The 121896-nt window shown below is 37.0% G+C and overlaps 2 protein-coding genes across 10 annotated transcripts in view; one reads left to right on the top strand and one right to left on the bottom strand.

Moving 5' to 3' along the window:
* Window positions 1-14750: 14750 nt before the first annotated feature.
* Window positions 14751-56485, top strand: lrrtm4l1 (leucine rich repeat transmembrane neuronal 4 like 1). Of its 2 annotated transcripts, none has more exons than XR_015868046.1 (3): window positions 14751-15177; window positions 27292-28981; window positions 53031-56485. XR_015868046.1 is itself a non-coding variant. In XM_088435783.1 (3 exons), the coding sequence occupies exons 1-3, from the start codon at window positions 15174-15176 to the stop codon at window positions 53094-53096; spliced, it is 1695 nt and encodes a 564-aa protein (XP_088291909.1). In that variant the 5' UTR covers window positions 14751-15173; the 3' UTR covers window positions 53097-56485. The 2 variants fall into 2 exon arrangements, 1 of the variants encoding a protein (XP_088291909.1); XM_088435783.1 differs by having other exon boundaries at window positions 27292-28916.
* Window positions 56486-114629: 58144 nt separating this feature from the next.
* The window catches only part of vav2 (vav guanine nucleotide exchange factor 2), a 154073-nt gene continuing 146806 nt past the window's right edge, over window positions 114630-121896 (bottom strand). For 6 of the 8 annotated variants that reach the window (XM_088435350.1, XM_088435353.1, XM_088435351.1 and 3 more), the window contains 5 exons: window positions 121656-121743; window positions 121441-121564; window positions 119770-119856; window positions 118293-118447; window positions 114630-115585 (listed from right to left, as the gene is read on the bottom strand). In XM_088435350.1, the coding sequence (XP_088291476.1) occupies window positions 115538-115585; window positions 118293-118447; window positions 119770-119856; window positions 121441-121564; window positions 121656-121743 (502 nt within the window). In that variant the 3' untranslated portion in view covers window positions 114630-115537. The remainder of the gene's footprint in view (window positions 115586-118292; window positions 118448-119769; window positions 119857-121440; window positions 121565-121655; window positions 121744-121896) is intronic. The other 2 variants (XM_088435356.1, XM_088435357.1) reach the window with 1 other exon arrangement.

Here is a 121896-nt window from a genome sequence, read left to right as displayed (position 1 = left end):
AGCACTGTAGTGACGTGTTACATGGAGGCAGTTAGGCAACAGAACAGAAAATAAGTACAATTACCTAAAACGCCTGCAGATGGAGACAGAACAACACAAATACAGCCAATCCCCTAGGGTCATGACGATTGTTTTTGTCTCAAAGCGGAGAAAAAACCATAAAGACGAGATGAAAAAACTCAGTATTCCACATCGCAACATGAAATAAACATAAGACAGGGACACTGTAACCCGGGGGTCCACTGTACTTGCATTTTATTGTATGGTGCCAGTGTCTGTTAGCTAGCAGTGCTTGAGTGCTCAATATTGGGTGGGGAGAGCATTCACATTACCTTATGTCAGTAAGTCCCCATCAGCCACAAGCCTCGTGAGGATGAGCAGGCAAGATGAAGGATGGATGCACCCTTCGTGGCTTGCCGGCATTCAACACTTCATGTAGGGGGCAAGGCAGGCACATGGTAAAAGGGATGATTCGTGCAAACAATGTGTTTTCTTCCTAGTTAGAAATAGCAGTACCATTAAACTCATATTTTACAAGGACTTAAATTGTCTCATGTACAGTACAATTTATGTACTTAATACACTGGGGAAACTATAAAATATCATGCCATAGGTCCCTTAAAAGTCAGAAACAAAGGAGCAGAAGTTTTTTGTTCTTTTCAAGTTCTTTTCAAGTTAATTTGTGAAATAGAAGCAATACACTCTTTCAAACATGGATTTGTGCAAAACAATTATGTGAAGCAAACCATCTGGTTATAATCCCAAAGGACATTTCAAATTGTTTCTATTGTTACCATCACTTAAATATATGAAGCCACCTGTGAATTTCTTATTTTGTTAATCTTACGAATTTAATAATATGTTAATGTGGGATTACCTTGTGCTATAACCAACTTCAAATTGACCTTTTCTTACCCCCCCAGAGTGGCTTGTTATCAAATCTAATTCTACCTAGTGTTTCACTGTGGTTGAAGAGCTTCATTGTCTTGAATGATGAAATTCAATTTAATTAGGGTTTAATGTGACTGCAAAAGAAATACGTATATTAGCGCATGCCACTACAATTACACCCTAACCCTAACCCACTTGATCATAACATTGTTGTTTTAAGATACAGTATGTGGAAGATAGCATACAACCCATTTTTCAAGGTTTTTAATAGAGTTGTGCTTTTTGCTATGGTAAACAAATCCCATTTTTGCTAATCTTTTTTTTGTGTGTGTGTGTGTGTATATGTGTGTTTAAGAGCCCCAATATCTGCTCTAGTAATTAGCCTTTGCATGTGGCATACAATGTGTTGCTCTATGTTGGCAGTTTTCAGTCAAATAAACATATTCTTAATGCTTCCCAGTGTTTATTAGAGAAATAAAATACATTTTGTCAATACTTAAAATTAGCCATTGTTGTACTTGAATAATAATAGCACAAATAAACCACTCAATTTCTGCTCAATATTTGTTGTCCTTTAGACATTTTTCTTCCTGATTTCTTACACTTTTTTTCCATTATTTAAACCAACCTTGATTGTACCACCATACCATTAAAAATAAAAATGACAATAATGAAAGATCAACACAAGGCTGTAATCAGAAAACCTCTCGATGTTTTTCTCTCAGTGCACAGTGAAAGCGTGCTCAAAGCACAGCGCTGACGCACACAGCTACACTTCAGACCAACCATTATCACCGTTGCACCTACATGCAGCACAGTCCTCGCAATGGCATGGACAAAAAAATAAATAAAATAAAGGGAAATAGAAAGGTTGGACTTAAGTACTTAGGTGTTCACAACAACAGAATTGGTCCTTTTCTGGATTAGTTCACAAGACCAAGTCTCCTGTAGTGCAGGAGGTAGAGCTGTAGCAGATTTGTATATATACACTTCTACATGTAGTACAGACAGACACAGCTGTAGCCACCAAATAGGCCAGGGGGTTTTCGTAAATGCCTGCAATGTCACGTGAGGAGCAGAGTTTGGCCATAGAAGCAGACGCGACATAAAAGTAGAAAAGTAAAAAAAGGCTTTGGTAGTAAAAATCCATCTGAACTGTATCTTGCAAAACGACACTTGGAAACTAGACCCGGAAACTCAACCTGGAAGGAAACTAGGACAAAAGCTTGATATGACAGCTTGGAAGCTTCTGAATTATATTATATTATATGTTATATATATATTTTGGAATCTACTATCTGTAATTATATGTTCAACATATTATTTAGTATATATAGTTAGCATTCACATAACATCACTGAACCGTGCCAATCGACCGGGCGACTATGTCATGGGGTTAACAAACGGTTACAGGCCAGTGAGCAGACGCGAATGTTTCGATAATGTTGTTTTAAAAAATTCATTCATTCATTTTTTTCATTAACTACTTCTCACTGTTCACAGGTGCACCAGTAAAGTGAACAAGGATATAAAAAGAGCCTTATTTGGAATACAGCACTTGTGGTTTGATATCACGAATGTGAAGGAACTGAGTGATCAGAGAAGAAACTGATGTATGGCAAGGGTGAATTGAAAACATTTCCAAATGTAAGGTAAACAAATGCATTCAAGGCAAACAATGCATTCCATGTAGGTAAACAAAGTACACTAAAGTGTGCTCTGACCAGGGCTGCCTGGCCAATATGGCCCCCCAAAAATGGAAACTTGATGAGTAGAATACTAATCAAAGAAGCAAACCCAACAAATATTTATGAAAAATTGAATCATAAAAAAAGTTATGTAAGATGTTCACACAATAATGTATACTGACTTAAAATCTGCTTTAAGGTTAACTTATTCATTGTTTGTGTAAAACATAGCTATTCATAGCTTGTGCATAACTTGCATGCCATAACTAGGTAATTAGTGTAAACTATTGTGTAAGACATTGATTTCATCAACTTTTATATAAAGATAAATTAATCAAATCAATGTATTTTGTAGCCCTTGTTTTGAGTAAATGACAAAAATAAACACTTTGAACACTTTTGAAATATCCCCCAATATCCTCCCTAAGGTCTTTATTTTCCTCTCCCAGTAGCCCCAAATTTGAAATCGTAGTTAAAGCGTATTCAATCAATTGATTAGTCAACAGTTTTGTTGTAGCCAACTGTAGCTCGCACATCTTGGGGAACTCGCCAACTTTGTCCCCAAAACAACCTGACTTTCTTCACTACTCAATCCATTTCACAAATGATCTATATAAATGCAGATCACAAACAATACAAGCTAAATTTAAACCAATATGTTGTTAACATTAAGGTAAAAAAAAATACAATGTTTAGATTCAGACACAAGCAAAACAAAGAAGAAATAAAACCGTTTCAATTATTCAAACAATGTTTCAACGTGTAGCTCTCCAAGGATTGTTGATCTAAGCCTTCCACATGAATCTTCTTTACATAAGTAATGCTAATGAAAGATGAGCATGACATTTGCCATAACAAGATCATTCAAACACAACAGGGAGCAAGACTGCGATACTGAGCGCTTGCCGGATAACAATGGCGATGACTCACGAGATAACAATATCCCGTGACGTCAGTGAACGCTACCAATAGTTGCGGCGACTCTTTGATAGTTTAAAAAGATTCCTTCCCAGGAAACAGGCATGTTTCATATTCCTTGATTCATTTTTTTTTCTTTTCATTCTACATTCAGCTGACAAGGACAACCAAAACAATGCCCAAAAGAAGAAAGCGGGAGCTAATCTTTCCTCTGCCTTCACCATACATACAGTGTTTTGCCTTTTTGTCTTGTGTTCATACTGCTTAGCACTGAAACATGCGTATTATGTACTACACAATTCAAAAAACATCATATATGCAGGCGAGTAAGTTTATTAGTAGTATTAATCTGTGGGTGTATTGATTTAGAATTGGTTAACATATATTTGTTTTACCCACGTTAACTTCAGGGAATAATATCCATGTAAAATTAAAGTAAGGTGCTTTATATTTCAAGAGAAAGAGAAAACCTTTACAAATGTCATTGTTGCTTTTCTCTGAAACCAGACCTTGTGCAACACTCTATTTATGTGTGCAACCTAGCAACCAAATTTGTAGCTTATGCCTTCACATCATGAGTAGAACACCTACTGAGAAGCAGACAAAACGGAACAAGATGCAAGACCGCCCTAACTCATTTTTTTATCATAGAATGTGGAACACTCATGAAAAATTGAACATTTTCTATTGTTTTCTGACCTCTTCCCTTTGTTTTCGAGTAAAAAGATCTAAGCTACATATTTTCCTAACTGGACAGCATTATGCTTGCTTTTACACTTTGCAGCTCTGACTTGTCTTTTTTCTATTTTGTTTGGATGCCAAAAATAGTAACTGTGAAAAAAATGGGCATTGAACACCTCAGTCAAAGCAATGCGTTTGAAAAGAAAGTCACAGCAATGTCGAAAAGTGGTAAGCCCATACTTAAAGGGACAATGTGTAAGATTTAGACTTTTTTTTTTTTTTTTTTTTTAACTACGGACAGCCGGATGTGCTGCGTTTACCTTTATCCGTAGCTATAACAGACATAGTAGGAGTGTCATCACCATGTAAAATAATTTAATGACAACTAGACCTACGATTATATTTAAAACATACTGTTGGTCGTTAAGAACACATTTATTACAAAGTTCTTTAAATTTGTAATCATTTAATGTATTCCTTTCTAATGAAAAACGGTCAAAATCTTACGCATTGTCCCTTCATGACACAGCAAGACTTAGGTTAACATTATCATAGTGTTGATTTTTGATTATTTGTGTATTTTTAACAAAGTTTGCTTTGTATTTTTTTTGTTGCTTTTTTTTGCTTCCCCCATGCAGTTGTCAACTGTCAAATGCAAGCATTTTTTTTTTCCAAAATATTGTTCATACAACTGAAATCAGTTGGCGCAACATACCTCGTTGTCCCACATTGGGACATCCCAGAAAACTCAGTTCGTTATCTGATATCATTTACCATTCGTCGACTAGGAAGCAGAAAGTCTTTCTAGTGATGTGATGTGAAATTGAACAGTTACAATTTCTTTTAATTTTCTTTATCATCTGAATTGCCATGAAAATTGTGTGATTGACATATACAGGGCCCGAACAATTGGCTTGCTGGATTAAAAAATACATTAAAATGAGATGACTACATAATGTGATGTAAATTAGGGAAAATAAATGCTGTTTGACAAATCTGTCGGGACTGCTGACACAATGCTGAAAATCCGGACTGTCTCAGCGTCTGATTTGAGGAATATATGGCATTTGGCGACCCTTTTAATTGCAAAGACTTTACATTTCCAACTCAAAATTTCTTCCCACGTCCCATGCCCAGTTCATGACCCGAAAATGAACTAATGAACTGATGGTTACACTTAACTCGAGCTGTTTGGTATACAAGAGCAAATCCAAAGTCATCTATCCAAAGTCTGTTAGAAAGATGAGAAAAACCCTCCTCTCTTATACCCCCTCCCCTCGAGACTCTCTTTGTCTTAACGCGTTCAAACACATACAGACCATACTCGCTCTCTGTCTCACACACACACAAGATTCTATTAAGATTAACCTGAACAAAATTGTACAAATTGAAAAACTGAGACAAATAAAGTACACTAAGATAGAAGTTCATCTTTTATCAATTTGTAGAAAGGAAGTATTTGATTCTCTATCTTTACCACACATCTGACACCAAACACCATCATTTATGCAAACAATGCTTAAACGCCTTAAGCTTCATTGCTTTCGTTATTTAGTTGGCTGTTCAGTTTTGCCTTAAATTGCCAAGCCTGGACAAATTTTGTGCCAGTAAAAAATTAAAGCATTAGTACATTCCATAAAACAGTGGAGCGATATATATATATATATATATATATATATATATATATATATATATATATATATATATATATATATATATATATATATATATATATATATATATATATAGCGATGGGCTGTTCAGAAGCACTGACTTATATTTGCAATAAAAAAATGATATTTTTTCCATAAAATTAGGTAATTTCTTCTCGTCTATTCTTTTCATTTTGAAAAGGGGGATTTTTTGCTATCTATACAGATTTCAATGTGTTTCCACATCTTCCGAATCTGTAGCACTGGCCAAAACTGGCCAAAACAATCGTAGCAATAGGCCTGAATCTTAAATCATCAGATATGAAATTGCTCCTCAGAAAGCCAGAGCGTCATTTCGTCGTCATTTCTCATTCTTTGATTGGTTGGTTACTGCAAAACGAGCTTCTGCTAGCAAAAAAAAATACGATACCAACCGACACATATTAATACATTTCATTAACAGCATCTTTGATGAGTTTGGTGCATTTTATGAAAAATGTTTAGTTTTTATTGTGGTATTCTGGTGGTATACTGCTTTTTTGAACCAGCAGACGTACCACTATTAGGCGCAAAGAACGGGCCAATTAAAAAATAAATAAATAAATAAAAAAAGAAAATTCACCTTTACTCTGGCATCAGGGGGGCTCCGTAGTATTCTAACCTATGTGCTTAGTTACCTTAAGTAATTACTGACTTAATATTTAATCTCCTAAAGTAATTGATTACTTTAGTACTTTACTATTTAAAGTAATAAACTGTAATGTTAGATTACTTTGGAACTAAAAAAAATAAAATAAATCATTACTTTGTACTTAATCACCTGAGTAATTGCTTAATCATTTGAGTAAATGAGTACTTTAAGAATGAAAATAATTAATTATTTAGGTATTCAATTACTTTAAATTAATGACTACTTGAGAACTTTACTATCCATCTTAACTACCTAGAATTACCGTAAATATTTATATTCTTAAAAAAACATGCAAATATGTCTTGAAGGAGTTGAGGTCTTGGTAGAAAATGCTCATTGCAATTCAGGAAGGTAAAAATGAACAATTCATTTTCAATTAATGAAGGTTTCATGACGGCAACAAGTTTGAGCCTGCTTCTGGAAACAAGGAAGTAATCTTCAAAAATTCCTCTGGGGAAAAATAACACATCATCAACGTGGAAACCCTTTGTTCCACTGTACAGAAAATATATAATTTATAACAGCCTCCATTAAGGGTATATGTAACATATCTTATTCAATGTTTGTTTACCTCACTCTGTCAGTCTATTCTTTGGGGAGAATCAACTTCTATTTTAAGCCCTTTCTTGAATAGGAAGTTTTTCTGGACGGACATGTTTTACATTAAGTGTTTGGTCTTGAGCCAGAACTAGAGGCAAGTGATATATATATATATATATATATATATATATATATATATATATATATATATATATATATATATATATATATACATATATATATATATACATATATATATATATTTTTTTTTTTTTTTTTTTTTTTTTTCCAATGTAATGCTCGTGTGAACTTAGCATCACGCCAATATATTTTATGCCGTGACAACTCTGACATCTGGCATGTGTCTTGCATCCCACGATAAAAATTGCCAACCAGTAATGGAATGTAACTGCAGGAGTGATGTGATGAAAAAAGATGGCTCCCAAGTTGGTATATTTGCCATTTGCTATTCACAGCACAATTCCATGTTGTCCTAGATATGACAGAAAGTTTTGAACTTGTAGATGGGCGAAAAACAAAACCACACACCTCATCATCGCCATCAGCATCTCAACCACACACCGCTTCAATAATGCAATCATTTTCTTGAGAGGAATTATATGTTTTTGGAAACTTTACTTATGTATGTTCACCCCTCTGTGAGAGTAATTTTTTCATTTCTTTGGTATGCTACGCAGCATTGATTCTTTTACATATTAATCACTCTTGCATCTGCTCTTCAAACAGTTTCTTCTGAAAAGTTTTAGGGCGCTAAGTGAAACATTTTTCATTATCAGAATTGTTTGCAGCTGTTAGTAAAATGATTTCCCATTCAAATTTCTCAACTGCTTTTCGCTAATTAGCAATGTTAAACACCCCGTATCATGGGGTAATTGATCTACAAAGTCATATCCAGTTAGCTTCCTGCTCCATTCACTTTAGCGAGAGAAAAGGCCAACACACAAAAAAGGAGTGCTACAACTGCTGGAAAAAGGAGTACATATTAAATGAGGGTTTGTTTTCAGATAATGGCTCAAATGAGCAGTGCCACTTTGCTATGAGGCCATGCATACTATAAACAATAACTTTAACTAAGGACCTTCAAAATGTAACACATTTTTATTTAGAGCATTGCAGTGTAAACAACTAAATGTGAGCCTGAAAAAATATTTGAGTAATGGAATTTGTTTAACATCTAAACAAACAGTATGATTAACAATTGTTTTGAAATGTGCACAGTCATACAAATTCTGGCTGGTGAGTAATCATTGTGATAAGTTCACTGTCAACACAAATAGAAACAAGTCGGCCTCAGACAGAAAGCACATACACATAAATCAAAGTTTAAAAGTTGCAAGTTCCTGAAGGTAAGAAACATTTCTGCCTTTATTGGAGAGAATTGTGAAACACTGTGTGGGCAACACGGATTCCACAGGATATAAATGCTTTTTGTTATGATAAAAATCTTCACAAAATCCGAGCTACATTGGCACAGTCGAGCATGTTTCTGCCTTTGGGAAGCACGGTTTATATATTCAACATCATCTACCGCAATTTGTCTCAGGTTTGATAAATCGAATTCCACCTGCAAAATTAATCTGTTTGCATAATTTCCCCCCCAGAAAGCGCGTAATGAATTCCGTGGCAATTTTGCACATTTGGCAAATGCAATCTTGGGTACGCCCAGTCGTCAGCTTTCACATCTGTTTTCTTGAGCGATCAAATTTGCAACAGTTTTTTGCATGTGCTCAGGACTGAGCCCCCCGCACACACACACACACACACAAAGTAATTTAATAAATAAATGATTTGGACCGCAGTTGGTTCGTTAGGTGAGATCCATCCAAAGCTGATGCTAGTAAATGACGTATGTCTCAGGCAAACTGAACTGAACTGACATTCAGAGGAGCATTGACCCAGAAATATTGTTGCGGACTGTCTGTCATCTTTTTGCCCTCAGCTGTAAAAAAAAAAAAAAAAAAAAAAAAAAAAAAAAAAACTTATTAGGTACATACGGCTCTGGATCTTTTCAGTTCATGTTATACTGGATTCTTTTTGATTCCAAGGACAACCTCTTAATGTCTTGTTCAAAATAGAAATGCCATATCTTTTTCACAGCAAATGTAGCATTATTATTATGCTTTCAAATATTTTATATGAGGTTTTCTTGTTCAGCTTTATACTTTATTTTAAAATCACTGGCTGATAGCATTCATTTGTTCACAAGGATACATCTTGGTTTTCAAGTTTGACTGAAGGAGGGCCTAAAATGGCTGCTACTAAATTAAGTAGTAAAGTACTTAAGCAATCCATTACTGTAGGTAATAAAATAGTCGGTAATAAAATAGTCGTGTAAGCTAATCATACCGGTAATTAAATACTGAAATAATCCACCATTTTAGGTAATTAAGTACACAAAAAGTCAAAAACTTTAATTAAGTAAGGAAGTAATTAATGAGTACCAAAGTTACTTTAGGTAATTGCAGGAAAGAATTACCTAAAGCAGTGGATTACTTTAGCACTTAATTATACCCCAAAGAGGCCAGACATTCAATCCCAGCTATTTTTTTTTCCAATTTCTTCTTAAAGGAGGGTCAAAAAATGGTGCACTACAAATCAACTAATCAATTACTTAAGTACTAAAGGCGGTCACTGACTTTAGACAAGTAAACATACAACTTTAGTACCAAATGTAATCGTTACTATAGCACATAAGTACATAGGGTACTCAATTACTTTAGTACCTAATTACCTTAGATAAGTGATTACTATAGCATTACCTAAAGTACTCAATTACTTTCGTACTTTAGTGTTAAATTCATTTAGCACCAGCCATTTGACCCTCCTTTAGCCAAACACTAGTCAAAAAATGAACAGTAAAAATATAAATACATGTCTAGCAGCTTAAAAAAATATAAAAAATATTTCTTTTGTATTTCATAATTATTTACCTAAAGTAATAGAATAGTCTAGTACTTAATTATCTCATTCCGTACCAGCTATTTTTAGACCTTCCTTTAGCCAAAATCTTGAAAAAAATAAAATAAAACATGTCTTGGGGTTGAATGAGGACATACTAAACTGTCCCTAGGTGTGATCGGGTGCGTGAATGGTTGTTCATCTCTGTGTGGCCTGCAATTGGCTGCAAACCAATTAAGGTTGTCCCCAGCCAACTGCCTGAAGTCATATGGGATAGGCACCAGCAAGACTGCCGCCTTACTTTTTCTCAAAAATCAACAGTGCACCATCAAGTATTATGTTATTCTCATTCCCTATCCATTTTTTCCTCTTAATGTGCAGTAATGCGCCTTCTAACACAGTGCACCTGCTATGTGGGAAAAATAGACCTGTTGAGACCACACCTTATAATTTAGTGGGCCTTATGTTACAAAAAATGTGGCTATGTATATACATAGACTACCACATCATTTCCCCGAGTGTGAGCTGAAAACATGCTGCCAGCACCGAAGGTAGACACTAGTAATGTAGTGACAAAATAGACAGAAGATGGTATATTTAGAGATGCACTCAAGATGATTTTGTAGTGCTACTTATCTCAGGTAGGATTCCAATAGCCTTTGCTAGAGCGTTTGTATCCTAGTACACTGTGATGGCAATGTGAGAATTGAGTGAGATGTAATTGCGCAAATCCATCGTGACAAGTTTCCAAGTGATGCACTGGTGGCCTGTGAAAACATATGACTGGACAATTTAGTGCCTTCTGGAGATAGAGGGTCTGTTTTTATAGGCTAACAGTAAACATACTGTAACAACGGTGGTTGCCACAGAAGTTGTTCAAAAGCCAGGTAAGAAAAAAAAACATTAAAAAACCAAATGAGGCTTTTGTCATTGAAACATATGGTTCTATGCAGTTTGGGTTTTTTTCTCTCCTGGCTGGCCTCACACCCTAACTGGTTGTCAATTTCGCGCAATATCACTGCTGCCAAGTGTGAAAGCACGAAGGCTGGAGTTATTATTTTTGATTGAGTGTAGATGTAATCTGGCAATGAGCATTGGGGCATTTTTGTGTTAGAAAAATACATGGTCACATTGCCACATAGATCAAATCACTTTATTGGCTTTTTTTTTTTTTTACTTTTTTGTTGCATTGCGTTTTCAGCTCAAACAGTGGAATCTGTTGCCAGGGACATAGTGCACATTTCTTACTGCAGCACTTTTTTTTTTTATTCTGAAGTCAGTGTCTATTGACAGGTTTTACCCCCAGCCACATCATTGTATTTCAAAGAGTTTTCAAGGACTTGATATCTGAAACCGGAGGGTCACAGTTTTAATCCAACTGAGGAAAATTAATAATAGACTCTCAAAGATGAGAGATACTCGTGTGCTTCATGATTACCGCTGAAGTGCCTTTGAGCAAGGCATTCACCTCCAATCCCAGTTCAAGACATATTTGTTCACATTTCTTTTTGCGTGTGTTATCCACAGTGGTGCCTTGAGATACAAGTGACCCGACTTACATGTTTTTCAAGATACAAGTTGCCATTCTGCCAAATGTTCTGCTTTGACTATAGAGCATAGGCATCATAGGTACTCAATCTGAATAAATATGTATTTGGTATTCAGAATGGCACTGATGGTAATTTTGGTGAAATTGGATACTTATCAGTAGTCTCATTGCATCGGAAAATAATCAATATTCTGTTTTAAAGCTAATATAAAAAAAGACAAGTTTGATTTAAAATCAATTTAGAAACAATTACAACAGATTTTACATTTTAACATATCATGTATTTACTGCTTTGACCGAGATCTAATCAACAAATGAAAGATGACGTAAACTTCTGCTCTCCGGACAGCTTGGCCAAATTCTCTGTGATTTTGGTCAAATCCTGGCAGTCTAACATGGACAGTATAACAGGCCAACATCAACAGACAGCGGGGAGTGAGCTCACTCCTTCTGCTAAAGATGTGTCAGTCTCTGCTGTTCTGGTGCACTTTCAAAAAGGTTTCTTCTCCTATGCCCTGGAAGGCCAAACGGAAACATTAATAGGGTATGTTGTATAATATTGAATTGTTTTGTTGGATTACATTGGTTACTTCAATTTGTTTATTTATTTAAAGGGCAAAATATTTTGATTATATCTTGACATAATTTCCTGTAAAACCCTGCTGCCTGTACTAATAAGTAATGTTCAGTCGTTTTTAATAATCTGGCTTTAAAGAGACATACAGTATAATAGATTTTTGCTTGTCATAATTTTTTGAGCGTTTATTGCAAAATGGATTTGATCTTAGGTTTTTACTCACTGGTTTTATTCACTTTAAACCAGTTTACAAGTATTTATCTTCAACAAAAACCTTAATAACATGATTTCATGCAGGTCAATTTTAAATCTAACAGTGTAAAAATAATCACATGTAGGTGCAGCTCTCTACAACAATTCCTAACACATCCATATTTCACCAGCCAGATCATTCTTCCTCCTCTCCAACCATATTCCACTCCATCAGTTCAATCACCACCAGGTGCAACCAAAAACCTACCTACCTTTTCCTGCCAGGCCTCGCCAGAACATTTTCCTCTCATGCAAAGCATTCTCTGATTCCTTCCTCTTCTGCCTAAGAAGATTCTTACGCTGCCTGCCTCAGATTACCCAAACACCGTCTGTTTTTTTTTTTTTTTTTGTCTGCTTGGGTTCCGACCTTGCCTGTCCCTCACTACTCTTGCTCTGCCTGCCTGACTACAACTCTACCTGCCCCGATCGGACTTTCTGCCCCGGCTGTACTTTGTCACCTCTCTCTTTTCTTCTGATTTACTATTCTGTAAAGGTATTTACAATGTATTTAGTGTTTGCATTTTTTTAACCGACCTTTTATGATTTACTGAGAAACCTGCCTGTTTGCTGTTGTGATCTTTTTGAAATGCCCTATGTTGCCCCAAGATGCCACTGTATCACTCTCAAAATAGGAAAGTAGTATAGCATAGTACAAATGGTGCAAGTAAGTGTTTTGAAGTCTCCACAGTGAGATGACCTAGGCATTTGAGAATGTGGTTTTGGTTTTTAAGGAGTATTGACTGACTGTACACGTGTACAAATTAGTCAACTGGACTGGCAATGGAAAAAGCTCAATTCTTTCAGGGGCTCTCCAGTAACATCTGGTTTGTTTACCTGAGACACTGGTCAGTTGCATAGAGGTCCGAGCTAGACTATTTCAAGATTTGAAAACAAATAAATGTATTTTAAGTAATAACTCTAAAATGTACAGACAAGGGGGAAGTCATGCAAGAATTATGTTGTGTACTCCCTCTTATGAACTCCAGTTTAGAGGCAAGCAGCAGTATTTTTGACCAACAGTTGGAGGAGGACTGGCGAAGTCCAAAATAAAGGGTGATACAATAATCTATTTTAGATGTAACACAGACATGGATAATTGTTTCTGGGTGCTGTTGAGAAATGAGAGAGACTCTGATAGTTGAGACGATTGTTTGCTTTTTTTTTTAATGATTTTGAGGGGTTATTTCATACAGGCTACTCAAGGGCTTAAGCTATCCCACTGAGGGTGGAAATTAGCAAGTGTCTGAGGGTAGTGGCTCTTTGGATTCCTTCAGGGTGCGTTCAAGGTCACCAACATTTTCTAGTATATTGTCAGAACCTGCCAGATGTTTGCCTGTAATGCTCTTGTCACTAGGTCTCCAGCAGACTTGTGACAAGAGCAGAAAAAAAAAATCTGTTGGTGAACATTTGACAACCTTTTGGCTGCATCTGGAGACATTTTAGCCAACGTTTGAGACCTTGGATGAACCCTGACAAGAACAAAAGAGTTTCTGCATTTGCTTATTCTAGCTAACTTTTGTCCGGTTTGTAAATGTTAAAATTTGGCTGCATCGTAGACATGACTCATTCCTTTGGTGTCAAATTTACAAAAAAGATTTTGCGTTTTAGCGTTTGTGTCACAAGATGTGACCAGCATCCCAACATCACAATCAAGGTGAGCCTTCAGTTTTACTGTGGGAAGCTTACAAGTTCACTTCAGCTCCTTCAGCTTTCATTCCCAAAACATGCATGTTAGGTTCCTTGAAGACTTTAAATTATGTGAATGTGATAGGCTCCAGCTCACTCATGAGTGGACTTTTTCCGGAATCTTTTTACGCATAAAAAATGCTGTAAAGACTGAAACATTTTTGTAGGCTCTTTTTATTTGCCTTGACTTCGTGAGTAATTCCGACTTCAAAAAGTGTTTTTGCAGTGTTCCTAGTAGGCGGTCTGACATTTCGCGATAAAATTCAGAGTTCTGTCGGCATTGCAGAAGCAAATCCAAATGAGGATAGGACTACGTAGAATTGAATTAGTAAAGAAATCAGCACTGTAAACGTGTTTGAAGAAGACAGCATCTGTCCTTAATAAATCAGCTGCAATAATTACTGTGTGCAACGTGACACTGGCTCAAGCTTGCACCCTCTCAACCCGTAATAATTGCAATCCTCCAGCATGCCTGCTGCAACGCAATCCCGATTGAGTTGGGGGAGCGAATTGATGACTGAACAAACAACACATCTCATATTTGACCAGAAGCTCCTGCAGCTGTTCAACAATGCATCGAGTGCTTTCACATTCAATGCCCCCCCCCCCCCCTCCGCGCACGCGCACCCCACGCATTCGGGCGCGCACACGCATCTGGGTAGGTTGAGCACTAGCCCCTGCAAATCCAGCACACTGCTGACGTGCGCTTGCATGGAGCACCTGCTTGGGAAGGCTGCGCCCACATCTGCGCCACAACCGTGCTCCGTTTGACTTTTCACACTTTGGAAACGTGCAGATTTTTTTTGTACGCGTTTCAAATCATGCTACAAATCCATAAAGCCATTCGCAACTTGGGCTTTGATGACACATGTTCTTTTTTTGCGTGGCGACTTTCGCAGCTTCGGTGCGCATTGGAACAAACTTTGAACGCTTGAATCACCGGAAGGTTTTCATTTTTTAGTTTTTTTTGTTTTTTTTTCGTATGAGTGATGGAAGGTGAGTCACCGTTTGCTTGAGGGGTTCCACCGGTTTTGAGGATTCTGGATTGGACAAGCGACACTAAGGGAAATCGTGATCAGTGAGCAGGATTGCGCTGCCAGGAGCGGAGCGGACGCGCGGATGAGACAACATGGGTGAGTAAAGAAAACATGTAGTATCTACAAAATGTAGTTAGATGCATTTAGCGCTTCCCTCGATAACAATGTGGACTGTTAATTGACCGTGTGTGCCCCTCTTTTAAGTTCAACTGTACTTTCAGATTTTACTCTTTAAAAAATCTGCATCTAAAAATTAGTAACAGGGGGGCTTTCACTAAGGAAACGAATTAATGGAGGTCATATTTTGATATGTTGTAGCATAATTGCGAGGCGTGCTGGGTGGGTGACAAACGCGACCTATCACTCAATGCTTAATTAGTAGAATCAAAAGACGATCTTTAAATGATAAGATTTGTCAAATGGAAACGCGGGGATCAGCTCGTAACCCCCCCTCCCCCCAACCCAACCCCCTCCACAAGCTGTGGCAAATTTGAGTCATTCCTCTAACTTCTGCTGCCCCCCTTCTCAAACAGCTCCTCCAATCTCATCCCACACGCCTCCTCCATTTTAGTGCTCAGAAGCTCAGGAGCCACAAACCCACACTTCCCTTGCCTTCTGCAGCTTCAATCAATCTTCATTTTAATGCGTTGGGAGGGGTGCTTAAAATACAGTGCTGAGTTTAGGATTAAAAATATCATGGTTTTTGCATTCATGGTGAATACTGAATATGCACTCAGGGACTCTCATTTTACTGTCTGCTCACAAACACAGTGGCAGCCTGGCTTGAGAATTTTTGAAAATAGCTCCATTTGTTTATCAAACGTGTCCTTCTCACTCACCCTTTCCATGTTTTAGTTTTCCAAACATACATTCAAAATAGATCAAGTGAAAAATATGATCTGTGTGTTGATTTTACAAATATAATGCTCAGTTTGTTGATGTGTTTCATTAATTACATTTACTGTAATTTGTGCATGTTGTTTGTAGTGATGAAAACACAAATGCATCATGTTAAGCCCTGTTTCCTACACTTGAAGTTTCTGAAAATTGAGATCATATTTCTTTTCACAAGTGTGAAAAAAACCAGAAATGATCAGAATGGAAAATCACAATAAAACAATTGAAAAAATAATTGACAATCTCAATCAAATTCAAGCAGTATTATTATTTTTTTGAGGCAGATTATTTGCTGGATCTTATTATATTGTAAACCATATCATGAGTTGATGTAACCCAGGCAGAGGACCTTCCACACTGCCCACACATACAAGCATAAACACTGGCTGAGATTCATTAAGCAGCTTAGCGCGACTAATTTGCACCTTCTATTATGCTTTTTCATGATTTCATTCCAACTAGTTATTCAACAAAACCATGCATTTGTCAGAGTATCAACTCTAAGTGAAGGTATCCTATTATACAACCCAGCATGTTGTAGATCGCAATTAAAGATTGGAATTGTAGGAAAAACATAATAAACAAAAATGTGTTGGTGGCCATCAGTAGGTTAAGCAGACAGCTACTAGCCTGTTAGGCTATTCCTGCATCTTTGCCACGATACCCCAAAAAAGCCAGCAACAATTAGCTGCATTTTCTCATTGTGAAGCTATTGAAAAGGCATTTGACTATTAAGTGGTCACTTTTATCATGAATGTTTTAGAAAAGTTTCCAAATTGGCTAAAAAAATGTGCAGAAATTCAGTGTTGGCTTCTCAGTTGCCTGGTTAAAGTTATTTCCTTCTTTTACAGAATTTGATCAAAATTGTAATTTTTTTTTAATTTTATTCACCAACATGTTAGTCACTTTATAACTTAAAAAAAAAAAATTATATATATATATATATATATATATATATATATATATATATATATATATATATATATATATATATATATATTTATTCTTTTTTTTGTAACTAACCATTATTGTCCTTGTACAAGCAGACGTTTTTCAAACAGAATTAGATCTCATTAGATTGTTCGGATGTACCCAACATTCTGTCTATAATGTGTCTCTTGACAGCCATCTACATCTGCAGTAGAGAAGTAATCATGCTATTTTATGCACAGCTCCACCTCAAATAGTAGCAGAAATGTTCAAAAAGTACACTCAAGCCAGCGTTTCTATTTTGTAAAATTATCATGAAAGTGATCATTAAAAAAATCAATTCAATCCAAGATACACCTTTTTCCTTTGCTAGAGATTGAAATTGGTCCTTTGAGGGGTGATTATTTCTGGAAAGCATTTTGAAAAAAAAAAAAAAAAAAAAAGTCCTAACAACATTTTAACGGAAACATTTAAAAATACTATTTATGTTTAATGTTTTAGTTATTTTTCAGATGATCCTGAAAGCCTCAAACAAATAAACCTTTTAATTTAGAGGATTCAATAAATAAATGCTTCGTTATCCTCCTAACATAGCACATCGACTGAATCAATTGAATGAAAATTGATTAGTGTCAGTACTAGCTTATAAATAATCACCAGTTTTGGGTTATTCCCACTAAGTAATAGCAAAGCACTGTGCGGGCCTCAATAAATGAAACCTTGCTGTGTTCACAAATTTGCAAATGAAATTTCCGCAGGAAAACAGAGCAGATTTTGAATCACTCAATTTGGCAGGGATGGCTTCCCTTCCTTGCACAACAGGTTACAACCATTTTGATAGATCTGTAGATGACAAGTTGCCGGACTTGAGACCAAACAAAATGACAAACTGTCGGAATTGATGCCGTAACCGTCCTTCTTGGCATAGGTAATTAAACCACCCAAGGGGAGAACGAAGCACATCAACCACGCACACACAAGAGAGATTAGAGGTGAACAGCATGTCTCAATGGGGTAAAATTCAGATCTGTGACCTCTTGAAATGATTGTGGCAGCCAGGAGGAAACAAGCACCGGTTGTGGAATACCAATGGTTCTCTAGCGAAAAATACAGGCAGAGATCGAAAAGAGTTAGAAGAGACAGGTCCTGTTTGGACTATGGTGGGTCCTTGACAAATTATATCGACTACCTTCCGCTATCTTGTGGTCAACAAGAATCAACTGAAGTTCAAGACATGTAAAACCAATGAAATGGTAATTGACGAAAACCAAACCTTGCCTCCCAGAGAATCGATGTGTATTAAGGTTCCTACTTTAGACCCGAGTTAGACATTAGTCCAAAATGGTCATGCCGAGCTGTAATCCATTGCTATGGACATTGACACTTATTGAGGCAATTGGTTGCCTGCCGTCAAACTTATTTGTTGGTGAGTCTATTTACTTTGCGTCATGAGCAAACAATCATAATGAGCATCCTTAAAAAGATAACCCAATATGAAAGCTTTACACAATGGGAGTGGAGTAACAATGTTATATGTCGAAACGGGGTTTGATTAGTGATTCTTGGCACCGAGTGAACCATTGTGCATGAAGCCTTGCATTAATCATGGTTGCATAAGCCACAAAAAGGAAAATCGGATCCCTGCCAGAATTTCTATTGAAAATGTTGGAAAGTGGTTCTTGTGACTTTGTAAAATGTTAGGCTGTAGAGATGCATAGATGAAGCAACAACTAATTGATTTCATATAGCCATCTATCCATTTTCTAGAGCCATGTATCCTCACAAGAGTCAAGGGTTGATGGTGCCTATCTCAGCATATTCGCCTCACAGTTCAAGGTACCCGAGTTCAAAATCCACTTGGCTCCACCCTACCTGTGTGGAGTTTGCATGTTCTCTCCAAGCCCGCGTGGGATCTCAGGGCACTGCGGCTTCCTCCAACACTCCAAAAACATGCAAGATAGGTTTTTGGACGTACTAAATTGTCCTTAGTGGTGATTGGGTCCGTGAACGGTTGTCTATCTCTGTGTGCCCTGCGATTGGCTGGCAACCTGTTCAGGGTGTCCCCTGCCTACTGCCTGAAACCAGCTGGGATAGGCACCAGCAATCCTGCAACCCTTGTGAGGATAAGCGGCTCTAGAAAATGGAGGGATAAATTTATGACGTTACGGCCAAAACCAGCAACCAAACCATCAAAAAGTTGTTTTCGCGAAATGACAAATGCACAAGAGCTAAACAGGTAAAAAGTATTGTGCCCAGTTTTAAATTATCCCCAAACTTTTTCAATTGACTATATTTAACAAGTAAAACATAGAAAGTGGAGAATTTAAAAATACCTCAAGAATTGGGCTTACTTGATTAGTTTTCCTACATAACCGTAATGCTATAACGCTGTCCATGGTGCTGAATTTTCCTCACTACCTTGAACCTCTCCGACGGAGGGGGAATGTTGGCGTGTGTTGACGAAGGTAGCTGTTCCTTTGATCTTTTCAGGGGTGGTCCAAGGCCTTTGACCCTCTCTGATAAGGGGCTTAAACACAGTATTGTGATAAATATTGTTTGTGGAACACACAATTAAGCAGCTTTTCAGCACTGATTAGTCTTTACCTGAGAAACTGTGATTTTCAGTTGACTGCAAGTGAACAAGGCAAAATGGCCATTCAATGAGCTGTATAAAAACTGATATTTTTTTCTGCTTAAATCCTCTTCTACAAATGCAATTGTAATTTGCATAATGTCTCAAGACTAGTGAGGGAACATAAAACATTACTATAAAGAATTTTGGGGGGGTGACATGAAAAGGTGTAATAGTAAAACAGCACTGATGTGTCAATTAATAAATTAAATGGGCAAACCGGGCCATTAGCAACCCAGATTAATAAGCAAAAAAAAAACAAAAACAAAAAAAAACCTTCCTCTTGAAAAAATTAAAAATCTCAAGATTTAATGTCTTGGGTGTTTTCTGAAGGGGGAAATCTTTGTTAGTATAGCTACAGCTCTGCTGGAGATTGCCTTAATTTTCCGAGATATTAACAATTCCTCCTCATTCATCCGTTCCTCTTGTACTACCGTGCAATTTTGGAGGGAACTGCTGTTTCTAGTGGGACTTGTGAAATCTGCATGAATCAGCATATCCAACTAAGTCTCATTTTAAATTGGTCGAGTCCAAGGGAAGGCCGCAGGCGGGACACAGAAGAAATGTAACCAAAAGTCAGAGATTCCATGTGTGACAGGGAGAGAAACAATCACACAGCACTAATGAGTCTGTGTGCGTGACAAGCGACAGTGAGTGTGCCGGCGAGATACAGTTGTCTCCGCTCTATACTAGATTTGGATCTAGTGTAGCAGAATCCTGTACTGTCTCATTTTTATTTTGATTGTCTACATTTGAATACATATTGCCAAGCGATTGCATTGTAGCCAAGAACTGTATCTCATGACTCTTTAATTATAAACAAAATGTGAAACGTGCTCAGTAATGTCAGAAACAATTGAAATTTCCAAGTCCAGAACAGTAAACTGCGACAATTTCAAAGTGCAATACGCACATGTTGTGACAAGAGCTACCGTAAAGTCTGCCTGCTTTTTCAGCCATCAGCTAATAAACTCCATCGCATTTATTTGCTGAGCTGAGGCACTCACCTCATCTTGAAATTGCTCTATGCCTTTTGATTTCATCTTCAGTGTGTGCATCGTACTTGGAGGGATACCTAGGAGCATACATTTGCCTTTGTCATGCAACAGCAAGAACACAAAGACTTTAGCAACTGCAAAATAGCCCCACAGAGCAAAAAATACCAAAAACAGACTTATCAGGAATACAGCAAGTAAATTGGGCTTCAAAGAACAGAAATTCTATAAAGCCATCAGCTCTGTATTCTGATAAGCCAGCTATGACATAGCAACACTTTTCTCCGTCGAAATAGTAGAACAATCATAGAAGTCGAGTAAATGTTTTTGCAAATATGTTTAAACATTGGCTTAATGCTAAAAACTGTTTTCCCCCAATGTGACTTGGTAAGGAAAAAAAATGTACAAACATGCTTGAACATTAGGATACCTTTTGAAATAAAACTGTCCAATTTCTGATCCGCCTTTTTTTTCTGCAATGTACTTTTTGCAGGAATATTTTGTCTACTGCGATGATTGGCCAATATTTCAAAATGTTGCAACCTAGTAATTTCAAAAGCGAATGTGTTATCCTCAGATCCAAATACAGGGGACAAAACAAAGGATTGATTCGACCCAATCACAGAGCCATATTGTTCTCTTGCCCAAAATCATAGACCAATGTTTGATATCAAGTTATAATTTGGCTGCTTCAGGTGATTCTTTCAACCTTATGAAGTTTCATAATTGGGGTGAATCCAACCATTTCATAATGTGAGAATTGGAGCTCAACCATCCTTATCCGCATATACAGTGTGCCTCGATGCCATCACCCCTCCCTTTCCTGTTGCTTAAAGTCATTGCGGCTTTCTGGTTAGGGTAAAAAAAATTGCACTCTGGAACAAATACTGCTCGATTCCGACCAAAATGTCATAAACAAAATTTGGGTGAATTGCTTATTTTTAAAATCCATTGGTCAGTCCACACATGTGGTCGTTTTCGCACTGCCGCGACACATTTGTCTCATTTCTGCACATCTGTCTTTTTTTACCACTAGAAAAGCAGTTTCTTAATTTTTATGGGAGTTTAGATTATTTAAAAAGTAAATAATCAACGCACAGCAGCTAGTCAATAATAATTGAGATGACTCAGTAGCCATATAGTACAGTAAATGACTATGATAAATGGGGCAATCTATAGACATGTAAAACCTTCACTGCAGCACCACATTTAATGTGTGTGAAAAATTGACGTATGTTAATACCCCTCAATCTTGTGGAGGAGCGAAAGTTCTACTCTCCATACTATTCTGCATATTCATACTCATCGGTACAGTTAATGGGTCCACTTTGTGAAATGTCTTAAGGTGGGAATAGGGCTTGAAAAGTTAATAATTTAAGGCTTTCTCTTTTTTCTGAAGAAAGAGTCAACGAGCAGCTGAATCACAGGCTATCGACTTTTATACTTTAGGAGGTCAATGCACTCATGAGACCTTGGTTATAACATCTCCCAATAAGCCTGTCAGCATAAGTGAGCTCACAAAATTGACTGTTCATCACATCAGTTTATAATGTAGATTGTCCAATTGCCATTACTCATCACTCTTTAGTAGCCAGCTTTTCCTTCATATGCAGCACTGTGGTGTTCTTGTATAAAACTGTGTATTTAAGGCAGATTTCTCATTTCCATTTGGTTTCCTTTTCACTTGCTGTAAAATAGGCTTTTAGCATATATCAGCCACTTAAAAAGCTACCTGTTTTTGCTATAAATTGATTAGCATACCCAACTTCCAAATGTTAAATGATTTCCTCTCAAATAGTCTTCATTGGCTACGACATACTTAATTTCAATATTGTAATGTCAATGTGTCCAGTGAATCACAGATGCATAAGATGGTCCCCTTGACTTATAATATGTCACATACTTTGAGCCCTGGGAGTGCTTTTCATTTTATGTGCCCTAAATCTAAGTGCGCATGGTCAGTTATGTCGTAAATCACAACACTAAAGTGCCCATCGCAGATTCTGCTTGCCTAAGCTCAGTCACACATCATGCACTTTTAAACCAGCAGCTTCTCTGACTGGGAAAGAGATCGGCTGAAGCTGAATTTTCTAAAAACGCCCAGTTTTCATTCAAACAGAAGTTAAAATTTGACTAATTAGTTTGCTTTAGTGTAAAAAAAATGCTTTGACCTTTTCGATATTGCAGTGTTAGGTTAGATTTTGGACCCTATATTCATGCCCAGCGCAATTCTGGCAAGAGGCGCGGCCTCACTTTATTTAAGCCTCTGTCCCACTGAGGGGCAAACATTGGCAAGTGTCTGCAAAGGTAGCGGCTCTTTTGATCTCGTCAGGGTGCGTTCAAGGTCACCAACATTCACCAAAAAAATGCAAACTTGATTTGTAGCCACTTAAAGCAACTTCTCTCATTTCCTTTAATTGCCATGTGTGAAAGGCTTGTTGATGTCCTTGAAATAGTGGAACGAGAAACTGATTTTTTTGAGTCCATGTAGGAGGTCGAAGCTTGTAAATTACCTCGATCAGGAAATAGCAAGCAGACCTCCAAGACCTCCATTGTCTTGTAGGCACTTCCTCCCTAATGCCCCCATAACTGTGTAAAAATGTGTTCAGCCAATTAATGCAATTCACCAAATTTGCATTCATTACTTGCCCCAATACAGAAACTCAAAATGGTACCTATGTGTTTATGGGTTTGCTAGGAAAAAAAAAAAAGCTTATAAAACCTGGAGAAACCTATTTATCGAGACAACTTGCAGACAGGCGTACTTGTCCCTTGGGCAGAGACATCACACGCATCTTTGATAGCGGCTCCGACTGCCATTCATCTCCCATTCAAAATGCATCAAGGTTCTTTAATTCATCACTATTGACTCTAGAAAATTGTCATACTGACTCAGATTTATCAAACAATGACCAAGAAAATGACATGCAGTGAATGGAAGCCAAATGGCAGCACCCCCATGCCCTCAGAATCATATACTGTAACCCAGGACGGCAAAGGGCCATCGGCCAAATTCCCATACACGTTTAACGAAGTTTACTCTGCAGCTTTACCGCACTCTCCTATAACAATTGTTTGATACTGTTCAAAAACTTTTAGGCTATGGCTTTATTGTTTTATTGAGCTTTTTCATTGCAGTCATTTTAACATTGATATATAGTAACAACTAAAACAGCAGCGGTGGCATTTATTAGGGGCCCATTTCTGTTTGGTTTTGCTGCAACTTGATTTCATTAAAATATACCCTCTATGCATTGCTTACTGCGTACCAGCTCAGCCATATAAAAACACAAAACGAAAATGCCTAGTTGCATAATGGAAGGAGTTCATTGTTCTATTGTGCCTGTTTCTAATCCCAAAATGTCTCTGTAAAGAAACCCAAAGTATAATATAATGTTCATAAGCTGTTGCTTAGTTGAACATTTAATATTAAATAGCGGGTATAGTTGGTTTTCTGGCTCTCTTTTCATTTGTTTGAAGTGCTTCAGAACCTGACCTGCACACAGTTGGCCAACCCACTCAGGCACTCTGGCTAATAGCCTTTGCATCGGTGCTTAGAGCGTTGTGCATTCAAATGAAATATCAAGTCTTTGCAATGCCAAGCAACACGACAGCTGACTCTTCGGGGACTGGCACAACCTCCTATGAGGCTGGAAAGTAGTCTCATTTTTAAGGGATTAAAAAAAAACTTGCCATCAGTACTTAACCTTAGGTGACACATCAAAAGATGTGTTTTGAGGGCTTCTGGAAACTTGCCTTTACGCAATATTAGTTGTAAATATACAGGGGTATCTCAACTGCCAGTGTACAACTTACAAACTGTTCCTCGTTAGATTTTTGGCTTTATGTTGTGAATTTCGGAGATTACTGAGACAAAAATGAACTGTGATCTTTGTTGCTTTCAGGAAACAATTACCCATTGCTAAATTGTAATCATGTTTCGTAGATGCTGGTGTAAATGGCCCAGAATCAATTACAGAATGTCTATCCTCATTTTATAGTGCTGGGGAAAAAATGTTTCTGTTTGGTGACAATATTTAAATTGAAATATATATATATATATATATATATATATATATATATATATATATATATATATATATATATATATATATATATATATATATATATATATTTATTATTTATTTTTTTTTTACACAAAACTCAAAGTTTTATTAATGATTACCTTTGTATTTCAGATTTAGTTGTTCCTCATAAGTGGTTAAAAAGGAAAATGTACCCATCTGGTTTTGCATTTTAAAATATGACATTACAACATCAAAAAAAAAAAAAAAAACACTAGTCTTGGTTTTAGTATTTTTTGTAACATATCTAGTTGTCAAATTAAATGAACAGACTTGTAATTAACTGACAGGAATTTCACTGTAAATGGATGGAATCTTTGTATCTCCAAAATAATTTATTTAAATTTAAATAATTTACCCCAAAATTGGCAAGATTGTTCAACCACTAACATTGCATCGTGAAAGTTCGCTAGCTATTTTTAACACAGTGGACTGGTCAAATATTTGTCAAAAATTACACCCACAAACATCAATTTACTCATTCATAGGATATATTTTTTAAATAATATATAATATGAAATTCACTATAATGGGAATTATGAGGTTTTGACCCAGTGCAAGGGAAATGCAGTTGTATCGAATAGTTACGTTGGGAGATGACGTTACAATATCATCTCTATTACCATCAACAATGCCATATAGTGTGACATAATTATTTTGTTCCACCCCTGTAGATGAGACAGATTCCTGCTTTTTTGGTCATATCCATTCACTGACAATTATGCTCAAACAAACCAGTGGAATTTACGGATTTCCCTTTGCGATATGAGAGTTGTTTTTAATGCAAGAATTTGAACAGTTGTCGAGATGTTCAAGTTATTTTGTATAGAAAACCATAGATGCCTCTGGGAACAATTGGTCAAGCTTTGTGAAGAAGAAAAAAGTGAGATAATCAGATGTTCATGTAGCAGATTAGATTAAATCTCTTGGGTTGCCATCTAAAATTATTTCAGCTTTTTTTTTTTTTTTTTTTTTACTTCATAGCCTCTTTTTACTGTTTTTATGAGCATCCCCAAAGAAATTAAGCCTTTTGAAGAACTATTTTACATAATTTGGCCTTTAAAACATTGATACTGCATATTGATACTGCATAATTGCCTACAAGAATCACGCAAAGTATGACCTGTTAAGGTTTACTAATATTTGTAATGAAAACGAGAACAAGACTACAGCACTGAATCATGGGTTGATCAAGAGTTCTCCATCCTGTTAAATCTCACAGGTGATTTGATACATACTTGTTTCTTAAACTTTTGTCTCTGTAGGGATCTATACTGATTTCATATGCACTAATTCCAGTATGCTGTCAAGCAGCTACGCCAATGAGAAAATGGCTAAATGCCATAGCTCTCATGCAAATCATATAGCCTAAGGTTTCAGGACATCAAAAACGGTTTGCCCCCTCTTTGGACTCATGAAGACCCTTCTAACTGCTCCAATGAGAATATCATTGTAAGAAAACTAATGAATGGGTCCGGTGCATTGAACATTTAGCCACTTCACAGAGCAGCTAATGGATAAGATGGAAGCTGCCGTGCATTTATGGCTTGGAGGAGTCATGAGATTTATTAATAGGACACATTTTCACGTGGCACGCTGTCCCTACTCTCATTTACTCACCATCATTTCACATCACTTACATCCTCTATCGCTGTTCTTAATTGTAATCTGCATTTTGGTGTCATTTTTTAAATTATTTTATGAGAATTTGTGCTCCAAAATAGAATTAGAAAATAACAAGCAAACTGCACCAGACCTTAGACCATGCCACAATTTAATCCATCCTGAGAATATGTAGTAATTCTACCATAAATAACGGCTATAATATGTGGTCCTCTGATTTGTAATGAGGAAGATAACATCTCTGTCATTGACATTGTAAAACCCCCGCATCATATTCTGTAATGGTCTTTAACAGGAGTACCGTATAATCCTGTGTTAGTGGGCTTGTAAACGCTAAATTTGTTTTGTGCTGTGTCCAGTGTTTCTTCCAACATTATCAGTAAATAGTATGCTAATAGAATTGCATATGTCAGAAAAAAAAATCTTTGGATCATAAAGTCAACGGACAGGTCTGCTTTTGGAAATTCCCATATATCCTGCACACTGGAATGTAAGATGCACTAGGTGATAAGGCGCATTACTCCACATGAAGGAAACAAAGTACAGCAAATTAGGCCAGCTGATGAACTTCAACTGTAGATTCAGCTCAATTAAGATTGTGTTTTTGGTAGTATGTAATATTTTGTAGACAGATGTAATATACCTTTTTCGGTACAGTATGGTATTTTTTTTTTAAATAACACAGTGCACACTTTATATGGACGTTTCCAAGACCTGTTCATTGAGACTGCACCTCATAATCCGGTGCACGTTAAAGTCAGAAAAATGGAGTAATTGATTTTAAGTGTGCAGTTACAGTAACTTGAAAAAATATTGCGAGGCAGTAGAAAGCAAGCACATATCAAATGTGTGGAAATGCCACATAGTGTTGGTGTTTTTGTTGTTGAAGTCAACTTGTTTTCGTCACTGATCGGGAAAAGGGACACCTTGTCAGGGTAACTTTCGGGGTACTGATTGTACAGAATGTTCTGTGAATTTTGTAAGAACACAAAGAAAGGTTTATGCGAAATTGGTATCATCTTGAATGATATATTTTCTTCCTTTCTAGGTCCTATGCTGAATGATGGACGAGTAACACACCTCCTCTTTCCGCTCCTCCTCCTTTTGCGAGTTCCTTTATTATTCAGCTTCGGTGAGCGCACATGCCCAAATAGCTGCCGATGTGAAGGGAAAACCGTTAATTGTGATTCATCTGGCTTCTTGGACGTCCCAGAAAACATTTCAGTTGGGTGCCAGGGTCTCTCCATGCGCTATAATGAACTGCACACCCTGTTACCATATCAGTTTGCTCATCTGGGTCAGCTTCTCTGGATATACTTGGATCACAATCAGATTTCAGCCGTCGACAGTCGAGCATTCCAGGGTGTCCGGAGACTTAAAGAGCTCATTATGAGCTCCAACAAGATCACATCTCTGCACAATTCAACATTCCACGGAATTCCCAATCTTCGTAGTTTAGACCTGTCATACAACAAGTTGGAGATCCTGCAGCCGGGACAATTCCACGGTTTGCGAAAGTTACAGAACCTACACCTCCGGTCAAATGGCCTCTCTAACATCCCCATACGGGCATTCCTTGAGTGTCGAAGTTTGGAGTTTCTGGATTTGGGCTACAATCGAATCAAGGCTCTCACGCGCACCACCTTTTTAGGGTTGCAGAAACTGATGGAGCTGCATCTTGAGCACAACCAGTTCACCCGGATAAACTTTTTTCTCTTTCCTCGACTTGCCAATCTGAGATCACTATATCTGCAGTGGAACCGCATCAAGGTCGTCAATCAGGGACTTCCGTGGACATGGTACACACTGCAGAAACTTGACCTGTCTGGAAATGAAATACAGACCCTGGATCCAGCTGTGTTCCACTGTTTGCCCAACCTTCAAGTTCTCAACCTGGAATCCAACAAACTGTCCAACGTATCGCAGGAAGCGGTGTCGGCATGGCTCTCACTCACGTCTATCAGCCTTGCTGGAAACATATGGGATTGTGCGACTGGCATATGCCCCCTGGTGGCTTGGTTAAGAAATTTCCGTGGCACCAAAGACACCACTATGATCTGCAGCAGCCCAAAATATCTTCAAGGAGAAAAAATTATGGAAGCCACAAGGAACCATGGCATCTGTGAGGAAACTGATTACGTTCTGACCGAGACGCCTTCGCCAATGTCCGAGCTTTTTTCTGAAGCAACCAATGAGCCGACGTTTGCCCCCACAAGCGGTTCTCCGCTCTTGCCGCCAACCTTCGGTCCACACCCACCTTTCCGTCCTCAACCTCTCCCTCATCCTACGTTCCCAGGACACATGAGCAAAGACCCGAGAGACTCGATCGCGCGTAGTCGGCCCACTCACGTACTACCCCCGGAGATGGAACATATGACGCTGCATAAAGTGGTGGTGGGCAGTGTGGCACTCTTCTTCAGCATGTCTCTAATTTTGACCATTATCTACGTACTGTGGCGGCGCTACCCGGGTGCGACCAGATTGCTCCACCAGCGATCCATGGTGGGGCGAAAGTGTCGTAAAAAGAGTCCCGAGCCGGAGCAGGACCTAAGCACCCAGCTGCAAGAGTATTACATGAGCTACAACCCTGCTGCCGCTCCAGAGGCATTGGAAGTGCTTGGCAACGGCACGGGCTCCTGCACTTGCACAATGTCTAGCTCCAGGGAGTGTGAGGTATGATCCAACGCATCAGCCTAAAACTAGAAATCACATTCTAAATACAAAGGCTCATCAGAAAGGTAAATATTTTAGCAAGAATGCTCTCTAAAATACTAATTAATTAACCTTGACTCACGTTTTTATTTGCAACGTTACTTTAATGCCTCCAATTATTCAGGATGTAACCTTGAGCTCAACATTCTAAATGTTGTTTTTAAATAAAGTCATTCATGTTTTTTTTTTAATCATAAAAATCAATGTAAAATTGCTTTAAATTTATTGACTCAAATTTAAGGTTATAATTTTAACTATAACATTGTATTCATGCTCATATTAAGGAAACCATGAATAATTGGACACTAACACAAGTAAAAATTATAAAATGCATCCGTGTTGCATGACTCACCATTTTAGCAAGTCTGGCTGCTTTCACAATTTTCTACTTTGAGTTTGTGGCAAATGCTTTGTGACATGACAGCATATGAAAAAAATACAACATGACACCTCGGTCAACATACTACTCTACATTTGGGGGAAAGTGGAGTGTTCATGTGTGGGCGTTCTCTGAGAAGCGGGTGATTCTAAATTTGCTTTTTGTTGAAGCTTTTGTCGAAACAGTGATAAATCTTATAGTCATAAGGATTGTTGCAGGATTAACCGTTTTTTGTTCCGAGCTATCCAGATGGAGTTTTCTCAAGATGATGTGTGAGTGAATTTACAATTACTTTAAGAGGACAAATAGTCCGACAATCGCCTTAAGTGTTTTAATCTTTAATAATTCAAAGGCTATTTTGCACACTGCCTTTTTCTTTTGAAAGTGGTATTTTGCAATCCAACGCAGCTGGACTATGCTTCTGATTTTAGGGGGAAAGTGATGTTAGCATTTCAAATGAATCAAAATAGTTTTTTTAAAGACAATAAAATATAAATACACAAAAAAGCTTATTTTGATGCATTCTAAAATACAGCCAATGCTGATGTAAGTGGATTTCCTTCATACAGTCTCTTCATTAAGAGCTAACCTCTGCTGTTTATTTATTTATTCTTTATTTATTTATTTTTGTAGTTTTTACTTATCAATTACTGTTTGGACATAGATGCTCCATAGAAATACAATTTTTCTTTTCAGCATCTGAGAACCCCTCATTGGTATCATGGGTTTTATTTGTATAGAATTTCTAAATGTCCAAAAGAGCACAAATGATTGCACTCTTGACAAAATGATGGTGCTTTTATGATTTGGTAAGTTTGAACATTACAAAACGGGATGGAAATACAGCACATATTTCTAAAGTATTGTTTTGTCATATGATGCCATTGTGACTTAAATGTTCACATTTGTACCCTTCAGAAGTTTAAACACACGCATACAACAATACAGTTAAGGACAAAGATATAGATTTCAATTTGTTGTGCTAGTAATACCCTAGTGTTGGGTATTTTCATGAATTGCTTCTAATAAAATACTCCATCCAAAAAAAAGTACAACTTTTTTTTTTTAAACGATTCTGACTCAAAGTCCCCAGAAACGTTCCACAGCTTTCATAAGACAAACAAAATGCAGTTTCCAAAGAATCAGATAAAGAAACTTTTGAGGTGATGTAATAGCACGAGACAATGCAAATGACACTCTGAAATAATTCAACACAAGCTTGCTAACATCGTGGCTTTGAATTGTCAGAGACGGAAAAGAACACATTTGTCTCTCTGGTCGTTTCATTAAGCATTCCTTGTGTTTGAGATCCTGTGAGTGTAGCCTCTTCCCCTTTGAGGCGGGAACGATGCCACACAGCCAGCCGCAGTGCTCACTTGGCATGTTTTCTGGCTAATTTCCCCTCTAGACCCGTTCCACTTGACAGCCATCACTCCACAAGCCATTTAGAAGAACACTTTCATTTTCCGCTCCCCGTCCGCTGTACAGTGTCAGTTTTAAAGAAGGATTAGGAGGTGAGGTAGAAGCAGGCATGCAACTGCTGCAAGCTATACTTACTTTGAAGTTGGTAATTTCATCACTTAATTTTCCTATCATTTTCCATACCGGATAGAAACCTCTTTAGTGCCAAGTTCAAGTAAAATGCTGTTGTTCCTGCGAGCCAATAGATTAAGCGATATCCATCAAGCCATCCATTTTCTGCAGCTTATCTGGTTCAGGATCCAATCTGTGTCTACAAATTGTGCTCATTGTACTTTTCTTGTTCACAAAGCTAACACAAAGCTGCAAATGGCAACTGCAAACAGATGCACACACATGGCGAGAGCAGCTGTTTGGGCGACAAAGCATGTATACCCCTCGTTGAGAAGGATTCCCACTTACTCTTTGCAACAGCCTCTTTATATAACCCAGGGGCAATTTCATGCCCTCTTGTTTCGATTGCTAGGTCATTCTCAAAATAAGTCCCTGCAGAGGACGAGCTGAATGATGATGCATGCGGCGGTACGTTGTAATCGTTGCTGTTCACCCAAGGCTGCCTTATTACACATGCAGAAGTACTGTCACACTCAAAACAAACCCCGATGAGTGTATTATTGGCAGCATCTGGACTTGTGTTTGTATCACGCGTAGCTTTCACAACAGAAACATCAGGTTCCTTTGACAGTGTTTATGAGGATATGTGGGGAAGCAGCTCAGTGGCACAAAAGAGCCACCCCCGCTACTGGCCTAAATTGAATTTTATAATCCTCTACCTACCCCCATGTTCCTCTTGCCTCCGGGCTGGGGTAGAGTTGTGCTCTGCATGTTTAGATCAAAGCATCGAACCGCCCATCTTCATACCAAAATTTTGACATGTTATGAAATTATGATGCCAACACGTTTTCTCCCTGCTTCTGCCGGAGTACGCTCGTTAAATAATTTTTGCCTTGAGTATGACACTGTGTAGGCCGGGGTTGTGAAAAGAAAAAAACAAAAAATGATGGTGTTGATCCCTATGAAAAAAATTCCGTTTTTTGAAAACCTAGTTAGGGGTGTATTCCGTAGAGGCTTGTGGTTATCACGCCCGCCTCACAGTTTAGAGATCCCAGTTCAAATCCTGTTCGCTCCGGCATGCCTGTGTTGCGTTTGCAGGTTCTCCCCGAGCCAGCATGGGTTCCCAATGGGCACTCCGGCTTCCTACCACATTCCAAAAACATGCACGGTGTATTGGAGACTAAAAATTGTCCTTAGGTGTTATAGGGTGCATTAACAGTTGTTCGTCTCTGTGTGCTCTGCAATTGGCTGGCAACCAGTTCAGGGTGTCCGCCGCTTATTGCCCATGGAGTGGTGGAATGTGCACCAGCAAACCTGCGACCTTATTGAGGAGAAGCGGCTATCGAAAATGGATGGACATCTCCAATCGTAGGCAACAGACTTTTCAAACAAAATTTCCATAATATTATACTCCTCAGAGTTGGTTCAGCATGACCTCAATAGATTAGTTTATGCAGTGGTTGCATTACAAAATCAGTATCGGTCCAAATCAAACAAACTCAAATGTACTTCTTCGTCCCATCAAATGACACGTAAAATAAAGTAGCGCACAGGACTAGTTACAGTTTTAATGTCTAAGATACCCTTTTGATTACTCATGTACTCAAGTACACTCAAATACACTTTAAAAAATAATTCCGTTTTCTTTTCAAATTTATGTTTCATTTGCCTTCACTTGTCCATATGCTGTTCCTCTTTACTAATGCATTTGTAGAATATGAATTAAGGGGCAAACACCACTTTTTTCCCCCCAACTCCGATAGTGGCCATTTTGTTTGTGTCTGACATCTAAAAATGACATTGCAGTTGCTCAGAGCTTAGAAAATAACCAATCATGGCTCAGCTTAAGAATGTAGGACACAGTAGGCATCTGGTTTTAGACTACCATTAAATTGAATAACAAATGAAAGATGGTATGGATTCACCCCAATCATTTCATTAACAAGCCAGCAAAATGTCAAGTTCAATTGATGTTAGCACATCATTACTCATTCTCCAACATTCCTTCCCTACATAAAGGTGAAGAAAAAAACATCAGTACAAAATGTTCTATGCTAGTCTAAAAACATTCGATCGCAATAGGGTTTGTGAAAAATGAATTAAGCAGCAAAATGATTGGCCATGATTTTTTTTTTTTTTAATCCAAATGAAGGGTTGCTCAATAAAAATAGTAGCATTAGCGTTAATGTGAGTGCAAATGGTTGTCATTGTGACTGGCTGGCCATGGAGTCCAGGGTATACCCCATGTCTCACTCAAAGTCAGTTGAGAAAGACTTCTCTCATTCGTAAGTCTAATGACGACAAACAGTACAGCCAATGCATGGCTAAATCTACATGCAAATTTAAAAGGATTTCTGCCTGTGTTTTCTCACTCTTCATTTGTCATTTCATGTCTTCCCGTGTTGGACCCTGAATACATTATTTGCTTTATAGTTGTGTTGCATGCTGAGAAAGAAGGCCAACTGACTTTAAATGAGGACAAAATAAAGTGTTTGCATAAAATCAACAGTCAGAGGGAAAAATCAGCACCATGTAGTTATGGGTGCTTGCAAAATTTCTGTACAAGGTTGGAAAAAAAAATATCCAGGACAAAATCACCTGTGTCAATAGATGGTTCTTATTGCATACAAGGCATTTTAAACACTGGTCAGTCTGACCTGAAAAGTAATTAAATTGCATTGAAGTAATTTTGCTGCTATTCCTGCAGACAAAACACCATCATGGCCCTATAACCAAAAAAAAAGCTTGCTAAACAAAAGACCTTAATTGCCTCAGTCATAATAATTAAATTCAGGTCATAGTTTTGTGGTCCATAAACGGTAACATAGCGAAAAAAAGACTCACCTTCTGTTATTCACCATGTAACATTTTTTTCCACTTTTGTTCACTATTTGAACTTTATTCTGCTTTGAGCACATAACTGGTATTGAGAAGGTCGGGCAGTATTGTGGCTTATTTCCCCATCTTAATTTATTCTAACTAGGGTCATGTGGACTTAATTATTTCAACACATAGCCATAATTTATCAGTGATGCTATTTGTTATTAATAAAACTTTTAATGGCGTGTTGGTATTTTCCTCCAGCTAAATGCCTTTTTCCGCCTGTTAGTCATCCCAGGTTTAGCATGACACTTTCATTTAGAGGCTGACTTGCACTGCTGTTTCCTTAGGCAAGTATCAACTGCCATTCTTGTGGTAAGAGGCCTCCTGCAGCTATTGGGCTTTTTGTCAACATTATGTTTTATTAAATCAATAAGTCATAGTTCAACTTAAGCTCTTTGAGCCCATGTAATTGTTTTCTTCACTGGTGTGCAAACACATGATGCTCAACCAAACCTTCCCTGTCGGCCATCACATGAGAAAAACTAGTTTGAATAATGACGTTAGGAATTAATGAAGCAATACATAAAACTGTCAAAACAAAGGCTCATTACTCATGAATGTATTCTGGCAAGAGAACTGCAGATAGAAACCCTAGTTGACTGAAGATGTGTAGTGGATATGCACAAACTGGTTTAATTGTTGGTCAAAAGGTGTCAAACTTAAGGTTCGGGTGTCACATCTGGCCTTTTGCATCATATTATGCGGCCTGTGAAAGAAAACCATCTGCACCAACCTCTATGATTCTTGCTATCCTGTACCGAATTCCAACCTGTCATATATGTAAAACATAGGTCTGTCATACAATTTTTTTTTTGTCTTTTTTGAGGCAGGGTATGCTAAGGTAATCATGATATTTTTATTTTGTAAAATAGGTACCTTGCCTTAACAAAGGTTGCTCGGCAAAAAGCTCACGTTATTAAATAAGCCTCGTAAGATGCACATTTCACTCAAAAAAAAAAAAAATAAATAAATAAAATCCATGCTCCTGAAACAAGTATTTGGTGTTGGCCACCTCTTTAATTTCCTGGTGAGGAAATATACTGAGGCATATACCCTCTTATTTTCTTACTTTATTTTGCTAAAATATAAAAGTCTTGATTTTTTTTTAAGTCCCTCTAACCTATTACAATTTTAATTCAATCTAATCAATGAAATAAACCTAACAAACACATGTTTTTATGATTTGTTAGGTTTATTACATTGATTAATTTTTAACGATTGAATTCAATTAAAATCCTAATAGGTTTGACTTATTCAAAAATAAATCCTACGTAAAATGTTAAGACAACCATAATGTAAACTGATTTTAAAGACGTTTTAATGTAAAGTTAACATGAAAAAATCAAAACTGTTCATAGCTTGCTTGGATGTCACAATGAAGCAGTTAGTAACTATTGTAAACACGTCTTGTGAATCACCCAATCAGCACTGCCACTTGTGCCAAACTTCGATTTCACGATTTAGTGATTTTTCAAATTGCCAACATTTTTTTTTTAATTAATTAATTTGATTTCTTACGCTATCTCCTAGTGCAGAAACAAGCAATGAAATTGTGACTGCTCCAGCCCACTAAAAAATAAGATATTTGTCCATGCCTCTGAGTGGACGAGATATGCAAACTCAACGATAAAAGTTATATTTAACCGTTTTTCGAAAACCATTCCACTCATAGTGTGTGTGTTTATGTGCTTCTGAGTTCCGCCTCCCACAACAGCGAGCAAGATGATGGAGAGAAGCAGTTGACAATCATGACAGACGTATGTAAGCACACATGCAAAAAAAAAAAAAAACGTATTATCTATCAATTATTTGTGTATATGTAAAACCATGGGGAGGAAACATGTACAGTATATTGTTTCACAGTCATGACCCTCTGAGAGAAACTAGCAATGATGTGGGCCGCATCAAAAATGGATTTGACATCCCTGCTTTAGAGAAATAAAAATCCACAGTGGGTCATTTGTTTTGGGTCTTTATCCTGTCAGAGGACCCATAACTTCTGGCTGACACCACACTTCTCAGTGTTTCTCTGACATTGGACACATTTCATTCCAGAGTGCTCAATAGTTTGTAGAATTTCATTGTGCACAGATGACATCCAGCGCCAGATGCCCTGATGCAGCCCTAATGCATTTGATGAGGGTTGGTTAGCATCACTGAGTTGACTTGCCAGAATGCTCCAGTAATGTCGCATCTGTCCAAAGCGCATTGTCCCAGAAGCTTTGTAGTCTTATAATAAGAACCTCACCTTATTCTGACCACGTTATTTAAGTTTCAATAGTTCCTGAAGAAAGAGTACCAGCAGTTTTTCCTCTGTAGTTTGTTCAAGAAATATACAGATGTTATGTTTGTCATGGGGCTGCTTAGCTACATCAGGGCTTGGTTACATCATGACGCAAAGTGTATTAAATCAGGGCAATCAGAAGCAAACTTGGCTAACCAGTGTCGGAGCGCTTCCTTGTAAAATAATAGGGACGCACACACACACACACACGCACACACGCACACATATTTTTATTTTTTTTAATAAATGTACCATTTAGTTTTAAGAATGATTTATGAGACTGTACAAAATTACTACTCACTCAGTGGGACTAACATTTTGACCTTTCTTCAAACTAAGCTGAATATGCTGGATCAGAGTGGGACAGCATTCTGATAAATTTGATTGATTAATGTAAGTAGACTTTTTTTTTGTTTGTTTTGTTTTGTGAAGTGGTCAGCATAATTGCAGATTTGAGAGGAAGGTAACAAGAATAATTTAGCGATGGTATTTGCTCTCCCAGCTCATGCTGTTTTTAAAATCATCATAATCATTTTATCATATGGCACATATATGTCATTCCTAAAGCTCTGATGATTTTTTTTAAATATGGAGAAACAGTATGTAAGTGTACTTTTTAGTCACACTGCTTTTTCAATAAAACCTCATCACACAAGTAGTCGCACTAGTCAGAAATCGCGTTTAGCCAACATATTCATTCACATAATCTAAGTGGGAAAATGCTGAATAATTTGAATTGAATATTTTCCCAGCTGAAATGTGTTTCATGTCAATTAAGGATTTAAAAAAGTGAAAATTTAACATTGAGTTGTCACATTTTGGATCAGGCTGTAACACTAGGTGGCTGTGACTGGTGTAATAATGTCAATCCACAGTATACAAGCTCCTGCTATTTGAACAATACTAATGAACCCTATCGAAAATAATGTTTATAATGATGCCAATATTAACATTTGATGTTCATCGTATGTCAGCTTGGATAGGATGCGAGACCTCGTCACCCAGCTCAGGGCAAGATGAATTGATTATGGGCTTTGCATCTTCACCAAGGCTAGAATAAATTATGTTTGGGACTAATCAAGACGTATCTTCTTATCCATACCTGCTGCAAATTTCATTTTAGATTGAGATCATTGCTTCGTTGGTGGGGGGCCACCGTTGAAAGTAACAAATTAGTTGTCACTCAAAACACAGTTTCTTATCTGGAGACAGTACATAGCAGTGTTCAGAATAAAGAATAATACTCGAGGTGAAATTTTAGGATCATCCTAAAACAGGAAAATCTTTGCAAATGCAAAGATGTATACATTTATAAGTATATTGAGAATCTAAACATGAAATCCCAAGTGTCTACTTACATATCTACTTATTTATTTGCAGTCCGGGTGTTAAAGTAAAAGAGAAAATGGCTAGCTTTGAATCGGTTTATTTGACCGTTAAATTTCATTTTATTGTTTCAATAATTTGATGATCCAACAAATGCTTAGCTATCAAATAAATTCTAGAATCACCCTGCAATTATTGATAATGGTTTAAGGGTGTATGTTGTCCCTTGCCCCTAATACGGGCTAGTGTACCATAAGCATAAGTATAAAAACATGCCTTGATGGATTTAATTGGAGAATCCACATTGTCCACCATGTCAAAATCCTTTATCTACTCTAAAGTTTCAAGTAATATTTTTATTTGAAGTAATAGCGAGAGTTATCTTAATCTGGTGTTCCTATCAAACCAATTGAAATGAACAAGAAATGGGGAAAATCATAGCTAAAAGTGTGCCAAATATAAATGAATACAAACCCTTTATTCTGACATCCACATGTCTACAGGCACTCATCGCTCTGTCATGACACTGAAACACTCATTATTTTGACACTACCGTCATCTCTTAAAAATAGTCCGCTTTTCTGTTCTCCTTCTCTATTTCACTTTCACTTTTCATGAGTGAGTCATGATCCAACCACAAACACATCCCATAATATAGAGTAACACTGTTGAGACTTTTGCAAATTTACTTGAATTCTGGCCATATAGTGGATTCGTGGTTAGCATTTGAATCAATTCAAATAACTGAGTACACATCATTTCTGAAAAGTGTGCCTAGTTGAATTTGATGTGTGAATCACTGTTTTTACCAGAAGTAAAATCTTGGAAGCGCTTTTGTAGCGGTATCTCTAGGTATACAGTATTTTATTCAGCAATTCCAGAAGATAGATCTTGCAACATCTGTTTTATTTCTGGTTCTTTCAATTTGAATGAATTGTCACAGCAGCTTTTCCAGGGCTGTACGATTGGCTTGCAGTTGGATATTAAATCGTTAAAACAAAACAGCTAGATGAGCTTGTCAGCAAACATAAATTGTCATATTGAAGTCCCATTGCAGAAAGAGGAGAGATGTAGTTTGGGTTTGGGGGCGGGGATGAGTGGCGGGGTAATCGGCACCGGATGAATTTGATTTTGCATTGTGGTTCCATGACAATGTGGTTTTGTATGGGCTACAGCTACTATAAGTGGCTATTAATCCTCAGCAATCAATTTGGCAAGTGGGCTGAACTTTTAAGTTGGACACTAAATTTGATATATTTAGGTCAATTGTACTTTGTGAGGGAAGCTTGCTGGCAAACTTTTCTGTTCCAGCCTGACTGTTCCTTATGGGTAGCCAGGCCCATAAAGGCCTCCACTTGTTCGACAAGATATGGAAGATTTTGAATGCCCGTACTCAAGACTAAAATGAGACTTCAGCCGATACCATATGTTTAACCATGTGGAACATTGGCTCGTTGATAAAAAGGCACAGTCTATGTAGTGGTTCTCTCGCCTGATTTGCATTTCAGTTCCCACTCAGTGAATGTGTGAATGTAAGTGTGAAAGTTAGTCTGTCACGATGTGTGCTCTGTAGCTGACTGTCTGCCTTTTGCCCACAGCCAGCCAGGTCCCCACCCCCCTGAACAGGCTAAGCTTTTTAGAAAACAGAAAGATGCGTGGCTAATGCTGATAACAACAATCATTCACTGTTTTGCATGTATTTGTATCGATCCAAAATGTACACAGTACTTCACACAGTCACATTCAACCGTTCTTCTAAAGATACTATGAAAATATCTGTTAATATCTCTCACAAAATCCATTTGAATTGCCTATGAGAGCTTACTTCTTTGCTTCTGCTCAACCTCTTTCATATCTGCAGATCAGAGAGGATTCATTTACTTGGCGTATTCGCATTTTCATAATGTCTGGCCTTTTGGAAGAGCTGCCAGTATTTAACATCAGAAAGCTTCAAAATAGAGGTGTTGTCATTTCACCTTAAATCGTTTTATTTGTGAGCACACAAATCCATGAGCAGGTGTGGAGCTGTGTTCACCTACGTGTTCATGTCTGTTGTCAGGTTTATAATAAGCATTCACACAGGAGGCCTGTTGAGTTAAATATTGTTCTGCCAATCATTTGTGTCAGCTATTCCATAATTATAAACCAACATTAAGAGGAAAAGAAATTCTAAAACACACCCCACATTGGACATAACACTATTCTGTATGGAAAGTGCAAAATATATTTTCCAGGATATCATCTATTGAGCACACTAGGACCTTGTAGGTTAGCTCAATAGATATAACGGACATGAATTAATAGGCTGGGTCTCAGGAGAATATGATTGATCGAGTGAGGATCCGACTATAATGCAATCGGCCATTGGTTGAGTTACCAAATATGTTTATTTGTTGAGTGAAGGATTGGAAGAACTAAATACTGTATTTAAATTGGAATTTGCCATTCTAAGCATATTGCATATCAATGTCAGAGCAAGAGGGAATTTGGCCACTGAGGTCAAAGTGCAATCACTCTATTGAGATGGGAAAAGCTTCCATGTAGTTATAGTCATATCATGTGTATACGGATTGTGAGAGATAAATCAAATTTGCGTTCTCGTATATGAAGGGAGATTATTTGACACAGTGGAAGATATCCTGTTAATATCCTGTGTGCTCAATGAAGGGGACTATTTTGTATTCTTGTCATCACAGTCATGATGTGAGAGCAGATAATCTGTGAACCTTTATAGTGGAATGTTCACGACAAAACAAACAAAATATCCCTTTTAAAGCAAAGTAGTAATGAGGAATTTTATGACAATTTATTCAATATCTTGATAACTTTTTGAATTTCAAATACATCCAAGGATTGTTTTTATACTATTTAAAGAAAGTACACTTTTTGAGAATACTTTTAAAATCATGAAAACACAGATTTAAATTTATAATATAGTATTAAGAGCAATGGCAATGGATAACACAAAAATAAATAAAGCTGTACAAATACCCAGAATGCAATTAGCAACTGGCAAAACGAAAGCAAATCTCTGATTGGTTGAATTATTTAGTTATTTTTTGTGCACCTACATGGGAAAAGGCAATTTAGCTGTTTTTTAATTTTATTTATTTATTAATTTGTTTGCTACTTTGTAAAGCAATTAGCCTACCTATGTTTCAGTCATGACTATTCAAGCCAATATTGCTAAAACAACATTCATATTAGATGTAGAGCAGACTTATCACCTTTTTTGGACTGTAAGATGCAGTCTTACTGAACAGGTATTGTTTGGAAATTTCCATATATAGGTGTAACTTAGTTATAAGGTTCATTAAGGAAAACTACAGTACATCCATCAATTACGGTCAATTTTTGAAAAATAAATGAAGGATTTTAACTGTGCCTTATAGACTGAAATTATTATAACAGTTTAGTATTCATTGCTTATTAAAGTTAAGGCAGAGAATACAATTTCTATTATTTTTGTTTTATATCAGGCACTTTGATGCAGTTGGTTATTTTTTTCCGTTTTAGACTAACCTGTGACTTGTATAAACAGTGAGAAAAAAGTAGTTAACAGTTGTTAAAAGTTTATTTTTATGTTAATAAGGCTACCATTTTAGGCATTATCAGTTTGTGTGTGTGTGTGTGTGTGTGTGTGTGTGTGTGTGGCGGGGGGGGGGGGGGGGGGGGGCTTTGCTTAAATCATGGGACAGAGCATGCACTTTCTTCATTAAGTGAGGGAAGAAAAAAAAAAGAAAAAAGAGCTCTGAGCTCAACCAAGCATTCGGGAGTGAATTGATTGACTTTAGAGGTTCCACTGTATTTCATCTTTGTTTTAACTTGTGTGAATAATTTAATATTGCATTGAGTTGTTTTATATGCTACCACACAATATATAGTGACAGAGACTTAGAGAGGGTTGGCATAGCTGTAGTTCTTAATGCGCTCATCCATCACCTGGATAAATCACAAGTCCATAAATCACAGCGCCAAAGTGCAGATAAAACATGCACATATTCCACCACATTCTGTAAATAAGTACACACACTACGACACCTCCCCACAGACGTGCTCGCTTTGCTCTTATCCAAAGCCCATCGGATATGATGTCCTCTGGGGGAGATGTGTACACTCAAAACATTGCTCACCGCTCAGTTATTTATGATATTCTGTTGAATACTATACTGTACATGATAACTACAGTAGTCAAATGTCAGACAATATACATCTACAAGTCCAATCCCAACAAAGTTGGGATGGTGAGTAAAATGGAAAAAGAAAACAATGAAAAAAAGTGCAATGAATTGCAGATTATCTTCAACTAAATAGACAACAAAGGCAAGATATTTCATGTTTAATATGATCAACATTTTTTTTTCCACACATGTGTGATGACACCATCAATGCTGATAGAGACATGGAGGTTTTGGAGCAACACATTGCTGTCATCCAAGCAATGTTTTTTTTTTTTTTTGCAGGGATGTTGTTGTTTATTTCAACAAGATTTTGCCTAGCGCATGTCTTGCAACAGCATGGTTTCACAGTAAAAGAGTGCGGGTAGTAGACTGCCTGCAGTCCACACCTTTCTCCCATTGAAAATGTGCGGCACACTATTAAGCGCAAAAGTGACAGTGGAGATCAGGACAAATGTTCGAATCCACCTTTCTCCAGCCTTCCTGTGTGGAGTTTACACGTTCTCCCCGAGCCTGTGCGGGTTCTGCCCAGGCACCCTGACTTCCTCCCACACGGCCAAAACATGCATGGCAGGTGTTACGCACATACTAAACTGTCCTTAGGTGTGATTGGGTGTGTGAATGGTTGGTCTTCTCCGTTTGCTCTGCAATTGGCTGGCAACGCTTTTATTTTGAGTTTTTGTTGTGTTTTTCCCCCCTGGAAGCTTAGTCACAGCAACACTCAACCAACTTGATAATCTTTGGTTCCCAGAGCAAGCAGGCTGCGGTGTGAGTAACACAGTGCTCACGATGCTTTTCTGAAATCAATCATGTTCACAGTGTGTTTTGGAAACTTTCAAACTGTCAATTCGGGCCACTAGAAAAACAACAATGTAGCGATAAATGACATTACTTTTTTCAATAGACGCTGTTTTTTTTTTTCTGTACTGACTTTCTTTTTTTCAGCTGTTTATTTATTTATATATTTATTTATTTAGTACAATGTCATGCAGGCTACCAAAACAGGTAACACATTGAAGGTAACACACTCAGCGCTTCAGGCAAAAACCAATCACAGCTCCTCTTTTGCCAATGTCACATGACCTAACTCAGAAACTGTTATCTAAACTGTGAGCTCAGGCAACCAGGACGATGATATCATTTTCAAACAGCCAGTGACAAAATGGCTATCCTCTGAGATGGATTAACAATATGGGTATTCCTGCCTAATCCATTTTCCACAAATGCAATATCAATCAGAATGCTAGGTTAGACAAGTGGAGGCTCAGAAAATTTTATTAAAACAAGTTAATGATTGACTTCCTCTTTAAGGACCAGATATTAAAATACATTAAACAAAAAAACACACACACACTTAAGACATGCTGTTTCACATGTTCACCCATAACAAACAAGGCAGCATGAAAGAAATTGCGGGAGTGCCCCCAGTGCCCTTACTATTGTTAACCAAACAATATGAACATGACCGATATTTTGCTCCGTTCAGCTGTCCCGTTAATAACCACGCTTCCGTTCTGCCTCATTTTCCACTAAAAACTACAAACACAATTTGAAGCCACATAATTATTTAGACTGCTATTATCATTTCTTTCATTTAGAACAAACATTCTTGTCAAAAGGGTGATTTCACTTCCCCCAAACCATGTTATGCCAATGTGATTTTGTTTACCAATTTATAATAGTATGGTAATGCATCTCAGCCTTTATTAATCAGGTGATTGAGTGCTTGTTTGTCTGACAGAGAGCACTCAAGAGAGTGTGCAAGTTACTGTGTTCCATCCATCAAATGCTTCTCTGGGTTTCTTTGTAAAATTGTTGGGTTCCTTCAGCAAAAATAACGTTGGGGTTGGATCTTAAAGTTGATGTCTCTTTTCTGTATTCACTAAGATTTAAGCTGTTCCCTGTTCTTATGTTTTGCATCAGTGAGACATGTAATATGCAAATTCACATTCTGATAAAGCTCATGGAAGATCCCAGATGAAATTCAAATTTTATTTTCCTACTTCTTCAGAATGAGAAATTAACTGCTCTTGATAAAGATAAACAATCAGGTGCTACATGGGGAAATTAGAACCCCCACTAACATACTGACAGCATTTATTATGTATTATTTTGGCCATTTTCTGTCATTTTCTTCCAGATCATTTTCACTGTATTTTAGCCAAGGGATGGCACACATCTTGTAGTGTGATAACAAGTGGAAGCGCCATTTTAAAATTTGACATGTTGTCACCATCTTGGTGAAATTTCAGCTCCCTAGTGTCTTTTTACAATGCTTTCCCTATGATGTAAAGCTCAAAGGAGTGGATAAAATACTGCCCAAGGTTTAAACACTCACCAATGACGGAAGTACAGGCCACTCGTATTATAATGCCTCTTACCAAACTGTTGATTTTTCCATGGAGTGAACAGAAAGAAACTCAGAAGCAGCATAAAGCCACATTTTTTTAACAAGCAAAAATACAATTATTTCTGTGACTAGTGACATGAGATTAATGTGATTTATTGACAGTAAAAAATAAATTAGAATGATATCTATTTGTGTCATGAGGTTATATCTACGCTGCATTTTCATTTGGTTTTACACAAATGATAAGACTCTCTCGCAAAAGCATATACAGTAAAGGAATATTTTTTCAAACCCGCATTTTAACATTAACCTTAACCCGAATATGGCTATATGTAAACAGTCAATGTGGCTTGTTTGTCTTTGGTTGCCACTTTTTGTTTAGCAAGGTCTTACTGAAATAGTTGACTTAGCTTGTCTTTCAACTGTCCACTAACATACAAGCATAAACAACTTACTGCATGTCCAATGCTATTTGTAAATGCATGATTCATCCTTCATCTTACATGCATGATTTATTTTGTCTATGCATGCACATCACTGGTGTATGCCATAAATGTGTGTTATTGCTTTGCAGTAGAAATGCAATTATCAAAGATGAAAAATGTCAACACTGGTTGAAATGGTAGAAAACAGGAATACATATTTCAAAAAGCCCAGCAAGACAAGACCGGCATTTTGAATATTTTTTTCCCCCCAGATACATAGAATCGGAGTGGGTCAGTGGAAGAGTGGTTAGCACGTATGCCTCACAGTTCCGGGCCCTGAGTTCAAGTCCAGCTCGCTCCGTCCTTCTTATGTGGAGTTTGTTTGTTCTCCCCAAGCCTGCGTGGGTTCTCTCCGGTCACTTTGGCTACATCCCACACAAAATCATGCAGGGAAGGTGTGTTGGACTGTCTAAATTTTCCTTAGTTGTGAACGTTTGTTTGTGTCGTCGTGTGCCCTGCAATTGGCTGGCAACCAGTTCACGGTCTCCCCCAACTATTGCCCGAAGACAGCTGGGATAGGCACCAGCAAGCCAGCGACCCTAGTGAGTAGAAGCGGCTATAGAAAATGGATGGATGGATAAATAGAATCAATATGTACCGGGCTCATACTTGTTTCCTAATATAAACCTACTCATATGTCAAAATCATGTTTCCAGTTTTGCTACCTTTTTTGACAATCACAAGGAAAAATACAATAAAAAAGATCATTTTCCAAACTCTAATATGGCCTTTTAAACACAACCCTTATTTTAATAAAACGGTTCAAATGCTCAAGAATGCAACAATAAAAATTCCTTTGCAATTAATATGCAACAACAAAATCTATCCCTGAACAACATGAATGAAAGGCACTGATTCCAAACAAAATGAACCCTTGTCCCAGAAAATGTCAATAAAAGCGCTTCTTTCACATGCCACGATTGCCTTGTTTGAATTAATGACTTTTTTGACAAGTAAAAATAAGACTGACAACAACTTGAGGCTCTATTTTGCTCGTCTTGTCAACAATGTCGCGCAGAATCTGAAAAGCCTTTTTGAAAGGAAACTTAGAGAGCTAATGGTACTGTAACGTTTCACTTGACACTGTTTAGAGTGATGATTGTCATAAGTAAACAATGTGAACTAATTTGGCTCATGTTTTCAGCTCCTTAGCAGGTGGGTGGGATCACGTCGCGCACAGAACACCATTTGCTGTTGCATGTCTTCAGATGCTGAAATAATTCCGTTGCGCTCGTCTGTTTTTTGCAGACCCGTTGGTTAATATTTGGTACTCAGGGATCACTAGGATAAACTGTGATGCCGTGGTAGTAATAATCTTTTTTTTTTTCATCTGGAAAAGGAATTCATAACGTGCATTTTCGTATAATAATGATATTATACTCGTTTCAGTTGCCTCGGCTCATGAATTTCAGTCTCATCAGATATTTGGCTCAAAGATAAAGGAACGTTTGAAAAGGAATTAGCTGTAAACACATAGCTCTTTTGAAGATTAAAGATCTGTGCTTTCGCACACTCTCTCTTTGCCTTTGTGCTATTTGCGCCATCATAAAAGATATTGTCAGAATTATGAGATAGGACAGCAGTAGTACATGAGTACATTGCTCTGGTTTGGCCTCACTCGGGAAAACTTTAACCAACTGGCCCACTGGGATTCCAAAATAAAATCTGATTAAAACACCTATACATATAAAAGTTGCTGAGATTGCATATTTAACTACTGTATGATGTCTATTGGTTGGCTGTATAACACTCATATTTATCAGTTAGTTGTTATAGACGGTTATCCAGGATGTTTAGTAATGGTAACATATGTGAATGTTTTTTTTAGTTGGTACGTTTTTGGTTTTAAATTACATTTTTACTGAAAACGGTGAATAGTGGTGAAAAAGTTGGCAATTCTCTCAAATGTCCGCATGCTCACATTGAATTTGCGGGAGATTAAGATAGGAGTCGTTTATGTGTAGATGTTTCAAAGATGAAAATGTAATTTTCCACCCTGCCAATTCATCACACATAAGGTGATGGTTTCTAAAATATGAATTATACAGTTCTCTTCTGTGTCCAAGTGTTATGGCTCCAAATCAACAATGATGGTCTTTGTACTGAACTTCAAAAGTTAAAAAAAAGTTGTTGTTTTTTTTTTGTATTTTTTTATTTTTGTGTATACAAGGAACACTTTATAATCTTGGCGAGGGTAACAGCTCTTTTGATTTCAACGGGCTATGTACGGGGCCGCCTGTGTTTGCCAGATGGCTGCCTGTACTGCTCTTGTAATGTTTTATTTCCTTGCCGCTACCCTCAGACACTCGCTAACGTTCAAGCTAACATCAGTGGAATAGGAGCTTTTAGTTAAGGTACATTTTATTCGATCTCTGATCTGTTGCATTTCAGAAAGTTTCTCTTCTTTTGTTTCATTTTATATTCTATGTTTTGTTTAGTTAGAGAAGACCGAACATGTTTGGTATGTGTCTTACAAAATTATTCTTAAAATGCTTTAGTTAAAGTACTAGAAAATATTTAAGGCTAATATAACAATAAAATGCTCATTAAGAGTCAATCAAATTTCTTTTCATCTTTAGCATACATAGAAGCACTATGAGTGCACGACATTTAACATTTATCACTGACAATTATTTAAATCATTCCTTCATCATAGGTCATAAAAGATCACTCTGCCCGTGTTCCTCCCAACTAAACACAATTTTTTTAGACTGTTTTAGACTTGCAGGCAAGCCCCTCGAGTTTCCATTTCTGACTGAGCTGGATATAATGTGGTTTCTCCTTTGGCAAGCTGCTTGAGAATTGGAAATGTGGCTACGTACTAAGCCAAGTCATCACTGAGTATGTAACGCGCTGATCCTAGTGGTTTAAAAATGGTCTCATTTGAAACAACCAGGATTTCTGCCAGCATCTTTTGTCCTTGTTGAGCAAGTGGAAAACAGTACTACGGGGGGAAATATAAACATGCTGGAAGAGAAGCGTTTGGCGGTCAGTGGAATGTCCTGGAGTCTCAAAATATTTGATATATGTATCATGTCAGCAATTGCCTTGTCTCTGGATATCATATTAGCTTTTAAATGCCTTGCTATGCTTGGAGGCAAAATATCCCTGACATGACCTGATAACATGATTACTGAGATCATCAACGGTATCAATGGCCAACCAACTGTCACCTTGCATTGCTGTCACTAAAGGATTCATGCCAATCTGGCTCGCAGAGTTTCTCCTGGGATCTTACCAGCATTTAAGATAAGCCTTAAATGCTGAAGTTGAGTGAAATACAATACCTACTTATGCAAAGATAGCAAAAGTCAAGATAATCTCTAGTGACAGATATGAAAACGTCCATAATTCCGGGCTGCCTTCCATGTCCTCATCAATAACGTGAGTACTTTCTCCAAAATAGCAGGCTGACCAAATTTAAAGGGGGATAGAATGTTGGTCATAGTTATATACCATATTTTATGCAATATAAGGTGCTCCAAAAAGCCTTCAATTTTCTCCTAAGATGACAGTGCATCTTATAATCGGGTGCGCTTTATACTGTGCATTAACGGTGAGTTTTCATTTTTGTGGGACGAAAAAATAAAATAATTTATTTACCAAGTCAATTCTTCAATTTGTACATCTGCATTTTAGTTATATATTTTTTTTACAATTAAAACATTGAAGTTTAATATTTCATTTAATAATTATATTCTTCTAAACTCTTGATTTGTCTTGGAATTGCTCTTAATAACCATTTAATGTAATCAAGTTTTTTTCTCTCCATTTTTCAGACATTACTTTTCACAAATCACTTGTTATTCATTTCTGATTGACAAGTATTCCTTATACCGTGGAAAATACATTATTTACTGTATTTTTCGGACTATAAGCAAATGTATGTATCTGTTCAAGGTGTCTATTTATGGAAAAAGTATGAAATAGATCTGAAAAGTTGTGAATCAATGGCTCTGCTCCAAAAGGGGTCTAAAACATAGTATTACAAATAAAAAAATATGTATAAATTGAAAAAGAACTTGAAAATTTGTGACAATGTCAGATAATAATGTTAGATGTTAGATAATAAATCCAAATATGATTTAAGCAAAGCAAATGGTCGGTGGAGGAAAAGAAAACAAGACACATTTGAAGCCATGTGCTTCACTACTAATTGCTTCATTACTGGTTGCAATGCAAGACATGTCCATTATTGATTGTACCAAGCAGTGACGGTTACTAAAAATGGTTACTTCTTCCAAGGCAATTTTCCTACTTACTTGGATCCATCATCTTTATTACACAGTAATTTACTTCATTTCCGTTGCCAGGGTAATTAAGTGCAGTAGGGACAATAAATATTGAGTGACATTTGTCAATGTATTCATTATAGCTATGTTAGTGAGGTTTTCTCCAAGTGTTGATAACACAAGTAATACAATGCATGCAAAGAAACTGACATAGAAATATTGTACGAACATACCAATATAAACACATTATACGATTCGAAAACACATTTGAAAAAAAAAAGAGATTGTCTGTGAATATCACAGGTCTATGTTTTACAAGAAACGCATTAACTTTTATGTAGTCCTACCTCTAATTGTCTGACTTTTTACACTGAAAGCTTAACTTATCCAATTGGTGTAATTGAATATTTTTAAATTGATCGAAGCTTGACGGTTGACTGACGGTTTACATCAGTATTTTTAAGTTAAGCTCATTTTCTTTTTTTTATTTATTTATTTATTTTTTAATCTAAAATCATGTTAATACATGAGTAGGTTGTTTGTATACCATAAATGTATCCCAAAAACAAACCATACACATCTTAACATGTATAAATAATCTTATGAGCGTGACTGATATGCACTTTTAAAATATACATGCAAATATAAACAAAATAATATATACTTGTACAGATAATCAGTTTTATGTTTATAACTGTTTTTATATTCATATTTAACTCTATTTTTCTATTGTTAGTAATTCACACCCTTTCAGTTTTATTTAATAATTATTCCATAAATCAACACCTTTAACAGGGACAAACATTTACTTTGCTTGTTCTTATCATAATTTGTTTTTTTTTCACATCTCCCATAAATTATAACAACAAATATCACTGATTTCCATTTCTGAATACTGCTACAAAGTTGTTTACTGTATGCTTTTTACCTTATTTTTGCTGCTTTAGCTTCGACTACATATTAGAATTTGAAAATATTTTAATTACTGGTAAGTAAATAACGGATTGGTTGGTTCTGCATAATTTCACATTTGTTTTTTTTTTATCTTATCAACAGACTGGTTTGTATGCATCAAAAAACACAATATTTCACATAATATAATGTGATTAATATGTCTACACATGCAAAGTATTTTTTGTTGATACTTTTAGCCACAAGTTACTTACATGATGTTTTTTTTTTTTTGGAGGCAGAATTGCCCTTTCTGATGCACTCCATCTATTTTTTATCTAGACTTGGGACTAGCAGCAGCTGGAGATTGGGCCAATGGCCGGGAATTGAACCCGTGGCATCTGCACGAAAGGCAGCAGCATGTACACATTATATATAATGTAATAGAGTGAAATGGCACAGGAAATAAGTATTGAACATATGAAAACAGCAGCCTGGGAAAAAATTGACCTTGTTTTAGAAAGTAAATTAATATTGTCTTCTTTTTAGTCCAAACTGGAGGCTTATAAAAAGGTCTTTAATATCTAGTCTTGCGCAACAAGCAATGTATAATGGTGAAAAACAGCAATGTGCTCGGCAACACATACCAATAGCATTAGTTAAAGAAATGACGCAAATTGCCCTTTTGTGGTCACTGAACAAGACGGAAAAAAAAAAAAAAAAGCTACGTTTTGGCCAATTTTATTTGGATTACTCGTGGAGAATATGCTCAAAATGGATGTCATAGTGGAAAGAATGTTTGAAGGAGAAATTGCACAGCAGACACTAGAAGGACGAATGGAGGAAAAAAAAAAGACATTTTTGATAAGAGTCTCCTGTCGAGCTTTGAAGAATACGGTTACTGTGGATGACTGGGCTAAAATCTTTACCTGAGCAATCGAAGCGGTCATCGCCAGCAAAGGCTTTTCAACTTTTATTACGTTTCAATGCACTTCACTTTATTTGTGAAAGCTGAGAGCACTATTCCGACTCAATATTGCTGTCCGAAGATTCCTAAATGACAAATTCCAGTTAAAAAAAAAAAAAAAATCCCATTTGTTCCCAAAAGAACAAATGGATGACAAAAGAATGACTATATTAAGACATATTCTTCATTATTCGCCTTTGCTGCCACCTTTCCTGACTACAACATTACAGATTTAAATAGTTAAACCAGTGCTTCTTAAATAGTGACAGTGTAATTTTAATTTCATAATTTTAAAGATTATTTACATGATTTTTTTTTCCTCTTGACTGATTCAAACCCTTCCACCTTCACAATATGCTGTTCATTCAAGCCTTCAAAGAAACTCCTGTCTTTCCCTAATTAAAAAAGAAAAATTCTGTTTTAAGACATTTTTACATTTTTATCCCCAAGCACAGCATATGAAGGTGAACCTTGGGTTGATGAGTTGTGACACTGCATTATAATATGCACGCGCCCATTGTTTCTGTTCTAGTTAGTTGTGATATTTTGCCAATTTGCTCAAGTTGTCTTAGTCCACTCAACACTGTCTACAAGGTAAAGTTGAAGACATGTCAGTCTGATGAATCCAAATCAAAGTTCAGCTCAGGGCATCACAGCAGAGCCCTTAATGCTGCTTAGAGCTGCTCCTCACTGACAATGATCTCTGCTGGTGGGGGAAAGCGCTGAAATGGGATCGTTCAGAGCGGATACTAAAAGGAGTTTTACCCTTTGTTTTTTCAACGAATGGTGGAATTACCTTCTGGCAAGTCCTAAGCGGGCTTTCTTTTTTTTAAGGGTTAGGCTCAAATTCAGAAGCTCTTAGACAATTTTAGTGGTAAATGTTACTATGCAAGCCAAGTAAGCCCCAGTATGGGGGAAAAAAAAGATCTCAGATAAAGTAAAATGGAAAAATTTCCCCAACAATAAAATCTTAGGTAATAGTGACAGACACAAAGCTATGCTACTTAGCATTCCTCCATGTGGGAGCGTTTATATTCTCTGAAAATCAAAACCCTAGGTGTCAATCTCCAGCCCTCGAGGGCAGCATGTTTTCGATGCTTCTGTCTTAAACACACCAGATTCAAATCATTACCTCATCAGAAGCTCTGCAGGAGCTTGAAAATGAGCCTAATTATTTGAATCTGGTGTCTTTAAGAGAGCCGCATCGAAAACATGCAGGATTGCGGCCCTCAAGGGCTGGAGTTTCAGACCGATGAATTCTAAAACATTGTTCAGGAATCTGGCCACTTTGTGCGTATATATATATATATATATATATATATATATATATATATATATATATATATATATATATATATATATATATATATATATATATATATATATATATGTGGCTGGATGGATAGATAGATAGATAGATAGATAGATAGATAGATAGATAGATAGATAGATAGATAGATAGATAGATAGATAGATAGATAGATAGATAGATAGATAGATAGATAGATAGATAGATAGATAGATAGATAGATAGATAGATGTGTGAATGTTTTCACGTCTCTGTGTGCTGTGCAATTGGCTGGCAACCAGATCAGGGAGTCCCCGACCAACTGCTGCCTAAAGTTAGCAGGGATAGGCACCAGGAAGCCTTCTGTTACATCATGGCATGGTGAGTAGAGGTGTGGAAAGAGGGAGACCCAAAAATGCAGGAAATTGCAAAGAATGTGGTTCAAACAAAGGAGGGTTAATGAAAACAGAATTCGATAGAAAAAAAATTCAAAATAGAAACAAACTCACGGGAGGCAGCAGAGAACGGAGACGGGAAGATAGGAAGTACCTCAGGGAAGATGTTGAACTCAGAGTGACAGGAAAACAGCGAGGAAAAGACAATGACCCGACAATTAAACGGATCCAAACTGGAAGTTAAATACACTCACACTAAGGAGAACACGAAACAACTGGTATTTCAAACAAAATGATCGATCTCAAAAGAAAAAAGAACAGAGATATATTTACATCACTGGTGTCCAAACCAGGTCCTTGAGGGCCAGTATCCTGTGTGTTTTACATGTTTCTTACCCTGACACACCCTATTCAAATGATGATCAGATCAGATCATCAGCAAGCTCATCAGAAGCCTAATAACGATCCTGATCATTTGGATCAGGTGTCTTGGGAAAAGAAACCGAGAAAAGATGCAGGACGCTGGCCTTCGAGGACTGAGTTTGGACTCCCCTGCTATAAATCATGAAACATACAATTTCTTTTTGAATATTAAAGTTCAATTAATTATATCTATTTTAAAACAGGAAGTATTTTTTCAATCACCTAACAAAATCACATTTATATCTCATATATGCAGTCGTTATAGTACATGACTTTATAATTTTTATGTCTTTGTATTCCGTGGATTACTAACCTTGCCTGTCTTGCCTTGCTTTCACTGCACTATAATCAAATCATCAGTCACTGCAATTACCCTAACACTTTGGCATCTCCTTCTGAAAACGGACTTGGAAGTGCTGTTAGACATTTCTAATGTAATGTTTTCATCTGTTTCCTTGCAGAACGAGTATACGTGTCGACGCCCACTACCTGGTACGTGGCTGGGCGAGCTGCCTACTATTCATTAGAAGGAACTGCTTTGGATCATGCTCGGAACTACGTACAAATCCAACATACAAATTTAATTACAGAGGGTATTACGCAGTGGACAACCTAAGGATCCTATTGGAACGATTCACTGAAAATCTTGCTGAAATATACTGGAAAATTGCGTTGCAAGATTTACAGATGATGATACATTCGACTTCTAAAATCCATTTTTGGTACTGATGTCCAAAAACTCCCAATAGGTACTTGTGACGTACAGGAAAACTCCCAATAAGTACTTGGAGTCAACCAAACTGATTTCAATCAAATTTGCTTATTGTCTCTATGAGGACAACATGGTTGGATCAAGACTGTACATATGCAAGATTGCTGTTTAAAAAAAAAAAAAGTAAAAAAAATCACTGATGAATAATGCACTCAGTGAGCTTTGACACTTTCGCAGACTAAGTGGTGGTATGTGTACTCAAAGTGAATTTTGATTCCATTATGTCATCATACAAGACTTTTCTTTCTTCATGAAAAAGACTCATTGGAGGCTTGGATGGTGGATTTGTGCCTCAAAGGATCTGTTCTTGCACCAGGGTCAGATTGCAGGTGCGGAGAAGAGGGAAAATGAGCCAGAGCAGAGCCTATCCCAAGCCAATGACTTTCATTGTTGTGCGTTTGTAATTTATTTTACTTTGATTTTTTGTAAATTTTATTTTTTAATGTGGTTTCTAATGGCGATCAGACACTTAATTGACAGGAAATGCAATCAGAAGAAAAAAAAATTGTGGAAAAAAAATCAACCTCTTGTCATGAATGGATTGTACTTTTCTAAGCGTTTAATGTTATTAATGATGTTCTTCAAGGCCGTTTTTTTTCCTGCCGTTTTAACCTTACACTTTAAATGCCAAGCTTTTGCTGCGGCACTCCTGATCATGGCTCCGCCCTTCGCCGAAATAACTTTAAAATGTCACTGAAGCGATTTGTTTTCACAAGAGTTTTATCCCTTTGGCATCATGCAACATCTCATGAACATATCATCATTACATGTGACGTGTGAAGTAGAACTAATTGTTTCCTCCTCTCACCTGCTCAGAATATTTCACTTTTATTTTATTTTTTTCCAGGCAGCATTGATGATAATGTGTTGACCTAACGTGAGACTTGAACTTATCGATATTGATTTCTGTGGAGGCAATGATTTGAAATGGGAAGTAGAAAAACATGTGTGGACACAACATGCTTTATGGGGGGGGAAAAGTGCAGTGGTGTGTAGGGATGCACCAAAAAAAGAAGGTTTGACCGAATCAAAAAAAAAAAAAAAGGAGGAACAAAACACCAAAAAAAACAAAAACAAAAAAAAAAACTATCACAGCAGCCAATCATCTTTAGGAGAGACTGTGACATCACATGCAGCGTCCTGCACAGGTCTGTAAATGAATAACGGCATTTATTTTGTCTAAATTTAACATTTCCAATGGTGTTTGAACGCACCACATGTAGCTACTGCTAACACCACAGACTTGTAGTCTATCATCCAATGACATTATAATTGACTTGCCGTTTCTTTTAATTAGCGATTGAATGTCTTTTTTTTTTTTTTTTTTTAATGGCAGTGTGATGATGTTGGTACAAACGAGATGTGATGGCATTAAAAATTAAGTCCTGAGGACTGAAGCTAGTCACTCTGCTAACACAGCTTCAAAGATTGACTTCCCAATAAAAATGTTCCATGGCTATTGCATTGTTGTATTACTTGGCATGTTTATTTTGAAGTTTGGCTTTTCAACACACCATTGGCATGTGACTTCCTAGATCCTGGTGGATAATTTGATTTTTTTTTAGTCCCAGGAAAGAATTAGTTGCTGGCCAGTGGCCACTTTTCGCAACCTGCTGAAATGCTTGCAGTAGTTGCCTATCAAGCCACACCCCTCTCTTTCTCCTGTGTGCTTCAGATTCAGATAGACACTTTCCAGCAGTGTTTTTTCACATCATCACAACATTCTTTTTCTGTTTTAACTGTATTTTGAACAAAAACCATAAATACATTTTTTGCCATTTTCAGTGGTCGAAAATTCGGTGCATCCCTAATTGTAAGTCATCACGAATGTTCTGGTATGATAGAGGCTGTTCTCACAAGGATTTAGTAGGCTTTTGCATGAAAATGTATATTTAAAAAACACATCGCTAATATGCTTTCCGGGATGCCTTGTTGTTTATTTGCATCATCCCCATAACTCTAACAACTATGAATTGAAGTCACTATTTTTTTGTTTTGCAATTTTGGCTGCAAAACATAGCAGAGCACTGGATGCCAACAGCATGTTTGTGAATTTGGATGGGTGGCTCATGACCTCATGCACTGTCCATTTTGGTAGTATTTGCAAAGTATCTCGGAATAAAATAGTATCATCCCATTTTTACAGTATATGCATCTACACAGTTACAGTAGTACTATAAAAGAAAAACTTGCATGACACATTTGTGTTTCCTTGGATCAAGGAAAACATACCCTGCTGAGTCCCGGCTAGCTCATTTGTGTCCAATGTAGTGGACATTTGTTTTTTGTCTTTTGACTTATTCAACCTACCTTAATCAGTCCTTGTGTGATCAGTACGGGGACATTCATTGATGTCCAATGTGTTTATGTGGGATGTAATTAACTTTGCTATCTTGCTGAGACAAATGGACACAACAGTGGACACAAATTAGTTGGCTGGATATCATTCAAACAGTCTATACCTATATAGTTTTTACAAATGTGCACTGCTCGTCAAAAATATATAGCAATAGCGAATAGGCCCAAACTTGAGATTTGAAAGTCCGTCTCACCTCGCATTGCAGTTCACTGACCAGTTTTATGGTTTAGTTTTTCTTCATTTGTCGTTTCTGCTGAACTTGATACTGAATTCTTATGAGAACAGATTGTCTTTTAGCACATCAAAAGCATCTTCTCTGTCTGACTGTGCATAAAAGTGTTCTGTTGTGGATCATTTTTGTTATGTTTTTTTGTGCAATGTGGGTTTTTGTGAATCTTGCAGTGATGGCGTTCACTCTAGACCGTCCTGTAGAGATAACTGAGCACTTTTCACATAGAATGAGTTGACTCAATTTCTTTTAAAAAGCCATCCCACTCTCCCTTCTGGACACTGACATCTTTGCGCGCTGTTCTTTGTGTTCTTGTGTTTCATCTTGCGGTACTGTGTATTGAGTTGTGACATGCTTCTCAAAGCCCTCCAGTGTATCTCCCTCTATACTGAAAAAAGTCATTTTTCTATTGTAAATTTCTGCTTTCCTCACTGTCAATGATTAGTAAGCAGATGTATGTTTTTGTTCACTTTCAACTGTGTGTTTTTTAAAATGATATTATTGACTTGATTGGTCAGCAATATGAATTGATCGAATAAAATATGACTTAGCCATACTCTGTTTCTGCTCTCTAATTATCGTACATGTGTCCGCACTCCATGAAGGCCGGCCTATCCTCCAATGGATCACCAGTTCCGGAGCTGTCACATCACCATTAGCCTCATTAATTTAGAGAGGTAGAACATTGATCTCTGCTCCACTGTTCTTGTTCACAGCAGCACCCGCTGTGAGCTGCAACAGTCCTAATTATACTTCTTGTGCAATGCTGTGTAGAACTCAAGAGGGACTCGTGATTATTGATCTCTCCCCATGTTCACATGTTCGCAAGCTGTAAACCCAGAAGACAAGATGGGTGATATTCAGAATGCCCCCTGTCATATGATATTATTAACTAATCTCGCCTACGTGACCAGATCACCTCTTTCTACAGCATTTTCCTTTTGCTTTCTCTCTCACTTTTGGTCACCATTTTATTAGCATTCCTCGTGGTCCCTTAACAGACTAGTAGCTTCTTATGGAATTCTCAACTGCCACTCCCACATATCTAAGAGTTGCTTAAGATAATAGCAATTTAGAAAGCATCCTAGATCTTAAAACTGCTACTGAAATATTCAGAGCGAGGACAAGTCAGACAATGATGTGGTTCATAAAATCACCAAACCATGCAAGTTGCATTCCTGTATTCCATTTGACAAAACCTTTTCAAGATCGGAATATTAAACACTCCAAAAAACAGTGCTTGAAAAACACATCACCCTGTATAATACAAAAAAAAAAATCCCAAAGAAGCCTTTTTGTTTTGCACACCCCAATTTAATCGTATCCTCACTTAAATGAATTATAAAAGTGAATTAATTAACATGTAGATTCAAATTAAAGGAGTAATGGGTAAATGCTTTTTGTGATCAAATGGCTTTTAAATTCATGTTCTTGCACTGTATGCTAATTTATTTATTTTCATAAGATATTGAATGTTTCTTTCTTTACTTATCTTTTAAACCTCTGCATTTCTTTCAGCTTTTAAATGCAGTACCTTTAACCATGTAGGTTTCAATAAAATATTCAGTTTTTGTTTCACTACTTCAAAAGGTTGTAGCTTTAAAATAGTAAGCAATAAAAAGATATTATAAAAGTTGTTTTGTGCAATTTTGCTCCTTTGGTGCTTAATGCGTTTATTACAGTATGTGGAAATGTGCAAACAAATTGTACAAATCCATCTGTATAACACCCTCCTTTATTTAGAATTTTAAAAAAAATCTCCCCATAAAATATGACTACTTTTTTCACATTTTACAGTAAATCCTCCTAAGACCCATTCATTTGTGTCCACTTTCCATCTCGCGATCGCTCAGCTGTTTTCAATGTTTACATCCATTTCAATGACGGTTAGCCTTAACAGCTTTGTTTGAGTTTACCATTTGCACACAGGGATTTCCGCCACTTCATTATAAAGGGGATGGATGTTTTTTCGTTTGTGTAACAAGAAAAAAATGTCTTCAATGCAAATGCTGACTGTGAAGTCTTTGGATTATCTGCGGTGACGTGCATTGTTTTATCTGCAAATTTGATTCTCTAGTTATTTAGGGGACAATCACCATGCTGCATGAGGGGAAGAGTAGCTGCAGCAATGCATGTTTTCAAATTATGGGTAAAGACAGATCAAGTGTCTTCATATGGAATTTCAGCCTTTACTTTCTTCAGCGAAAACATAAAAGGCATACTTTAAATTCATTCATGTTCTCAAAAACCAACAGTGTGCCTTATCAGGTGCACCTGATGTCCCTACACACCCAAGTCATCTTGTCAATTTGTGATGACAAAGCCTGCTGGGCCATCACTGGCTGCAGATGATCACATTAGATCGCTGGGCCAATCAGTAGTGCGAGGAATTTTGTGCACTCAGTAGACAATATGTGATTGACGTGGTAGGACGCTGTGTGATTATTTTCTCATGTTAATCCATATCAAATAAAAACAACATTTTATTATTCATTCAAGTAGAGCTTGGTGAATACACACGTGGGAAGGGTGGGATTCAGTACCTCCAACAAGGTCAAGAACCATGGCTCTAATGCAACTGTTTCATCATACTCCTGACAATGTTGCTCTAAAATTATTTCTATCGTAAATTCAGGACTCTAACAAATTACTCAATTACACTGACATTGACATGCAATGATACGCCTGTTGACATTGTTTACCTGGTGACTATGTCCATAACTGTGTTTGTCATAATTAGCCGTTAGCTAGCCACTTTCGAGTGCTCCATATAGGCTGGCCTGTTAGATTAAATAACTCTGCAGACTTCAATGCCCACAGCCTGACACAACTGCCGTTCCTACTGATCACATTATAATAAACCATGCCGAATGAAATTAATTAAATTAATTTATCTCTTAAACAGACAGTTATGGGAAGAAATTTGATTCAAGTCTAGAATGAAAAGTAATCCTTTGCTAGGTAAAACAAATATTGCACACCAAAAATGTATAATAGGTGCTTGTTCAAGTTCAAGTGAAAAAAAGTCTTTGTTGTCTGTGTTTATAGTTGTTTCTCCCCTAGCAAAAAAAAAAAAAAAAAAGTCTTTCGAATACTCAATATTTGATTCTAATTTTCTCCATGATATCTGAATACCAAAATACGCAATAGCAATAGCTCTATACCAAATCGAAATGTTTAGCTATGCACGAGTTTCAAGAGTTTCAAGAGTTTTCAGTTTTCATGGCTGGTAAGTAAAAGCATTGGGACCGGCAACCACATCTCCAACAACACGGGCCCATCCTAGCAGTCCATCCCAGATCTCATGTTCTACTCCCTCTCTATGGTTTCCTCTGTTCTTCTGGCATGAGAGTGAAACATCCTTTTTAACATTTTCTTTTTGACATTTTATATATGCCTTGTGCTTAGTACTGCCTCTACACCCATTCATGCTTTGTGTGTCACTGTCAGATTGGTTGCTGTTCACAATGATCTCCATAACTCAGTTGCCATCAGTGGCATGTGAAGTGGCAGAGCAGACAGAGCTGTACGCCTCACAGCAGATATGATGCATTATTCATGGAGCTTCCGTTCCCCGGTGGATAGCAGTTGCCTCTCGGAAGCCCTTCACCAGAGACGCCCCTGGAAGAGCGTGTTAAACTATAAGCTAAATGGTGATATTAAATTTAGCGCAATAAAATGTGGGGAAACAATTTGGAGGTAGGCACTCTTCATCTAGAAAATGATAAAAAAGAAGCCATAGAGAAAAGAGTGGGCTAAAAATCATCATCGAAAACATGACATTTACCTACAAAAGTAATGTATTGCTTCATAGTATTAAAAAAGAAAATAGTGTTTCTGTTTGTTTGTTTGTTTGTTTGTTTGTTTTTAATGTCTGGCATAACATGGATTCCAGGGTTCCAAGGAAGAAGATTTCGGGAGAAGTAGATCATTCTAAAGTAAAGTAACATTCAACGTAATATGTTCCCTATCCTGCTGCTGGGCTTTGCTTCAAATTTGCATTAACTTGCCTAACGTGAGCGCTGACTCACAAACAGGTTTTTTTTTTTTTTCTCCACTGAAAGAAGCTTAATTTGATTTGACACTTTAATGTGACATTTTTTTCAGTTTAGGGGTGGCATTCTGTTTGTCTCAGAGAACAATATTACCACGCAAATCGTGTAATCTCCAGTTTTCAGGTTTACCAGGTATTTATCTTAACCGTCATACCTTTATATATATATATATATATATATATATATATATATATATATATATATATATATATATATATATATATATATATATATATATATATATATATATATATATTAGCATAGGTACAATTATCCAATATCTCTGAAAGATGAATGATCCTTTGTCATTATTATTGTCTGGGAGTTTTTTCCTTACCAATCCCCTCAGTAATTGGTTGGGGATTACAATCACTAATGTTAAACTATATCAATATTTACAATCATAAATCCTTACGCGGGTTTTCAACACCAACTTCAGTTGAGCCATGGACTCAGCATCTCGTTGTGTTGAGAGTTTGTTTCGTGTGTTGCATGAAACGCAAAGAGTAGCAACTCCTAAAGTCGGCACCAGAATGTTGTTGACCTTGCCTCTTGCTCTTATTTATATTTTCAAGCGGTCTGGATACAATGTAAAGAGGTGTCTCACAAGGTGCTTCACTAAGCTATAGAATACAGCCATACAGAGAAATATTGTATATAGAATCACAAGTTCATAGGCCATTGAAAAAGGACAAACATCAATCGAACAAAATGTATTTATCTTGGGCAGCATGTGCACCTCAGCGTTGAGAGTTCTGCACTAAATTCCAGCTCACTTCCTGTGTGGAGTTTGCATGTTCTACCGTGCCCACCTGGGTTCTCTCCGGGCACTCAGCTTGTCCACCCATGTAATATATTTAATGATAGCTAGACCTACGACTATACAGTATATAAAATATACTGTTGGTCATTAAAACACATTTATTTGCAAGTTTTTTTTAAATTTATAATCATTTAATTTTTGCCTTTTTTAATGAAGAATGAAATGAATGAAAAACGTTTTGGGTGTGTAAATGGTTGTTTGTCATTGTGTGTCCTGCAATTGGCAGGCCAACCAATTCAGGGTGTTCGATGCCTACGGTACCCATAGACACCTGGGATAGGCTCCAGTGAGCCAGCAAGCCTTGTGAGGATAAACAACTATAGATAACGAATGGATGGATGTTTCCATCTTCATATACGCATATATTGTATGCTGGGTTAGTCATTTTAGCTACACCTTACACAATAAGAAAAATCAAAAGTAAGTTACAGCATATACAGTAAATATGTATTCATTTTTCTTATTGGATATGATGGGAAACATTGGTGTGAGTGTGCATGTGTGTGTGCATATACGCTGCTTAAGTCTAGTCTGCAAAAGCAGCAGATGAGCACTTTTTTTTTTTTTAAATAGTGATGTAACTTCTTTGCAACCCACACAAGGAGCATCATCTGCTTTCCCCATCTGCTCCCAACAGGATTGCAATTGAGAGTCTCAACACCAACTCTTACTTTCGTGCTTTCTCTTTGAAAACCATGTACTGTATATGACAATTCTTTTTTTTTGATTCAGTACATGACGAATTCTTTTCTATGAATTGGGGTAGCAGCATATTCACATCCCCCATGGGTGGGATGCCCCGGAAAGTTTAATATTTAACTGGTAAAAAAATTCTCACCATCCTACTGGACAGCAGGGGAAAAAAAGCTAAGAATGGGAGTAAACCCCAAAGAGTACACACAAAGAGCTGAGGAGCTCATCTTAAATCCGGTCAGTCGTTGTTATGACTATCTCTCTCCAAAGATTGCTGACCACCCTAAATCCATACCTGCTCCCTAAATAGCAGTGAGGGGACTGTGCCACCTCGCTGGCAAGTTTCATTCATCCAAATTAAATTTCTGATCCAGCACCTGCTTGTAGTTCAGCCATGATATGCCCAATTCTTGAAATGCATAGTGCGAGTCATCTTCATATCATTACTGTCAGTGCACACAAACACTAAGAGTGCACTCCAAATCAACCGCTCATACACTTTAGACATCAGTGGAGCTGATATGCAATAATGGTTGACCTCTGTAGACATTCAAGGGGTTCTCTGAACAACTCTGAAATGAAAACATATTTTGCTCAAGGGCACAGATGCCCTCTCAAGACAAGACCAGTGGCTGTGATAAAAGCCACATAGAAGCACACAAAATTGTCTGGTAGACACACGCAAGGATGGTGTGCTAGTCGGATCATTTCTAACGATGTTTTATTAAAACGGCAACTAGAATAAAATGGGCAATAGCTGTAGTCCAATTATTGCTAAATTGTTGTGCATTTTTGTTAATAGTTGTGTTCTTTAGCTTGTAAAATTGACTCCTATAATTGAAGTCCCGTAATTTTCAGACAATAAGGTGCAATTAAAATCCCTTTTTTTTAAAAAATAGACAGTAAATTGTATGGATTGCACCTTTTGTAGATTTAGTCTTTTCAGTTGTTCATATTTAATTAAACTTACTTCATAATTGCTTTCGCTTTATGGTTTTGAAAGATAAAGGACTTTATATCTGTCTACAAATTATTACAGTTGATCAAAAATATTACCTTGATGGATCTACATCTAGAATTGAAGTTGAATTAAGCATGAGTATCCCTTAATGTGCAAATATTCAACTATATATATATATATATATATATATATATATATATATATATATATATATATATACACACATACATTTATATACACACACACATACATTCACATGCACAGAAGTTATATGTTGCAGAATGCAATGGTTTTATGGCGATTCTCTCACGTTGCCAAGAAACACACAAACAAATGTGCTGTCAGAATCTTACTTGCAGCAAATACTTCTCTTCAACATTCGGCATGTCCCCACAGCGTGTACAAGTCTACAAAAAGACTCTAGGTAGACCCAGCACATGGTAGAACAACAGGCCTGATAATTCAAGACTGCATGATTGATGCCACCCCATATTCTTGGGGAAAATGATCACTGGTTGTGTCACGTTGGCAGTGGAGTTGAGGATGAGGACCGAAATGCATAAAAGTAAGTGTGCTCTAAAATAATAGTTTGATTTGGCAAAGATGAAAAAAAAAAACAATCATGTCAAAAATAGGTGAGTGACAAGAACGACAAATAGGCAAGAAAAATGGCATTTTCCCAACACAAACAGATGGAAACTAAATACACTTCAAACTGACAAGATAACATTCAACACCTGGACAAGACACAGGTTGTGCAGGAAGCTGATTGGCTGACACAAGGGAGCAGGTTAATGAGGACATGTTGGGCTTCTGCGCTTATTTATTTGTTTAACATATGATGCATGGGATTTAGAATTACAATTCCTTAATTTGACTGACTTTCTGATTAACCTTTTTAGGCATTTGTAGGCGTACAGTCAACTTAAAAAATTAATCAGGTGATTTTACCTATATTTCATCTAACCACTTGATGGAATTAATTTCGATATAGTTAACACCATTTTTACGCTGTGCAACTTACAGGAACTTCTGCCACGTCTTCAACAAGCAGAACATCTAGACACAAGAAATTGTCTTAAATTACCTGTAGTTTACAGTCGACACACAGCGCAATTAGCTCACAGGCAGAACTGGCATAACATAGCTGCTGTTTTGATTAGTCTGTGAGGTAAACATGGATATGAGGACATGAGGGGTCTTCTACCTGTTGTTTCTGCCATAGTTAATGTAAATGAGACCCTTTCAAGGCTATTTGTGGCTCTCATTTCATTTAATGTCAGCTTTCCTTGCTGCACACGCATTGATGCTTTGATCGTGACCCAAGAAATTGTTCTCAGAAGACAATCTTAAAGACCATCTCAATAGGTTTCAATGCACATCAGTGGTACCACAAATGTATTCAAATTACCAAACCACTGTTTTGTTTTGTTTTTGCATTTATTTGCTTTTCAACAATTATAGAAAGGACAGATCAGTTGGGTTATTAATTGAGTGTGATTTAAAGATACCTATGTAATCTTTTCTTCTTGTCATTTCTATTTTATTTTAGTTTAAATACGGGCTTATATTGGGACAGCTTTTCTTCCTTTCCACGCTCACACAGTAACTGGTAGTTCTCTTAATGCATGAAAGCAAATACTGTAAATAAATGAATGGCAGTATTGATTCTATAGTTCCATTAAATGCTTGATGGGTCTCCGCTTGTAAAGCACTTTTGTCCCTTTATGGTGCGCAAAGATTTTCTCTTTCACCTGGTGCTACAGCATCAGGAGAAGCTGGGAGTTTATTATCTTGCTGAATGACACTCTAAAAGATCACACGTATTCACAACGGAACGTACAACCTTCGGGTCTGTCACCAAAGCCATGCCGCTTGCAAAATCTGCATATTGCAGTAAAGCTGGTGCACATGCACTAATGAGTGGAAAGATTTTATCCTTCCTCAAAACAACGTTGACTACTGTTGCCTGAAGCAGTTTAGACGGTTATTAACATGTTTTTTTTTGGTTGTTGTTTTTACAGATTGATGTTATCCCAATGATTTGCATCTTAATGTGCTTGTAAGTCACGTTCACATCTGTCTGCTTTCCTCTGATTCATTATCGTCCTTTTAGCCATCCATCATCCATTAATCGAGTCATGTTGTCATACCGTGTGTACATCTCCAAGTAGGCCATCTACTAATGCCCATTTTACATCATCCGCAAGAAGAGAACTTATAGTACTTTGCAAATGCTGATCTGCTGTATTATGTAGTATTAAGAAAGAACCCATATACAGTGGTACCACTACTTACAAATGCCTCCTGTTACAAAAAATATAGCTTACAGAATGCGCAAAAATACTGTCTTTAGTAATGAGCAAAAATCCAAGGTACGAAAGGCGACATTGTTGGCAGATGTGACGAGACACCAGAGTTCGTGCCAACATGACTGAAATGTAACACCTTATTTAAAATCCGTGATGTCTACCGTAGTTGTTGCGGTTTGTGATGCATTTTTATAGTTTATTAAAATGCTGGCTTTTTACTGCCCTTTTCTTTTTAACAAGCAACATATAAACAAGGCTTCAAGGCTCGATACTTACAAATAGTAATAATAAACTAAAATAAATAAAGTAAATAATAATTTAAAGAAATTCACCCACGACATGGAAAAAATGTGGCAAACAGGGCAATCGGGCTAACCTACTTGCTGAGTGCAAAACAATGAAAAAAATGAAGCCTACTTAGAACCAAGCACATTATTTTCTTTGAAGCACATTTTAACCGATTCGCAGTCAAAATGTCCTTTTCAGTCGTTTCAAACCGAATGTATACTTGTCTCATCCACACTTCCCACCAACTACAGTATTTACACCGTAGAACTAACAATTGTTGACATTAATAGCGGCTAACATTGCACATAAAAACACAAATGTAACATACCACTTTGGGCTGTCGCCTCTGATGTTAGCATTGTTAGCACGTCGTTTGCTCTTCAGCATTGATATCACACAAGGAAGCACTTCATATGACCTCAAACGAAACGTAAGTAAACCTACATGCTCAAAATGATCCAAAAAATAAATATTATTGTTCCTGTGGACTTGTAAATAATTCTTGAATTACTCGGAATGTAAAATAAAAAACTTACAAATCAAACAACCTAAAAATGTCTCTCTCTCTCTCTCTCTCTCTCTCTCTCTCTCTCTCTCTCTCTCGCTCTCTCTCTCTCTCCCTCTCTCTCTCTCTCTCTCACCACACCAGCACCATCTCAAGGCAGACGTGTGAAATAAATTCATATTGTCAACTGCTAGAATTAATATGGTTAATAGAAAGGATTTAGGAGCATTTTTATTATTCTTTTCATAATACTGTATATTTTAATTATTATGTACTAATGTAATTCTTGTATATATTTCTTACCATTTTGATGCATTTTATAATTTAATAATATTAAGGTTTAGGAGTATTTTGGGGGGGGGGTCTTGGAACAGATTAGGCTACTTACATGTAAAAAGTGACTCTACTGATGAAAGATTCAAGTTGCAAAATTACAAACTGCAAAATAAAACTGATTTTGTAAGTAGAAGTGCCACTGCATACCAGGTATTCTCTGTAGATAGATATGGCTGCAAAACAGTTTGCATTGCTGTATTAGGCTTTCAAAATGCAACCCACGTCTGCAATGGAAATTCTGTTTTGATAGAGGAAAGAGGAACAGAGGCCATCCTGAATGTTGCCAACATAAAATCAGCGTTGGCTGAAATATTTGCATTTCAAATATCAATTGAAGCTTAATCAAAGGCTTGCAAAAATACATTAAAATACCAAATACATTGATTTGGCTTGATTGAGCATAGGTGTTGGACCCCAGCCCTCGAAGGCCGGTATCCTGCATGTTTTCAATTTTTCTCTCCCCAACACACCTGATTCAAATGGTTAGCTTATTAGCAAGGCCGGCAGGAGCTTGAAAATGATCCTAATCATTTGAATCGGGTGTGCTTGAGCGAAAAAGTTGGAAAACATGCAGGATACCGGCCCTTGAGGACTGGAGTTTGACACCTGTGTTATAGCATTAGTTTTAGTTTTGTTGTATTTAATTATAAATTCCTACTTATACTAAATTGTCCATAGGTGTGATTAGTTGTTTGTCTCGGTGTGTCCTGCAATCGGCTAGGAACCAGTCAAGGTGTCCCCCGCCTACCGCCGAAAGACAGCTTGTATAGCTACCAGCAAGCCTACATCCCTTGTGGGGATAAAGGGCTATAGACAATGGATGGATGGATGGATACTTACAGAATACAAAATCAGAATACAAAAAGCAGATATACGCATAAAACATTATGTGGTACAAATCTTTCAGTCTCACTTTTCTTTGTACATTTTGTTCTACTTTTAATGTGCCTGCCGACTCTTTGTCAACTTTGTGTGAAGAGAACAGCGATAACTGTCCCCTTTGCCTATACTGGGATAAATTACACATCTGGCACTTTGGATTTCATTCCAATTTTCTCTGACCTCACGGGTGCCCCAATGTGACCATAACATCCCTTAAAATAAGTATAATTAAAAAGTTTTAAAAACTACAGATGCTGACTCAATTGACACGTCAAAAATAGCCATATATGTCATATTTTTTTTCCATTATGCCACTGTGACGCAAATGTTTGCAAGAAGGCAGCAAAATGCATTCTTTTTATGTTCATTCAAGGTCACAATTGTTCCTTAGACATTCTGAAACTTTCTTAATAGTTTTTTCAAAATTCTAAACATGTTCAAAATATTTCAGAACAATTGGGGCCAGTTCAGAATGCCATAAGAACATCCATCCGTTCATTTTTTATAGCTGCTTAGCCTCACTAGGGTCCCTGGTTTGTTGTGCCTATCCCAGACATGGAAGGGGGATACCCTGGACTGTTTTCCAGCCAATCACAGAGCACACAGAGACAAACAACCATTCACGCGCACAATCACACCTAAGGGCAATTTGGAGCGTCCATCATACCTCCCACGCATATTTTGGAATGTGGGAGACCGGTGTGCCTGGAGAAGACCCACGCGAGCTTGGACAGAACATTCAGACCATACAGGAAGACAGGGGCGATCCGGAATTAAAACGGGGACCTCTGAACTGTGATGCAGGCGTGCTAACCAGTCTGCCACCACATCGTCCAGTCGTAGGTGTATACATGATCATGAGGTACAGTTCAGTGACATGAACTCAGAACCATCAAGGTCTGTTGAATGGCTGTTGAGTGTGAACGATGGGAATCGAGTCTTTATATTAAGCCTTCAACTTCTATTTTAAAAGAAAACGATATTTAATGCCCCACCACCACTAAATGCATATTTGCACTCATCCCATTGATTGCTTTAAGAGTAAAACTGATGTTTTAATAAATTAAAAATAAAATAATATAAAAAAGCAAGTCTTTTGAATGGTTCTCTTTAATAAACGGCTCCTGAACCAACTGTTCCTCTTAAAAAGCTAAAGGTCCCATCACTAGTGCAGTCAATGTTTGAGAAAATTAAATGATTTTAAGTGTGCCATACAGGTTACACAAACGTAGAGTAATACATATGATGTAGAGTACAGGATAGTTTTTTTTTATATTGTGTAGAATGCATTCCTAGATTCAGTTCCAGCTCAAATTTAATTCATTTTTCACAGTATTCGTCAGTTTTGATTTCCTTGTGTCTTTACAACAAGCTGAGGTGTGTGCAGACTGTTCTTGTAAAAATTTCAAACTGTAAGTCATGTTTGTTTCAAACTCTTTTGTCACTACAATCAAGCAGATGTGAAAAAACAACAACTTGAATCAAGTACTCAAGCAGCAACGGACACCACCAGGCGCCAATCCCCCAGATGGCACATTACTGCACGTATGCCGTAAGCTGGAGATGATGTGTATCCTAAGAAGTAACCTTCGAGCGGTTTTGGGTCCCTGAAATAGCGCACTCATTCACTTCACCCTTCCTCTCAAGGGAGAAAGAGGGGAAGTACATACAGTATTTTGTAAATTAGGTGCGATGTATTTAAAAACCTCTGATCCATGTGAATCATTACTCCCGAGAGGTTGAAAAAAAATGAGCCAACGAGCAGCAAATGGTGCAATAACCTCACCAACACGTGTACAGTATGGAGATGTCAGCTTGCTGGCTTCGATTCAGCCTGGATTGCTTTAAATGAAACCAGAGAGAATAAGCGTTTGATTCAGTGCAGGGGAGAGATAACAAAGACAAATCTCAACCGGCAGCCTCAGTAGAAAATCGAAATCCTTTCGATCAGCTGTGCAATCAAGTGATAGTGATTAACTCACTGTCTGTGGGACGTTATCATCGTATGACTAGCCTCATCCATCGTTTATGCTCATTCGTTCATTCAAAAGATGGTTATTGTCTAAACATGTGCACACGTGTGGCTCTGCTCCATACAGATTTCATGGCTCTCTGGAAGACAATGCAAGGCATGGTAAGCGACTACAGACAAATTTTAGATTGGTACAAGACAAGCCTTCTAATTGCTGATTGAGTTTTTCCTCAAATGTTGTGTTAATTTTTTTGTTTGTTTAATATATAAAGCTATATGCCCTGTCCAGATACAAGTGCTTCTGAATTATATTTTGCAAAGTACTCTAGGAAAGAGAAAACAGCCAAAACACACACACACACACACACACACACACACACACACACAAACATTTGCCATGGTGACCATAAATAATATTATTTTCTATAAAAATTGTATAAACATCCCTAAAAATGTATCCTTTTTAATATTTCAACAGTGTTAAATACTTTTGTTAACAGTATTTATAAAGGTTCAAGGTTTGGCTAAGCTAGTGGTGTCAAACATACGGTCCAATACGGCCCGCAAATGGGTTAAATCTGGCCCATTTGTATAAAGATGACAAAAGTGTAAAAATGAGCTGAATTGTTTAATAAATGAAAAACTTGATATGTTATATGATCAATCATAATGTAAATGTTTTATGATTAATAGTGATGTTGTGCTTTTAATATTTTGCACAGTGATACAAAATACTAATACATTTGAAGTTGTTGTCAGTTATATAAAATATATGATTTTAGTGGTTTGTCCCTCTTTGGAATAGATTTTCCTCAGTAAGACCCGCAAGCTAAAATGGGTTTGACACCCCTTGTCTACTAAGTTCATCAAAGTGCCTGGAAAAAAAAAATGCACATTCTTATTTTATCACAATTACACTTCACATGGCCCCAGGGGGCTATATACATTTCTATATGTTTTTGTCTTTGGTCTCGTTCCTGTTCCACTTGTGAACAGTGCAATCAGTTCTTTGCATTCGCATATGTGCCCCTGTGTTTAATCATTAACTTGTTTGTATTTAGTTCCCATTTTGTTCATTGTATTTGACACATTGCCTGTCATGACTACAGTTATTGTGAGCATACTCCCTGTGTTGCAAGTATATTGTTTTGGGACTATTCATGTTTAGTATTGATCTTGCTCTTTCAGTGCTTTTTTTGCCTTAATGTGTTGTTTGCTTCTTCCCCGAACAGTGAACACATTTTCCCTTCACACCACAACAATGAAACCCTCAATCATGATCCTAAACTTATATTCCGCAGAGAGTCTTAAAAACATCAGCGACATCTGGTAATTAAGAGGTGAAAAGAAGGGTACAAATAATTTTCTAAAGATTATAAAACACACCAAAGCCTAAATTTCCTCTTAAAAGCAAATGGGAAAATAATATACGGCCTGATTCAGTCAAAGCTTAATTGTTTGGTTGTCATTCAGAAAAGGATGCAAAACATTTGCAAACAACTAAATAAAGCTCTAGCCTCAGACTATAGAAGCATGGCAATGGCAGTTTTATGCTTTTGGGTTTTTTTTAAGATGTAAGTGGGCTTTTTGCCAAGATGAAAGGGCTTGGGGGAATTATGAACAATTGTCAGCAAATCTTGGTGCACTTTTGCTAGAAACACAAAAACAGACAAATTTCACCAGGGCAATGTCGGAAACTATGAACCCAAATCTATTGAAGAATGGCTTCTTTTTTATGTGCCCCATCCAGAACCTAGACCTGAAAACAAGTGAAAATGTGTGTGCTAGAACACTTCTGCAAGACTTGTACTTTTTTTGGACCATAAAGTGATAGTAAATAGGAGTTTGTATTAGACAACCATGCGTGAGGCCTATCTTTAAAGGTGTACAAGCGATTTTTGCGATAAAAGGATTTTGAGCGTGTGCCTTAAAGTCCAAAAAATATGCTTGTCGTCCTAACAAAGTTGGTCAAAGGCATTTTTTGTTCTTTTTTACGGCAGGCATGCTAACAAACTGTCCTAACCTACTCCATAATAGTTGGACTCAATCATTCAAACTTCGCTCAGGAAAACCAAGCCAGAAAGGGAATTGCATTATGTGATGAGGGGGCAGATGAAGAAACAATTCTCCATTTGCTCAAGCTGAATTGTCAAGAAAAAAAAATGGCATCACAATTTGCTAGTATTGGCAAAGTGTAAAAGCTTCTGTTGTGAAGCACAGAAGGAATGGAAATTCTCCTGGCTAATGCTTCGTCCATTGATTGGTCGGGTGAAATGGAGCCAAAGTACAATGGGAACCATACGTCTTTAGCTGAAGACACTTTAATATCTGTAGTCCACTAAGACAAAAGAAGAATATTATATGGCTGTTTTCTGAGGTCCACCTGAGGTCCATCTTTCATCTCACCTGTAACTAGGATCTTTAACCTCATTTCAGCTAGAAGTAGCAGAGGACAAGCTCCAGTCCCTGGAGGCTTCTCTAATGATGTGACTTAAGATAATGATGCATTTCTCAAAAAAGGTGCAATGCCTATGAAAGAATAGATTTATGGCCACAATCTTATTTTTATGTTGAAATCAGCTTGTCTCATGCCACCCATAATGGAGTGTTTGCATGATATTTTTATTGCTTTTTAGGTTTATTGTTTTTTTATTACCTCATACAAGTGCCTCTTTTTTTTTTACATCTGCACTTACAGGTATGGTTGTTATTTTTAGTTGCAGATTACATTTACAACAATTTCATATGTGAAAGGAGCAAATATTGTATCTGTAAATGTTGCAGATTCCGTGCAAACGGTGTAGATATGAAAGTCTCTCTCTGCATTAATGTTCTGAGAGGATATAATAACTGTGCTATGTTACAGTTAGACCTTGTCTATACGTAGCCGGGGTACTTGCAAACGGGCAGTAAATGTCTCCGTTTTGCCCCATTTGTATATGTTTTTTTTCTCTCTCATCAAAGCCGAACACTTCAAAACCTCCGGCCAAAGTGAAGATTTGCCTAAGCCTTCGGTTTTGAGGTTGCGTGTAACCAGCTTAAACGGAAATCTGCGTCATCGCGGTACGCTTTTTTTTTTTTTTCCCGCCAAAGACACAGATGCTGGTGATTCGAGGCGTAAGTTCTTTCTGATTGGACAGAATTTGCGACATTACTGCCACCTAGTGGCTTGGCATGCTTATAAACGAATTTAAAACGGCACTATGTGGTTTCATATAGATGCAACTTTTTGAAATATACAACGATGAGGCAAAAGTATACAAAAGACAAGACTATGCCAATTTAAATAAGCCGGTTACATGTAGAAAAGGCCTTAGAGGAGTCAACAGGTTAATTGTGATTAATTCATTACAGTCATCGTCAAAACTTTGTTTTTTTTAATCGCATTTATCTCATTTTTAGTCTCTAACTCAATGCTTTCTGTATGCTGATTAAATTCGAATTCAAGCATTAGGCTTCTTGTGGTTGGAAAACAAAGGTTAAACACCCCATGAAGTGGCTGTCATGAGTAGCCTGATAAGCTATTGTCGCGGGTGGAAGAGCAAGTTCGGGAGCTGAAGGAAAACAGAATATGAGAGTTGTGGATCCATTCAATGGTAACTTTAACCTAAACAGAAAAAAAGGGCCTCGACAGCAACTTTGATTAAGGTGCTATAGAAAGATATGCACTCTTGGTAAGAAAGAGCTTGCCTAACGCAGAAGCTGTTCATGTTTAACCTACAACATAAATGCAAAGCACCCAGCTACGACTGCGGCCACTGGCAAAAAAAGTACACAGCGAGCTGGATTTGAATTTAGGTTCCTTAACTGTGAGCTGGATGTGCTAACCACTGCTCCACGAGTAGCCTTCAGTTAGACTGTGTTCACCCCTATTTGCCACAACATATTGTCATGTACAACCTTGGATAATTTGCCTTGTAGAGTAACGTTCCTGAAAATATGCTAATTTTAGGCGTCTGGTATGATACTTTATGATCCATGTGGGCTGACCAAATGGTCTTGGACTTTTCCCATCTTCGACACCACCTATTCCAGCTCCTGTGTAGTAGCTTTTGTCGAGTAATAGAAAACAAAAACAGCAGATATTTCAAAAGTTTTAACCTTGCCATTGACTTTTTAAACAAGTGACTCAAGTTCAAAGGAGACAACTATGGTAAATCTGCGCTTTGTTTTTTTTTTTTTTTTCCTGGATTTTGAGAGGAGCACTGCATAAAAACACAAAGCTGTATAGGCTAAACTGCCAATTTGGTAGTCCCGTTGTTGTTTGCAGCTAAAAAGACGTTTAAGATATAATTGAATTCAATCTTCACTACATTTGTCACTTTCATAACATTTCCCAGTAGGCAGTCTTGATGTTATAAGAGTGCATAAATATAGTTGATTTTGAAAAAAAAAAAGCACCTGTGTGGGTTGACTTATTAGACTCAAACTAAAGAAGAGTGCTGTGTTTCTTTGCCATTGCTGACCTTTTTTAATTATTGTTCTGTGGTAAACAATACTTGTCAGAGAAACTCAAGGATACACATTCATAATCAACTTATGAACAGTCGTTACGCTTCAAGGTTGCTATGGTGATGGTCTTATCAAGAGTTGTACTCTCGGCTATAACTGAGCAGGAAGTGGCTAAGCGCATATTGTCATTTTTAGAGTACACTATATGTAATCAGCAAGTAATGTTCTGGCTATCAGAGCATTTAATTAAATACTGTACATTAATGGCATAATTTACTGGTCTATAATTTGCAAATGGCTTACATTCGTAGAATGCGTTCAAATGAATTTTGCCTGTCTCGCAACTAATGGTTCTTTCTCTTCGGGAAGGTAAATGTTGGATTCACAATAGTATTCCTCCTGTCAACGTCAAGTCAAAAACAACACACGATGATGAAGACCTACTTTTTTTGTTTTTTAATCATTGCCTTGTATTAGCATGAATCCAGAGTTTTTTCCCCATTGGTAACCAGTAGATAATAAATATGTGCGAATCTTGAAACAGAACAAGTAGAGAAAAAAATAATGTGGGAGACAAGGGACCCTTCACATTGCAGGTCAGACATGCTGGAGGCAGGGTCATGGTCCAGACATGTACTGTCCTGATGCTTCGCTGCTTGGTGATGCCGTGACTGGAGGTACAAATGAAACAATACATTGTTTTAGGCTTTAGTAGCGTCACAGCGGGTTTCAATTGGATCATTCCCCAATGGTGTTGTGGAGCAATTGTTCCATGTTGGTAGTGGTGCACTGTTCTGATCACCTGCCACATTTTTATGTGTCAAGCTCAGACTTGTCTTCATTACATTTGCAGGGTTTGTGTCAAGGTAACTGTCTGCCCTTGAGCGTCCATTTCCAATATGGGGTAGGCCACTGCCCCATGATGCTCTTTGAGTCACGTTATGTAATGAGCTTGCTTTGCTCCTCGTGGACTTCATGTCATTAAGGAAATGTATTACCTGGATCCTCCTCCCCACCTCTCACTTTCATTTGTTCAGCTTTGTGCATCTAGAACAGGCCATTAGAAATCCATTACAGGACATTTTCCTATGAGAATGCCACTCCGATGACCTCGTTTAATTTCTAAAGAAATGGGCTGATATTGGCATCCACTGGAGGCATTCAGATTCAGAAAGTTCTATTGCCGGCTGTCACAGACAATATTTGATGTGGCGCAGTTTTCAATTTCTGCAGCGACGCAGACAGGAACTAAGTGCACACCGGTGTCATATTTGTGATTGAAAATTCACCACATTTGTCCACGGAGCTCATATTCTATCTGCCTGCACCTCATTCAAGTTCGACACAATCACATTGCACTCACTGTGCCCAAAATTTTGACCTGGTTCCAGCAGATTTAGCCTACTTTCAGCCACCAAATTGTTAGGTACGGGACAGACTTCGAAAGAAACAACCTCAGTAAAGTGAAATGCCCAAATTACCAAGTAACAACATTGGGATGAAAATAAGGATATGCCAGGTTTTTTTTTCTAGAAGGCAGTTGCACTTTTTACAAATAGAGAGACAAAACGTGACAAAAACAATCAGGTATATTAAGGATTTTTTTGAGGAAAAAAAACACACCACACATGTAATGCTTTTTTCTCACAAAAAAACATGTAAGCAAGCTTTTTGATGGTTTTTCTTTAGTAAAAATTGATTATGTAAAATAAAGCTTTTTTTCACCATTTGACCATTTTGTAGTAAGGCCGTGTAGAGTAAGGCTTATTTTGTGAAAAGAAAAACAAATATGTACACTAAAAGCGGTTAGAAGTGATTTTTTTCTCAATGGCTTAATTTCTTAGTCTTTTATGTGCATGTGCAAGCGCTGAAGTGTTTAAATTTAAATTTCACAGTTGGTATGGTATGCAGGTGAAGATACCATTTTTACCATACCACTTTTTTTTTGCTTGTTTTACAAAAAAAAAACAATGTACAGAGTAATGCCCTTTTTTAAGAATTGAAAAAAAAAGATTTTAAGGCTTTTTATATGACAAAAATAACAGATTTTTTTAAAGAACCGTGTAAGAAAAGAACATTGTATTTTTTTTAAGAAAAAGAACATGTATAGTAAGGGTTTTTTGTGAAAACGAGTTTGTTTAGTAAAAGCCTTACTATACAATGGGCATCTTATTCCAACGACTTATTTTATTTTGTCTTTTTTGTGCATTCATATGCTTTGAAGTGTTTAAATTTGAATTCCCAAGTTAGTATAATATGCAGGCGGATACCATTGTGTACTACTCTCATGTTTTTGAACCTGGTACAATGTCTTGAAGAGGAAACACCCCTGAAGTTCCTTCTTATCTATTTGTGGACTGCATTGCAAAAACAGAAATTCAAGAAGAAAAAAAAACAAAACAATCACTATTAGTAACACAACTGCATTCAGATGGAGCAATGGCTGTCATAATTTGGAAGACAAACTATTTAGCTTTTACTCTTGTTATCACCTACCAATTTGCTGTTTTATTCGCACAACTGCTGGATGTGCCTATTTTAAAGCCTCATAATTAGGATGCTGTAACCACTGCTTAGCTAAATCTCCCCTCCATTGTCTTGCGAATTACTCATTGTTAATTGTAAAACCCTGCTAAGGGACAACATTCATACAATTTGGCTGCTTTGGCTGGTTTGCTTCATCCACATATGTTTCTTGAGGTCTACAAGTTACAAATATGGAATCCAACAACATGCTTGAAATAGTGTGGCTAAAAAGTTAAGTAATAATTCTAATGAAAAAAATAATTTTAATAATACACTCAGAGGGCACTTGACAGTACATACAAGGAACTATTATTAAAAAATAAACATTAAGTAGCTGGTGAGGATGATGCCAATTATATTATTATATTATTATTATTATAGATATTTTACATATATAATAAAAATATTTTTTGTGCATAAATTCTCAGTTACATGATGCCACTTTTTTTTTAATAATGCACAGGCTGCTAATCAAATTTTGATTGTGTAAGGCTGCTGGTGAGAGATGGATGGATGGATGGATGGATGGATGGATGGATGGATGGATGGATGATAGATAGATAGATAGATAGATAGATAGATAGATAGATAGATAGATAGATAGATAGATAGATAGATAGATAGATAGATAGATAGATAGATAGATAGATAGATAGATAGATAGATAGATAGATTTATAGATTTTGTCATGCAAGTTCGGACTAAGACAATTACTTGTTTTAACAGGATAAAACTAATGTTTTTAAATTGTAGGTCTGCATAAATAAATGCCACTTCTCTCAAAGTAAGAGAAATAGCTTGATAGAATTTTGGAAAAGACGTAATATATCTTGATTCAGTTAATTGATTTTCATTGTTTGAATGTGCATTAGTTGCCTGGCAATCAAAACGTCTGACTCCAATTTATCTTGGGTGACAAAACAGTCCATAGCATACCTAAAAAAATGAGACTGCGAAACAATTTCTGTGTTGTTTTTGAGAGTTTCTGCCACGTTTACATAATTACATAAAGTACTCCTCTAAAATAAAAGCTGAACAATCAAGCCGAGACTTGAGGTAAGTCAGAACTGAACATTTTCTCAGAAGAGAAAACTCAGTCTCCCTGGAGTTCAAATTCAGCAATCTTTGAAAATAAACAGTGTATGTAAGGACATCCATGAAAGTATGCTATCAATACACGAGTACAGTACACAGTTAACCACTTTAGTAGGCTGTATACAAATCAGTACAAAGCTTAGTTATGTTGTTTCCCTTAATTTTGCTCAAAACAAAAGTAAATCAACATTGCGATCATTCCATTTGTCACTCAGATCAAGATTTAAATACCCTGAAATGAAAAGCGAAATGTATATTATGTTAATAAATTTAATCACTTGCTCCTTTACTTTTACTTGGCTGTATTTCTGTTGAACTGCTAGTGAACTTCCTCAGAATTAATATTCTTTAGTAGGAGCTGATGTAATCTGCTGTCTGCAACATTTTCCAAGCACTGGTTGAGCATTGATATCAAAGAAGACGCAGGCTGAATATTTATTAATAAAAGAATGTCAAATGGGTCATACCAAACCATTTACAAGGGATGCTTACTGAAAAATGTTAACCCCCTCCTTTACTTTCTAATTGCCTATTTTTGTAAAGCAAAATTAAAAAATATATATTTTCACACAAACATCATTTTAACAGTTGAAAAAATATGCTCAGAATATAGAAAACAGTACAGTTATTGATAGAGTTAAGACACTCAGTGAGTGAAGATAACATCCCTTCCCTGTGGGGGAAGTTTGGCACCAAATAGTTCCATTTAAAAGCAAAATTAAAGTTTTATAACACACATCTGCCACTAAACTACTTTCATTGTCTTCATTGTGCGTGAAAAAAAATGTTGCTGCAGGGCTTTTGGTATTTGACCAAACTGGAAAGGTTTCCTTGTCTGCAAACAGAATGCCTTTTCATTCATGTTGCTTACTTTTTTAATAGACTAGCCAGAGAAATCAAGCAGCAGGTAAATTAAACACTACTTAATGCACATAACAGAGACAGAAATCTAAACAGCGGGATAAGTTATTTAAATAAGTGAAGCGTGGTCAACAGAGGACACATTTTGACTTTATGGAGCAGCTGAGGCTAGGAGTCAACAATGGAAATAAACAGATGTTTCAAAAAATGCCTTTGACAAAGGCTCTTATATTTTCAGGGTTCTTGTAAAATAACATGGCAATGCACCAAAATGGATGGTATACTGTCAGTTCTTTAAATGTGGACAATAAAACGTGAAAAAAATACTCATCGGTCATCAATTAGGTAAATGCAAATCGAAAGACTGCCCTTGAACTTGACTTTTTTTTTCAGTTTTTTTTTGTAATAAATAAAATGGCTATTTTTTTTCACAGTGCTGACTTAAAAGAAAGAAAAACTGCAGGAATAGGATATACCAACAATGGGAAAAAAATAGGGTCATAGATGAATATCCACAATAGATTGGAGTCGAAATAACAAAACCGCAATGTAGCCAGGGAACACTATAAATGATATTATTCTTCAGTGAACCAGGCCAGGACACTCAAGATGTGTTAACACTATATTGTATCTGGTAAAATACAATGCATATTCAAATTGTACTAAAATACATCATTTTGAAATAAAACCTGTTTACTGTGGTTTCAACCAACTAGCAATTGGTAAAAACTCACAATACATAGAGACCACATCAACGTTTTTTATGGATAGTTTTACAACTCCCACATGCTTCCAACACATTTAAACAAGGAAAAACATGTAAACATATTCAAATAGTGAGTAAAGTATTACTTTCCATCGGTTTTCCAAAAAAGAGGCAACATGTTGACTACACATTCAGTTTGTTTTGCCACTGAGTGATATCAACTCCTATGTAAATCCAAGGACCCTTGTATGTTCCATTGAATAAATGGTCTAGAATATTAAAAACATGAGTTGGTGTAATGTGACACTGTTGTTCTCAGTCAAATTTCACCTAAAGGTAGTTCAAGACTGAAGAAACGGAATATCCTGGATGAGATGGTTGTGACTAGTGTGAGCACCCCTGGGGCCGAGTGGACTGCCTCGAAGCAAAAATTGTGTTAAAGCAATTTCATACCATTAATACAATAATGCGCTTGAATAATTAAAGGGCTGCTGTCTGGGCAAAATATGTTTTATAGTGTGGGGGGCAATGGAAAAGGAGTTTAGAGAAGATCAGAGATGGAAGAAACCTCTCGCCGTCATTCTACATCGATGGAGTCATGCCATTATATAGTGGTGTTTTGGAAACAACTCTTCGAAACTTACAGGCGTTGTGCTTGTGGCTTTGAGTGAGAGTTGTGCGGAGACATAAATGTGGGGGAGGGGGTTGGGGTGTCAGTGGATGCATGAGGAAATGGCAGCAGACTGGTCCTTTCAGAAAACTTGCATTGTGGAGAATGGGCAGGCCTAGGGGGTAGTGCTCGGGCTGCGGGGAAACTGGAGGGCAACATGCGCTTAATAAATATAGTTTGTGCCCAAAAACAGACACGTCCTACTACTATGCTTAGGAGATCACTGTGCATGGGAAAGAAAGGTGGGCAAGGTTTTATTAAACACATTTCATAGACTGACATTTTGTAAACATATTTCACTGGCAAAATCATTTTAGCGTTCTTACAAATACATTTAAACATACATACATACTCTCAAACATACTTGCGAATATATTCCAATGTATTTGCAAATATGTTCGAATGTATCTGACGGATAATTTTTAACTACTTAGCAGTTTTCCCTGGGGATTAAATGCTGAATGGACATAAGAATGTAAACATTACTAATCTACAACGGTGGCTTACTTACATTTTTCTTTAACTTGTTGGTATACGTAAGCCAAATGCTTAGTGAATAGCATGAGACTTAATAAATAGCATGAGGTTTAATGAATAGCATGAGACTAACTGCTGCACAAGAATAAAAAAGTCTTGTTGAATAATAAATATTTCTGACCCTTGCTAACCCTATGTGCTTGCTGGCAACAATGTTTCCTCATGTAAAAATCATACAGGTGGATGTTACTGTGACCAAAGCTTTTCAGCAGCACTTGGATATTTTTTGGACACTCCAAAAGAAAACAGCTTTATTTTAGCATTTTATATGTTCTCCCATTTTCAAGGAATGACCTTGGAAAATTAGAAACATAGACTCTCGAAACACTGAAAATGTGTCTACTTACATGTTCATATTGTTAATGTGGCATATGTTGCACTTCTGTAATCTAACAACTCAACAAGTAAGTCTACTTCATTTTATATGAACATCTATCATAGGAGGAATTCCTAATCGAGGTGTCCTAAGGGGATTGCTTCATGGTCATATTTCAGATGTCTTTTATTATTCAGTGTTACCTTTTTATGCAAACATGGGCCAATTGAAAGAAGCTCTTATTTCATTTGCCTTATGTCCAATGTGCTGGTTCATTTGAGATATGCAAAAGTAGCCAAGATTCATTCAGCCTTGTATAGCCATTAAATTGACAAGAGGCCCCATTGAACCTGCAGTGGAGCATAAAAACAAACACATTCACTTTGAAACGAAATGGTATTGCAAAAAGGACAAAGAATCGTTGTCTTCTCTGGTGGTTTACATTTTAGTTGCCACGACGTTGTCACATTTGCTACTTTTGTTCAAGATGGTGGATGCTGCAATGTTATCATTTGTAAGTAAACTGAGACTCACTTCTTACAGCGATTTGGTCTTCTTACATGCTAAATATGTCCGGTGCCAATTGAGTCAGATCGTCTGGAATCTGACAGAAACCAAATATATCAGTTTTTTTCAGTGACAGAGGAAAGTACAAACGTTATGACAGCTTAATACTGCTGGCACAGTGAGTGACTTTCTATCTTCTGAGAAACCAGAGTAGGGCCCAATCTCAATCAATCATTCCTTTTAAACCTAAATCCGTCTCACGCCTTTCTCTTAGATTTCTTTAGCAAGTACAAAAAAGAAAAAATCCAGCCAAAAATGTATAGAAAATCCAATGAAACTCTCAACTCGCAAACGTTCTAACTAAAGAGCCTCGTATTGGTCACCACTGCTACAGCCATTGTGTGTTGTTGTTTTTGTAGAATCAAGGGAGGTCAAGGTCCAACTCAGTGCTTAAGATCTGTGCATCCTTTTTCTGTAGTCTTACTCCTTATGCTCATAGAGAATTAAGGCAAGTCGTGATTCTTGTGAATGCAAATTTTTTCAGCTGTGTCGTTATTGAAAGTTTCATTAAGGGAACAGTTGAAAATTTTCAGGGTTTTTTTATTATTGCAGCACCATATTGGACAAAATCGGTAGTGTTTTGGGTAATAGAAAACTGTGAGGACCAGCACATAGCGTCATGGAAGGCTGCACCACTGTTCCCTGCATTTGGACTGAAATACATTTCTGTTTCTAGTGGCTAGGAGGGATAAAAATGAGAGCAATGAGAGCAGGAATCTAATTTTGTCAAAGAAGAGCATACTTTTTAGGTTTTGGCTGTGTCAGTATGGAATTGCAAAATGTAAACCTATTAGCTTTCAATGGTAAAACACAATTTTCTGATCACAAAGATTTGCATTTGAAATTTTGATTTGAGAATCAGAACCAATGGCAGTGTCAGTTGGAAGCAGGGCTGTACAATTAATCAAATTGTAATTGCAATCACGACATTGGCTGCCACGTTTATTCAAGCTGATCTTTGGCAATATTAACATTTAAAAAGCCAGCTACCGTACACATCAAATCAAGCGCTTTCAGTCATCCTTCCACCAGGGGGCACACACAAGGTTAGAACTTAAGCAAGCTTATGAAATAGTAAGCGAGCAAATCCTGCAGCAGCAGCAAGAAGGGCAGGAGCATTAGCAGCAGCTTCACCTGAAAGCCTACCAAATGAGCGTAGCAACACAAGAGTTCAGGTTAGGTCTAAATGTAGTAAGAGAGTGGGACGCTTCGCAGGCGCGTTCCCGAGATTTCAACTATCAGTTCAATCTTAAAAGCCTTTATAAGGCAATGTTTCCCACATGGTTGCATGACAAAAGCCTCTGCTCTACTCATCCCCTAATATACCACGCTAGCTGTCAATTGAGACCCATTTTGTAAAAATCCAAAATTCAATCAAAAATTTAGTTTGAAATGACCAAAAATTACATTTTGACTGATGAATCCATCCTCTTTTTGAGGGATTCTGGTACTTTTGCACAATTTTTTTTGCACAAAAATCCTTAAGGCTGATGTAGGTGTTGTTATAGGCCTGTTGTTGTACGGGTAGTATGTGATTGATTCTAAGTAGGCTTCATTTTTTTTCATTGTTTTGCGCTCAGCAAGTAAGTTAGCTATGTTGCCCTGTGTGCCAAGTTTTTGCCATGTCTTGGCTTAATTTGTTTAATTTATTATTTACTTCATTTATTTAAGTTCATTATTATTATTTTAAATGTCTAGCCTTCTTTATATACTGCTTGTAAAAAAAAAAAAAAGTGCTATAAATAGACATTTTTGACCAAACATGTTGAACAATTGTGATCAATAATCATGAATTCAATAGTGACCAAAATAATCATGTTTATTATTTTAAACATAATCATGCAGCCCTAGATGGAAGTCTCTCCTCTTTGAGTTAACACCGTAAGCGAAAGCCGAACCAATGTGGACTTTTGGCTGCTCGGGAGCCTCCCTTTTTCGATTTCTTGGTCTAGTAAAAAAAAACATTACGTATATATCTACTTTTTGTGGTTCTTGCCACCCTACTTAATGTTGCTCAATATTTCAGTTAAAAGTGATACAGACCCCCACTTGCCATTACAAAATTAACATTCTATTTGTTGTAGTTGATGCTTTGTTGGAAGTTCTAAAATAATTGTATCAAGATTGAACATTTCATTAATGCCGTTTTAAACTTTTAATTGACATATGGTAGATATGGTATATATGGTAGGTTGTTTGATAATTTGCTGTGAATTTAGGTTAAATGACCTGAGTCTTGACTCATTCACAGCATTGACTCGATCTTAATAATTGATCAATAACTGTTCCCCTGCTGTACGGTTAACTGAACATTCATATTGTATTTTGAAGAATATATGTTTGATTTTACACTGTGCAACTACAACCATAGGCACACCTGCATAATCTGTTGAGACTTAATGCTTCTCACACATAGCTAAATAAATAAAATGTACTTGAACTATTTCTATGTGATGCAGTGCAGTTCCACATTGATTAAAAAACACTGCAAAAACATATACAGTAAAGTATTTTAACTTGAACAAAAGTAGATCGGGTGGTTAATATTGTCTAGCAAGAGGGTCAGCTGAATATATTCAATTTTTTTGCAGGTTGCGTTTTTCAAAATGGGTTTCATTTGGTAACTATGAAAGTGTAGAATATGAAAAAGCTCAAAAAAACAACACTATATTACTCATGGCAAGAGAGTATAGCCTCTGCATAAATAAAATTGATTGAATTCAGGACATCTGAAAAAGGTTTCTAAAACAGTTTGTTTTATTTTCCAAAAGGTAAACAATTTGACATTATTACACAGCTTGCAGTCAACAGCTGGTCTGCATCCAAATCATTTATTAAAGTATAAAATTACATTCCTCACACAAATAATTTAATCTAATAATTGTGTCATTGGCAATATGACAGCCATTTATCAGCCATTTGCTGGTTTATATTGTCTTTTATTTCGTACAACTATTTTTTGGGAAAGCACAAGCTAATACAAGCCTACTCACAATCAAAATAGTCAGAGTAGAAAGGATGAAGTTCAAACATATAAAATGTAGCTCTTGGGAATAGAAGAGGTATCAAATAAATGACATCGCAGATGAGAAACCAAATGTATTTTTGGCAAGGCATAAATGCTACAGTCTGTGTGGACATTAAAGATTTTTTGTTCATTACAGTAGACACATTTACTTCAACTAAAAAGGTGAACAAGCATTCTGTTAATTAATTGTGTGGCTGTAAAGAGCAAAATGGAAATGAAACAATTAAAATTTCATGATGCTTCAGGCTGTTTTGTGTGAAGTACCGAGCTCTATAAAGAATCAGAGATAAATGAGCTGGCATCTGACTGCTACAGTCATACAATTTTATAAAAACAATATCTACAACTACTGTGGATGTAATTTTACAAAACAATGTCATAGCTTCTCTTTTGTGTGCGTATTTGTACCATTTTATCTATGAGACACTCCAGCCGTACGCCTCTATTATTTTTCTTAATTAACTCCTTCACTGCCATTAAAGGCTACAGAGACAAAGATCCATTTTTACTGGGCCTGCAGTGAATGAGTTAATTACTCTACTTGTCTCTATAATTCACTGGCGTTCCTTAAAAAAAAAAAAGTGTAGAAATTTAACCAATGCCAGAGAAAAACCCCCACTAAAAATGTCTTTTAATAACAGTTGTTTGCTCAAACATGTTAGATTCACAATTAACACTTTCATTAAAGACGTTTAGGCCTTCTCTACATGTAGCCGGACTTGTAAACTGGTGGGACATGTCTCCGGTTTCGTGTCGACAAGGCCTCCATTAGCTGGAAAACTTGTATCGTCAGCAAATATCGATTGATCGATAGGAAGGATAGATAGATAGATAGATAGATAGATAGATAGATAGATAGATAGATAGATAGATAGATAGATAGATAGATAGATAGATAGAGGGCCTAAGATTGATCCCTGAGGTACTCCAAAGTGACTTCTAAATTTGCTTGATAAAACAAAATTCAAATAAACAAACTGGTCTCTGTTTACATAAATATTTGACCACTTGAGGGCAGCTTCATCAATTCTGGATTACCTAAGCTTTGAAATCATAATTTTACACTCAACTGTAAAATAAGCGTCTATAGAAGAAAATGGATTAATCAAATGCTTTGCTTTGGTCAGGAAAAGCCCAAGAATGATTTACGAAAAGTTTCTTGTGTTGGTGAGTGTATGGAATGTTATTCATCGCTAAGTTTGTTTTAGAGAAGGTTAATAATGAAAGCCACACTCATTCCATTGTGTTTTAAGTGGAATTTAAGAGCACATTTGTTCTTTAAAACAGTTTGTAAAGGACAATCAATGCTATGATCATCAATATTCGAGCAAGCCCTTGTATGGGACCCTTGTTTGGGGGGTATATAATGGTCGTTGAGAAAAGAAAAGCATCGGCTGCCTTTTGTGTACTTCCTCTTGTCAATGAGGATGTATTGACTTTGTCTGGACTCAGTAAATCTTGCATTTCCTCTCTGTATTTTTTTTCATAGGAATAAACAACGAACAAATGCTTTTTCCAACAAAATGTACTTTTTTTGTTCTTTTTTTAAGAGCAATCATGGTACTGTTGTGGCTATCCTAGCTCATTTTATTACATCCACACCAGTTCAAAACAGTGTAAGGATTATTTTACTGGACACTAAATAGCTAAATATTAAATTGCACTTTTGGAATAGGTCAGAACAAACAGGTCAGCGTTTACAACATTTCAAGCGTTCTCAACCTTTTTGCAATGATGCACTCTCTGCAAAATATTTTTTCAGCCAAGTACCCATTAGGATGCACAAAGCATTTTGGGATGAAAAAAGGGCTTAAAACAGAGTGCCGTGCCATCCATGTCTGAATTATTAAACTTTGGAACTACATTTGTAGTGGTATGTATCTCTAGGTGTATATTATTCAACAACTCCAGAAGATAAATCGTGTAACAGCTGTTTCATTTCTGGGTCGTCTGCTGTAAAGTTGCACAAATAATGACAATATGCCTCTGTATGAAACTTAAAAAAAATATATATATATATAAAAACATTCTAAGCAGCGGAATCTAATACAACTTTGCGACATGTTGTTGACATAATTGCTTCATGTTCCAAATAATTTGCTCTTTATCTGAAAATGTAGTGCTTCTGTCAAAGCTTGGAAAAATCTTAAATTACCAGCAGAAACCCTGTTAAAATCTCACACTGCCCCTGAAAAGCAGCTACGAACCCCCACGGATACCACTGCTCCAAGGCATCGATTTAATAATTCATCATCATCATCATCATGTAATAATGAAAAATGGGGAAAAAATGTAATTTGTTTTTTATTCTCCACAATTACTGCAACTACATATTCAGTCGGGCTGCTTATTTCCCACTCAAACGATGACCCACTTATATGAAACATTTGTGTGATGAGCAGCACATTGAATGTGTTATGTTTCAATGCTTTTTCACTGGCTCAAAAGCTATGAAGAACTTCAACATTTGATAAGAGGGGAATTCTTGTCGAGGAGCTTTATTTGCTCAGGCAGGCATGGCTGGGACCTTGATGATGGAAAAACAAAATTATGCATCCGTTAGCCATTGTTGCCCCTTGCTGCATGTTTCTGACTGAATAATCAGTTTGGAGAATAAGTAAAGCCTGGATGTCTACCTTTATAACGACACATTATTTGATTGGGATGCTTGTAAGTTACATAGTCAGTATTTAAGTAATTATGATTGTAAATCATCTACTTCTTTGACGTGAGAACCATCCGATGGGTTAATTATGACCGTGATGAGAAGTAATTCAAGAAAAGAAGCTACACAATCTCCGTGATTGCTCTGGCAGGTGAAGCAAATAAATTTGACTTTTTAAGAACGCATAAACAGGAAAAATGTCAAGGATGTGAACAACTCTCAAGACTCCATCAGCACCTTGTTGACAATTTGCAAAATGCTAAAGATATCGAAGCAGTGATTCATAAATACTTTGATGGGAGTTGGCCCAAACTAATTTGACATGGTCTCGTAAGACTTCAAAATGACATTGATGTCTACAGAAAAGGTGGCCAAGGCTTCTACTGTTGATAATTTGATATAAAGAAAAAAAGGTTTTTAACTGTTGGTCTTCATTATGTTATATCACAACACAACCCTTAAAAAAGGGTGCGTACATTTTTTTATCCACTCCACTAATCATTAACATCTAGAAGACACTTTAGACTTATACATTGCTAAAATTGAATTGTGAATGCTGTCTTACTGAAGTCTGCACTCGAAGTCTGCACTCCACAGCCTGCAAATGCATTTTCATGCAAAAAGTTGTTTTTTTTTTTTTGTTTTTTTTTTGCAAAGATGCAAACAGGTAAAACATACACGGAGTGGCACTAAGTGGCAGGGATGGAGTACATGAGCATCTGTGCCGACTTCCAATGGGACATACAACAGAAAGTGGTTGAGAAGATGAGCGCATAGATCTTGTGGGGCATGAAGTTCCAGATTGACAAACAGCTGCTGGCTAACCAAGCACACAATAGCGAATGTTGACAGTGAACAGACAACAGATGTCACAAATCCCAGATGTCAGCAAAAAACAAAAAAAGACGTAGCATGACTAAGGCAAAAACTTGAGCTTGATCTGTGACCTCATAAAAGGCCAAGCTCTAAGATATCTATGAAAAATAGTAATGTTACTTGAGTAGGTGTAGCCGTTTAAAGGGTGTCCAAAACCCATATTTCACCTCAGAGATGATACACTATATTTAAATACACAAAAGACATCCAGAACTTTTGTAATTATATTAATTACCCAAAAATAAAGAACACATTAAATACATTAAATACATCAAATTAAAGTGCTTTTGTGCAACAATAAACAAAAATGTAGTGCAGTAGTATTAAAAACGTTTAAGTAAAAGTGATAATAGCTAGAAAACTAAAGGAAAGTTGAAGGCATTTGCGATTGTCATTAATAACAATATCTCGACATAATTTTTGTCATGATATCATCATCGTCACTTCACGATAGTAATACTATAATTTCATGTAAAAAACCAATACTTTTCACCCAATTTAGCCAATCACGGCATTCTTAACAACATCGACCATTATTGTTTGCACCACTGAGCCAATGGAACGTATGACATTAAGATGACTGACAAGCATATTTGTCACAGCTGTTAGTATATACAAAAACACAATATTGTGATTTTTTTTTCAAAAATATCTTGAGCTTTAAAATTGAGCTACACATAAGTGAGATTTTTATATATCACCAACCTCCCTACACTATTATGATTATTGCATTGAGATTCATGTGGAGATAATAATGTATTGTGACGTTTCAATATAGTGACAGCTGCGCATGCCTTTTTATAATGAATTCATTGAAAGCAGCCACAGTTTCTTAATAAACTAGGCTGACAATTTTTCTCGTTTATCTAGTTAAGTTTATTTGTATAGCTCTGAATCACAGCGGTCTCAAAGGGCATCACAGGTGAAAAAGAAGTCACCGAGAACATCATAAATACACAACAGCATCCACTGAACAAATCTCCCAAAAGGGGAAGCACAAACTCGAAAACCCAATCTTGGGATAAGAAGAAACCTTCAGAAGGGACCGCAGGTGGGAGAGAACACCTTGCGAGCTCAACAGCGGATAAACATAAAATCACTTGTTTAAGAAGCTACGGGCCATGTGTCTGATCGACAGTGATGAGTGGCTACTTATTACCAATTTTATGTCAGAGGCTGCTGGCCGAGGGAAAATTGAGAGATTGACATGCCTGGTCCAGTGTACACCTTTGGAGGCATGGTATCCTGCATTTTTTTGGGCTTTCTCACCCCAACACACCTGATTTAAATGACTAGCTTATTAGGACACTCTTGAGGAGCTTGAAAACGATCCTAATTATTTGAATCAGGTGTGTTTGAGAGAGACATTTTGAAAACATGCAGGATACCGGCCCTCAAGGACTGGAGTTTGACACATGCAATCTACACTATTGACCAGAGTAACCAACTCGCACAAAATGTCCGTCGGGGTTACCTGAGGTCAACCATTGTTCAGGTAACCTGTTCAGGGAGTTTTGTAAGACATTTTCACATTTTTAGTTTTTATAAATGTGAACTATTTGAAGGTAATTAATCACCATAGAATTAACCTGGCACTTTATGATCTGTCAAAATAACAAATTCGACACCACTGAACTCTGAAATTATTAAAAATATACTTTCAGAAGTAAAATCAACTCCCAAAAATGTAGCCTAGAAATTTTGAAACAAAGTTTTGTTGGGTACCTTTCCATGAAAGGGCTCCCGCATTGGTTGTCTTCTCACATAACATCACTTTAAGTGCCCATGACTTGTATAATATTGAGAAGAATGAAACGTAGAAAGTGCAAACTTATGAGCAGTGCATACTCCCTTGGATATTCTCAATTAGGCTAATTAACACTTTGCCGTGAATAGACTACGCAACTAGAATGCAGCAAAAATGCCTGTCAATGGATGAGGTCAAAAGACCATTAGCAATTTATCAGTGATAGTAGACTTTTGAAAACAGAAGAACTTTCGGTCACAATTTTATCTATGAGATGCAAGCATTGGTTATAACCACTCTATCCATCTACTGAGGTTGAAGAGGAGTGCTGTGGCCATGGGTGCTTTTACAATAGAGACATTTTATCAAATTATGTGCACAAGCTGACGTTTATTGAAATTGAAGGCAGTGGGGTCAAAACTCTATGTACTGACTCGCTCTATGGACTGACAATAATTGGTGTGAGCTGTATTGACAAAACGAATTGGTCAGAGAGGACTGGCCTTCATCTGAAATCTATAACATTATGTGGACCTGCCGATTGAGGTTAATTATATATGGCGTTTTGAGATTGGTGGTGGTTGAGGTGGGGGGTAGTAACAGCGACTTCATGTTGCCACTGACTTAGGAAGTTTTCAGTCAAAAAATTGATATAAAGAGCTCCTACAACCTGTGTTGATGTGTGAAATGTTAGTTCTATCATAGTTTGCATTGGAACATTTTTTACGAATAATTTTTTCATGTATTATGACTTTTGGCTCATGAATTATGACTTATGGCTCAATGGGTGTTAGAAGATTGATGCTGATGTTGGTTGTATCACTTTTGTGCCATAAAATGATTGTGTCCTTTTGGTAGATTGGGATGAATGTTTTCTGTTGGTTGTGAAGAAGAGGAATTGATGCTTCTCAAGCAGCTGCAAGAAAGAGACAGGCCCGTGACAAGGCCAATGGGGGTTTTGTGACCCGACCCGTCATGCTTGATGTTCCTGAGAAAGAACATACCAGCATGGACTCTAAACTGTATTCCTCGTGATCATAAACCAATTGTTTACAAAGGTGTCCACCAACCCTTCGGGGCAGCAATGGCAAGCCCAAATGAATAAAAGAGGGAGGGACAGAATTTGTTATCAGACTGGAAGGGGCTTTCAGAAGGTGAAGGTTCCTTGTCCGCTTTCCTCGCAAGAAAGCAAAATCTAGCAAAAATACCAGATTCTAATGATTAGTTTATCGGCAAGCTCATGCAGAGAAAATGATCCTAACCATTTGATTCAGGTGTGTTTGAGATAGAAGGATTGAAAACATTGACGGCCTTCATTCTTCAAAAGAAGACTCAGATTGTGTTAGTCTCTCTCCTTGATAGCGCTGACAACTTTGTCAGTGTGAAGCAGGGATTCTGCCGAAATAGTTTTGGTGACTATGTAAATTTGAATGTCATCAGAGCAGCAGTGGAAGTTCAGACCGTGTTAGCAGATGTTTTTTCCATGCGGGGGGATGTAAATGTGAAAAGGAGAGAAGCAAACATCAAACCTAAAAGGACACCTTGGGAAAGATTCTGACACATGCACATATTTTACCTGAATCATCAGATCTAAAACAATATGAGCACTTAGCTGAATGTTAAGTGGTAGGGAAATTCTTTCATCACCATTTCTTCAGCACTTTTTAATGGTGTCTCTCCTGAACAAAGGTAACGGGTTCAGACACTCACTGCTTACCCGGAAACAAAAACTCACTGCAATCAAACTTTTTGCAACAGCTTAAACTTCAAGTCGCAACTTGATATGGAGCAGCCATTTTGTAGGATTTTCTAAAACAAAACGGCTCTTCACCTAAACAACACCTAAAGAATTGCTCACAAAAAGACAATCTATTCTATTGTCTGTATTGCTCTTTTAATGAATAAAGTATTTAATCTTTATTTTTCTGTCCTCTTTCTTGACTGGCCTGAGATCCTTTGATGCGTGCTGCAAGATGCTGCACATTCTATTACACTGGGGTTGGCCACTGGCTCGATAAAACAGTAGGAGACAGAGCAAATAAAAGTCCAAGTGGACAATAGGAGAAATCCCCACAGCCTCCTGGCCAGGCAGAGTGATAGATGACTCCTCTTAAATATGAATATACACAGTTAATATATATATATATATATATATATATATATATATATATATATATATATATACACTGTATATACATACATATACATATACATACATACACACACACGCACACGCATACACACACACAGTGGAACACGTGTTACAACGTCTACAACGTTTCCATTATTTTATGTATATATTCTGTTATGTTGCAACGTGGAATACTGAATTTTTTCATCCCCTCTTTATGACATTTTGCCAGTTTTGCGCCTAAAACTGTCATGACCCTAGGGGCTAGGGCTAGGGTTTCATCAACCCATGCAGGCTCGGGGCAAACATGCAAACCCCACATACGGTAGGAAGGCTAGAGTGAGATGGATTTGAATATATATATATATATATATATATATATATATATATATATATATATATATATATATTACATATATTTTAGTATGGGTGCCCCAATATAACACAAAAGCGAAACAATTTGAAGGATTAAGTATGTATTATCCTACAGTAGATTCTATGAAATCAGAAGTTATTGGTGAGGTAAATAGTAATGTATTGATTGAGCAAGAGCAGAAACAACCATGATCGAAAAAAAGGAATCACCTTGACACATCCTTATGTCCATCCTCAACATCTCCTGCTTTGTCACTCTTCTTTTTTGAGGAGAGGAAACGCCTCAATGATTGGCTTTATTTTTTCTTTTAAGACCCTTGTCTCCCCTGAGTGATAGAAGTCCACAGAGTGACACTATCGTATCAGAGCTGCCACAGCGGTGCGTGCTACATAATTCAGCACTGTCTCATTAAAGTTCCTGGCCATGATCCATGGCTCCGAGTATGAGGCTTTGACTGACGGCGCTGTTGCTAGCCTCGTAAAAAAAAAAAAAAAAAAAAAAAAAAAGAAAAAAAAAGGTGCAACCCCCGACAGACAGATTCAGATGCTTCAGCTCCCTCTCTTCAATCCTGTTGTGCCACTGAGTGTAATTCATATTCAACGATGAACTACAACAACTTTGTTTATGATGTACAGTGCACTGTTGTCTGCTTGAAGTTTGCTAATCATGATTTCAACTGTTTAGGCGTTTAACTCCTCAACGATTTGCTGAGAAACGTTTTTTTGCATCTATGTCTGCTGTTCATCATGGTATAGTTCCAGTTTTATCGTTAATGTTGCATTTGAGAGTTGGTGAATATAATTAAAATTCTTCATCTTGTGTAAGTGCTTTCTTTCACCAAAACACTTATTTCATGACACAAAGTTCAGCAATGGTACACGCCATTGTCACAATTAGCTTCTCACCGTCAACCACAAACTATGTCACAGTTTTGTCTCAACTCACATTAATTTAATCCGACGCATGCCTTTGACGTTTTTCACACCAGCCAAATTGACTGCCACATGGCAGAGCTTCAGATTCAGGTAAGTACATAATTTATTGCATGGTTGAGAAGTCTGCAATTGTTGACTATGGTGGGGAGAGAGCAGGATATTAAACGTTCCGCAACAGTGAGAATTGCATTTAGCGAGTCGACAGACATGCGCTGACCTGCCAAATGAGGAAGGTGGGTGATAATCACAGCTCAGTAACAAGCATATATCGAGGTCTGTGTTATTCTGACATGCGCATAAACTAGTCAAAATTTTTAAATAGCAATTAGCATTCGCTGAACATGAATATTCACAGAGTTTAGCATGAGTTAAAGCTTTCCATTTGTACCCCAAAAATGTCAACAAACGCCATTAAAACCACTGACCTGCATTTTATACATTTGTAAAATATTAAATACATCTCATTTAATAGCGTGAGTTGGCTGTGCAACATACAAATGTTGGTAAAGCTGTCAAAATGCATCAATTATGCAAAAAGTAAACGATTATCAAATTATTTGAGAAATTTGATCATTAATTAATCCTTTTGAGCTATGGTCGACCTTTAAATTGTACAAAGCTCTGATTTCAGCCTTTCAGCAGTAAATACTTTTCTGTATTTCCACTGAATTTCTGATTTCTGTAATCTTTCATGAAAGCAGACTGATTTTCTTTTGTGTTTTGTTTAATCAAAATAAGACATTTGCATCCATCTGCTTTTTCTTTGGAATACGCTGACTACAATGGTAACTCAATCAGTTTCAAGAGGTTTGATGAGTACAACATCAATTCCTCTTGCTTAATTGTTTGTTTAGGTCAGGCATGTCCAAACCCAATCCTCAAGGGCCGTCTATCCGGCATGTTTATATATATATATATATATTGTGGCGGACACTAGGACCATGTCTCTCACCCAGTAGGCATGTCTCTATGATCCTTTGATGCTTTGAACCTGTTGGCTTTGTCTTTGCTGTTTTGGACTTTGTTGTATCAGTTTTGTGATGGCATGCGAAGAGTAAAGATCTCCACTAGCACAGCAACGTGTGGTTTCTTCGCCTCGCCACATTGGTGACCCCAGACGTTAGAATGGGTGACCCCGGATGGGTCATCTTGCCATATTATTATCCCAGACGTTAGAAAGTTTCGTCAGGCTGTTGGAGATGTAGCCTCGCCACATGGGTGACCCCGGACGTCAGAATGTTTCAGCGAGGAATCACCGCAGACGTCCCACTTCGTGGCATCCCTCCACCAGCCTACTATACGTCAGGTAATGCAGCAAGCTGGTACCACGTCAGCCAGCCAGCACCCCGACAAGGGTCCTCTCACCCGTCGCCCAGTCCCTTGGCGCACCAGGGATCGAGCCAGCCAGCAACAGGCTGGTACGGGCGCCGGTGAGAACGGCTGTGCAGTCCAATTTCGGAGTCCCTGGCCGTCGACCGGGATCTTCCAGCCGGGCGGCCTCATCTACGACCGATGTCCGTCCGGCCTCAGCAGTAGGCCTCCAGCCACCATCATTCAGCCGCCCCTCCGATTCACCATGCCCGCAGGTATGGTCCGAGTATACATTGGAGCGGGTCAGCTGGGGTTGGTGCCGCAGCAGGTTCATGCCCAGGCACAGACTGGGACACAGCCGCGACCGGCCGTCCCTCGGAAGCCACTGTGCCTGCCAGCATGCGGGTCAGCACTGCCACTCCGGCTCCTGCGGAACTTCAGAACATCCCTTTGCCAACGCTACCTCATGGTTTTCACGCTGAGCGTCTCACCCTTACTCCTGTCGCACCTGGGGCCCTGGTGTCACATACACCGCCCAGGACCGGACTGAGTCTCAGGGTGCCAGACTGGTGAATACCCTGTGGGGTTTTCCGTTATGCCTTTCTGGGTGTTCGGGGGGGAGCTGTGTGGCGGACACTAGGACCATGTCTCTCACCCAGTAGGCCTGTCTCTATGATCCTTTGATGCTTTGAACCTGTTGGCTTTGTCTTTGCTGTTTTGGACTTTGTTGTATCAGTTTTGTGATGGCATGCGAAGAGTAAAGATCTCCACTAGCACAGCAACGTGTGGTTTCTTCGCCTCGCCACAATATATATTATATATATATATATATATATATATATATATATTTTTTTTTTTTTGTGCTATTAGTTTCCAACTTCTGTGCCATGCTATTCCATCATAACATTCCCAGGGCCTTCAATCTCAGGTTTTTAAGCCTTATAAAAATGAATTAGGATTTTTTAAGATTTTTTTTCTCTTTAAGAATTGTTTCCAATCAAAATTTAGTGCGCAAGTTCAAGGGCATGACTCGAGGTTGTGGGACTTCAGCAGTTACGTGTCCTCTGATTGGTTCAGAGCATCTTTGATGAGAATTATTACATGAAGTGGATGCTCAGATACATTAATGGAAAGTCATTTTCAAGGACTTTAAAGAAAAAGGAAAAGAAATCTTGGACAGTGTGAGGATAACTTGGACAATACTTGTAACGTCGCTTGTTCGAGGATTTAGTTGCCCCTTTCATTGAGTTTGTCTAAATTGCTAAGCATCTCCGGTGAGTACGATGTGTTTTATTTAATGATTCGTATGCTTATGATGTTATGATTGTCAACAGTTATACAGCTGTGATGTGATATGGAGTTGAACATTGTAACTGGGTCATTAATGGTGCAGTGGAAAATTTCCCTCATTTTAGTGCATGTCATAGTGACATGAACGTGAGTGCTAATCATTGTCTGACTCTTTGTGTATATCTATTGCAACAGGTGATTCATGCGGATTTGATCAATGATCCGTTAGGAATGACCTTTCATGGTTCTAAACCTAGGATGACAACCAGCGTGGAGAGTAATGTATTACAAAAGTAATGTAATTACTGTAATGCATTACTTTTTACTGTAACGCGGTAATGTAATATAATACACACAAAATAATAGTAATAACCACCAAAAACACAGCGAGATCAGAGGAGAAACGTTTGGGGCAAAATGTTTACTTGCTGAAATGCTGAGATGAAACGGCGGGTTGAATTTGGACAATATGTAAACAAGATGGACATATGACCATTACAATTAGTTCATCAGAGATAGAGACAAGAAAAATATCATTGTTAGGTGTACTTTGTGCACCACACATAAAAAGCTGTCCACTTGCAAACTAGGACCAGTGATTTGACAAACCATTCAGAGCGGGGCCATAGTAACGTGAAGTTAGTGAAAAAAAAACACGCGGAGGATCGCACTCTGGCTGAGGGATGACACTTCGACATCAAGAGTTTAAAAGATTCCTGTGGAAATATGCTGCGGCTTTCCACTGTAGATTCACCAGCATTTGGAAACCTTGTCAGCAAGACCTGTCGCAACTAGCAATAATGACAAGATAAGCTAACGCTAAATTTCACTGTACAATTGCTATTAATAAAAGTCTATAAATATTTGTGGTCAATGTGTATCAAGATGAAGAATATAAAACTCATGTTAGCCAGTACGTTAAACACCTCATCAATGCTGTGGGCTAGCGGCTAACATTAGCCCCACCAAAACCATCTACTTTTGAAACATATATCCCTAACCAAGCCAACTGATCTTGAATATTAACATTCAAATTGTGAAATGCAAACTGTTTTTTGCTTACAGCACAAACAATGCATCACAATGCTGTGAAGCTAATTAATAAAGGGATTAAAATACAAAAGATTTTGAAGGTTTAAGCTTAAGCCAACCTTTCACTGGATGTCTAATGAGCGTAATGAGCTACATTTAGAATGGCAAATCCATATTTCCAGTTGGGGTTGTGAGAGTAACATAAAAGTAATACAGTAATATTGTAATGTAACTGATTACTTTGAAATGACAGCAATAAGTAAAAAATAATGCATTACAGTTTTGAAGTAACTTGCCCAACACTGACGACAAGAATAATGCTCATAATGTGTGGGCTAATTCGCACGGCCTAATATTCATTCACATCAAGCATTTCGCTGCCCTCTTCACTGAAAATGTCATCAATGTAAAGGCTTTCTATCATTGAGATGCTGTCAGAACCACAGTATTTGATCGCATCATTACAATGAGGGCAATGGCCTCACTCAGACCTGAATATGTCCCATTTGCACACCTACTGTGACAAGACTGGACTAGTCATATGGCAAAGTCATGATAAACCATTGTGCTGCTGACATGAGAAAGGCATTATTTCAAGTCACAACGTCTTTCTAAATATTCTGTTTCTTCCCTGTGTTAATATATACTTTGATGATTGATGAATACATGTCATACATAGAATGTACTTAAAATGGCATGGGGCACACATAAAATCAAGTATGAACCAGATGTATGACAAATATGCCATTTTAAAATACAGAACTGACATACCCCACTCTATTTGCATGTTTTGTTTTTTTTGTTTTTATTCAACCAATTACAGAAACATTTCTAAGGACTACTCGTAACCAAGTCTATATAAAACTGCATATTCTCACATATATTCATGTGCAAAAACTGTCGTCTTTTGTTTTTAAATCATAAACTCTGCTATACTATATATATTCATGTGCAAAAACTGTCGTCTTTTGTTTTTAAATAATAAACTCTGCTATACTAATTCACATTTTCTTGATTCAAAAATGGGGGGGGGGGGGGGGGGGGGGGGGGCAGGACATAGCATGACAAAACCAGAGCAATTTACTACCCTAACCTTGGCTTTGTGCAGATTATGCCTTAAAGTATTTTAATGCTCAAATTGATTGACAAGATGTTTCTTTTTAATGTACAAACATTTTAAAAGAAAGACAGGAGAAAAAGGTTCATCAATATGTATCACAGTTAATGTTAAGCTTTTGTATTTCTTCCTTTTGAACATGTAAAGTGCTTCATTCATATATTTTTGTAAGAGTCTTTTTAAACCTCTCTTTGAACATAGCGAATGATTCACATATTTTTCAAAAGCTTTCCATAATTACCATGAATTAACACTTTTACAGAGACACACATTTGCTCTTCATTAATTATCTTAGATATTTTAAAATCTTAAGTGTCCCTCAAGCGATAACCCTCGCTGATTTAGAAAAATGCACAGGTTACAGAAAATCCACTGCAACTACTACTAACTGTGATTATTTCTTTTTGTTGAGCCAAAGAAAAGTTATCTTGAAGTTCCTTGGTGGCATCTCAGCTACCTGTGATAACGAAGGCACCATCGAGGTTGGACTGACATGGCCTTCACAGAGAAATGTCAGTTTTCCTCCTTCCTCCGGCCAAGAAAGCTGTTATCTCTGTCACACTTCATTACTCCCAGAGTAAGTTGTCACTGTAGTCTACCTGCCGTATGGCCTTTGTGGACCTTGTTCCAACTAATATGTCCACAAAGAGGTCGAACGCCTCCCTGTGGAGAAACATCAGGGGCCAAGATGGGTCCATGAGCTTGGATCTTCTTTCAGTGCAAGGCAGGCTCTTCAATGTCCTCAAGGGATGAATATAAGTAATTATATTTTGTAGTACGGGTCATTTCATGACAAACCGTTAGCGTTGCACTGCTCCACAATTTCAGTTTTGACATGTGATTATTTTGTTCAGCACAAACTAACATTTGCTCAGAGCAATTGCCTTCTCTAGTTGGGATAATGGCCAATAATTGTAAGGTCATTTTAAGGAAACAAACGGCATTTTAACCCTCTCCAGGTAGGCGTTGCAAATTTGCAACAATAATATGAGAGTCCCCTAGGGATTCTACATGAAAAATGTTAGAGGCATTTTTTAGATGTTTGAAAAAAACAAAAAGAGACTCCTAATTTGATCCTGAAAGGGTTGAGCTGCTCGATTATGTGGCTAACAAGAAAAAGTTTGTTCACTGACTCGAAATACAACAGGCAAAATGTAGGTTTTACACAATGCAGCTACATTCAATGAAATGGGGGGGGGGGGGGGGGGGAATCCTTTTATAAGGCCCGCAAAAGCAAATCATGTAAATTGCCATGATTCTCACTTAACTGAGTTCCAAAAATGTAACTTGTCATGGTGAATAATAAAGTTGAGATTTTGCAGTATTTTTTGCTTCGTATTGTGACAGTAACCTCAACAATAAATTAACAAACTGTTTTGCTTCAATTCTTATTTCAAAATAACTAAGCCATTAATTTGTGGTGTAATGTAATAGTACGATGAGCCGATTTAAAGTTGACTTGGTTTTGTCATATCGGCCCAATGAGGGAAATTAGCTACAAAATGGCCCATGACAAAAATAAATTTGACACCCCTGGAAATGCAGGATTAAGATTATTTTGTTTTACTGGAATATGAATTAACAAACCTACTGTTATTTATTTTCATCTCAAGGGAGCGTTTTGCCACTTGCTATTGACCGAAAAAGTATATTACTGTCATTCAGGGCTGAATTTATGACTAATCCTGGTTTAGCTAACAAATGTCACATGGCCAAACTCAGAAAATGGGTGAGCTCTGGTTGCAACAAATCTGAGCCCTGAGCAACAGTGATGTCATTTGCTGTCCAAAGCAAATGACCAAAAGACCGCCTCCTGACACAGATTAAAATTAGTAGATTATGCTGCTTAATTTATATTCGGCAAACAATATTTTTCACAGCCACATCAAGGCTAGTGGGGGTGCACAGAACATAGTATAGTGAATAAATATTTTGAGTTGACATCCTCTTTTATGAAAATAACAAATTTAAATTGCATTCTGAAATCATGACTAATTGTAGTTTATTGAGGGAAGTTTACAGATAAATGCTTACAAATGCATTACTGTGCGATTAAATGATTTTTTTTTTGTCTTGCTGATAAATGATTTTAAACTAAAGGCCTATTTCTGTTTTAATCCGCAAATTCTGTTGCTGTTGTCATGCTCATAATTTAGCCCATAATAACTTCTCTGGGAAGTAGTTTGAACTCCATAATAAATCCTTACAGATTAAAAAAAAAATGCCGAAGATACAAAAATAAGAAAACAGCACCTTGTCAGATGTTACAGTGATTTACATTTTTGCCCTTCGCAAAAAGTTGTTTGCAATTATAATAACAGTAATAATAAGTCTCTTTGATATAGCAGTCTTGGGAAACATGTGAGTTGTACCCCAAGTCATCTTCGCGTGGGCCATAAAGCCCCTAGCAAATGAGCTCCCTATAACTTGAGACTCACAACACAAATCCCTCACTGCAAAAAGATGACTGCTCAAAAGTAGGGATAGTAGAAATAATAATCATGAGTCAATGACGATGTTGTGATTCACTTCGCCTGACTTCCATACGGGCAGCGTGGATTCACTCGTCTGACTCGGGGAAGCATGTGAGCTGTACCTTAAGTAGTCCAGCAAAGGCAACAGCCACAAGCATGGCCGCTGGCCAAAGACCAGCCTGCTGGATAGTCCATACTCCTCGAGCAGAATGAGGTGAGTTCTATAATAGCATCCCCTGTAATGAGAGTGCTCCAAGAAGTTGAATCACAGAGCTGACCACCGTATCTCGTCTGCTGCCAAAAATACTTTTTGCTGACTAATCAAACCACATGACAGTCACATCATTGACCGCAATGACCTGAGACTTGATGACAATCGTCACGATATAAGATAGAACGTACTGTAACATTTACGGATAACCTGTATCGTCTTTTCATTTGCTGATTTTGAATCACGTTTCGTGTACATTCTCTTCAACGATGAGCCAACTTTTTTGACACCGCGATGGATATCGAAACACGTCATCAGTTTTCTTGGTGAAATTGTATCGTGTTTGCACCCTTCCTCATGCTTGATGTCCGTAATTCCAAGAGACAGGGTTGAAAACATGGTTGGCTTTTTCGCCTCCAGTGTATGAATCTGATAGTAAAATGTGATTTGACATTAGGCTCGGCGTCACAGATCGTCTCAAATTTGACGTTTCGCGTGCTGAAAAATACCCCGCAGAAATCTCAATATGGACAATTTGTCAATAAATGTAACACTAAGGGAAGTGAGGAAAAAGAAAACAGAGCTGGCTTTAACTTTTGAATGAGCTCAGATTATACATGCAATTTTTCTTGCTGCATGCTGTTGTTGAAGCAAGACCTTCCATCCTTTCGCTGTTTTACTTGCAGGTTGCATGCAGGCTAATCTAAGTCTTGATAAATATGTTGACATGGCTCTATTTACATATTACAAAAGCCAATAAATCTGGAGGGATGCATGATATATCATACTGTCAAATAAAATCCAAGCCCCACCGTGACAGATATGGTTCCCCTGAATCGCTATTAGAATTCTATCTTGGAACACAGGCAATGACCTGAGTTTAAAAATCAGAAGTGAGTAGGTGGAAGGAAAGGGATTTAAGATGGCTCAGTCACAGTCAAGTCTGCTTGATCAGCCGGGTGTTGTCAAGAAAAATGTTACTTGTCTTGTGATAAAAATTAATCTCTTGTAGGGCACGGTGGAGGAAACCATATGAATATTCGAGTAAAACATCTCTCCATAAATCAAAGAATCACCATGAATCTTTCAGTATTGTTTTTATACAAGGTATATCAAAATTTTGTGCGTGTGCTTCATGACAGGTAGATTAGTTTTGAGTTATTGATGAAAATAAGAACTTTCAACAGATGTGCATTTGGTGATTTCTATTAAAACAACCACCGTAAGGTCGAGACTTTTATTTGCCAGCAGCCAGAAGGTTCAAATTGTAATTGAATTGTATGAAAAGAAGGGATCAATAGACAATCTGCACAATTAAAAGATGAATAAGCAATCAAAAGAGGAATTCGCCAAAAATACAACTGCATTATTATTTAGAAAAAAAATATGGCATAGAAAATGCATCAAATACACATACACACACATGCTGGCGCCTATCCCAGTAAGCATATATATATATATATATATATATATATATATATATATATATATATATATATATATATATATATATATATATATATAAAATCAATCTGTTTGTACTATGTGAAATTGTGTTCTGGTACCTTGTCTTGTTGGGTGTCATAGCAGCAAACCCTGCATCACAAAGATATGAAGACGGAAATTCTTCTTTGACTTCTATCCGGAAAGCAAAGAGGTTTGCAAGTTGTTTGAAATGTTGATTGTAGGTCACCAAGCAATTGCTTTTTTTCAAGTGACGATAAGAGTTGATTCACATGGCTTGCTCACAAATGGATCTATTTCTTTCCCATCCCAGGATCTTTTGTGATAGCGAAATAATGGGCAAATTCTTTTGAAAGCTGTGGCAGGTGGTCGTGCACCATCTTGGAGAATGAATGTCTGACTTGAGTCTCTTCTATAATCCCTGCTACTGAGTGAAACATGTCAAAAATCCCTCTGTTCACTCTCCTTCGCTATAATTCCAGTTGGGATTTGAAAGCAGCAATCTTATCTGACAACTTGGAAATAGTTGCCATCTTTTTTTTTAAGTGAGAGAAAGTTCATTCAGCAGGACAAAGAAAATAAATAGTAATAAAAAAATCACACAGGTAAGCATATTTGCTGACAAACTGTCAACCATTGTCCAGGTGATATTGTTAGAGTGACTCATAATTTAGGAGTAATTTGCATCTTGAAAGACATTGAACTTCTGTACAGAGTCAAATTCTATGTTCATCATCTTGTAGAGTAATAATGTAGAGTGACCTACACAAGCTACGTTGTCATATGTGAAAGCTGTCCAATCATAGCAGCCACACTATCAGTGCATACCACTGACATAAAACAGCTCAAGTCTCTCCAGTTTATAATCATTGAAGAACTTACAAATTCCTTATATGTGTTCACCTTATAGGCCAGAAAAATACGGTACTTTACATCTGTCAAAAAATAATTACATATTAGCAAGAACGCCATTTTAATAGGGTTGAATCCAGAATCGAAGTGGATACATGTTTGATTTTTTTATTGCTGTGGATTGTTTTCTTGAATTCATGGTCCATCCTATTTATGTTCACATGATGGTCTGAAAAAAAATACAATCTCAATAGGCTTGAATCTAGAAAAGAAGTTGAATAAAGTTTGACCTTTTTCTGGGCTGATTTTTTTCCCTTGAAATGACAATGTCTAATATTTAGACAAATATTCATTTCGACAACCCCGATAAATTTCAATAAGGTGGAATGAAACCAATGGCGTCGTAGTGCATGTGCTGCATTCACATAAGACCAGTAAAATGGCAATTCTAAATTCTCACACGCATCTTTAATGTGCGCTAATGTACCTTATAAACCGGTGTTCGTTATAACCCGGTTCATCTTATATGTGAAATTTTCCTAAAAGCGATCCATTCATTGAGACTTCGCCATATCGTCCAGTGACCCAAAAGTATGGACACCTACAGTAAATAACGTACCAAATCTCCACATTAATACCTTAACTGCAATTCAACATCCCCAGTCATTTAGTCAATTCTTTTTGTTATTGTACCTGTTGCACTGGAATGCATTAAATAATGTTTTACTTGCTGTTCATTAGTGTAAGATATTAATTGCCAATTCAGAGATCTAGATTATTCTTAAGAGATTTGTTTTTTAAGTCTACTTTTCTGGTGATTGGAATGAATTGTCCTTCCTGGGTCTGTTTTTAATCATTATTTGTCTCTTCAAAAGCAACAACACATGCATAAACAGATCTTAATTGTATCCTGCGAAACAAAAATACACCACATATTTACCTCAGTGAATTTATTTCCATCCTTCTTGTAAGTCTGGCCTCAAGTGGTGATCTGGTCAATACGCTGACATGAAGAGTGCACCACTTACTTGAACTAGCAATTGAGAAAATTACATTCAATAAAAAGCCTGGGTCACACAGCGTTCACTGTACCAGGTACAATTTTTACCTTTCACTTTAGTTTTTGAAATATATTGCAAAGCGACACTTTGTCAACCAAAATTTCATAAAATGACATGCTCAGAATTTGCTGCTAAAAGAAAAGTGGGCACTCAAAGTGTGAAGGCTAATAGCGCTGAACCTTTTCCCTCCCTGTCATGTGGTTCTTTACATTTATATCTTAAATTTTATCTGACATATTTCTGATTTTATTTTTATTTCAAAATGGCAGTCATTTCATTTAGTTCACTTTTGCTGAATTTAATAAAAAGGATGTTACATTGCGGCCCTTTAAAATTTGTATTTGAGTACCTATGGAATATAGGAGGTCTCCACTTCTACTTTGGACAGAAAGGACCGTTTCACTGTCCCTTAATACCTTGTTTGATTTTTTTCGCCCCGTCTTTCGAACTACGCGAAATTGGAACCCGGGCAAATGAGATTGTATTGTGTATGCAGGAATGTACAGATGTTTACCTTCATCCGGGATGATGAGCATTTTAATTTGACTTTTCAAGTAATGAGCATGTCATACGAATGTCTTTTGGGTCTGAAGGAGATATTATGTTGCCAATGCACGACTGAAACAACATCTAATAGCACTGTTGTATTTAGACCTCATTAGATTTGGCTGGAACTGGAAACTCAAATGTCATGGCCAGTTTGTGTCGAACGGGGATACAAAGAGATGCTTCGGTTAGAATACTTTAGAGCTTGTTGGTGTGTTGAATTTCTTTACTTAGTTCGTGAAAAGATCAGGTAAGAGACAAAGAATAACAAAGTCTGAAATCTCAATAAGGTACCATACAGGTCCCCCAAATTAGGAGGAAAAAAAAAATAGGACTCCAGAATAAAACTACATAACAAAAGGACAATGTAAAGAAAACACTACCGGCTTTAATAAGTGTCATTCATACTCCACTGATAACTAAGCGGTTTATAAAACAGACTTGGGCGGTGTGTTGGTACCAACATGTAGCAGTTTTTGTAAAAGGTTTTGGAAAGAATGACTGTAATGGTTTAAGGCACTCAAACACCATTGATGTGAATGCTTCCTACGAGGCATGTTTTTTTTTTTTTTTTTTTTATTGCAGTCCACTGCCAGGGGAACACATTACCACCAGTACCTCTCAAAGAGGTGCGCACTGCTATGGGAATTCCCGGAGCAATGGGGGTAGCAAAATTTTAAGAAAAAGACTAACCAATGTATCAACCTTGGGTTTTCTGCGCATTGTTTCTCTATGTACAACAAAAAAATGTACACAAATCTTAACTTTCACCATGTGGGGTTTTAAAGACTGGGTTGCCATCATTCACAGTGAAGAGCAGATCAAAATAACCTTTTTATGAATGTCACATTCCCATCACAGCAATTAAAACATTAGGTGTGACGATGCAAATATAAAACTTGGAACAGTGGAAAACTGCAATGTTTGAGATTTTTATACAGGAAATTAAACATGTTTTTCCCACCAATCAAAAGCATGTATCCCATAACTTTTGCATTTTTTGGTAAGGGAGTTTGTTTTGAGTCTACTGTGTCTTTTTTTTTTTTTTTTTGCAGTCAATCATTAAATAATGGGCGGATTTAAAGGTTTTCTTTCAAATCCTCCTGAGACCCATCCTATTAATTTATGTCAACTGTAGTGGACATTTGATTTATATCTTTAGAGTCATTAGAACTACCCTACTAAGTCCCTGTGTGCAGGACCAATATCTCATGCGTTTTTGTGAGATACTGAGACAAAATGGACTCAAACAGTGGACACAAATGAATTGGCAGGGTCTCAGGAGGATGTTCATATCCATTTGGTCATGGTTGAGATTTCCACTCATTTCTTTCTGTAGATAGTGAGCTGAATTTGACGTCCTGGTGAAACTAACAAATCACAGAATGTACGATTACTATAAAGAGGAGGGTGAAGAATGTACCGGAAATCCACACAATGTTCATCATTCAATTTTTGTCATATGGCATCTTTTCATACTTTGTCTAAAGGTTACTCCAGGTATCAACCATAAATGTGCTTGTCTATTGCTGAAAGTAACTGAAAAACTTGTGTAACAGAAAAGAAAGGCACCTTTTTTTGGTTGCAGTATCTTTTTACTACTTCCCTGAGAATTCGCGAAGATGAGATTCAAACAAAGCTGGAGTTTTTTGAGAACACTTTTCTTCCCCGGCTGCCCACCCTGGATGTATTTCTTTTTAATTTCCACGAGTCTTTTGAGCTCTGGTAAGACCACAGAATAATGAGAACATTTCTTATCATATGATGTGACTATGTACCTGTAATGTGTTGTTGACTGCATGCTATAAAATGTGGTGGGGGTGAACAACAAAGCCAGCTTTCAGAGCATAATTAAGCAGCACTTGCACAGTGTAAGCCTCAGTGGTATAACCTACCTTGTGTGTTACCATGGTGCTCAGGTTTGTCCAATCAGAATAAGAGAATATTCCTTGTGGTGGCTCTTTCCTCTAATTTTCATGGGATTTGAGCTGATGGATCTTTTTCTTTGGGGTGTGACCTTGTGTGATTACACTTAACATTCCTTTTTATCAGCTCATTTCATACAGCACCTGAAAATTTGCATGCTCTTTTCAGACATGTATTTGTCATATAAAGACCAAATTATTTGCAGAACTTACTGTCATAAACACGAAGTATTGTGGTGAGAGGTGCGGGCAGGTGGACCCAAAAATGCAGGGAAGCCAGGAGGTGATGTATTCAGAAAAGGATCATTTATTTCCACTCGGGGATGAGCAAAAACACAAACAAAACTGTAAGCAAAGTAACAAACACATTTCTAAACTGAAACCAAACTCGGGGGGTGCAACGGCCGGTTGACAGCAGCAAATAGGCAGTGCGTTATATTGACAAAGCATACATCGACTCTCTGACCAAGACAATGGGCCAACAACCAACTGGAACTAAACTGGGACTTAAATATGCTGCACAATAATTAGGAAAACACAAAACAGCTGCACAGGAACCAGAGGCGGGGGGGCTGATTGGATGAGACGCGGGGCAGGAACACACAGATACAGGTGGAACAGATCAAATTAACGAGGACATGCATGAGGGGAACAAGACAGGCACAATACATATGAATCAAAACTACTTGAAACTACAAAAAAAAAAAAAAAAAACTGACAACAGAAACATGACAATTACAAAGTAGAGTAGAGATTAGCATTGGTTTACAGAATATCACATCTGGATCATAGGTATCAAACCCAAGGCCCGAGGGTCATATCCGGCCTGCTACAGCATTTTATATGAGAGGGAAAAAAAATGATTTTTTTTGTTCCCAATCTCTCTCTTGAACAGTTTTTCCTTGCCTCTGATCTCAAAATTTTGGTAAGTGTGTGACAAACACACTTAAAATTTATTTGACTTCACAGTCGTTCCGGCCCTTTGACAGAAACCACAATTTCAATGTGGCCCATGATAAAAATTAGTTTGACACCCCTGATCTAGATACATGCACAAGTGATGTAAACTTACTCTTTGTTTTAAATACAATAATAAATCAAGGAATGGACTCCCAGATCTTGCAGAAGGGAGGGAGTGAGACTGGTTGTATTCCACTGGTCTTGCTTGCAGTTATTTGTTGGTGGTTACTGTTCGATTCCAAATTATATGGTACTTTAAACATGTATCACCATCCGTTCATGTCTCATACCGGTGAGATTATGGACATTCACAACTGTAATCTTGCCGAAGAATTTAGCTTTACTGCTGGTGACCCCACCACTGTGGTTATGGATAAGCAGTTGCACAAATGACCTAACTACATTGACAACAATTGTATCACGTGTGGCCATATGTGAGAATGTTTTTAATAAAGGGACTGAACATGATGAATATATGGACTTGTCATTCACATTAACGGCAAAGCTGCATGATGCTGCCAAACTCGACTTGGACTGGAGCATCACAAAAAAATTACAGTTGGCGACTCACACCAGCACATTGAGCGATTTGATCTATGGTCATTAAATGGCAAGCCTGTATGGGCTTTTGAGGCTGCACATACAGTATATCGTACTTTATCACTTTTATGAAACCATAAAAATATAAGAGTCAAGGAAGAAGCATGGGTAAGAGTAAGAGTGAAGAGTGGGGATACAGTATATTGAGAGGTCTAACTCACTCCTATTATCTTGTATATACCCGATGCAGTCCATATACAGCACATTCTGCTGCCATCAATCCATAAATATACACAGAATAAAAAAAAAGTCCTTAATGCATATGGGCCGATTAAAAAAAAGAGAAAAAAACCACGTCAATTCTGTTCGCATTTTTCTGTCGCTACTGTTGGATATTTTATGTTTGGAGGATAAAAGGATTACTTAGACATTTTAATATTTTTATATGCAAGTGTTTTCATCACTCTCGGTGTCAAAAAGGTTATGTGGTTCCTTTTTTTTTTTCCTCTCTGTGGGAAAGGGTCAAATTAGGTCTTGGAGTATTAAAACTTGCTGACCCTTGGTCCAATCCAATAATTAACCCTTTGGTGTTTGAAAAACAGAACTGGATTCCTACTGTGCATACTTTTCTTTCAAATGGTCCTCCAGGTCATCGTTGGAATTTACAACCAATTTTGACCATTTTCTTCATGAACTTTATACCGTTTTTTTTTTCTACTTGCATATTTCCTGGCATATTTAAAACCTGTGGAAGATAAGCATAATTAAATAACGGTTTTCACTAATGCTTACTTCCACTTCACAGTCCTGAAGGTCAAGTGAATGTATGACTCATATCTGTCCATGGAAAGTGACTCAGTTTATGTTGCTGTTCTCTGAAAGCCAATGACTATTTACCGAAATCTGGGCATGCCAGTGCAAAAATAGTCATTTGTTTTTTGACCAGCAAAGCCATTAGTGCCCAATGTTGGGTAGGGGGAGAAGAGTTGGTCGGAGTGGCCGTATCTTTGCACTGCAAGTGTGCTCGCCCAAAGTACAGACTGTAAAGATTGGAGGCCCCCTCCCCAGTGGAGCGACACAGAGTAAGCCTGACCCCTGCTGAAGTCATTATGTTACTACATGTCACACAAGGCAAGAGATGGGCATACAGAAATCAGCAAATCGGGACTTCTAAGAGTATTTGTATACAGCTGAAATAGGCTGCAACCACTATCATGACCCAAAATCCGATAGGACAATGGAAGATTTTTTTTTTTTTTCTGACTCATCCAAAATCTATTTGGGGTCCCAAGAGGACACATTGGTTGATCTGGCACTGAATGGGAACTCAAATTCAATCCCCTGACTGATGGACAAATAATTGTCTAATAGTATAACAATATCCATACTCCAAGAGAAAACACAAAACAGTCAATGTCAAGAGATCTCACTGTTAATTGTCTGTTGAAGAGTTGAACTGTGTTTACTTAAAACAACACACAGTTACTATTGCAGAATATACCATGTTAAACTGAAATGAATTGACCGATAACATGACTAATGGTTCTCTGAATGCTGTGACCAAAGAACTGAAATCAGCAAAGTCACATTGACCTACGCAAGAAACTATCTTTGCGAGGCATTGGGGCTAAGCATTGTCAGCAGCAGATGTAACTATCCTCACTATAGCAATGCTTCTAACTATGTTAGCTAATGATGAGGGGTTACTGCAGGTCATTGAATGGAAACAAAACAAATAGCAAGACACAATTTTCATTTGTTACCTTTTTTTTGTCGTTAGAGGTGGGATGACATTTGGTTCCTCACTCATTTACCATATGATTTAGGTCGGTATCATATTTGGTCATAGATTGCATGCCGACATCATCTGGTACTTAAACACATATATGTGTATATCTATACGCTATACAGAGAGATTTTATTTAAAGTTTAAGAGGCGGGTACTGTAAAAATGAAATAAATACTGAGAATTCATTTTGATGCAGATCGAGGATTATTAAGCTTTGGCAGCGGTAGAGCAGGTAGAAAGCAAAAAAGTCCTCACTACATACTTGGTGACTGTACAACCAACTGAAGAGAGCACATTCGTTTTGAAACAAAGCCGCTATTATATCAAAGTGTCTTGCATAATACGAGGAGAAAGGTCAAACCTTAAAAAAAATCAAACAATCGTGAAAAAAAGTCCTGAACTATACCTGCATTTCAATTAATTAAAATTCAGAATGCTACAGACTGATATGGAGAGTTTCCAGCTGGCAAAAAAAATGAGAAAGGATGCTGGACTGATAATAAAGAAAAGTCTGGTTGAGGTTAAAAAATATGATCAAACACAAAGGTTGGATTGCAAACAAACATAACAATACAGAATCAGGTTCATAAGGGATGTTTAAAAAAAATAGACCTACAAACGTAGAAACACCTCTGATTATTCTGCGAGGTAGTTACATACTGCTGCAAAAAGGCAATAATGGACCGCCACCGTTTGTTTTCTATTTTCCGCATAAACATGCACCAGTATGCCTCTCTTAATTATTATTTATATTCATTGTAGCTTGGTTGGTGCTTATCACAGCTGAACCTGGACTGGTCACAAGCCCAATTAAATACATGAAACAACAAGAATTAACTTGTATGTTCAATCAACAGTCTCTATCTGGCACTGTGTTTTAAAAATAATACTTTCTCCGGCCAAAAAATAGGCATAGGCATTATGTTAGACAATTAAGGTGAAACTCAAGTTATTTTGTCAAAGGAATTTCTGAGAATGAGTCATTGTTTTTCATTTCTCAGTTCCAAGTATTGAATAAAGTAGCGGTTATAGTCAACACCGTTGTGGATTCCCTCCGCTTCATCTTTATCCTGCTGGTCTTTGTTACACTGCTCTATTGGAAGCTGAGCAACAGACACCACTATGAAAAAGAATTCTCCAATGAAATCCGGTACAGCTTTGAGTCAGTCTTGTCACAAACAAAACACTTTCTTGCACCTATTGGGACAAAAATCATCCATCTATTTTTACAACTTTTTATTTATTTATTTTTTTTACTGCTCGTCATGGTGAGCAGAAAACTTTTGCTGATGCTGAGTTCAAGGAAGGTGGGAAGTCAGACATCTCTGACTCAGGAAAATGCACTCGAATGCACCTTTGAAATGGACTTCAGGATCACTCTGCACTGACGACACTCTTGGAGACACTCCGTGAAATCAAATCACACTTTAAAATATTCTAAATATATATTTATATAGTTTTATGTATGATAACATTAATAATGTTTTCCTAATATCGTCACATAATTTGTGATTTTTCCTGACTTGTGTTAAGATGTGCATTAATCTTGCATGGAGCCATTCAGAGAAATGAATGAAATTTGATGGTAGGATAGCCATCTATTTTCGTAACTGCTTGTTCTCACAAGGGTCACAAGCTTGCTGGTGCCTATCCCAGCCAATCGCAAGGCACAGAGAGACAAATGACCACTCACGCTCACAAACACACCTAAGGGAAATTTGGAGTGTTCAATATACCTACCATGCATGTTTTGGGGACTGTGAGAGCAAGTTTTCCTTAGAGAAAACCAAGGCGGGCACAGGGAGAACATACAAACTCCGCACAGAAAGGTCGGAGCTGGAAGCATCCCAGGGACCACAGGACTGTGAGGTGGACACACTAACCACTCACCCTAAGGCAGTGTCAGTGTCAGTGGACATTAAACACATTACCAGTGAACCGTTTTTGTTTTTGCAAACCTTGTTCATAAAACAGAAAATCATTTGGCACAACATACTTCATTGTCCCACAGCTCCTGTAGTCTGACCATTTCCCATGATTCATTGACATGGAAGCAGGAAGTAAGCACACGTTTCAGGTCTGATGCGAAAGTAAAGGCTTTTAATTTCTTAATATCAATTGCTGATTGTCCAAACGATTGGCCTGTTGAGGAAGGAAAAAAAAAAGTCATGGCGAAATCCATCTGAACTGACAATACAGGATGTATTGTCACCTACCAGGTGTCAACTTTTTTGCAGAACAGGAATGAGGAAATTTAACCTGAAATAAATTAGCAAATTATGCTTTGAGAAGTCTGAAATGAATCAAACGTAACCTTATTCAGTCACTTTTATGAAATCAAGGAAATAACTGACTGAATCCGATTCAGTACTTTGACGATAAATTCCCAAATTTTTGTTTGTTTTTTTAACAGAATTTTCTGCAGTAAAAAAGCAATAAAAAGCAAATAAAAGAAGAAAAAAAGACCACGTGGGAACAGCAGTTACCACTAGAACACTACCACCAAGAAAAGTTTAGAAAGTAGTGGAGGATTTGGAACCAAATGAAAAAAGACAAGCTCCTCTAGGGACAAGATTCTGTCTCTGACCTCTCATTTTGACATTTATGTGACAGCATTCCTCCATTTTCAAAATAATAAGTGCCCTCCAAGCAAAAAAAAGACAAAGAAACAGTTGCAGTTTACAAGTTGAAAAAGGCCCACTTGCTTCCAAAACAGACATTGGGATGAGCAGCGTGGGAGGACAGCGATGGGTCAAGAAGATAGAATCACCTCAAGCCACACGCTTGACATGTGACCTTCACCATGTCTCTGATGTTCAGGTCTTCAAATCAATCAAGCGTCATCGCAAAAAGGTTCATGCGAGAGACCACACTTGTTCCTCTCACACGACGGCGGATTAGCGAGGTAATCACAACTCCGCCTGAATCGAAGAAGAGATGAGTCATACGGCGCTGCGAAAAATTGTTCTAGTGTGTCTAAAAAAGTAAGTAGACAAATAAGATGCTCGAGGCTCCACTGAATATTAACCACGGAAAAAAAATGCAGATAACGAAATGCAGGAAGAGTGGCACCATAATTCACACAAACTTGTCGAAGTTATGATGTGGGCAAAGGCAACATAAATTTGAGCTTGACTTTGCTGTTACAACTTAAAGCATCAGGAAGAAATAATACTGTATACCGCGGGCTTTTGCTCCAATGCTCCCCTACACTTTTGAATTAGAATTGACATTTAATCCGCAGCGGTGGAGACTGAAGAAGTCTAATAATAAATCTTCCTGATTAAAAACAAAAACAAGGGTCAGCATAATCTATAGGCAACTTTTCATGTCATTATATCACTTGTTGAAAACAGTAAATAATACGATACTGTATATACAGCGCTTAAAATCCTAACCCTAACCCTAACCCTATCAACTTCACGTGATCATAATATTTAGGGTCAATCACGATCACAGAAACTAACAGATGGCCGATACAATCACAAGATAAGGGGCAATAACATTAATTCACTAGCATATTATTATTAAATACATATACAGCATCAATTAATACTGCAAATAAGAAACATGCCACTGGAAAAATTCCAATAAAATAGGGTCACACGAATGCAAATAAAAGGCCTGATGTTGCCCATCCAAACATTCATACAAAAAATAATATGCTGAACCGATCAAGGACATTGATGGCCGACATAACAGCCTATCACTGATTTAGCATAAAATGCCAAATATTATCTTATCAAGCTGATCAGACAGAACTTAAGTCTAATTTAAATATTTACCGTATTTTTCAGAATGAAAACCACGCATTATTTTCTCATTATTTGAGCCCTGTGGTTTAAAGTCCAGTGTGACTTATCTGTATATGAAGTATGTGCAATGTGTAGTAAAGTTACAAATCAATTAAACAAAGAGAGACAGAAAAAGATGAATAACAAGATGAAAGCAACCTGGACTGCCAATAACTTAAAACAAGAAAGTTAAAGAGATTTGGGACGTTCATGTGTAAATAAGTAAATGATAATCAGGGCAATTTGAGATGGTTAATCAGGGAGCATAGTCCATTTATTTGTCTGAAAAAAAGGCAAAAACATGCATAATTTTTGACCTGCAGAGTGGTGGAAATTTTGTTTTATTCATGAAAACCCCAAGTTGGTCCAGCAAAGCTTTACCCCCAAAAATAATGCATTTCCTGTTGGCAGTGAAATGTGAGCTTGAATCCTTTATTCCGATATAATCTGTTAAACTGTTTTTCATGAAGTGCCCTAATGTCAAAGCTGCTAAACCAAGAAATAAAAAAAGCACGTTCTCCATCAGCTTTTGTTTTCCACCCCAGAGAGGACATGCCGAGAAACCCGAGAAGGCCTTACTAGTCGGCATGGTAGTTAGCGTGTGCGTGAAAATCAGGCGGAAATCATGGAGGTCAATGATATGGATGATGAAAACACGCAATCACTTTTGTATCAGCAACCGGGGACACAAAGCTAGGGACATGATTCAAAATTTAATTTCAATGTAATGCATGCCGCTTAACTACTAAGGGACATTTTTTTTTTACCGTGAATTATGTGTCTGTGACGTTTCTTGAGTATTCACCCAGGTTTAGGTACTCAAAGACACAATTATTGTTAGCAAACAGTGCATCGCCATGGCAACAGAATAAAAATCTTTTTTTTTGGTCTTACAGTAGCCGAGGTTAGTCTTTATCAAAAGCGACAAAACATACCGCTGACACAAAAGATAAAATTTGAAATATTTATTCCATAATAGACCTCATTTAGAAATAGTCGACCATTCAACAAAAATGTACACAATGACGTACATAGTTTTCTAGGATGTACTGACAGGAGTTGAAATATCGACAGCTACATGCATTGAGATGTTCTTATCCTGGACATTAAACAGTGATAATGCCTCCGCTGACTCGAGAAAACGCGAAAGCTTCCCGTGTGCCCAACCCATTCACACACTCAACTGCGCCTGTGTAGTAGCACATACCAAAGATAGCCAAATCTTCATTTAAACATCCAGTGCTGATCATTGTTAGCATTTAACTTTAACTTTCCAATTGGCTGGGTGCATATTTCCAAAGAAGAAGAAAAAAAAAAAGAATGAAACTTTTATATATATATATATATATATATATATATATATATATATATATATATATATATATATATATATATATATATATATATATATATATATATGTATTAACAGACTCCTATGTAAATGCTTGCAGGAGACATAAATGGCTGTGAACCGGAACATGAAAATGAAAAACAATTCCTCAATTACACTAAATACGGTAGCTGAGTCAAAACTGTCAATAAATATTATGTGTGATTAGTAAAAACCACGTGATACATGAGGACAGCAGTAAGGAAATATGGATATCATTTACACCCTAAATAGCCATAGATCAATGCATAGAGTGCTAAAAAAAATCACTGGAGGTAAACTGAAACACTTGGCAAGGTATCAAACCCCTAAACTGTGTTTTGAGTGTGTGCAGAGTACAGATGATTAGCACGCACACAAATACACATACATACACTCTTCTTTTATGGCAGTTTAATTCTCATCAGTTGACACAGCACCAGCCAAAGAGGATTTCACATGTGGCAACTGAGAGGAAACACATCTGGTCACCTGATCATCTGTTTATAAAAAAAATCAATCCATAAGGCAGCAAACAGAAAATAAAAAAAAAAATCCAAGCAGTAAAACATTGACAACAGTTGTTGGTTCAGCTGGAATAAAAAAAGAAAAAAAAATGCAAATAAACACTAGGTGTAGTGATGGTGATGTTGTATTGTTTCCCTTTGACATCCCGCTGATAATAAATTGAAAAACTGATGTGGAATGTGACTGTTTTTTTTTTTTACTCCATTCTGACGAGTTCAACTTAATTTTACTCTCATGTCGCATTCAGTGACTCACCAGCCGAGTTCAGCCCTCCGTTCTCCATCTTTTTTTTTCGCAAATTGTCCTATTAGGGATGGCAAATGTTCTTTACTGGCTGTTGTTGAGGTTCAAAGCAGTCTTTAAAAGGCACCGAACTGTACATTGGTGTTTGTGTTTTTGTGTGGGCTGCACATGTACACATGCATGCATGAGAAGCCAAGCCAGTCAACAAAGTCTTTTCCCTCCACTGGAGTCAACCCACAAGGCATCACCATGACAACTAAGGCAAAATCTGTCAATGTGAAAAGAAAAAGAGCATCTGTTTTTTTTTTTTTCTCTCCCCTTGTTTTCTTTGCAGATTTTCTGCTGTTGCTAGATCCCCACAATAGCCATAGTCATGATAATAATCTCTATTTAATAAATTACTGTATCTATACTGTACAATTATTTCACCTCGCAGAGGTACAAGTTCTTTTTTTCAGAGTAAAGCTATCCACAGACTGTTTTCGCCATGTTAAATAAAACCTCTGAAGGTCACACAGAGGCTAACACACAGGAAACATTTTTTCCCCTCTTGTCTGTACACAAATGAAACGGGGAGTCCTGTAAAACAAGCAAAGCTGAGGCATACTTGAAAACAAGGGACGTGGTGGAGAGGCTGCTTCCCATCCAGCAGATGCATCAACGACAACAGAGTTTCTTTCCTGGAGAAAATGAGGCATTTTCCTCTGAGATCAGCAGATATATTAAAGATGCTTCCTGATTTTTTTTTTTTTTTTTTAAAGGCTGCCAGGCGGGCAACATCCAGCCCTTACTGGACTCCTTCTTCATCCACGTAGGTTGAGGGAAACCATCCAATCTGAAAAACAAAATATTATTCATATTAGTGCTGTAAAGAAATAAAAAATAGATTAATTAAATATGTCATTTATTTCTTTAAGATCATTGACTATCAATTTACCAAAATTCCCCAAAAATAAGATACACCTGTGTATAAGACACACCCTCAAATTCTGGTATTTTCTATGTTACCGTTTCTTGGACGCACTAACACTTTGGCATCAATGTAAAATCTACAGCAAAGCAGAGAAAATCTCATTTTTTGTGTTCCATTAGTTATATATATATATATATATATATATATATATATATATATATATATATATATATATATATATATATATATATATATATATATATATATATTTTGTTGTGCATAAAGTTAAGTGTGTTACAGATTTCACATATTGTGAGCAGTCAGTGAACGTCCATGTAACTGAATGCGCTGGAAATGGTTGATCGCAGTTGTTTTACTTCTTCCTCATGAAGCCGCTCGAGTTCATTTTTCCATAAATACCTGAAGGTGCGCAGCATCCGTGTTTCACCAAATTTATGATTGTGTGTATATTCAAAAAGACCGCAGTTAATAAACAAGTCAAATGGAATACCTTTCCGTGCTCTCTAATGGGTGCACTCTGAATTGAATCAGCTGGAGAGATCATAAATTTTTCCTCTCGGATTTAGTAACATTCCTGTGTGAACAAGGATGGACTCGGATGTTGGTTCATTCTGCTCGCTTCTGTTTTTGAAAATAATCCTGTAACAACCTCAGCTTACTTGTCATCTGAAACAGGCACTTCCTGCTAACAACCATCTGATGTTTGCCCATAGCTCGTCCCGTTACGGTAATAATTGTAAGTAAGAATAAGGCCAACATAAAAATGCACATATCTAGGTGTCAAAACTCTGACAGATCAATTTTCCTCGAATGGTGTTGATTTAAAAAAATATATATATATTAATCTAGTTACTGTTTCTCAGCCAAATTCCTTCTTTTGGCCTTCATATTATATTTGGGGAATTACAGTAACTGTATTACTGTGGTAGAGAACTGTATCAAAAGATAGGTAAACAACAACAAAAAGTGGCTTTAGTCATTTATTTACTTTAACAGATTTTGACAGATGCTGTTTCAACGATTTATCTTCTGCTGTATTTGAGATGAGTCCCAATTGGTCCCATCAAGAAAGACCGGTGCTGTTTTCTTCTGTCAATCACGTTATGTCCATCGAAGACTTGCTCAAATGCCATTTTCGAGTTTTGTTTGCTAAAGAGCTTTGCTATGTATAGCTTCATACATTAGCGTCTGAGTCGCAGCTGGGTGTTTCACATTTATGTGGTGGGCTAAAATTGAGCTGCTTCTTTGGGAAGCAAGCTCATTCTGCCAAAGAAAACATATCACTACATTTAGAAAATCAGTTAAATTGACCAATTTTCTAACGCTCATCCATTTCCACATCTTCCTTTTCCCCTCCCACCCTATCAGCTCATGGCAAACAAAATAACAGCCAATCAGGGTTCATTTCAGGGTGTGACTGACATTTGGTTTCCATCCGAAACTATTCAAGCACAAGAAGCCTAAAAACGGATCTTATCAACATACATAAAGCATAACGTTTCAGATTAAGAATCAGTTTAAACACAATTAAGGAAATAACACTTTATCTATGACTGTAATTGATTAATCACAAGTAATCTGACACCCCTAATTTATATTCAAAATGAATGTGATGGTGTCACATTTGAGAACAGTAATACTACTATGCATATGTTATAGACAAGACTGTTTTGAATACAATATCATTGCAGGATGAACTTATCAGAAGGAAACCGCCCAAATGTATGATGGCAGAAGGATATTTGCATTATTTTCACATCACTGCACGCTCAGATGGAGCAGCCTCATCCATCTTTCTTTAAGGTTTCACACAGAGCAGTACTTGAGCTGTTGCTTAGCAACAAAGTTTTCCTACTTGTTGCGTGAGTGAAGTGAATATTAAACAGTTCAAGTGGATGAATAAAAAAATAAAGTGCAAAAAATAACTAATATTTTTTGTTAAGTTTGACTCTGGAAATGCAACTCAGAGCACATAGTGAGCAGCACTACATAATTACTGCTGATCAATCTTCTAAGAAATGAAGCAACAGCTGTGCAAATTCCACAAATTGTAATTGTTATTCCCCATTAAACTGTCTCTCATATTCAATCTCTCTATTAGTCAAAATGAACCTTGATGGTTTTGAATGAGAGCAATTATGAAAAAAGAACGTTTGGTTAGCAAGGACAAATATGGGTGAGTGTTTTTCTGCTAGTTAGGCATGAAAGAACAAAATCTATTTTAAATCAAAAACCAAATTGATCATTCTTTGTCGGTTCCCTTCTTAATTTTTACAACACAGTTTTGAGAAACGTTTAACTATCAATTCTATTGCTAATGCTAATAGAATGGTTTACATTATTATAAAATATGAAATATATTTTGCTGATCTGCTATCTTTGAATATTAGTCATGATGGTGAGATTTTTTGAATTTCTATAATTTGCATGTTACCTATGGACACAGATGTTTTATTCTCATACAAAATCTTACAGAAATGTGTTACCAGAACAGCCAGCTTGAGTTAAAAAAAAAATGGTTTAAGATGCATTGAATGAGAGAAAACTCATATAGTAGTGAATTACAAAAATAAATCCAGCGACAGTGTACCTTTTAAGGTTTACTCACCCGGCCGTTGGCTTCACCCTTCCACCATCCTTGGTCCCCACCGATCTTGCTGTATATTTTGACGACGTCTCCTTCCCGCAGTGACAGTTCTCTCATGTCTCGTGCGGCAAAGTTATACCTGGCCACCGCTGTACTCACAACGCGAGGCGTAAAAACTGAAAATGTCACAAAGATAACGAAACTCAAAATTACATGACATTTTACTTCTTGAGGGGAAATGCAAACAAGCCTGCTGAGTTTCAAAATCTTAACTCATTCAATCTCAAAGATTGATTTTTTTTTTTTTTCTAATGAGTCCTGACCTTCAGACGTTCAAGTGTTTGGCGAAAGAAGGTTCTAAAAATGGCTGTTATTGAATAAATTAGGTACAAAAGTAAAAAAATGAATTTAGGTAATAAAGTACTAATAATAATCCATTACTTTAGTTAAGTAATACATAAAGTAATGTATTTCTAAATACTAAAGTTAGTGATTCCATTTCGTAATACAGAACCAAAGTAATTGTTTAGAGACATTCATTTTCAGGTAACTATTTTTTATTCTATTTTTTTAAATACTTTGCATAGTTAAGTCCTAAAGTAATCACTTACTTGAGGTAGCAAAGTACAAAAGCAATCCATTACTTTCAATACAAAACTAACCAATTACTTTAGGTAGCTAAGTACTAGAGTAATAAATTACTTAACCAAGCAATTATTTTGGGTACTAAAGTAATAAAGCAATAATTTGCTTTTGGAACTAGAGTACTAAAGTTACCAATTACTTTGACTACTAAAGTAGTTAAAGTAAACAATTACTTTGAGAACTCAATTCGTTAAGTAATCCCATGCTACTAAAGTATTATATTAATCAATTACTTAAGGTACCAAAGTATTAAAGTAATCAATTGCTATAGGTAACTAAGTACTAATAAATCAATGTTAAGTAAATAAGAAAATGTAGTTAAAGTAATCAAATATTTTAGTACTTTCGTATGTAAAGTAATCTGTTACTTAATACTTTAGGAGTTGAAATAATTACTTTAGTATTTTATTCATTTAGTGCCAGGCATTTCTATCTAACAACTGAAAAAATAAAGTCAGTGAATAACTGGATATCTGGACTCTTTAAAAAAAAAAGGAAACATGTCTTAAATGAGTTAATCATGAATTTTAAAGACGACCATCTCTGACCGAGAGGTGAAAGTTCATAACGCAAATGGAGGTAATAATTGGTGGTGAAAATGAGGAAAAAAGGAATTCAGTGTTCAGTGTGACCTAATGGAGGCAAACAGTAAATTGTTTCATTACAGGAGAGGAAATTGCTTTTCTTTCCTTGATTTAATGAGGGATTATCGCACAGTGAAGACTCCAGTGGGGTCTCAAAAAAAGAAATAAAAATGAACAAAGCATAGCAGACGTAATGCGTTTCAGGTCATCGTCGCAGGCCGCAACCCGAAGCAAGATAAAAGAGGCGGGAGTTAGAAGTTAGCGAGTACCTGACCAAAAAGGAGCCGAGCTCTGAGAGGAGAAGTTCAGGCCCTGCGGGCTGAGGAAGGAGAAGTTGTAGGAGGCGCAGGTGGCTGCTACGAGGAGCAGAAGAAAGCAAGGAGAGAAAGTTGGGGAAATGTGTTCATTGCCATGCGGAGGCGGAGGCAGGAAAGCAGCCATTTATAACACGCACATGCGACATGTATTTTGGTCTCCGGAGATACAGTAACAGTCAAAAGTTTGGAAACACCATCCTAAAGCATCTTCGTGGTGGATTTTTTACTGATTTTTTTTTTTTTTACATAGTCCCGCATTCCTCGTAAAAACGAAAACATTTGAATTATAAAACATATTGCTTAGATTAATATATTTGTTTACAAAATAATGATTTCACATTTTCGTCACAGTTGAGATGTTAGAGTAATAAAAAAACACGGTGAATAAGAAGCTATTTTCACATTTTTGAGTGTTACTGTATTTCAGTAATGCTGCAAATAATCATAATTTTAATAACTGATGCATATGTCGATTACTATTTAAATTTAATCACTTTAGAAATCATTTGTCTATTTTTCCTTTCATTCGAAACCATTTTCTCAAATTGCAGGGGATAAAAAAGGGAAAAAACAAACAAACAAGTACTTATTAGTATTTCATTTATTATTTTATTATTATTTTTTGATTAATCTATGATTAACTTTAAACATATTTTATTCAAACCATGATATTTTCTCAAAATCTTTGTACAGGAAAAAAACGTTTTTTTTTTAACTATTCAATCAATCTGTGGACTATTGTTTCAATTAATGAAGAAATCAATTTTTAAAGATGTTTTCATTTCCATACATGTATTCAAATTCAGGCCTTTTTCTCAAATTCATGGTGCAGTAAATAAACACATGAGTTTTTTTTTTTTTTTTTCCAACATCTTTGTTTTTATTATTCAGTTATTGGTTTCGTCCAACACCTTTCTTCTTTTCATTTAACACCATGATAATCAGTCTGTTTTCATAAAAAAACTAAACAATTTGTTGTATATCTACTGCTGAGAGACTGCAAATCTGAGTATTCGGACAATTCTATGTCCAATCAATCAAAAAAAAAAAAAAAAATCGATTGCGTAATCATTGCAAAACTAAAACGTAATTTCCTATCAAGAAATTAAACTTCAAGCTAATCTGGAAAAATAATGGTCAAAATTATCAAGGACCAATATTTTGCCTGTTATTTCATGTCTTTTAAACTACTGTACTTTCATTGATCGTCTGGTAGACTTGCAAGAACAAAATTCATCAGTTTGAATTCATGATCAAAATACCACATTGATATTACATTTTTTGTTTGCTTTATGAAAGCCTGAATTTAACTACAGTATACTATTGTTAATGCATTCAGTCTTTAGTGATAATTCAGAGCAGAAAGCCCAGTACTCCAGCAGGCCACCAGATAGTGTCTGGAGCCTTAAATAAGTCATTTTCTACAATAAAATAAGATATAACAAGGATAAAGTTTAAGGCTTGAGGCAGTAATTCAAATGCAATACTCACAATTAGATTTTGAAACATGGTGGTAAAGTGTTGCAACTCTTGTGTTGTAACTGACTTCTATTCAATGCCGTGACGGTGACAGGCCGCAAATGAGCAGTTGTTTTGGCTCAGGCCGAACGCCAGAACACTTACCTGGCGAGCGGGAACAGCTCCGTGTTAACGAGCGCTCCCTTGCCTTGTAGGGATATCGCAACGTGGTGTCTAGCAGCTTGAAACTCTCTTTGAGTGAATGGGACTGATAATACTCCACCAGTTCCTGTTGTGGTGGAAAAAAACAAAAAATCAATAGAATGTCTGGTTTGACTCAGCGCAGCTTGTTAAGTGCCTCTTTTGTGTTTGCTCTTTACCAAAAGGCTCTCAAACTTCTTGGCCTCAGTGATGTGAATCCAGCTGTCTTTCTCAATGACTTTAATGTGCTTCACTTCATCGTTAAACCTGTGAAGCAAAAAAACATTCTGTTTTCACACCTGTTTGTGGTTTTTTCGTTTGACAACATCTGTGGTTCGGAAATGAGGTACGTAATTTTTCTGCATGGTTTCTGTAGGTATCAGCAATTCAATCATTTAATTTAATACTTTTGAATTCTGT

This window comes from Hippichthys cyanospilos, chromosome 15 (genome assembly GCF_059441005.1).
Source record: "Hippichthys cyanospilos isolate Australia breed blue-spotted pipefish chromosome 15, RoL_Hcya_1.0, whole genome shotgun sequence".
NCBI lineage: Eukaryota > Metazoa > Chordata > Actinopteri > Syngnathiformes > Syngnathidae > Hippichthys > Hippichthys cyanospilos.
The sequence above is the reverse complement of the archived record's forward strand: the minus strand, read 5'-3'. Positions and strand labels throughout refer to the sequence as shown.

What these genes read in the sequence shown, in the direction of transcription:
- lrrtm4l1 (XM_088435783.1), top strand. An exon ending in CTAGCTCCAGGGAGTGTGAG is followed by an intron (nt 28,917 to 53,030) that starts GTATGATCCAAC and finishes GTTTCCTTGCAG; the next exon opens with AACGAGTATACGTGTCGACG.